The following is a 142774-nucleotide window of genomic DNA, read 5'->3' on the forward strand; positions in this document are numbered from 1 at the left end:
TGGGATCGAGGCTCACAAGTCAGATGTCACTGTCCCCAAACGAGAGACCCCTGTGTTAGAGGCCCATTGCGGACAGATTCTGCACAGCCTTGTGAGAAGAGGGCAGCAGAGATGTTCATATAAACCTACCTTTGTAGAAGTTCTGAGATTCTTGGAGATCCATTTAAAATATTCTAGAGCAAAAACATGTAAAGAGTGCAGAATCTGATTCAGAAATATTTACCATCCCCTGTATGGATTTCCTTTCTAATGACTCGAGTCATAGAGAGAACAAGGATGAAAAGCCAAGAGTCGCAGAGACTGGTGTTTGCTGAGGCAGATGGCCCTTGTCATACCCTACTGAAAATATTTTTTCAGTGTTTTTTCATTGCATTGGTTTATAACTTTTCTACATTCTTTTTTTTTTCTTACTGAACATTTATAAACTTCCAATACAGAAAGTGGAAAAATAATTTTAAAATTCCATTTTCACCATATATGTTAGACAAATAACATTCATTATCCTCTGAAAATTCCAGTTTGTTGTTCTATTTTTATGTGCCTTTCTTCCTCACCCTTTCTGTCTCCATTTCTATTCCTTATTTTTAGTGTCTCAATAACATTATTTCTGCATTTTAGTTATTAAATCAAAAAGGAAAAAAAATATTGAAAAGAAGAAATTGAAAGAAGCACAAATATTAGGAAAGGAAAGGAAAATACAGAATGCTATGCCCAATTAAAAAACGGAAAATTCTTGAAAGCAAATGAAAGAGCTGCAGGACCTGCTATACATTGCGGAGAAAATAACTGCAGGGTTGACAGACAACTGAGAACATAACATGACTTGTCACAGAGAACCCTATAGAAGAGCTCCCTAGAGAAAGAAAAACAGTAATATAAAACAAAATAAATTCATATTTTATAACAATTCCTTGCTTCTTGGCTCTAATAGTTCACAAATAATTATAACTTAATTAGAAATAGAAAAATCCAACTATGCTAAGTGTGAAAGGGAAATTGTGAGGACTTGCTTTTCTTGCTCCTGTCTAGAAATGCAAGTGATTTCTTTTGGGAGTCTCCCTGACCATGCTACAGCAACATTTTCATTAAACAAAACTTTCCGGTGATGTTTTCTATCAATTCCAGTAGCTTGTTTCCATCCTACACATGAGAAAATTGAGGATGTCAAAATAAATATGACACTGTGCCAGTTTGAATGTATTGTGTCCCCCAACTGCCATTATCTTTGTGGTCTTGTGGGACAGACGTTTTGGTGCTGGTTAGATTTGCTTGCAATGTGCCCCACCCAGCTGTGGGTGGTGACTCTGGTGGGATACTCCCATGGAGGCGTGACCCCACCCATTCAGGGTGGGCCTTGATCAGTGGAGCCATATAAAACATGCTGACTCAAAGAGACAGAACGGAGTGCAGCTGTGAGTGACGTTTTGAAGAAGAGCAAGCTTGCTAGAGAGGAATGTCCTGGGAGAAAGCCATTTTGAAACCAGAACTTTGGAGCAGACACCAGCCACGTGCCTTCCCAGCTACCAGAGGTTTTCCGGACGCCATTGGCCATCCTCCAGTGAAGGTACCCGACTACTGATGTGTTACTTTGGATACTTTATGGCCTTAAGACTGTAACTGTATAGCCAAATAAACCCCCTTTTTATAAAAGCCAGTCCATCTCTGGTGTTTTGCATTCTGCAGCATTAGCAAACTAGAACAGACACTGAATTAATACACCCTCATCCCTGTCTTTATAGAGCTGGGACTTGCTGAGGGAAATAGGCCTGCAGACAAGGAACTATAAAATATAGTCAGATGCATTGGGGCTACAAGCTAGGACCCACCAAGAGCTGCATGCATACAAAAGAGACAAGATTTAGTCTAAACAGTGCAGTTGCCTTGGAGAACAGTGTGACAGTGCTTCAAAAAAGTTAAATATAGTGTTATCGTATGACCCAGCAATCCCACTCCTGGGTATATACTCAAAAGAATTGAAAACATGTACACATAAAAACCTGTGTGTATACGAATGTCTATGGCAGCATTATTCATAACAGCCAAAAAGTGGAAACAACCCAAATGGCCACGAACTGATAAATAGGATAAACAAAATGTAGTCTGTCCATACAATGGACTGTTATTCAGTCATAAAAAGGAATGAAATTCTGATACATGCTACGACATGGATAAATCTTGAAAACATTATGCTATGTGAAAGAAGCCAGACATAAAAGCCACATATTATTACGTGAAATGTTCAGAATAGGTAAATCTATAGAAACTTAAAGTAGATTAGGGTTCTGGAGCTGAGAGGAGGAGAGAAGGGCAGTGACTGCTAATGAGTACAGGGTTTCTTTATAGGGCCATGAAAATGTTCGGGAATTAGATAGTGGTGATGGTTTCCCACTGTGTGATTACAGTAAAAACCACTCAATTGTACACTTTTGAAGGGTAAATTATGTGGAATGTGACTTAGATCTCAGACAAGCGGTCAAAAAAAAAAAAAAAAAAAGATTTAGTCTAACTTGAAGATCAAGTGAAACCAGAACCTAGCTTTCCTAACTAAACTGCTTAAATTGCACTTTAATCCAATATATTGAATGGTAAGTCGGGGTGAAATAAATTTCTTGGTTCTAATAAACTCAACAGCAACACTATTTCTCATAGTAAAAGGTGTTTCTTTTTCAGTGAGAGTACATTATCTACTCAATTCAGAATATATATTTTCTTTGAATGTTTTAATTTAATGTGTTAATATTCTTCACAGGCTCTTTCACATATGTACTCAGGGCTTTCCTAGATGGCCCCTTACATGGGGTTCCATTACCTGAAATATAGAATCTTTTAATTGCTTCCAAAAGAAACTAGGATCTTTAAAATATTTTCTAATACAAGAGTCCCCAAATTATCCTTGGTGCATCTACTGCATTTTTCCAAAATTCACACATTTTAAAAACATTGTGTTTAGAATCATAAAATTGTCTGTAGAGGGGCCCAGGGTCTCAATTAACATAGGATTTACAGTGAGAAACTTATACCATCTTTCATGCCAAATGACTTATATACATGTGAATTAGCAAATCCATATCACAAAATAATCACAGAGTAATGATTTCAGGGCAATCAATTCATAAGTAAATTCTTAAAAATATCCTTAAAGATTCTATATCTTCATCTATTTAAACTCATTAAATAGATAAAATATACACCTGTAGGAAGAAAAAAAAGGAGTTTGATATACTTCATTGATCTGAACACACTGAATCACTCAGAGCTGCTTCAATATGGGAATGAACAAAAACCAAAAGTCTTTCAAATCCTCCCTTCTCTGTTCTTCTCAGTCCTTATGAGAAGTCCTTATGCTGTTTTTTAGTGGGTTCTATATCAACAAAAATAATAAAAACTTTAAAGGGCTCAGTTTCAAAACAGATACAAGCTAGTGATCCTAATTGGCGTCCCTGAAAGTCCACATAAGTATAACTCAGCTGATATAAAATTTGGGTTGGGGCTTTCTATTTTAACCTTTATCTATTAAGACTCCAAAACTTATCCCAAGTGTGAAGAATCCCAAAATTTGTCCAAGTGTAAAGAAAGCTGCACATTCAGAATTAGGTTTTGAACCACCCAAGTTCTTCAAGTGTTTTGTAGGTACTGGAGTGACAAGGTCTGCCGTAAACGACTGTAAACCTGGACAGAGCACACGAAGGAACTGCTTTCGGGTGTTGGAAAAACTGCAGGTCTGCGACTCTTCCGAGAACCACACAGCAGGGGAGTCGGATTCCTCCCGGTTCCCTGCAAAGGTCCTTCTCCCCTCGTCCCCCATTGAACATACTGAACCCCCGAAAACAGCCCTTCAGGCAGCAGGAAGCCAGTGTTCACTAGCGCCCAGCTACAAACGCACACTCCTTCCATCCGGAACGCTGTGGCGCGCCATGTCCGTCTGGATCTGTAACGGCGGTGGCGTCTGGGGCAGTGTCTGTAGGCTCCGGGAGCGCGCGCCGAGGGTCATCATCTCCCCGAGCACTTCAGCGGCCAGCTGCAGGCAACACTCCCAGACGCCAGGGTGCTGAGGCCCACGGAAACGGAGCCAGGCCCTTCCGCGCCCTTCCCCGCGCCCCTGGGAGCCCCTCGCCCTTTCTGCAGGAGGTCGCGCTCCGGGAACCCCTCCCGGTCCGCAGCCACCCGGGACGCTCCGGGAACGAAGCCATCCCGGGGCCGAGCGGGAGCGGCGCGGAGCCAACGAAGGCCCAGGACAGGGCCTTTCCGCGCGTGCGCAGGCCCTGGGGCGGGACTTCCGGCGCCCGCCTCCGGGTCGTGTTGGCCGCTGAGGGGACTGTTCTTCCGGTCAGAGGCTCCTGGGCGCCGGGCCCGGGCCGTGGTGACGGCACTGAGGAGGCGCGAGCGGAGCCGCGGTGCGCACCGCAGGAGGCGGGCCTGAGGGGCGGCGGCGCCGTCCGGGGTGACCCCGCCTCGGGGTCGGGCTGGGGACGCCGGTGCCCGAGCGCCCGCTCCGCCCGCAGCTGCGATGGCGGCGCCCCCGGCCCAGGTGAGCGGCGTCCCCGGGCCCGCACCCGCCTCTCCCGGCCTCCGAGCCCGGGGCCCCGCGGAGGGCGCCTCTCCCGCAGCCCAGGCCGCAGGTCCGGACGGCGGCGCCGGGGTGGGGTCTGTTCCTCCCGGGCGCCGCGGGGAGCTGGGGGGTGTTAAGGCCCTGGAGGCGCGACAGACCCTGGAGCTTCCTGCAGGGAACGGGGAGTGAGAGGCAGAGTCGTGCCTGGAGTGGCTGTCTGAGGAGTTGTACCTTCACTCTCACGACTTGGCAGCTATGGAGGATTAGTGAGTGTGGAGGAACACAATCTGAGTCCCCAAGGACTGTTTAAATCAAGCATAGACTAGAGGATGATGAGGGCATTGAGGCGGAGGGAGGCTGAATGCGTTCGCAAGTACTGCGCAGCTGGTAAGGGGCAGACTGAGGATTGAGACGCGGGGGTTAGACGGTCAGCCTGAGCCCATGGGGCCCCGCCAGGGTCGCCTGCCTCTCAGGATCTCCCTCTTCCTACAGATTCCCATGACTGCAGAAGTACTTACGGAACCCACACAGGTAAGTGGAGGGTGTCCAAGTCTGGATTCCCACTCAGTTCTCAGTGATTGTGGTGTCCCGGGAACTCTTTACCTACCATTCTCCCAGCCCTTGGTTTCGAGACCCTGGAGAAACCCCACATCCAGGGCCCTGAGTCTGAGAGAAGTGCCACGTGCCCATGGTTTGGATGTGAGAAGGAGAGAGCAAGCCCTGGGTAAAAGGGAAGATCCTAGCCTAAGTCACTGAGGTGAATATGAGGGCCTTACCTAGAGAAGTTATAAATACGAAGTTCTCTAGTATCACATTGTGGTACAGACTTCTCTGAGCCTCACCAAGGAGACCCCAGTCCTCCCAGGAGAAGTACACAGCTACATCCTCAGAGGTTACACTGCCCTGCCAAGATGAAGAGAGACCACAAAGATCCTCTCTTCCAAAGATTCACAATCCATCCACACCTACACATCTACCCCAGACCCATGATCCTCCCAGCTCCCCACTCAGAGAATATACCAGGCCCTGATGCCATAATTGTTGCTCTCTCTCCTCCTGTTTCCACTGATCACTGGGTCCAGCTCTCAGCTACAACACACAGGGGAATGGACAGATGCCATCAGTGCTCTGGACTTGTCATGCAGGGCCCAACATCCTCCTGCCAAGCAATTTTCCTGGGATCTCCAGATGGTGCCTCTCATTCTACATCAGAGAATTCACACTGGAGCAAGGCCTAATGAGTGGAGGGAATGTGGGTAATTCTTCAGTGAAAGATATGGCCTCATTTGACACTGGAGAGTTCACACTGGAGAAAGGACTTTCCAGTGCAGTGAATGTGGTAAATCCTTTAATGACAGGTCCACTCTCATTTGGCACTGGGGAATTCATACTGGAGAAAAGCCTTAAAAATGTGACAAATACACTTCACTGTATACTTTAGCCAAAGTGCCAAATTCAGTCAGCTTCAGAGTGCATAATAGAGCAAGGGCTTATGAGTATACTGAATGTGGGAAGTCCTTCAACCAAAGCTCTGGCCTCCTTCGACACTGGAGAGATGACCCTGGAGAAGGGACTTACCAGTGCAAAGAATGTTGGAAATCCTTTAGCTGCAGATTCATCTCATTCAACACCAAGGAATTCACACTGGAGAAAGGCCTTATGAGTGTGGCAAATGTGGAAAAATCCTTTACCTGAAGCTCCAACTTCATTCAACACCAGCATGTTCACACAAGAGTGGGGGTTTATGAGTGTGGTGAATGTGAGAAATCTTTTAGTCACAGCTCCAGTCTCTACACCAGAGAATTCACACTGGAGCAAGGCCTAATGAGTGTGGTGAATGTGGGGAATTTTTTAGCAAAAGATCTGGACTCATTTGACACTGGAGACTTCACACTGGAGAAACGCTTTACCAGTTCAGAGAATGTGGTAAATCCTTTAATGACAGCTCCACTCTCATTCTGCGTTAGGGAACTCATAGTGGAGAAAAGCCTTAGGAATGTGACAAATGTGGAAAATCCTTTAGCCAGAACTCTAATTTCAGTCAACATCAGGGAGTTCACAACAGAACTGGGGCTTATGGGTGTGATAAGTATGGGAAATTCTGTAGCCAAAGTTCTGCACTCCTTCAACACCAGAGAATTCACACTGAAGAAAGGACTTAGGTTCAGAGAATGTGCAGTGTTTTTTTTTTTTTTTCCTTCCAGTTTTATTAGAGAAGTTGTGGATTTACAAAACAATCAAGCATAACATACAGGATTCCCATATACCACTCTACCACCAGCACCTTACATTGATGCAGGACATTTGTTACAAGTGATGATAGTACATTTTAGTAATTGTAGAAATTAAAGTCTGTGGTTTGACTTAGGGTTCACTGAGTAATGCAGTTCTATGTTTCTTTTTTTATTTTAATTTTTGTTCTGTACCATATATACAATCTAACATTTTCCCTTTTAATCATATTCAGATATATATTTTAGTGCTGTTAATTGTGTTCACAAAATATATTTTAAGCCTTAACTTCCCATTTCCTATACCCACCCTGTCCCCTGGTAACCTATACTCCAGATTCTGAGTCTATGAGTTTGCTTATTCTGATAGTTCCAAAAGAGCGAGATTATACAGTATTTGCCCACCTGTGTCTAATTTCACTTAACATGGTATCTTCAAGGCTTATCCATGTTGTTGTATGTATCAGGACTTTATTCCTTTTTACAGTTGAGTGATATTCCATTGCATGTATACACCACATTTTATTTATCCATTCATCAGTAGATGGATGCTTGGGTTGCGTCCATCTTTTGGCAGTTGTGAATAATGCTTCCATAAACATCGGTGTTCAAATATCTGTTCAAGTCCCTGCTTTCAATTCTTTTCAGTATATACATAGTGGGATTGCCAGGTCATATGGGAGTTCTATACTTAGCTTTCTGAGGAACCACCAAACTGCCTTCCACAGCGGCTGCACCATTATACATTGCCATCGGAAATGAATGAGTGTTCTATTTCTCCACATCCTCTCCAACACTTCTTTTCCATTTCTTAATGGCAGCCATTCTAATGGATGTGAAATGATATCTTCTGGTTTTGATTTGCATTTCCCTGATGGCTAGTGATGTTGAGCATATTTTCGTGTGCTTTCTGGCCATTTGTATGTTTTCTTTGGAGAGATGTCTGTTAAAGTCTTTTGCCCATTTTTAAATTAGGTTGTTTGTCTTTTTGTTGTAAAGTTGCAGGATTTCTATATATATACATACTGGATATTGGTCTTTTATTGGATATGTGGTTTCCAATATTTTTTTCCTATTGTGTAGTTTCTTTTTTTAGTTTCATGATAAAATTCTTCGAGGACCAAAGGTTTTTTATTTTAATGAGGTCCCATTTATCTTTTTTTCTTTCCTTGATTTTGCCTTGGGTGTAAAATCTAAGAATCCATTGCCTATCAGATCCTGAACACCCACAATAGGTCTACAGCCACAGGAATGGATTAGCTTTAAGAATATGATCCTTTCTGGGGTCCAGAAAACCTTCAAACCATACACTCCACCCTCTGCACCCATAAAGACGTGCTCTTTCCATATGCAAAATATATTGTGTCCATCACAATATCTCAAAAAGCTTAAATCATTTCAATAACATTAAGTACAAAGTCTCATCAAGATCAGTTACAGCTGTGGTCTGTCCTGGGGCACAGTTCCCTGCTGGCTGGGGACCTGTGAAACTTAGAACAAGTTATCTGCTTCCAATATACAAAGGAGGGACAGTCATAGAGTGGATGTTTCTGTTGCCATAGGGAGAAATTAAAGGGAAACAGGTCCCAAACAATTCCAAAACTTGTCGAGCATACTCCATTAGGTGTCAAGGTCTGAACGTTTCGTTATCTAGAGAAAGATGTTTTGCCCTCTGGGCTTGATAGAGCGACAGCCCCACCCTTTCCAAAGGCTGGTGCAGTGGCCATGATCTTCCAAACCCAAGCGGTGGGGTGATAGCCGTCCTGAAGCATTAGGGCTGCAGCTGTACTCCAGGCCCCACCCTCACTGGGGTGGCGGCCAGACTCTACACTCTGTGGAGAACAGGCTCAGCCCCCTCGGAACGGTGGCATGGCGGCCAGACTCAATCCCCAGAGAATGTGCTCCACCCTCTCTGAAGCCTGCGGTGGCAGCACTGCTCCTGAACAGTGGGGCGGAAGGCCTGCCCCCTGCAAGCTCTGGGGCAAACTCCTTTCCTCTCTCTCGACCTAAGAAGGTGTCTCTGCTCCAGACCTCAGCTTTCATGCTTCTGCCTTTGAAGTCATTTTTCCTTCAATCTGTCCCTTTTAGTCTGGGCTGGCAGTGGTTCCGTTCATCCAGATTTTGCAAAAAACTTAGTTTTGCATGAAGTACACAAGTCTCGATCATCAAGACAGTAGGACCTTCCACAGATCCTTCCTGGATAACTGTACTTCTAATAGTGACTTACTCTGAAATGGCTGACTGGATCCGTGGGGTACTATTCTCTGAGGACTCACTTTCTGGAAGCCCAGAATTTTCCAAAGCATCAATTTCTGGTTTCTTTGTACCCAAGAGTTAAGTTCTCAGCCTGTCCCTTTCCTCTCACATTTTGCTTTAAGCTAAAAGGAGAAGCCAGGCTGCACTTCCCACATTTAGTTTGGAAATCTCAGCTAAATATCCAAGCTTGTCACTTTAAAATTCTGCCTTCCATCTGACATCAGGACTCAATTTTGCCAAGACTCACTTTAAAATAAGGATCACATTTCTTCCATTTTGACTGACACATTCATCATTTCTCTACAAGGCCTCCTAGAAGTACCTTTAGTGTCCATATTTCTACCAACAGACTTCAAAGTAATCCAGGCCTTTTCTGTCAAGCATCTCACAATCCTTCCCAAATCTACCCCTTAGCCATTAATAAGCCATTCCAGAATTTTTGGTATTTGCAATCTCAACACCCACTCTTCTGATATTGAAATCTCTTAGTTTGCTAAAGCTGCCAAAACACAATATACTAGAAATGGGCTGGCTTTTAACAATGTGGATTTATTAACTTATAAGTGTACAATTCTGAGGCCTTGAAAGTGTCCAAGGCGTTGTTTCTCCCCGAGGACTGGCTACCAGTGTTCCTGGGCTCCTCTGTCAGATGGCGAGGCATATGGCACATCTGCTAGTCTCTTGCATCTCTTCTGGGCTTCATCGTTTTCAGCTTCTTCAGTGGCTTCCTCTCTGTTTCTGTGGCTTTCTATCTGAGCTTCTGTGTGTTTCTCTTTGTATTTCATCATCTTAGAAAGGACTCCAGTAAGACGATTGAGACCCACCTGGGGCTGCCTCAACTGAAATAACCTAATCAAAAGTTCCCACCTACAATAGGTCTACACTAATAGGAATAGATTAGCTTTACGAACATGATCTTTTCTGGGTTCCATTTCTATAAGGAGAAATTGGAAGGAAGACAGGGGTCATGGATCCAAAACAGTTCCAGAAACCTGCAGGGAATACTTCGTTAGATTTTGAGGTCTGAGAATCTTCTATAGAATGACGTTTTTTCATCAGGGCTTGATTGAGTGGCAGCCGCACCTTTCCAAGAGCTTGCGCAGCAGCCCTGCTCGCCAAACAGTGGGGTGAAGGCTCCAGCATGTTCAAGCATTGGGGAGATAGCTATGCTTTTGGCTTTCCCCTCTTCAAGCATTGGGATGGCAGTCGAACTCCAGGCCCCACCCTTCTCAGGCATTGGGGTGGCCACCAGACCCTCCCCAATTTCTGTGACACAGGCTCAACCCTGTCAGAACAGGGGTGGTGGCCAGACTCTCCCCAATCCCCAGGAAATGTGCTCCGCCCTCTCTGAAGCTGGGGGGAGGGGGCAGCACTGCTCCTGAACAATGGGGTGGAAGGCCTGCCTTCTGCGAGCTCTGGGGCAAACTCACCTTTTCCATGTATGGGTTGGGTCTGCTCTCCTGGCACAAGGTGTCTTTGCTTCAGACCTCAGCTTCCATGGTTCTGCCTTTGAAGTCATTTTTCCTTCAAGCTTTCGTTTTTCTGTCCCTTTTAGCCCAGCCTGGCAGTGGGTCCGTTCATGCAGCTCTCAAAATAAATGTGTCAGTTTCGCATGCATCACACAGGGGTCTCAACCATCAGACAATCGGACTTTCCACAGATCCTTTCTGAATAGCTACATTTCCAATCCTGACTCACACTGAAATGACTGGTTCCATGTTCAGTTAAATCCTCATGAGCTTCACTATTCTCTGGGGATTCGTTTTCTGGAAGCCCAGAATTTTCCAAAGCATCAGCTTCTGGTTTCCTTGTACCCAAGAGTTTGGTTCTCAGCTTATCCCCTTCCTCTCACATTTTATGTTAAGCTGCAAGGAAAAGCCAGACTGCACTTTCTATATTTAGTTTGGAAATCTCTTCAGCTAAATATCCAAGCTTGTCACTTTCACATTCTGCCTTCCATCCAACATCAGGACACAATTTTGCCAAATTCTCTGCCACTTTGAACAAGGTTTGCCTTTCTACCAGTTTGCAATGACACATTCATTATTTCTGCCTCTAACTACACCTATGCCATTTTTGGCAGAGGTGGATGAATCTGATCTAAAACCAAATGAAACACATAGATAACTTGAACTCAGAAAAACAAACATTGGGAAGGACTCTCATTGTTAAATCTTTAAAAAGATTATGTGAAGTGTCACTCTAAATGACTGGAATTTTTTGACAGCTGGACCAGGATGAATCTTCAGGTATACGTGGGTTTCTACCATGGACTTATTCTCATGGTGCTGTCATCAGTCAGTAATTGCAGAATTCTTTGGATTGTTTTCATGAATAGTCGTCAAGATATATGAGATGATCAGTGTTGCTTCAGGTTAAGATAAAAATATTGTACAGAAAGATACAAAAGTAATCATCTCAGTTTGTGTCCTCCTCAGAGTGTGACCATCATTTTGCGTTGCCATTGTGGGCACCTCTCAGTGAATCAATAGTAACCATATTTATAATACTTTTGAGGAAAGCATTCCCCGGTCCTCCTCACAGGGCCTTCTGTACTGTAGCTTTGGCTGTACCAGTTCTGAATCCCTGAGTCTATGAAATTCAGAGACACCCCTCTCCTGAAACACCTTGGTTCTCAGCGGAGAGTGTTTCTATACCTGGGAGCTCTTTGAAACAACATTGTCGAATCAGAGACCTGGGCCCACAGTTGGTCTAAAGCATGAGTGATATGCAGTCCAGAGAATGAAGGATTTTGGCCTATTCCGTCTTTGTTCAGTACTCTCCATTCAGCCTTTAGTTATGTGTTCTTTTAGATAGTCCTGCTGTAAACTTGCTGCTACCATGAGAAGAGTCTCATGAATTCCATTCATCATCTTTGTGGCCAAACACTGTGTCCTGAGCACACCATGGGGAGAGTAACACATGGGTGACTGAGGTATGGTCCCTGTCTTTGAGCAGGGAGGGAGCTCAGCGTAGGTATGCAGTGAAGGGCTGACTTTGCCCAGAGGGAGGTTTGGTCTTTGTTTCAGCTCCTAGGAGGTAGCCTCTGCCCTGCCTTATGAGAGTGAGTTTCTTTACCTGGGGACTTGCCAGGCACACCAGATAGTCTGTGAAAACAGTGTGATTTCTGGTGAGGGTACCAGATTGTCGAAGCCAACAGTGTGATTTATGGTGGGACCCTTGGGCCACATGAGAGTCTGGAGACGAAGGTTAGCCACACAGCAGTCAGCCATACGTGTATGACTGATCCCCAGTAAAACCTGGGCACCAAGGCTTGGGTGAGCTTCCTTGTTTGGCAGTGCTCAGTGCCTGTTGTCACACGTAGTTGCTGGAAGAAGCAAGCACTGTCTGCCTGACTCCCCTGGGAGAGGACAACTAGAAGGGAACGCGTGTGTATGACTCCTGGTCCCTGACTTATGTGCCACTTCCCTTGGCTGATTTTCATGTGTGTACTTTTGCTCTGATAAACTACAGCCATGATTATAATGACTTTTCTGAGATCTGTAAACCTCTCTAGCAAATTAATGAAACTTACAGTGTTCTTGGAGACCCCTAAACTGACAGTAGATATCAGAAATGAAGGTGGTCTTGAGGACTCCCAAACTCTGTACTTGGCATCAGAAGTTGGATTTACTAGAACAACCCTAACTCACTGAAACATGGTAAAAGATGTTTTAGGAAAAGGAAGTGAGGGCGGGAGTTGCCAAACTTTGGGTTCCAGGATAGCCAGTAGATCACCCATGGTATAAAACTGCAGCTGCATTGAGATCAGTTACTGGAGGTAAAAGTTACCAGTGAAATTCAGAAATGTATCCAGCTCCTAAGGAGTTGGCTCACTGGATGCATAATGGGATGAAAAAGAAAAAAATAAATACACAATCCCTGGTTATTGTTATCTGTAATAGCTGAAAGGAAAGTAGAGTCTTGAGGAAGGCCCTGATGCTGTCAAAGCTTGGATTCTGACTTGCACCAGGTATTGTCACTAGCCTTAGGGCTGCTGCAAAAGGGAAAATTATGCTGAAACAACAGATAAGTAAGAAAATTAAAGTTATTCACAAAAATATGAGGAAGATAGAAGAAAGGCAGGGACTCTTCCCAATAGGGTAGAAATCTTTAAACAATTGTTAAGAAATGGGATGAGTAAAGCAGACATTGATGGAGCTCAGTGAGCTGTTTTGTTTTTACTTTCTTCAGTCAGAGTGGTGGCCTTCCAAACAGGATGCTGTCTGTTCAGCTCGTAACTGCCATCAACAAACCAAGTATAATTATGAGACTATTTACAATGTATTTTCTAAAAGTATGTAGTGTAGTATTCCTGTAATAAAAGAAAATTGGCTATCTTATACATTTTTTTAGTATTTGGCAAACAAACATGCACTAATGTGTTGTAAACTCAGTTCAAAAGTCCTGTGGATTTAGATGAAATTCTTGTTAATTGCAAGAAACACAGGCACCAGATCCACAGAAATCGCAGAGGAAGCATAGAATATTCTTGAACGTGAATCAGAATCAACTGGAAGGCTTGTTAAAAGATAGGCCTGATCCCCCACCCCATGCCTGATACAGTACATCAGGGTGCAGGACTGAGAACGTGCATTTCTTAGGAGTCCCCAGTTGACTGTGATAGTGAAAGTTCTGAGAACCAGTGCTCTATGAAAGCTGAGGCTGTATCATTTCAGGTCACAGAACACTGGGCTGGAGATGTGCTTACTAGGGTGGTGGAGCCAAAATTTGTTACCCACATTCCCTAACTGTGTCTGCAGTAAGCAAAGCTGATGGAGGTCCGAGATCTCCACCCACTGAAGACATCTTGGCATCTGTTTCTTCTGCCTGAAACTAATTCCAGAAATACCCACCTGCACATTCCCCATCTTCTTCAAGAGTTTGCTCAGTGGCCCTGTTACTAAGGTCTTCCTTACTGCCCTGTGTAATATTACAGCCCATGCCCCCTCTCGGGACACTCACCTTCCCTCTTTCCACTGTGCCCACCACATCCTATATGCTGTATAATTTAGTAATTCATCTTTCATGTTTCCTATTTGGCTTCCTTGAATAGAATATAAGCCACTTGAGGGTAGGGGTCTTTCTCTCTCTCGTGCCTGAATGTATTTCACGCAACTACAGTAGTAACATAGTGACCGAAACTGAATATTTGTGGTGAATAACTGTTGCACTTCAGATTTCCTGTTCACTTTTACCATTCTGGTGACTCTAAATGTCTCCTCTAACACTTTCTCCAAGCTGTTATTGCTCATTGTTTTCAAGAATGAAAAACAACCACGTTTTGGAAAGACCTTTGCTGTGCCCATTACAGACATGTGCTCAGCTTAATTCTCTTCTCAGGCTTTACTGTCTCCTGACAAAAATTCTCTGAGGTCTTAACTTTTGTCAACTTTCATTGTTGTTTACCCAGAACTATTATTTCTGCCACTCCAAAGGATAAGTTGCACTCCCTTTGAGAGAAATATCAGATTCTAAGAGAAATTGAATATTTTCTAAAGACATTGTGTGAGAGATATGAATATGTCAGAGAAAGAATTGGACCAGACAGTGTTAAACAGGCAAGGATGACTTTATTCAAGGATCACAGCAGCAGGGAAGAGAGAACAAAACTCAACCTCGTCCAAAGGACAGCAAGTTTTTTAATGGCTATCGTCGGCTAGTGGAAAAGCACTGGAAGATGTTAAGGAGGGAGGGGCGTTAATCACTGGGATGGGTGAATGTTTTCATGAGTTTGCAATTAGGGCCCTTTGGTGCCGAGTATGTTCTTTGCTGTGATAAGGAACTACTTAGGAACCACACGGGTGCAGGAGTGAGAGGACAGTCAGGGGCCTGGAGTCAGAAGTCTGTCTAAAGGTTAGTTAAGCTAAGGGGAAGTTAAGACTGTCTTGGTCAGATGGGTAAAAATGTTGCTTATTAATTGGATACAATCATTGACCATCAGGCATCAGAGATGTTTTTTCTGTGGGAACCAAAGGCAGAAATCCACGCTTGTCGTGCTTATGGTTGCCCAACATCCCTCCTTTATCTTCGCCGTCTGGCTTTTTGTCTCCTGATCCTGATTAAACATACAGGGACTCACCAACTCTTTTGAATCGCAATAAGATCCCGTTCGTTAAGGGATGGGCTAAGAATGGGCGCATCGTGTGTCTGCACGACGTAATGGAATGATGTTTGCATTTGGATTTGCAGTCTTTTGTGGCATCTGAAACAATATTTTTAGCTTCTGGGAGCATGCCGAGTTTATTGGAGTCTGAAATATGTCTCCAAACACTTTGTTGATCAGTTGCAGACAACACTCCCCAGAAAACTCAGGCCCTTTTAAAAAGTGGAAAGCCCACCCCCGCCTTGGACGCTGGAGATGACGTTTTCTGGGGCCCCAGACAAGTGCCCTTTGGCCTTGGTTAGGAGAGCGGGGTGTGGAGGTGCCGACTCCCCTCCGGCGGCGGCGGGGCCGTGGGAACCGCGGTATCCAGCAAGCACGCCCAGGCGTCCGCGCTGAGCCAATGAGGGCCGGGGACACGGTATTTCCGTTCATGCGCGTTCCGTCGGAGCGGGACTTCCGGCGTCTTCCTCGTGGCGGTTATTTTGATTCGAATCTGTTTATCCGTTTGCCAAACCCCAAAACGCGGAGTCGGGAAGGAAGTGTCCGGAAGGAGGAGGCGCGAGCGGAGCCGTTGTCCGCACCGCAGGAGGCGGCCCGAGGGGCGGCGGCGCCGTCCGGGGTGACCCGCCTCCGTGTCGGGCTGCGGACGCCGGTGCCCGAGCCCCGGCCGCTCCGGCACAGGTAAGCGGCGTCCCCGGGCCCGCACCCGCCTCTCCCGTCCTCCGAGCCCGGGGCCCCGCGGAGGGCGCCTCTCCCGCAGCGGCCGCAGGTCCGGACGGCGGCGCCGGGTGGGGTCTTCGTTCCTCCCGGGCGCTGCGGTGAGCTGAGGGGGTGTCAGGCGGAGGGACCGCGGGCGGCGGGGCTGGAGAGGGTTAGGGTAGCAAAGGGAACGAAGTCACTAGTGATGCCGTTAGAAAACACGGTCCTAAGTAGGCCGCCTGATCCCGCAGCAGCAAAGAAACAAGTCTGTCTGCTTTGGTGAGAAAGTGAGTTTATTGGAGACACATCCACAAGGAACTGGAAGGAAAGAAGACTTTCCAGGACCAGTTCAGAGCAAGAAGAGTGGTTTGGGCTTTTGTAACCCCAAACAGACAAAGAAATGGCCAGAATCCAGAAGAAAGCAGAAGGGAAAAGAAAAGGCTCTTTGGTTAGCATCTCTTGTTATCTTGAAGTCCTCCCCTCATTTAGGATTGTTTTTCAAGAAAACCCTGGTTATTATATGGTGATATTCCTTGCATTTTCCTGCAGGCAGTGCTGAGAAACTTCCTGTAAGTTTTTTTGTTGTGAGGTTAGAGCAACAGCAAGTTATTTTAATAAAGGTTTTTTTATGCTTAGAATAACTCAAGGCTGCTTGAGTGAAGTCATCTTAGTAAACAATTTTTTTTTTCTTTTGGCTGTTGAAGACTATACTAAGCATTTTCCAGCTAAAGAATTATGTTGAGTATTTTCTACTTATCCAGCTATCACTAGTGTAATTAAAGCTCCAGGTTTTTTGAAAGAGACAGTGCTGGAACAGGGAGATCTCAAACCTGGGAAGTCCACCTTAACATTCAAGTGTTTCTTTACAAAGGAGGGTCTTGCAAAGCAGGAACAGACATACATTGGTTAATGTAGTACATTTGTCCATTTTTTAATAGGCTAGCGACACTGGATGGAGACTGGCCAATCAGTAAATGTTGCAAAAATTGCAACTTTGTTGGGACTGCTTTGCCCTTTTAACCAGTCCCTGCCATTTCTCAGAAAGGGGGCCACTTCTAGCAACTCCCGGTACAGGTGCTGGTTTAATTTACAAGGGAAACCAGACCAAGGCAGTGGATTCTTTGCCCAATGTGCTAAAATGACCAATTCCTGAGTCATTGGGTTTCAAAGAGAGAAAGAGTTTTATTGCTAGGCACAAAGCAGGAGAGTGGATAGCCTATTGGTCCAAAATCTGTCTCACCAAACTGCAGTAATTTTGATAGTTGTATAATAGCAAAGGTGGGCAGGTTTTAGGATAATGAGCACAGTGGCCCCAGATGATGTAATTAGCGGTGATTTAATTATTGAGCATGTGCAGATTGATTGCATACTTAGTCACAGAACATATGACTTAATATGATGATGGGCATGGTTTTTAGTAGGATAATGAGGTATAGGTGACTTGTAGGTTAAAGTCTAAGCTACTGCACATGTCAAGTGGGCCCATTTCTGTTAGATCCAGCTTTGGTTATTAAGATAACTTTGGGCTTGGGGTGGATTTGTTGTGGGCTGAACCAAGACTATTAATAAATATTAGGGGCTGTCTTTAGTGATCATAAGACTCTAAAGTTGAAAAACTGGATAAATGGGTACAAGTGAAGGTTAGTCACAAGGTTTTTACAATCACAAGGGCACAAGATAAAGGCTGTACAATCATTATCAAATCAAGGCAGCTGGATTGCAATTCAGATTTCAGGTATTTCCCTCTGTGATATACCAGAAAGTAAAAGGAATATTTATATAATGGTTTAGTAATCATAAGCAGCCCTTAAATTCTAACTTCTCGGTTACAACTCATCCCTCTCATTTCATAATTTTTTCTCAATCCTGAGGGATATCTGGGCAATGTCTCTTCTAACTTCTTCATGCTGAAAAAGGGGCATTGGTATTACAGGGCAGAGGGATGAAACTGCTTGTTGTTCTTGGAGGACCCAGTACTTCTAGGTTTCAGAACTTATCTGGCATAGCAACAATCCAGAGGCTTAAGTCTCTGAAAAGCAAATTTAATAAGTAAAACTTATATAGATTCCCAGGGTATCCTTTAGTGTTTTTAGGAACACTCTTGATTGGGGCTTGTCATATTGTGGCAGTTTGTTAAGAGTTGGCTGATAATTCCTTAAGACTAGCCTCCAGAATGACCTCTTGACTTGATCTGAAATCTCTTAGCCATTGAAACTCTGTTTACTTCTTTTCCCCCTTTTGGTCATCTGATTCCATGATGCCAGGGCCAGACTTATCCCTGAGAGTCTTGTCCCATGTTGCCAAGGAGACTTAAACACCCCTGGAAGTCATGTCCCACATGGCGGGGAGGTAGTGAGTTTATTTGCGGAGTTTGCCTTAGAGAGAGAGACCACATTTGAGTAACAAAAGAGATTTTCTGATGTGACTCTTAGGCATTAATTATAAGTAGGCTTAGCTTTGCCAGGGTTTAACAGTAACTTGTACAGAATGTTGAGATTTTTTTCCTTTTTCTAGGTATCATGTCAAAGCAGAATTAGGTTGTTTAAACTGACTAGACAGGTTAAATTAGATAGTGTGCTACAGAAAATTTAAATTTTGGACAAAATAAACTTCTCTTCTTTTGGTTTCACACAGAAGTCAAAGTTTTAAAACACAAACAATATTATCTTATACCCTGTACTCTGATTTACCTTAGTCTTAACCAGATCAGCTTCATTCACACTTTAATCAAAGTCTGATTTTTTTCAGCTTTTTAACAGTTGTTGTTTGGTGTAATGCTGACTTTTAGAGCTGGTGAGGGCCAGCTCTCAGGTGTTACAGATACCTAAAGTGCTAGGGAACTACCAGGTTATACTAAGAGCAGGTTATACTAAGATCCTCAGAATCTTGAAATAATCGTTAAAGCTCAAAAGTAAATGTGACTGCTGTAAGAGCTTATAGTCTAAGCCCTAATTTTCTTATAAGCATTTCTGAATGAAGCTATTTTCAGAAATTACATTTGACAGTTGTCTTACACTGACAAACCAAAGCAGAGGTTATGTTAATTAACAGGTAAAACATAATTAATATATCTATCTTGTTTCCCTTTTAAAATCCCTTTTTGTTGCAAATGAAGTTCTGACTCACAACTGATTACATACACTTTTAGAGAAGCATTAGGGCAAAGCACTGCAACTGACAAGTAAATTTGGCTGTTTTAATGATCTGTAGCCTTTTTCTAATAAATAACTGAAACTATAACTAACGATATCATACCGTTGTCTAGCATCATACAGAACGGTATCAAGATATGACATGGACAGTGAGGACATTGTCAAGTTTTTAGGAATGTTTTACAATCTCTAAATATATGAATAACATTTCACCCATACAAATTTAACTAACAGAAGGATTTAAAAAAACATTTTAATTATTGTAGTATTTCCCAAACACCTCTCTGTAATATGTTAAACTATTGTAGCCCCTCACTTTTACAAGGTGAAAAAACAAATCTTTTTTAACAGTTTTGCCTTAAAAGTGAGATTTGTCTTCCGAAATAAAGGATGATAAGGCCAACCTAAAGATTAACAAGGATTTTATTTTGATAAATCTTTGTCTTCTATACAGAGTACTCGGTTAAGAAAAACTTTTTAAAACTTTTCATTAAGAGTAGACTAACAATCCACGTTATTTCAACAGAGACAAAACTAAACTTTAGTTTTGTATAAATACATGGTTTGACACAAAAGCTCTCTTTTTTAAAAAAAGTATTATAAACAGGCTTATTAAATTTTTGGTCAGCATTGACTGACAGAATTCACTATAAACTTTCTACAATTTTCTAAATTCATTTATGGCTTATAGTCAGATACAAACAAAATTTACTTTAATTAGAAAATATGACCATTGTAGGATGGAAAATAATAAAAATATTATCCATCCCACCTATAGTCTATCCAGACTGCATGCACTTAGAAATAAGCTTGCCAACAAATTTACAAACTCTTTGAACTTGCATGCCTCCTTCCAATAACAGTATTTATGAAGGAGAGAAGAGACAGAAATACTACAACATAATGGAAGAGGAAAAAAAATTTATGCTTGGGTTTGGAACACAGCCAGGCATTTATATACTTTATACGCACAACACAACAAATGATTACTTGACAATATGCCTAAAACCTCTCAGTCCAACCCAGCCCTACCTTCAAAGGTCAGAAGAGCCCAAGTTTGAAATGTAATCAGTTCTTGAATAATTAAGGGATTTGTATCCAGAAAAAAAATTCAAAATTTTCAACATTATTCCCAAGTTCTAAGTGATACCAGGAATATGTTAGTTCACAGTATTAAGTTATGGCTTCTGAGAAAACTAGTTCAAAGCTCTATTCATTTAAATGCTACTTTGTTATTCAAAGGTCTTACAAGTGTCATCTCTTTTATGAGCTCTCCCTATGTATTTTTTATTTATCTGCTTTTTAAAATTCTTCTGGCATTTTTTTTTTCTTTATTAAGATAATTGGCAGGTACTTTAAATACTGCTTTCTTATACTGTGCCCTGGTACAAGTATATTCTAACTAGAATGTAAACTCTTTGAAACTAAGAATTATGTCTTTCTATTCATCTTAGCACTTACTAACCTGATTATGTAGTATACCCACAGAACATACTGCCCAACATTAACAAAGCCACTACAAATTCAAATTCTTGCACATACTGGAGTAATAAATGGTGAAGTAATTAAGCCAGATTCTTTGAAATCCAGGTAATCAAGGTTATAAAAATTTCAGTTGTATTTCTTACTATTCTTAACTGTTTTCCTAAGTGGGGTATATTTGAAGCATCAGCATATCTTTCTTTTTATTATGTTTTATGTAATTGTCATTATTGCAAGGTACATTGCTCAGTTTATACAACCTGCCTAGTTAGGCTATTTTTAAGAGGAATTTTGAGAATGTACTTATGGTACTAGCTTTAGTATATCAGTAAGCTTGTGTAAATTTAGGGAGAACATATTTGGGCAAAATAAAATTGCATTTATTCAATTCAGAAAGTCATCATAAAAACAGGAATCAAACTAGACTTTGCCACTGCAGTTTTGCAGGTATATTTGCTTTTTATTCCTTATATTGGAGATTTTAAAAATTTTTCTTTGTTTTCATAATATCTTAAAATGACAAGCAACCTTAAAAGTACATTGACTATCGAAATGCCATACTTGAATTTCAGAATTAAGATGACAGCCACGAGTCCCACAAACGATATCCTACAAAGAGAAGCCCGGCGGAGGAGGACTGTTTTGAACCAGAGTCAAAAGGCTATCCTCGAAGCATGCTTTCGGTGGAACCCTTACCCTGGTGTAGCTACCAGGGAACAGCTAGCCAAAGATACGGGTATCTCGGAGTCTAGGATTCAGGTCTGGTTTCAAAACCACCGAGCGAGACATTTAAAGGCCCAACGCCTGAAGTCCGGAAGCTCCTTAGGAGAAGAGCAAACCCAGGTTCGGGATCAGCCTTTGCTTAGGGCTCAAGAATATTTAGAAGCAGGACAGAGAAGAAACCGGATAAATATGACAGAATCTCAAATCAGTGTCCTCGTTCAAGCCTTTGAGAAGAACCAATTCCCTGGTATTGCTACTAGGGAAGAACTGGCTAAAGAAACAGGCATTCCAGAATCAAGAGTTCAGATATGGTTTCAGAACCGGAGAGCACGGCACCAAAAGCGGGGCAAAGGGGAACTGGTCAATTCCTTGTCAGATACCCCTGATATGAGGAAAGAGCTGACTGTTCAGCAGAACCAAAATGACCATTCTGTCCCAAGCGGGTCCCATGATTTTCCTCCCTCCAGTTCTTTCAGCATCAGTCAAAATTCTTATCTTCTGTTCTACACATCCTTTGTTCCTTGGGATCTCTTTGGGGGTAATGCAAGCCAGGCCCCAAGTGTTGTGATGGTCCAGCCCACCCAGACTGTGCAGGGGGAAGAGAGCCCTCACCCAGGTCCCGCACTAATGAATCACCTGCCAACAGCACTGCCTCCAGAAAGGGAGTCGGTAGAGACTCAGACTCCTCTCTGTCCCCAGTACCAGGAAAAATGCCAGGGTCACAAAGAACATGCCGGCCTGGAAGTACTACCATCAAAGAACTCTTTGCAGTGTAAACCTGATAATAAAGAACAGTGGAAGGATCTAAGTCAACAAGACATAACTCTCTTTATGCAGTGGTGGGATGAGTGCTGCCAAGCTCTGATTGCAGAATGGAAGCCTCCTGAAGAGACACTCTGATGTCCAAGACTCACTGAACTAGACCTGTGGTGGCATCTGGTATAGTCAGCTGACCAGCTGCACCAGCAATGTCTAGAAACATCAAGCCTTTAAATCAACATCTGCCAACCACAGATTGACAGTAAGAGGTACACCCTTTTCTGAATCCAGATCCCCAGGAGCAGGGCTCTCAGGTACCTGAACCAGCCCTGAGCAAGGGAGGTTTTCAGGCTCTGCTCCACATGCCATGAAGCTCACCAGGGCGTCACCTTCAAGAGGAGGAAGATGTTGTTCTCACCACCGTAAACCAGGCCTCTTTTTCTTTGATGCAGAATCAGTGGAATTTAAAGGATGATGAACAAGGAAGGCACCCTGTTCTGAAGCAAGACTAATGCACAAAGAAGGACAAAACCACTTGGAATCCCAAATGCAGAGTTTTACCCTGCCCCTGGGTGGTGGTTACCTTCTCTATTCACTTCACCAAGCAAATGCCTGTCCTGAAGCCACACACTACCTCTGGAGGCCCCACGGGCACAGGCAGTGGGCATGTCTGCTGAATCCATGTAAGCAAACGCATCATGACAAACTTGACCCCCCTCCCTGTAATCATCATTTCCTTGGCAGTCTGGGCAATGTGTGAACTGTAAATGAACTTCTGGTGGGAGAAAAGGTCTGCCTGCACTTCTTTCCCTTCTGGCCAGAGGAAAGGCAAACTTGAAACGGGCTTGAGGTGTGGAAAATGAGGGTGTGCTATTTTGCTGATGATGCACATTCATAAAAATAAGTTTTTCCCTAATGTGAGGCTTGGAATTGGGAAGTGGAAATCACCTCAGTATCCAGCAATAAGAGAAAGATTAAACATGTTATGATGAACTCTTGATGTACAATATTATTTTTTCCTTTGTCCATTTAAAACATACAGAAAATTGCAAGGAAAATTATAATAGCATCATACAATCAAAGAAGAAAGTCTATTGATGTTACCATTTCCTTTTTTTTTTTTTTTTTTAGGTTTTTCAGGTATATATAAAGTTCCCAATTTTATAATAAATTATACCTAAAAATGCTAGTTTGTCACCCTTGTAGTCAGTTTACTCCCTGGTTTTGAATTGTTAACTCCTAAAAATACAACATGGTGTAGCAAGCTGTTTGGCATTTATATTGGTGTAATAAAGAAATCTTTGAAAAATTAAAAAAATTAAAAAGTACATTGGCTATTAAGTTCTGGAAAATATACAGCAATTATTTAATTTGTCCCAAGCCAAAATCCAGGAAAACTTTTCCATAGCTCTCAAAGACCTTTCATTTCACTAACTGAAATTTTGGCAATTAGATCTTATTCATCTGCTCCTATCCTCAGGCTATTTATATTTTAATAATGGTCTGATTACTGTGGTTACCATTGCAGCGGTATTATTGGAAAAAAATAATTTTTAACAAGCATGCTTTCTGCAGCATTTCTTCTATGCCTACTATTTCTAATTTCCAGGTTCAGTTGAAAGAATTTTAAACCACACCTCCACCATCTTTCTACACTCAGCCCTTTCCTCATAGCTCCCTTAAGTGGTAGGTCCTGGGGGCAGAGATAGGTGAGACAAGGGAAAAATGAGGTCTCCTCTGTGGAACTTGAATTTAAAAGCTTTAGGTGAGGGTGGGGATTTGAGAGTTCCTACCCTTTCAGTTACTTCCAATTATTAGATCTAGTTCGCTTAAGGCTGTGACCCAGACAATTGGAAAAGTTCTTTGCCTTTTCCAGGGGCAGCCCTCTGGCAGCCTTCTGCTGCCTTAGGGAAATTTCAGAGCGATTACTTTCTAATGCCCAGGATTGTTTATAGTAATGAAAAAAACAAGGCTTTGAACCCAACTGCCTAGAGGGTTTTTCTTTTCAGGACTCCAGGAGGACTAATGATAGATAGATAGATAGATAGATAGATAGGGAGGTAGGGAGGTAGGTAGATAGGTAAAAATGCTTATTCATTTTTCAGCAGTTCAAATAGAGCTAAGAAATTTTTTTGTTAATTTGCTATTACCATCCAGAGGTATGAGAATATACATTGAAAACAGGCAGACAAGACACAAATAGAAAGTGATAAGAAACAAATACTTTTGAGAAGGACAAATAAAGGACTGAATGTACATTATCTTATCCCATTTTTGTCCCTTTGCATAACAATTATAGAGCCATTCTCAGGCCATTTGTCTCCTGATCTTAAATCATATTGAGGCCAGATTTTGTTACAGAAATAAATCTTTTTCTCATAGGCTCATATCTAAAATCTTTCCAATTTTTCAATACAGCCCAAAGGTTCCCTTTTTAAAGAATGTCCATAATCAGTAACCAATTGGAACACTTGACCAATACAAATGCAGAAGATACCAACTAACAAATTTAAAGACACTTAACACTTACTATATATTTAAGTAACACACCAATTAGACCAACCCATCAATTAACAAACAGGCCTCATTATATCTAAGTAAGACACCAATTAACAATTAAGCAAGCATTAAATACTTACTACACCTAGGTAACACACTGGTTAACAGTTAAACAGGCCTTTTTTTTTTTTCTTTCTTTTTTTTTTATTAAATTCAGTTTTATTGAAATACATTCACACACCATACAATCATCCATGATATACAATCCACTGTCCACAGTATGATAACATAGTTATGCATTCATCACCACAATCTATCTCTGAACATTTTCCTTACATCAGAAAGAACCAAAACAAGAATAAAAAATAAAAGTGAAAAAAGAACACCCAAATCATCCCCCCATCCCACCCCATTTGTCCTTTAGTTTTTATCCCCATTCCTCCACTCATCCATACACTAGATAAAGGGGGTGTGATCCACAGGTCTTCACAATCACACTGTCACCCCTTGTAATCTACATTATTATATAATTGTCTTCAGGAGTCCAGACTGCTGGGTTGGAGTTTGGTAGTTTCAGGTATTTACTTCTAGCTATTCCAATACATTAAAGCCTAAAAGGTGTTATCTATATAGTGCATAAGAATGTCCACCAGAGTGACCTATCGACTCCATTTGGAATCTCTCAGCCACTGAAACTACTTTGTCTCATTTTGCATCCCCCTTTTGGTCAAGAAGATACTCTCAGTCCCACGATGCCGAGTCCACATTCATCCCCGGGAGTCATACTCTGTGTTGCCAGGGAGATTTACACCCCTGGGAGTCAGGTCCCACGTAGGGGGGAGGGCAGCGAGTTCACCTGTCGAGATGGCCCAGGTAGAGAGAGGGCCACATCTGAGCAACAAAGAGGTACTCAGGGGGAGACTCTTAGGCACCATTACATACACCTTTAGACTCTCCTTTGTGGTAATGAGCTTCATAAGGGCAAGTCCCATGCTCGAGGGCTCAGCACATCAAACCGTAAACAGGCCTTCTTAATTTCATTGAACACCAATTAATTGTATTACTTATTTTCCAGGAGTATATTCAACAGATGAACTTAGGTCAGGGTCTCTGACCCCGTACAGAGTGGTACCCAGAAAACAGAAAGGTGTCGAGGTCAAAGTAAAGGGGATCATTCTGGAAGTGGGACCAGGCCTCAAAGACAGGTCCAGGGGGACTCAACTGCTCTATTAAATGCCCGATCTACTTTTACCTTGATGACCCACTCACCCAGTCAGGTGTCCGGACTGGAAACGACGCAGTTTCTCTCTTTGAAGCTTTTTAAGGCGCCAAGGGTCTGCAGTGCTGGGAGGACAGAGAAAAACCTGAATGCTTAGCCTCTAGACTTGTATTTGGTCTCGGCTAAAAGGCTTGGTTACCATGCTTACCTGTCCTGGGGCTCCAGAGCCTCAGACATTGTCCCATCTGGGTTGCCAAATTGTCACCAGACCAAAGATGGTGGATTCTTCGCTTGATTCGCTCAAAACGACCAATTCCTGAGACGTGGGTTTCGAAGAGAGAAAGAGTTTTATTGATAGGCATGAAGCCCGAGAGCAGATGGCCTGTTGGCCTCAAATCTATCTCCCCTGATAGTTTTATAATATTAAAAGATGGGCAGGTTTTAGAATAATGCACACAATGATGTAATTAGAGGTGATCTAATTATTAAGCATGCACAGACTGATTACATGCTTAGTCACAGAACATATGTAAGAAACTGGTGGCCTGAGTATGATGATGGTCGTGATCTTGACTATGATGATGAGGTATAGGTGACTTGTAGTTTAAAGTCTAAGCTACTGTGCATGTCAGGTGGGTCCAGCTTGGTTAGATCCAGCTTTGGTTATCAAGATAACTTCGGACTTGGGAGTGGGTTAGTTCTGGGCTGACCCAAGACCCTTCATTAATAAGCATTAGGGGCTGTCTTTAGTGATCATAAGACTTTAAGTTGAAAAACTGGATAAATGAATACAAGTGAAGGTTAGTCACAAGGTTTTTACAATCACAAGGGCACAAGATAAAGACTGGACGATCATTATCAGAGATCAAGGCAGCTGGATTACAGTTCAGATTTCAGGTATGTCCCTCTGTCTACTCTAATATACCAGAAAGTAAAAAGGAATAGCTGTATAATGATTCAGTAATCATAATCAGCCCTTGAATCCTAACTTCTCGGTTACAGGGACAGACTTGTTTGTGCAAGTAACAGAGAACAGTGGGCATGAGTCAGGCCTGAAAGTATCCTTTGAGAAGTTGGGTGTTTATTCTAGAGGTGACGGAGTACTGGGAGGTTTGGATCAGAGGGTAGGGGTGATGTGACCCAGGCCTCCTCAGGTTTCCTGTGGCTGCAGCATGGAGAACAGACTGGGTGGGAAGGAGGCTTCTGCCATCTTCCAGGTGAGTACTGATGGGGGCTGGACCAGTGGCCATCGAGGTGGCAGATGTGGTTGGATTCTGGCCTTGTTTTTAAGGTAGGGCTGCCTGGATTTTCTGATTTTGAGGGTGTGAGAGACAAATGCAGGAGTCAGGGGTGACCACGAGGTTTTTGGTTTTAGCAGCTAGAAGGATGGACTCTACTTCAACAGAGATGGAGAACTCTGTAGTAGGAGTCACTTCATCAGGAATATCAGAGTTGTGCTTTTGGCCACAGTAAGAGTACGAGATGCTTCAGAGAACAAATGAATGGTGGCATTAAGTGGGCAGCTGGATATAAGGGAACTCTGTGGAGAGGTTCAGAACAGAGATGTCTCCCGAGAGCAGTGGCCAGTGTGTGGGCCAGGGTGGAGCCACTGGTAACGTTTAGTAGGGGGATCCCGATCGTGATGGTAATGCCAATAGCAGGCCAGAAAGGTGCAGGGTGGGGTCTGAGGACTGAGTCTCTGGCTTGGGTCTTGACTGGAGGTGGTGAGCATCACAAACAGGTGAGGGAGGGAGATGGCCAAGGAAGGGAGTGGGAGAAAGGCTGATCTGGCAAGAGGCCAAGGTTCTGAAGTGTGTGTGGACATGAGACGGATGTGTTAGCATCAGAGTCTTTGAGGCAGGATGCCAGTGAGGATGGGGCTGGTGTTTATTCACCACTCTGGACTCACCAGGGTTTTGTTGGGGCCCTTCCTGCGACTGGAATGTTTCGGTCAGGCTGGTGGACCGGCTTGGTGGTACAAGTGGTCACTGGGGTAAGTCGTGGGCCTAGGCCTTCCCAGCAGGATGTGGGGTTGCTCCCGACAGTGGGGGCAACTGGATGTCTGGGGTACTGGATCCTGTCTGAATTTGCCACACGCTCTCTGGATGCCATGTGCCAGGTGACATGGAGAGGCCAGTGAGATGCCCTTGGAGTGGGACAGGGAGTTGGAGGTGACCGTGGGCATGCAGCTGTGCGAGTGGAGTGGCGCACATGGAGGAAGGTGAACTGATGACCCCAGGGTCCTGGTATTGGGGACTTAGAGTGAAGGGTAAGCCTAAATTTGGTTCTGTCTGGGAGATAAGATCTGGGGGATCTCCAGGTTATTGCCTACCAAGGAGGGCTTTGGCCCTGCCTATCAGGTCGAGAACTTAGATGTCGTCTCTGTCCACCTGCCTGTTATAGCTCTGGAAGGACACAGTGATCAGTGGCACCATGAGCAGAGAGTGGGCATCAGTGGCACCAGGACCTGGTATCTCCTCTGAAGTGGGGAAGAATGGAGGAGGGAGGGTGAGCAGGGGCATGAATTTAGGGTTCTTGGCTAGAAGCCAATAATGGAATAAACTGTCCCCACCGTGGCAGGGATGTATTCCCTTTGAGAGCATGGCTGTGTACTTCTCCCAGGAGGATTGGGGGCTCCTTGAGGATCAGAGGCTCCTGACATGATGCTGGAGAACTTTGCACTTATCGCCTCACTTGGTAAGTTCTTGCCAGCCACCCTGGGGTCCGGAGCTGGTCTCTGCCTTTTCTCTTTCACTAGAGGTAGCTGTGTTCCTTCCAAGGCCAGATTATGGGCCCTTCTCCCTTCCCCACTTCCCTGACCTGTGTGCGGTGGGTGCCAGGGCTTAGCTGTGAGCACGGCCCAGAGCGGTGCTCTCCTCGAACAGCCTCAACACCTGCTGCCTCAGAGCATTCGGGGAAGAGTCTAAGTGTCAGGAGTCTTGCAGCCAGCCCTGTGGATCTCAGCTTGCTGCCCTGTCCCTGGCAGGGTAGGTGTGTCTAGATCCACGGCACCTCCGTGCCCAGGCTCTGCTGCCTTCCTCTAGCTAACGTTTTCTCCTGCCTGCCTGTGCTGGAAATTATGGTCACTACTTGCATGGTTCATGGGCTGTACTTTCAAGTTCCTCCCTTGAGTTGTTTGGGAGTAATACTAATTATCTTTGCTGTAGTCTGTTTTGTGCTGAGTGGCCATGGGTCAGTGCTAGCCATTCGCCTGGGGTTGGGGAGAAAGTCCTGGTTGCTTCACAGGGTGGATGTGGCAAGATGGTGTCAGAGGAGGCCTGGCCCTGCTGATTTGCGACTTGGGGAGGGCGTGACATCAAGGCTGTGTTCACATTGTACAGGAACCTTCCTCTGACCACCAGTGTTTTGGTGCAGATGTCACTGGCTACACCTCATTTCTACCTTTCTTCCCCATCCTTGACACGTGGCTGGCTTGTTATTTCATTTGCGACTCCCAGTCCCTGGATGCCCCCACCTAGCTGGACTCCATGAATCAGATGTTCCTCGCCAAGGTTCTTTCTGCAGTTTTTCAACATGACACGCACACATAATGTGTCTTGAAGTGTACCCATGTCTTTAAATAGTCCTTTAACACCAGCAGCTCCATTTCAGTTGGATTTTCCTGGACTCCAATGCAAACAGCCTTCAGTACATCATGGACACGTCACTGGTAGAAAGGTCCTACTGAAGGCGCTCGCCTCTCCAGTGTTACATTCCATCCTTGTGTCCTTTGCCTGATGAGGATCCCATGTCTGCATTCTTCAGAGGCCTGTAACTGCAAAGCAGGCACTTCCTCAGTTTAACCCCAGCGCTCTTGTTCTCAGGTGTGTTCCATGTACTCATTCCCCGGTGTTGTCTGACTCACATTCGTGCTGAGGTTTCTCCCTTTTACTAAAGTCAATATGCCTTTCACCAGCATTTCTCTGCTTTCAGGTTTTGGCATGGGATGGAGGATGAGGAGATACCTTTTGAGCAGAGTGTTTCTGGAGAAGGAATATCACAGTTTGGGACTTCAAAGGCTGGTCCTTCCACCCAGAAGGCCTACCGTTGTGAGATGTGTGTCCCACTGAATATCTTAAAAGACATTAGACAGATCTCTGGCCTTTTTTAACACCAGAGAATTCACACTGGTGCAAGGTCTTATGAATGCAGTAATGTGGAAAGTTCTTTATGTACATGTGGAGTCTCATAAAACACTGGAGTATTCACACTGGAGAAAGGCCTTATGAGTGCGATGAGTGTCAGAAATCCTTTAAAGACAAATCCGAGCTCATTCACCACTGGAGAGTTCACACTGGAGAAAGACCTTAGCAGTGTAGCAAATACGGACAATCCTTTTACTGCAGCTCTGTCCACATTCAACACCAGGGAATTCGCACAGGAACAAAGCCTTATGAGCGCGGGGAATGTGGGGAATCCTTTAGCCAAAGTTCTGGCCTCTTCCAATGCCAGAGAGTTCGTGTGGAGAAAGGCTTTATGAGTACCGTGAATGTAAGAAGTACTACAGTAAAAAATCGGACCTCGCTCGACACTTGGGAAGTCACATTGGAGGACGGCCCGAGAGGTGCGGAGGGTGTGGTGTTTCCTTGTTCAGTAAACAACATTGGGGAAGAGACTTGTGATGGAGTGTTCTCCCTGAGCTGAACCTCATATATCTTTATATCCATGGTGGGATTCCTCTTTAAGTTCAATGTATATGAGAAGCTTTTCTTTTTTAATACATTTTTATTGTGAAATTTAACATATGCATAACAGTGATAATTTTCAAAATATGATTTAACAATAGTTATATAGGTAATTTCAAAGAATGTTAATGGGTTACAGTTACACAGTTTCAGTTCTTTCCTTATTGTGAAATATAAGTTATACACAGAAAGGTGATAACTTTCAAAGTACAATTTGATGAGTAGCTATAGAGCAAATTTCAAAGAATATTATGGGTTACAATTCCACCATTTCAGTTATTTCCTTCTAGCTATTCTAATACCCTAGCATCTAAAAAAAAATCAGTATAATGATTCAGTATTCATAATCCTTTGTTAAATCTTATCTTGTCTGTTGCTGCCTCTTCCTCTCATTTAATCACTTTGTCGATCTTCAGGGGTGTTCAGGCAGTGACCACCCTAAGATGTTCATATTGAAAAGGGGTGTCGGCATTATGGGGAAGAGGACTGTATCTGGTTGTTGTTCTTAAAGACGCTGTTGCCTTTGGGTTTTAGGACCTGTCAGGCATAGGAAATCTCTGGTTGATTTAAGTTTCTAAGAGATAAACTTAGTAAAACTTTTATGGGATCTCAGATAGAGACCTAGGTATTTTGGGACTAGTATTGGGTAAGGTAGGGCTTGGCATACTGTGGCTATTTGGGATATCTAGCTGGAGCTTGGATAAGAGAAACCTCCAGGATAGCCTCTCGACTCTAATTGAAATCTCTTAGCCACTGTTACCTTATTTTGTTACCTTTCTTTTCCCCCTTTTGGTCAAGAAGGCATTTTCAATCCCTCAATGCCAGGGCCAGGCTCATTCCTGGGAGTCCTGTCCCACGTCATCAGGGAGATTCATTCCCTGGGGAGTCATGTCCCACATGGGGTAGGGGATGGGGGACAGTTAATAAATTTATTTGCCGAGTTGGGCTGAGAGAAAGACAACATCTGAGCAAAAAAAGAGGTTCTCTGGAGGCTTCTGTCTGTCTCTAGGTCCCCTATGTTCTACATTATAAGACACTGATTTTGCATTGTTCAGGAGGTTCACATTAGTGGTAACATACACTATCTCTCCTTTTGTGTCTGGCTTATTTCACTGAGCATTATGTCTTAAAGGTTCATCCATGTTGTCTTTTGTTTCAGGACCTCATTCCTTCTTATTGCTGTGTAGTATTTCATCGTATATATGTACCACATTTTGTTAATCCACTCGTCTGTTGAAGGACACTTGCATTGTTTCCATCTCTTGGCAGTTGTGAACAGTGAGCTATGAGCATTGGTGTACAAATGTCTGTTTCTGTCACTGCTTTCAGTTGTGGGTATATACCGAGAAGTGAAATTGCCAGGTTGTAGGGTAACTTGACATCTAGTTTTCTGAGGAGCCACCAAACTATCTTCCACAGCGGCTGTACCACTGTACGTTCCCACCAGCAATGAGTGAGAGTGTATGGGAAGCTTTAAGGAGCTGCCTTGCACTTTGTAGCCTACCCAGGGCCCCTGCCAGATTTATGTCACCACCATATTCTGTAACAAGCCATTTCACCTCCTCTACCTGGCAGGACCACACCTTGTACATTTATCACCGCCCCTCCTGCCCGGGGAAGCGGACCTCTGTGCGCTTCCCATTCGCCGGAGGAAACTGTGAGGAGCCTGAGCCATGTGTCGGGTCCGTGCTGCCTAGTTACAGCATGGACTCGACACAGTCTGGGCCCAGCAGATCCAACATGATTGTGTCAGTAGCATGTAGAGAAAGAAGGATGACCTTTTCTAGGGATATGTTGGTCTCACGTGAAGCTTGTGATGAGTTTTTCCAAGGTGCCAGCCTAGGACCTGCCTGCTGCATATTCCTCTGGTTTGTACAATAATAAATGTCTCTTTTTTTAAATTTTGGGGCTTCTAATCACTCTGTAAGGTATTTCAGAGCAGAATTGGGCTCTGCCAGTATGGAAGGGTGAATAATTTTTGTAGGGTCTTGTGATGGTTAGGTTCATGAGTCAACTTGGCCAAGTGACGGTGCCCAGTTGTCTGGTCAAGCAAACACTGGCCTAACCATTACTGCAAGGACACTTGTGGCTGGTTAATAAATTAGGAGGCTGGTTTATTAAATCATCCGTTAATTGATTGCATCTGTGGTTGATTACATCAACAAAGGGCATGTCTTCTGCAATGAGAGAATTCAATCACCTGCATTTAATCCAATCAGTTGAAGACTTGAAGGGAGAAGAGAGAGAACCTTTACTTCTTCAGGCAGTCAGCCTCTCCTGGGGAGTTCGTTGAAGACGTTCATCGGAGTTGCCAGCTTGCTGCCTGCGCTATGGAATTTGGACTCATGCATCCCACCGTATGGAATTTGGACTCACGTGTCCCTACAGTTGCGTGAGACGCTTTTATAAAATCCCATATTTACAGATATCCCCTGTTGGTGCTGTTTCCCTAGAGAACTCTAATACAGTATAGGTCCCAAACTTTGTGTGCCTCAGGGGATATTAGGATGCCAGAAAATAGCTCTTTTTCCAGTTTTGTCCTAATTTGCATTGCTGACCAAAGATCCTAGGAGAGTCTGCAGGGTTTGAGCAGGCGCGGCCCTCCCTGAAGGGAGGCAGTTGTGACAACCTCCAGTGCTTCTGGGGACATGAATGTTTTTCTCTTGTTCACGGGGCTATCACATATTGCCCGGCACTGTTGAGGGGAACTTCTTCCTCTGGTTTGGCAAAGGAGCCATGTACCCTGATGTCCAGATTTCAGTAAGCTAGTGTCACTGGTTGGAAGATGGTGGGGCCAGTGGTTACCATTATGGCTATAGAAAAATATATAATATTCTGGATTGATATATAGTAAAGGAGAATGCAGCAAAAATTAAATGGCATGTGCCTCTTCTGAAAGTGCATCCAACATGTGTGGGATCCATGTGTACAGGAATTCTGAGGCCTCCCATACCTTTGTTTTTCCTTTTGCTGATATCTTTGTTAGAGGAGATAATCTAAAGGATTTGTGGATTCCCATGGCCTGTATGAGCTGTCACCTTAAGGACAGCAAAATAAGGACAGAAATAAATGTGATCGCATAATCCAGGGATGTGGCTTTTGTGAACCAGCCAACATTCCTGTTGTCCCAGGTGGAAATGGTCTTCATCGCTTACCAATATTTGCTTCCGTCCATTGAAGAAAGTTCCTCCCAGGGCTGAGTGTGGTTGTTGATTTACTATGGATTTTCCAAAAAGAGTGGGAGATCTAGATTTTCATTTTGAACCACTTTTAAAAAAAATTTAGGGTAAAATTGGATAAGTTTCAATATGCATATAAACCTTTGAAACCATCATCACAATCATGATATGGAGCTCTTCTGTCACCACATGTTCACCTTGTGCCCTTTTGTAATCTCTCTCCCCTGCTCTCCCCAGCCCTACTGGAAACCATTGATTTCACTTCCTTTATAATAGGTTAGTTTGCACTTTCTGGAATATTGTACGATTGGAATCATAAAGTGTTTGCTCTTTTTCTTAATGGTTTCCTTTGCCGCATAATTATTTTAAGATTCATCAGGAGGAACCTAAGATGGCGGCTAGGTGAGACAGAGAAAAAGACACCTCCGTGGAAAACACTAGATAAAAAACCAGAAAGTGACCCAGAACACCACTTCCAGAGTAGCACCAGCCGCACAAGTTCTGCTAAAGCCACAGGGAACGTGCGTTTGGTGAAACCAGCAGTCGGCATTCTGAAACTAGTGAGTGAGTCGGCTGAACCCCTCGGCCACGCTGCGGTGTGGGGAAACGGTGGGTTGGCGTTTTTTTGTTTTTTTTTTAAAAAAAAGCCCGGGAACAGCTGCAGATAAGACGGGAGCAGTCTAGACTAACGCCTCGGTGTCTGGGGTGGAGGATACCCCTTCCCACACCCACTGCTGATTGTCTCGGGTCCAGGGGAGCAAAGGGGAGACGCACGACTTTCAGCCGTCTCCCCAGCGGGCAGGGCTATTCCTGCCCAGGGCTGTACACACAGCACAGAGCCGAGCCAAGAAACCCAGCCTCACAGCCGTCTCCCCAGCGAGCGGAGCTACTCCTGCCCGGGGCCGAGCACACGGCATAGAGCCGAGCCGAGAAATCCAGCCTCACAGCTGTTACCCCAGCGGGCGGGGCTGCTCCTGCCCGGGGCCGAGCACACGGCATACAGCCGAGCCGAGAAATCCAGCCTCACAGCCGTCTCCCCAGCGAGCGGGGCTGCTCCTGCCCGGGGCCGAGCACACGGCATAGAGCCGAGCCGAGAAATCCAGCCTCCCAGCCGTCACCCCAGCAGGCGGGGCTGCTCCTGCCCGGGGCCGAGCACACGGCATAGAGCCGAGCCGAGAAATCCAGCCTCCCAGCCGTCACCCCAGCAGGCGGGGCTGCTCCTGCCCGGGGCCGAGCACACGGCATAGAGCCGAGCCGAGAAATCCAGCCTCACAGCCGTCTCCCCAGCGAGCGGGGCTGCTCCTGCCCGGGGCCGAACACACAGCACACAGCCGAGCCGAGAAACCCAGCCTCACAGCTGTTACCCCAGCGGGCGGGGCTGCTCTTGCCCGGGGCCAAGCACACGGCACACAGCACAGAGCCGAGCCGAGAAACCCAGCCTGACAGGGAGTCTTTCCCGCAGCGCCGCTCACACGACACAATATCGGCCGTGGACAGTGGCCTTGAATACACCCACGGCTGATTCTCCCGGAGTTGGGAGAGCAGAGCTGTGCGGAAAGGGGGAAGTTAACGCGTCCCATTCAACCATCTTTGAAGTGGGCTTGGAATGCCCCTACACAGCCCAGCGGCCCAGGGCTTCCCTGGAGGCCGGGCTCACTTGTGACGTGGCATGGCCTTCCCCTCCTCAGCAGAGGTCCTGGAAAAAACACTGCAGGGAGAGGGGAACTGCTCGGAAATCCCAGGGAACCTACGCCAATACCAAGGACTTTTCGGTCAGCAGCAGAGAACAGCCTTAAATCTCCGGGAACACCTGGGAGGTTTGATTATTAAACCTGCCCTTCCTCCCTAACTGCTCAGGCACACACCCCTCATTGAGGGCAGACAGCACCGACAACACACCCAAATTAAGTGCACCAATTGGACTCCAAAAGAATCAGATCCCCACACACCACAAAGTTGGGGAGACCTGACGTGAGGGGAATAAGTGACTCACAGACGCCATCTGCTGGTTAGTTAGGGAATATATATGTCACCAAGCTGCAATTCTAACAAATTAAAGATCAAGTAAAGCAAATGCCATGAGGCCAAAAACAACAGAAAATCTTAAAGCATATGATAAAACCAGACAACATGGAGAACCCGAACCCAAACGCTCAAATCAGAAGATCCTAAGACACACAGTTCCTGGCAGAATTAATCAAAGAACTACAGACAGGCAATGAGAGCATGGCACGAGATATTAAAGACTTGAAGAAGAGCATGGCACAGAATATAAAAGACATAAAGAAGACCCTAGAAGAGCATAAAGAAGATACTGCAAGAGTAAATAAAAAAATAGAAGATCTTATGGAAATTAAAGAAACTGTAGGCCAAATTAAAAAGACTCTGGATACTCATAATACAAGATTAGAGGAAGTTGAACAACAACTCAGCCTCCTCGAGGAGCACAGAACAGAAAATGAAAGAACAAAAGAAAGAATGGGGAAAAAATTGAAAAACTCGGAATGGATCTCAGGGATATGATAGATAAAATGTCCAAATTTAAGACTCATTGGTGTCCCAGAAGGGGAAGAGAAGGGTAAAGGTCTAGAACGAGTATTCAAAGAAATTGTTGGGGAAAACTTCCCAAACCTTCTACACAATATAAATACACAAAGCATAAATGCCCAGCAAACTCCAAATAGAATAAATCCAAATAAACCCACTCCAAGACATATTCTGATCAGATTGTCAAATACTGAAGAGAAGAAGCAAGTTCTGAAAGCAGCAAGAGAAAAGCAATTCACCACATACAAAGGAAACAACCTAAGACTAAGTAGTGACTACTCAGCAGCCCCATGGAGGTGAGAAGGCAGTGGCATGACATATTTAAAATTCTGAGAGAGAAAAATTTCCAACCAAGAATAGTTTATCCAGCAAAACTCTCCTTCAAGTTTGAGGGAGAGCTTAAATTGTTCACAGACAAATGCTGAGAGAGTTTGCTAATTAAAGGCCTGCCCTACTTCAGATACTAAAGTGAGCCCTACCAACAGAGAAACAAAGACATGAGAGAGAGATATAGAGACTTTTAACAGACACATATAGAATATTACATCCCAGGTCACTGGGACACACGTTCTTCACTAGTGATCACAGATCTTTCTCCAGAATGGACTGTATGCGGGGACATAAAAACAAGCCTCAATAAAATAAAAAATAAAAAAATGAATTTGTTCAAAGCACATTCTGTGACCACAATGGAATACAAATAGAAGTCAATAACCATCAGAGACTTGGAGAATTCACAAACACCTGAAGGATAAAAATGAGGGGGAGATGAAAACATTCCCGGATAATCAAAAGCTGAGGGACTTTATCACCAGTAGATCAGTCCTAAGCAGGCTGAAAGGAAGGGACACTAAACAGTTGACTGAAATCACATGAGGAAATAAAGATTTCCAGTAAAGATCACATGGTAAATATAAAAACCAATACTACTGTATTGTTGATTTATAACTCCACTATTTACTTCCTACAGGATCTAAAATACATAAACTGTAATGATAAATCGGTGGTTTTTGACTTAATGTAAAATATGTAATTTTTGACAAGAACTACATAAAGGTGGGGGAATGGAAGAGTATAGGAACACAGTTTATGTGTCCTATTGAAGTTAAGTTGGTATCAAAGAAAAACGAGATTGTTATAGATTTAAGATGTTAAATTTAAGCCCCATGGTAAACACAAAGAAAGTATCAAAGAATATGACCAAAGAGATGAAAAGGAGAGTAGGGGTTCCAAGAAGTGGGGGAAGGGGCAATGGGGAGTTAAGAAATGAGAGTAGGGAGAGGCGGGGCAAGATGGCGGCATAGAGAGGAGTGGAAGCTAAGTAGTCCCCCTGGAACAACTACAAAAAAACAGAAACAACTAGTAAATAATCCAGAATAACTGCGGGGGGACAAACGAGACCGTCCACTCATCATACACCAACCTGAATTGGGAGGAATGCCCGAGAACACAGCATAAAATCTGTAAGTAAAACCTGCGGATCCAAGTCGTGAGACCCCCTCCCCCATAGCCCGAGCTGCGGAGCCTCGTGGTGCCAGAGAGAAGCTCTCTCCCAGCAAGCGAATACAGCTCAGCTGAGCTCCAACTGGGGTTTTAAGCAGCGAATGTAAACTGCTCACTACAGGTACGCATCCCCAAAAAACAGACAGAGGCTTTGGGTGACGACTGACCTGGGAGAGCCGGAGGGTCGCCTTGGACTGGGTCTGAAGGGGACTATCTGTTTCTTTTTCGGCTCAGTGGAGAAAGCCCCAGTCATATTCAGTTTCCAGGGCTGTGACTCGGGGAAGGGTGGAGACACTACAAGCAGAGAGAGGGAGACCATTGAAATGCTAATGACCTCCACCTGAGGGGTCTGTCTTCTCTAGGAGGAAAGGGGTGGGCCCTGTCCATTCAGAACCAGACCCCAGAGCCTGGGGGAACACGGCCATACCTCCTCACACCAGTCAAGAATTACAGGCTAACAGGCATCACCTGCTGGGCAGAAAAGCACAGTGACCCGAGGCATCAAAGGGTGGAGCAATTTTCTAAGACGCACTCGCAGGGAAACCAAATACTGAATATTTCTTCCCTCTGGGACCTGAGCCTGTTCTGGTCTGGGAAAACCTGATTTGGATAACCAAGGAAACCATGCCTAGACAACAGAAAATTACAACCTACACTAAGAAAAACAAAGTTACGGCCCAGTCAAAGGAACAAACGTACACTTCAACTGAGATACAGGAATTTAAACAACTAATGCTAAATCAATTCAAAAAGTTTAGAGAAGATATTGCAAAAGAGATAGAAGGCTGTAAAGGAAACACTGGGCATATATACGGCAGAAATCAAAAGTTCAAAAAAACAACTAGTAGACTCTATGGAAATGAAAGGCACAACACGAGATGAAAGACACAGTGGAAACATACAACAGCAGATCTCAAGAGGCAGAAGAAAACACTCAGGAACTGGAGAACAAAACACCTGAAAGCCTACACGCAAAGGAGCAGATGGAGAAAAGAATGAAAAAATATGAGCAACATCTCCGGGAACTCAAGGATGAAACAAAGTACAAGAATCTACATATCATTGGTGTCCCAGAAGGAGAAGAGAAGGGAAAGGGGGCAGAAGCAATAATAGAGGAAATAATTAATGAAAATTTCCCATCTCTTATGAAAGACATAAAATTACAGATCCAAGAAGTGCAGCGTACTCCAAACAGAAGAGATATGAATAGGCCTACGCCAAGACACTTAATAATCAGATTATCAAATGTCAAAGACAGAATCCTGAAAGCAGCAAGAGAAAAGCGATCCATCACATACAAAGGAAGCTTAATAAGACTATGTGCGGATCTCTCAGCAGAAACCATGGAGGCAAGAAGGAAGTGGTGTGATATATTTAAGATACTGAAAGAGAAAAACCACCAACCAAGAATCCTGTATCCAGCAAAGCTGTCCTTCAAATATGAGGGAGAGCTCAAAATATTTTCTGACAAACAGACAATGAGAGACTTTGTGAACAAGACACCCGCCCTGCAGGAAATACTAAAGGGAGCACTACAGGGTGATAGAAGACAGGAGTGCGTGGTTTGGAACACAATTTTGGGAGATGGTAGCACAACAATGTAAGTACACTGGACAAAGGTAACTATGAATACGGTTGAGAGAGGAAGGTGGGGAGCATGTGAGACACCACAAGAAAGGAGGAAAGATAAAGACTGCGACTGTAAATTGGTGAAATCTAGAGTGTTCAACAATTGTGATAAAATGTACAAATATGTTCTTTTACGAGGGAGAACAAGCAAATGTCAACCTTGCAAGGTGTTAAAAATGGGGAGGCATTGGGGAAGGGATGCAATCAGCATAAACTAGAGACTGTAACTAATAGAATCATTGTATTATGCTTCCTTTAATGTAACAAAGGTGATATACCAAGGTGAATGCAGGTAAGAGAGGGGGATAGGGGAGGCATGTTAGACACTTGACATTGGTGGTATTGTCTGATTCTTTATTCTACTTTGATGTAAGGTTAGTTTTCCTTTTGCTGCTTCCTAGCTGTCTTTTTTTTTTAATTTTTTCCTCTTTCTTTTGCTTCTCTACCTTCTTTGACTCTCCCTCCTGCCTTGTGGAAGAAATGCAGATGCCCTTATATAGATAGTGGTGAAGGTGGTGAACACATAAGTGTATGACCATGCAGAGAACCGTGGATTATTTACTTGGGATGGAATGTATGGTGAGTGAACAAAACCATATTAAAAAAAAAAATGGGTTGATGACAAAACCTTGAGGGCAATATACTGAGTGAAATAAGCCAGACACATAAGGACAATTATTGCAGGGTCTCACTGATAGGAACTAATTATAATATGTAAACTCATAGACATGAAATATAAGGTACCAAGATATAGGACGAGGCTAAAGAATGGGGAGCGGTTGCTTAGTATGAGCAGAATGTTCAACTAGGATGAACTTAAATGTTTGGAAATGAACAGGGGTGTTGGTAGCAAGATGTGAGAATAACTAACAGCGCTGAAAGGTGTGTGAATGAGGTGGAAAGGGGAAGCTCAGAGTCATATATGTCACCAGAAGGAAAGTTGGAGGTCAAAAGATGGGAATGTATAAAACTGAGTCCTGTGGTGGGCAATGTCCATGATCAACTGTACAAATACTAGAAATCCCTTCCATGAACCAGAACAAATGTATGACAGTTCAATTAGAAGTTAATATTAGAGGGGCATATAAGGAAGAACTATATACCTACTACATACTATATAGTACAGTTAGTAGTATTTCAACATTTTTTCTTAAACAGTAACAAATGTACTATACCAATACTACGAGTCAACAACTGAGGGGGGTTGGTTAGGAATAGGGGAGGATTAGAGTTTCCTTTTCTTTTTTTCTTTTTTTCATCTTTCACTTTATTTCTTGTCTGGAGTAATGAAAAGTTTCTAAAAATTGAACAAAAATTAAGTGTGATGGATGCACAGCTGTATGAGGGTAGCCAGGAGCAAGTGATTGTACACTTTGGATCTTTGGATAATTGTATGGTATCTGAACAATCTCAATAAAAATGAAAAAAAAAAAATGACAGGGTTTTTGGGGTGAAGGGAAACTTCTAGAAACGGATGGTCGGAAGGTGATAGCATTGCAACATTCTAAATGTGATTCATCCCACTAATGGAATGCTAGTGAGGGGTGGAATAGGAAGATTTAGGCTATATATATCTTTTCACAATTGAAAAAAAAAAATTAAGACAGTCTAAATAGATGACAGTTAAATGCCAAGGATGATCCTGGATGGGATCTGAGGTCGGAGGAGAGGAGGCTCAAAGGGTCATAGATGGGACAGAAAAAAGAAAAAAAAAAGAAAAGAAAAGGAAATATAGAATGTAAGCTTTATATCAATGTTGAATTTCTTGAACTTCTTAGCTGCGTTTAATGAGATTGCATAAAATAATGTTCTTGTCCATGGGAAAGATATATGTGAATTATATTGTTTGTTCAAAGATATGTGCAGCTTGCTCTCATACGTTCAGAGGACAGAGCAATAGATGATGGGTGTTAGGGAGGGAGGGAGGGAAAGAGAGAGACAGTGGTGTGACAGGATCTTAAAGGTGGTGGATCGGAGGATGGGGGAGGGGGGTCGGGGTATGCTGGAGTTCTGTGTGTGGGGTTTGTACTGCTTTTGCAACTGTTCCTGTAAGATTGAACTTATTTCAAAATAAAATTTATTATATATATATAAAAAAAGATTCATCAGTGATGCTTGTATGAGTAGTTCATTTTTATTGCCGCATGGCATTCTGTTCTTTGGATATACTGCTATTTTTTTTGTCCAGTCATATGTCTGTAGACATTTGGGTTATTTCCAGCTTTTATTTGTTGCATATAAAGCTGTTAGGAACATTTGCCTACCATTTATATGGATATATGTTTCATTTCTCTTGTTTTAATAACTCAAAGTATCATTCTTGAGTCACAGGGTAGGTGAATATTTAACTTTCTAAAAATCTGCTAATATGTGATCAAACTTATTGTTCCCTTTCACAGTTAATAACAATTCCAGTTCTATGTCTTTGCCAATACTTGGTATGGTCAATCTTTTAAATTTTATCTTTTAAATAAGTGTATAATGGTATATCACTGTTTTAAATTGCATTTCCCTAAAGATTCATTATGGTGAACATTTTTTTCATGTGCCTATATCCTCTATGGTAAAAGACTTGTTTATATTTCTTGCCTATTTACATTTAAAAAAAAAAAACTTTTTATTTTGAAATACTTTCAAACTTAGAGAAATAATACAACCCTCGTACAAAGAACTCCAGTATATCCCTGTCCCCCCAGATATCTAGATCCACCAATTTCAACATTTTATCAGATTTTCCATATCTTTTATCTGTGCATCCATCTGTCTTTTTATCAGCCATTTTCTGAATTCTTGAGTATGGGTTGTATGTATCATGCTTCTTGAACCCTTAGTACTGCCATGTACATTTCCCAAGAACAGGGATGTTCACTTGCATAACCACCTTAAGTGAAAACTTCATGTCTGAGAAATTTAACATTTATATTCCAATTTTTTCATAGGTTCAGATAGGTCCATTTGAACCTTTTCTCCTCTCTTATTAGATCCTATCCAGCATTCATATTGCCTTTAAGTGTCATTGCTTTTTTTTTTAATTGTGGAAAACACAACATAAGCGTTCCCATTTTAACTACTCCCAAGCATACCATTCAATGGAATTAATCATGTTCACGATGTTATAATTCCTTCGTTCTCCATTACTGAAACTTCCTCATCTCAAAACAGAAAATCTACACCCATTATACATTAACTCCCCATTCCCCCTGCCTCCAACCCCTGGCAACCTGTACTCTGATTTCTGTCTCCATGAGTTTGCATATTTTCCAAAACGCGTATTTTCCTTGTAGTAACCGTGGGGCTTAAATGTAACATTCTAAACCTAAAACAGTCTCGTTTGCTTTGATACCATCTTACCTTCAATAGTGTACACAAACTATGTTCCTATGCTCCTTTATCCCCCACTTTTATGTACTTCTGGTCAAAAATTACATGTTTCTACATTATGAGTCCAAAACGAGTGATTTATCATTACATTTTATGCATTTGCCTTTTAGATCTTATAAGAGGTAAAAAGAGGATTTCAAACCAAAAATAAAACAGTACTGGCATTTGTATTTACCCATGTCATTACCCTTACCAGGGATCTTTATTTCTTCATGTGGCTTTGATCTGTCATCTATTGTCCCTTCCCTACCAACCTGCAGAACTTTCCTTAGCGTGTCTTTTAGGGCCAGTCTGTTGGTGACAAACTCCCTTAACTTGTATTTATCTGGGAATGTCTTAATCTTTCCCACATATTTGAAAGACTGTTTTGCCAGCTATAGAATTTTTGGTTGGCAAGTTTTGGCTTCCAGCACTTTAAATAATATCCAACTGGCATCTTGCCTCCGTGGTTTCCAATAAGAAATTGGCCCTTATTCTTACTGATGCCCCCTTGTATGTAGTACGTTGCTTTTCTCTTACAGCTTTCAGAATTCTCTTCTTTGGCTTTTGAGAGGGTGATTATAATGTGTTGTGGTGTGGGTCTATTTGGGTTTATCCTGTTTGGAGTTCATTGAGCATCTTGGATGTGTATACTCATGAATTTTGTTAACTTTGGTTAGTTTTCAACCATTATTTCTTTGAAAATTCTCTCTGCTCCTTTCTTCTCTTTGTGGGATTCCCACTGTGTGTATTGGTACTCTTGATAGTGTCCCACATGTTCTCTACACTCTTCACTTTTCTTCATTCTTTCTTCTTTTTGTTCCTCATCCACAGGATGATTTTACTTGCCTTTCAAGTTTGCCGATTCTTTTGCCAGCACCAATCTGCTGTTGAACCCTTCTAGGCAAATTTTTATCTGTTACTATGATCTTCAGCTCTGTTTGGTTCCTTTTCATAATTTCTGTCTCTCTTTGGTGTTCTGTTTTTTGTTCATCTGTCATTTTTCTGATTTCCTTTAGTTATTTGTTCATGTTTTTCTTTACCTCTTTGAGCATATTTAGGACCATTTTTTAAAAGTCTTTTTTTGGTATGTTCCAGGTCTAGTCCTCCTCATTGATAGTTTCCAATGTTTTAATATTGTCCTTTGCCTGGGCCATCTCTTCCTGCTTCTTGGTATATTTTGTAATCTTTTGTTGAAAGCTGGACATTTTGACATTTTAATGTGTTATCACTGGAATTCAGGCTCTTAGGCATCTGTTCCTTAAGCTTGAACCCAGCTAAAGTTATGACAGTTTTTCTTGAATGTCAGGAGCCAAAGGAAAAAAAAAGGAAAAACAAAAAATAAAACACCTTTCCCAATCTTTTGGGAATGCTTTCCTTAACAGTTTATCCATATAGTGAGTTTAGAGAATAGCTCAAGGCCAAAGTCTAGGGCCTCCGTGATCCTTTCTGCTCTTGTCCTGGGTGTGCACATGTGGCCCTGGGAGTCCCCTCTTCCCTAGGGAGGTTTCCTCCAAGTCCTGGGCACTATACTGTAAGTCTTACTGCCAGGAATTCCTTGCTCCAGGCAGCCACGATTGTCTGCTCTCTCCACAGCTCTGTGAGCTCCTTCTACATGCAGGGCAAGTTCTGGGGTGGTGAGTATGTGACGAGTGCCTGGTCCAGTCCCTCAGGCTTCCCCAGAGCTGCTGGGCCAGACAGCCGTCCTCCCCCAACATGCACGAGGGCTACTCTGTCCCCTCTGGAATCGGGACCAGGGATCTGCCTTGGAGTGTGAGGGGAAGGGCTGGCCTCAGCGCACCACAAGATCCTCCTGCTTTTAATTTGCCTTTTTCCTGATTCTGTGCTCGCTGTTACTGCAGAACTTTCATTGTTTTCTGGGGCTTTGAGAAAGAGGCTTCTGCCAGTTACTGCTGGTTGTTTAAAGCTTTTGTGGAGGACAGGGTGCTGACGCGTCTTATTCCACCATCTTGACTGGGGTGGGCCCTGTCTGCTTCCTTTTCTTAAATGAACTTTGATTATTTCCTTTTTCATTAAAAAATAACAACAGTGAAACAACAAAGACACATGTCATACTTGCACTCATTTTTCAATGATATGAGTGAATGCTGTATGGAATAATTGCTTTTGAATTATGGAAGACATCTATTTTTTCCTCATTTTTTTGTGCTATGCACAATGCAATGCTCACGTAAAAATATGCTTTTAAGTTTAATCTGCATTAACATGTTGGCCATCTCTTAAGTCTAGACATTGAATAATACAATAAATCAAGCCCTGCTTTGTAGTGTTTGCTTCTTCCCTGCTTTAGATACTCCCAGCCTGCTCAGTGTCAGACTGCTAACTGATGGCAGTGTACGTGGAGATGGGAAGAGGTGCCAGTGGCACAGCATTATATTTTATTTCCACCATACTAATACGTATCTACAATTAATCTTACAATTATAGATAATAAAGGAGTAAAATGATTAGAAAGTGACGAGATTTGAATATTTTTAAACAGCTTAATTGAGGTATAATTGATTTAAAATAGTCTATATATACTTAAAATATAATTTTGATGTTTTGATACATGCTTGCAGCTCTGAAACCAAAAATTTTCCTCCTGCCCCTTCTAATTCATCCTTCTCAACATATAAAATTGCCAATACAAGGACATATTCTGCCTTTGTAATGGGGAATGGGTATGTTCAAATATATCCAGAAATGGAAAAAAAAGAAAAAACTGTTATAAAACACCATGAACCCTTCCCAATCTTCTATTGTCATTTATCATTTCATCTTCATTGTTGTTTCATCTATCCCCACACATCTAGTGGATTTTATTTATAATCCCAGACATTGTGTCATTTAATGCATACACATGAACTTGTAAAATATATCTTTTATGACTAATAACTTTATTGCACAATATTTAAATATTTAAAAGTATATGTGTTACCAGCATTAAATTATATTAATTGTGTTTGTTCTTTAAGGAAGATTGATTGCAGTCAGGATCCAGGATGTATCCTTATGGCTTTTAGTAGGTGTGCCTTGTAAGTCTTAACCTTTAGCCTTAAAGGTTGTTTCCTATAACTTCTTTTTTATTCTTATTAATGTTACTAAGCCGTTTGTCCATTAGAATTTCCTACCTTCTAGATTTGGCTATTGAATCTTTCTGGAACTGTTGAACTGTCCCCATCCCCCCCTCCTCCTATTTCCTGTACCCTAGAGTTGGATGAGGTGGGTAAATTGAGGCCTGTCCTGGTTGAGACAGGTGTGTGATGCTGACACGTGAGAAGAGACAGGTGTTGGTAGTGACTGATTTGGAAACCTACACCATGACTTTTTTTAGCACCTCATGGGACAGCCTGGAAATAAGCATTACAGATACCATCTGGGTCAGGTGGACAGTGTGACCCTGCAGCACAGCCTAGAGACATGCAGACACGTACCTGTGTGACAGATGTGTGATGTACACCTCAGCACAAACCCAGGACCCCCCACATAACCCCTAGGGACACAGGTGACAGGAGTGGGATGCAGACGTCTCTCAACACAGCCTGGACACACGCATGCACACAACCCCAAGAGAGAAGATGTGACATGAAACACACAAAGTCCGCCAGAGATCTTTGAGACCAGAGATAGTGACATGCCACAGCAGGTGTGGTGACAGAAGTGCTGCAGGAGGCGTGTGGGACGGGCCTGAGTTAGGCACCGAAGCCTGGTGGTTCCCCCAGACCTGGCTGCATGAGGAGGCACAGCCTGGCTGGGAGAGACACCCCTCCCGCGTCCTGGCACCGTCGGGGATCGGAACAGGGAGGCGGTGCACACGGGGGACTGGTCTACGCTGGGCAGGAGCATGCATTTCACCCAGCTTTATGGCAGGGCCAGGCCACGTCCCGCGTTTCCAGAGGCGTTGGTATGGGGAGATGTGGGGGTGTCAGTCTCGGTCTGCATTCTCCCCGGACGGTGGGGAGGCGCGGTGCGAGCCCAGGTCTCTGCTAAAGCGGGGTGGGGGAGGCTGCGGGAGAGGGACGTGGACGGGTCACGGTGGCTCGTCGGCCGCGGGGGTGTGACGGGTGACAGCCGCGTGCGGGGCCGCGGGGCCGAGAGTGAGACCGCCCAGGGGACCCGGCTGCCTGTGGGGCCCGGCTCGGCGAGGGGCCGGGGTCCCGCCCGGGTCCCGCTGCGCCCCTGGCCCGGCCTCCCCGGACCCCGCGGCACCGGGCGCGGCCTCAGCCTCCCGACGCGGCCGCCGCTCGCACCTGCCGCAGGCCGGGGTCGGCGTTTCGTCGCGTCCGGGCCTCCCCGGGTCTGGTCTGGAGTCGGGCTAATGGCCCGGAGGACCCCGGCGGCAGAGGAGCTTCCAGGCCCCGCGCCCCGCGGAGACGGTGACGAACCCGCAGGACCTGGCAGGAGCGTCCCCGGGGCTCCAGAGGGCAGCGAGAGGATTGCGGCCACAGGGTGGGGAGTCGGGAAGGCACCTGGGAGGTGACAGGCTCGGGCACCCTGGCTGGTCCCCACGTGCCCTCTCTCACTTGTACATGTGTTACCAGAGCAAAATTTCAGGAAGAGGGAGGGAGGAAAATCTAAAGGACTCTACAACATACCGTGGACTAGTAGAGTTACAAAAATGTTCTTTTATCAGTTGCAACAAATGTACCACACTAATGCAAGGTGTTGGAGTGTGGTGTATGGGAACTCTATTTTATGTGTGATTTTTCCGTGAACCTACAACTTCCCTAATTGGTAAAAAAAAAAAAAAAAAAAAAAAAGAATGAAAAGAAAGTAAAACAGTAAGAAGATAGAATTTCAAGTGATTAGGGAAGATGAGGCAATTGAGTTGAGACCAGAATGATGAGGAAGCAGCCATGTGAATATAACATTAACAGTGTTGAAATTAACAGCTAACCGAGTATTTTTGAGGTGCTGGGCAATGTTCTAAGCCTTTTATATGCAGTAACTAATTAAAACTTCATAATATCTCTGTGAGAGAGGTGCTATAATTATCACCAGTTTTCAAAATGGAAAACAGCGTAGTGCAGTTTTTCTCCAAGTAATTTGTCCAAAGCCAGTATATGTGGAACTGGGAATTAAACCCAGATAACGTGACTCCAGAACCTACGCTCTTAACCACAGTGGAGTGGATAGAGTGGGAAAGTGTTATGGAAGGTGGTTAAAAAGAAACTTGATTTAAAGAAAGAATACACTTAAGTCATTTTGTAATAATTCTTTACTTAAAACACACAAACACGCACCTTTGAGCTCCTTAGAGGTATAGAGTGTGTCTTATTTATTGCCCACAGCAAATGCTCAAGAAATGGTTAAGTGATATGATTGATGGTGAAACATGATTCTCCCATCAGTAACGTAATAACATCACAATCTCAGTCCAATCTTTTATCAAAAGAAGGTAGAATGATCCTATTCCTTTCTGGAAATTTTCTCTATTATAATTATAAAACCTGACTTTCATTTCCTACTTCAGTGTCATTATGAAGGCACTTTAACTCAAGAATCGTAACACATAAGCCTATTTATGTTCATGCTCTTTAAATGCTAAAGCACAGGTATTTGGATGAATCCTCACATAAAAAGAGGGTCTAAAGCTATGTAAATTTAAGGCAAACAAGATCTGAGAATTATAGAACTGCTTCATCTTTGTGGCACCATTTGAATTGCTTGGGAAGGCGAAGGGAGGAGAGAGAATGAGATAAACCAAGTTACTGCCATTATTCCAGAACTGTCTGTACACACTTGGTCATGTGTATGATCCTTTTAATATGCTGTTGGACTCGGCTTGCTGGTATTTTGTTGAGGATTTTTGCATCTATTGTCATAGGGATATTGATTTATAGTTTTCTTTTCTTGTGCTGTCTTTATCTGACTTTGGTATCAGAACAAGTTAAGAAATACTGCCACCTCTTCAATTTTGGGGATGAGTTTGAGAAGGCTTATTGTTAATTTTTCTTCAAATGTTTGATAGAATTCACCAATGAAGCCATATGGTCCTGGACGATTCTTTGTTAGGAGGTTTTTGACCACTAATTCTGTTTCTTTACTTGTTGTAGGCCTGTTGAAATTTTCTATTTCTTCTCAAGTAAGTTTTGATAATTTGTGTATTTATAGAAGTTTTTCCATTTCATCTAGATTATCTAATTTGTTGGGGTACAGTTGTTCAAACTAGTCTATGATCCTTTTCATTTCTGTAAAGTCATCTTTTCTGATTTTAGTTATTTGCATCTTTTCTCTTTTTATCTTTGTCGGTCTAACTCATGGTTTGTCAACTTCATTGATCTTTTCAATAAATCAACTTACAGATTTATTGATTCTCTCAGTTGTTTTTCTATTGATTACATTTGTCTCCACTCTTATCTGAATTATTTCCTTCCTTCTGCTAATTTGAGTTTAGTTTGCTCTTCTTTTTCTAGTTTCTCACATGTGAAGTTAGATATTGATTAGAGATCTTTCTCCTTTTTTAATATAGTCATTACCAGCTGTAAATTTCCCACTGAGCATTGTCTTCTTTGCATTCCATAAGTTTTGGTATTTGTGTTGTCATTTTCATTCACCTCAAGGTATTTTCTAATGTGCCTTGTGATTTCTGCTTCAAACCATTGGTTGCTTAAGAGTTTTGTTTAATTTCCACATATTTGTGAATTTTGCAGTTTTCCTTCTGTTACTGATTTCTAGCTTCATTCCATTGTGGTCAGAGAAGATACTAGATGTGATTTTTAGTTTGTTGAGGCTTATTTTATAACCTAACATATGCTCTGCTGGACAATGATCCAGGTCACTTGAGAAGGATGTGTATTCTGCTATTGTTGGGTGGAGTATACTATACATGACTGCCAAAACTAGTTGGTTTATAGTGTTGTAGAAATCCCCTATTTCCTTATTTGTCTTCTGCTAGATGTTCTATCCAATATTAAAAGTGGTGTATTGGAGTCTCTACTAATATTGTAGAGCTGTCCGTTTCTCCCTTTAATTAATTGCTTCATGTATTTTAGGCCTCTGTTATTAGAAGCATATATGTTTATAATTGTTAAATATTCTTGATTAATTGGCACTTTTATCAATATATAATGCCCTTCCTTGTCTCATAGCATTTTTTTGACTTAAAGTCTATTTTGGCTGATATTCGTATAACCACCACAGTTTTCTTTTGGCTACTATTTGAATGAAATAATATTTTCCATCCTTTCACTTTCAGCCCATTTGTGTCTTTGGATCTAAGCTGAGTGTCCTGTGAACGGTACATAGTTGGGTAGTGCTTCTTTATCCATTCTGCCAATCTTTGCCTCTTGGAGAGTTTAATCCATTTACATTTAAAGTAATTACTAGCAAGGCAAGACTACTTCTGCCACTTTGCTAATGTTTTATGTATGTCTTATTCCCTTTTTTCCCTCCTTTCCTTCACTGCTATTGTTGATTAAAAATGGTATGCTCAAATAACCAATTCCTGAAAGACTGGGTCTTGAAAGAGAGAAAGAGTTTATTGCTAGATGTGAAGCAGAAGATCAGATGGCCTATCAGCCTAAAAATCTCGCTCTCCAATCTGCAGTAATTCTGTCAGTTTTATAACATCAAAAGATGGGCAGGTTTCAGGATAGTGAGCACAGTGGCTCGAGATGATGCGGTTAGAGATGATCTCGTTGTTGAGCAAGCACAGACTGATGACACGCTTGGTCACAGAGGGTGTGTGAGAAAATGGTGTCATGATGGGCATGACTTTGGTATTATAATGAGGGATAAATCACTTACAGGTTAAAGTTTAAGCTACTGTGCATATCAGGTGGGCCAATTTTGGTTAGATCCACCTCTATCTAGCAAGATAGTTTTGGAATTGGAGTGGGTTAGTCTTGGTCTGACTCAAGGCCTTTCATTAATAAACATTAGGGGCTGTCTTTAGTAATCATAAGACTCTAAAGTTGAAACACAGGATAAAGGGGTACATCCCCATGGTCATGGCAACCCAGTATGGGAAGTGGTGGTATCCTGGGAATCCATGTCCACCCTTCTCCCTGTCACTTAGCCTGGGGACCCAGGGGTCACCCCAGCCCTAGGATCATAAAGTCCTGGATTTAAGTGGAAGGGTTCTCATTTCTGGCAACTAATGGAATGATTTATGGAAGGGAGATGCAGGCATGAGAACTGACATATGCAAATACTTCTGGTGAGCCCGAGCTGAGGGTGTTCAGGGAATTTCAGGTCTCCATTATGCCTACTGGTATTGGAGAGCAGGGAGCAGGCTTCAGCCCTGGAATAGTAGCCCAGGGAGCTAGCCCTGTATTATGAAGGTTGTGGGAGCCATGGAGGGTTTGGAGCAGAGGAAGGAACGATCTCCTCAGATCTTAACAGTCTAGCTCTGGTTGCAGAATGGAGAATGGACTGTGGGGGTGAGGAAAGAGGCAAGGAGGCCCCTGCAACAGTCCAGATGAGTGTGGACAGTGGCTGGACCATAGTGATGGCTGCAGATATGGGAGATGTGGTTGGATTCCGAATCTATTTTTCAAGTAGGACTGATTGGATCTTCTGATATGGATGGTGAGAGAGAAGGGGAGGAGTCAGGACAACCTCATGGATTTGTCCTTAGCAGATACAAGGATGGAAGTCAACTAAGATGGGGAAGTTGGTGGTAAGAGTAGTTTTCACAGGTGATCCCAGGAGTTAGGTTTTGGCTGTGTTGAGTCAGAGACATTCCAAAGACCCCTAGGTCCAAAGACCTCTAGTGGAGTGAAGAGCTGGGCATGGAGATTTGGGGTTCAGGGGAGGGGTTTAGTTGGAGACACACAAGGTGGCAGACAGGGTGTGGACCCTGGAGGAGCTATGGGCCAGATATAGAGAAGGAATATTCATGTCCGGGTGGCAGTGTCATTAGGGAACAGGGAGAGGCCAGGACCAAGGACTGGGTCTCTAAATTGGGCAGCTGGTTGGGAGAGGTGGGCATGAAAAGGACAAAAGAGGAAAGTAGCATCCATGCGGGAAAGGGACAGGAAGGCCCACCAGGAGGCAAAGTGTTCCTTGGAAAGAGTGGACGTCAGATGGAGGCCCTTATCAGTGGTAGGGCTGGGATGATGTGCGGTCAGCTGGGGCTTATTCATCCATTTATGGGCTGAAGGTGACTCTTGGTGGGGCCTGGGTGTGTTTTGATCAGGGGAAATTTTCCCGTTTCTTAGGAGGACACAGTCATATTGAATTAAGGGCCCACCGTTCTCCACTATGACTTCATTTTAATGAATTTATCTGTTTCCAAATAAAGTCACATTCTGAGGTCCTGGGTGTTAGGACTTCAATGTAGCATTTTGGGGACATAATTCAGTGAATAATAGATCTCATCCTCTGGGATAGTGGGCACCTGTTCTGTGCTGGTTTCAATGTATTACGCCCCCCAGAAAAAGCCATATTCTTTGATGCAATCTTTTGGGGCAGACATATTAGTGGGAATTAAGTTGGAACATTTGGATTAGGTTGTTTGTATGGAAATGTGCCCCACCCAACTGTAGGTGATGACTCTGATGAGATATTTCCATGGAGGCATGGCCCCACCATTCGGGGTGGGCCTTGATCGGTGGAGCCATATAAATGAGCTGGCAAACAGAAGGAACTCAGTGCAGCTGTGAGTGACATTTTGAAGAGGAGCTACAGCCAAGAGGGACACTTTGAAGAATGCACTGGAACTGAGAGAGGAACTGCAGTTTACAGAGACATTGTGGAGACAGCCTTTGAAAGCAGACTTTTGCTCCAGAGAAGCTAAGAGAGGACAAACGCCCCAAGAGCAAACTGAGAGTGACATTTTGAAGAGGAGCTGTGGCCTAGAGAGGAACGTCCTGGGAGAAAGCCATTTTTTTTTTTTTTAACTTCATTTTATTGAGATATATTCACATACCACGCAGTCATACAAAACAAATCGTACTTTCGATTGTTTACAGTACCATTAAAGAGTGGTACATTCATCACCCAAATCAATCCCTGACACCTTCATTAGCACACACACAAAAATAACAAGAATAATAATTAGAGTGAAAAAGAGCAATTGAAGTAAAAAAGAACACTGGGTACCTTTGTCTGTTTGTTTCCTTCCCCTATTTTTCTACTCATCCATCCATAAACTAGACAAAGTGGAGTGTGGTCCTTATGGCTTTCCCAATCCCATTGTCACCCCTTATAAGCTACATTTTTATACAACTGTCTTCGAGATTCATGGGTTCTGGGTTGTAGTTTGATAGTTTCAGGTATCCACCACCAGCTACCCCAATTCTTTAGAACCTAAAAAGGGTTGTCTAAAGTGTGCATAAGAGTGCCCACCAGAGTGACCTCTCGGCTCCTTTTGGAATCTCTCTGCCACTGAAGCTTATTTCATTTCCTTTCACATCCCCCTTTTTGTCAAGAAGATGTTGGGAGAAAGCCATTTTGAAACCAGAACTTGGAGCAGATGCCAGCCACGTGCCTTCCCAGGTAACAGAGGTTTTCCGGACTCCATCCTTCATCCTCCAGTGAAGGTACCCAATTGTTAATGCATTACCTTGGACACTTTATGGCCTTAAGACTGTAACTTTGTAACCAAATAAATCCCCTTTATAAAAGCTGATCCACTTCTGGTGTTTTGCATTCTGGCAGCATTAGCAAACTGGAACATGTTCTAACCCAGCTCAGCCCCAAGACTGAAGAACACGCCAGGCATGGAGTTAGACATGAGTTTAATGGGACTTACAGACAGGAGAGAAGGTTCCATGGTGGTGGCTGTCCTGGAAAAATGGAAGTTAGCATTCTGCAAAGAGTAGGTGGGAGGGGTTGCCAGGGGGTGGTTTATAAGGGTTAGGACACACATTCCGTAGGGTATGAAAACAGAGTTTCAGCAGGGTCTTGTGACACCGGGGTGTGGAGATTTGTTATCGACAGTGATCAGGGGAGGGGAGTTTTAATGCTTTGTTTATGATACCATTTATTCATTCTTTCCCCTCCTGGGGATGTCTGATGACATTTAACATGTCCCTCAAGTAGACAGCTGCGTGAAATAACTCACTTTCACTATGGAGGGGACGGAGCTGGGCCTTGGGTCCCCACCAAAAGAGCATTTAAGTTTGCACTTCATTTGAGATAAAGGTCTGACCCCTACGAGAAATTGATTGTATCTCGGGCTATAGCATAAGAAATGTTTGTCATTGAGTTGGACACAATCACTGGCTATACAGGCAGGAGGGACATTTTCTTTGGGAATCAGAGCAGAGTTGCCTCCTTGTCTACCTGCTCATCCCCTCACGTCCCTGTCTGGAGACTTTTTACTAACCAAACAAACTGAAATTCACAAAATTGACGCTATTGCTTTGGGCTACACGTATTTGAAGGGTAAGAAGATGTTTTAGGTTTTAGCTAGTGGGAATATTTTGCCTCTGAATGACGCTATGGAATGAAATGTCCATTTGAATTTGTAGCTTTTGGGAGCATCTGAAATAATAGTCTCAGCCTCTCAGCATGCCGAGTTTCATGGAGTCTGAAATCATGTCTCAACATTTAAGTGATCAGTTGCAGACAACACTCCACAGTAATCTGCCGGCGGCTCCTTAAAGAAGGACCAAAGCCCCTCCCCTGCTCTTGGAGACGGGGGAGACCACTTCTTGGCCCTCCCCCGCAGCCCCCTTGGCCTTTGTTTCCCAAGGCTGGGTCCAGGAAGCCCTTCTCTTCCCGGGAAGTTGTGCGAACTACATTACCCAGAAACGCCTGCGCGTGGGGCAGCGGCAAACAGCCAATGACAGCCCAGGAGGGGGGCGTTTCCGCGCGTTGGGCCGGGACTTCCGGCATCCTCCTGGCAGTCCTCTTACTGCTTTCCGCCTTCGGGTGCTGGGTCAGGTCCCAGGCGGCGGGGCCGAGGAGCTGAGAGGGGAGTTGCCCACTCAGCACAGAGGCAGGTCTCGAGTGGCCGCGCTGGGGCTGGGGACGCCGGTGCCCGAGCGCCCGCTCCGCCCGCAGCTGCGATGGCGGCGCCCCCGGCCCAGGTGAGCGGCGTCCCCGGGCCCGCACCCGCCTCTCCCGGCCTCCGAGCCCGGGGCCCCGCGGAGGGCGCCTCTCCCGCAGCCCAGGCCGCAGGTCCGGACGGCGGCGCCGGGTGGGGTCTTCGTTCCTCCCGGGCGCCGCGGTGAGCTGGGGGGTGTCAGGCGGAGGGGCCGCTGAGCCCGGAGCTCCCGGGAAACCGGGGTCTGCCTGTCTGCTGGGGACCGGCTGTCGGGAGTCGCCCCTGGAGTGTTAGGCTGAGGATTTGTACCTTCATTCTCAGGGCCTTGGGAGCTATAGAAGGTTGTGAACGGAAGAGGGACACGTCGTGAGCTAGGCTTTCAGAAGTCTTGCAAAGTTCTCAGAGGACGGACAGACTGGAAGGGGCTGATGAAACGAGGCACAGAGAAGCCGAGTCCTGGTGTCAGGTCACACAGCCGTTCAGAGCCAGCATTGAGGACTGAAGCCCAGAGATGACCCAGTGATCCCGAAGTCACCCAGCTCCAAGGTTGGGCAGGGTTACAGGGAGCCCTCAGTTCACGGAGCCCTGTGATAGCCGCCTGCCTCTCATGACTTTCCTCTTCCCACAGGTTCCCATGATGGCAGAATCACTTATGGAGGCTACACAGGTGAGTGGAGGGTTTCCCAGAGCCTCATTGGTCCTAATGGTACCCATGTGGTCTCTGGGATTGTGGAATCCTGGCACTCTTCCCCTGCCACTCTTCCAGCCCTTAGGCCTGGGGACACCGACCAAACCCCAAGCCAGGGTCCTAAGTCAAGTTCAGGGTATATGGAAGGGTTGTATTCTGGCAGCCAAAGGATTGAGGTGTGGAAGACCATCCCTGGCAAGGGTACAGCATGTTCGAGTGCTTAGAGGTGAGGCTGAGCTGGGAGTGGGCAGGCAGGTCTCCTTCCTTTCTCCTGGGAACACAGAGGCCCTGAAAGGGCTCCCCGAGAAGTTGGACATCTATTCTGGAGGTGACGGGGCCCTGGGAGGTGTGGAGCAGAGGTGGGAGACCCTGCTCTCGTCACATCCCTGTGGCTGCAGCATAGAGAACAGTCTGCAGGTGTGAAGGAGGTGGTGGGAAAGGCAGATCGAGCCTCCTCAATAGCAGTGTGTGGTGATGGTGGCTGGGAGGTGATGGAAGTGGTTGGATTCTGGATCTGTTTTGTATGTGGTGAGGATGACCAGACTTGCTGATTCTGAGGGTGCAAAAGAGAAAGACAGAAGGTTGAATGACACCAAGGGTTTCTGTTTTTATCAGCTGGGAGGCTCCATCAATGAAGACGGAGAAGTCTGTAGAATTATTTTTGGTTGGGGATATCAAGAGTTTTGTTTTTAGCCATGTTAGGGGTCTGAGTTGTTAATAATGAAGTGGTATTTGGGAACCCTGTATATTATCCATGATTTTTCTGTAAACCCACAACTTCTCTAATTTAAAAAAAAAAAAAAAAAATCTGAGATGTTTCAGAGAACAATGAATGGAGGCATTGCATGGGCAGCTGAACACACAGGTCTGAAATTGTAGGGGGTGTGCAGAAGAGAGATGTCTCCCAAAGGTGGTGGCCCATGTGTGGACCAGGGTGGAGCAGTGGGTCATGTTTAGTAGGGGGATTCTTGGTCACGATAATAATGCTAATGGCAGCCCGAAGACTGAGAGTGGGGGCTGAGGACAGGGTCTCTTGCTTGGGTCCCTGGTTGGGAGTAGGGCTGCAACATGCTTTAAGCATGATCTAAGGGGTGCATGGCCATGAGATAGATGAGGAGGCATCGGAGTTTTTGGTCAGGGCTGATGCTTATTCACCGCTCTGTGTTTGCACCAGGATTTTGTGATAACTCTTGGTGTGGCCTGAAGTATTTCAGTCAGGCTGGTGGATTACGTTAGGGACATAAGTGGTCATGCTGGAGAGTCACTGGGCTTGGAGTAGAGGGTACTGGGGCTGGGTTTTGGAGGAGGACTAGGTGGGGAGAGGAAGGTTGTGATGGTGTGGGGGCAGCAAGTGCAGCACAAACGGAAGAGGGTCATGGGCACCTGAGATCCACAGCCAATTCTGGGTGGCTGAGGATGAAGCAAAGAACAGAATCAGCCTTCATACAGCAGGATTTAGGGTGCCCCTGGCAGTGGGGACCATTGGAGGACTGGGGTAGTACTGGATCCTGTTTGAATTTGCTGAGGACTCTTCTGATGCCATGTACTGAGTAAAATGTGGGGAGGCCCGGGGGAGGCCTGTGGAGCAGGGCAGAGAGGTGATGTGGCGATGGGCCTGTGGCTATGAGAAAGGAGTGGTCCAAAAAGTGATGTGCGTGTGGAGAGAGATGTAAACTGATGGCTTCCAGGCCCTGCACTGGAGATTTAAGGGTGAAGGACAACCCACATTTCTCTGGGAGGCTCAATCTGGGAGACCCCAGAGAAAGTGCCTGAGAAAACAGGCAGCCCTGCATGCCAGACCCAGTGTTTAGATGTCATCTGTGCCCACCTGCCTGTTGGGCTGACACCGTGATCAGTGGGACACTGAGGAGAGAGTGGGCATTGGTGGCACCAGGGCCTGGTATCTCTTCTGAGTTGGGAAGTGGGAAGAAGAGTGAGCAGAGGATGACAGTGTGGGGGGATGAACTTTTGGGGTCCCAGGAAAGAGGCTAATCATGGAATGAACTGTCCCCATCATGGCAGGGCTATGTGACCTTTGAGGACGTGGCCATTTACTTCTCCCAGGAGGAGTGGGGGCTCCTTGAAGAGGCTCAGAGGCTCCTGTACTGCACTGTGATGCTGGAGAACTTGGCCCTCATAGTCTCTCTGGGTAAGGCCCTCACGCCCACCCCACTTTCCACAGCTGGGCTCTGCCTTTCCTCTTTCTGTCAGAAGCAACTCTCCTCCCTCAGCGGGAACATGGGAACTGCTCCCTTCCCCACCTTCTTGGAGTACATGCGGTGGGTGCCAGGGCTGAGCTGTGTGTGCAGTGTCCTGAGCACTGCATTCCCTGAGCAGCCCCAAAACCTTCCCCAAAGCATGCAGGGAAGGGTCCAGGAGTCAGGAGATGTGCAGCCAGCCTTGTGGATCTGACTTTGCTTGCCCTCTCCCTGGCAAGGTAAAGGTGCCCAGGTCCGTGGCACCTCTAAGCCCCAGGTTCTTCCCTTCCTCTAGCTGGCATTTCCTCCTGGCTGTCAGTGCCAGTGATGGCAGGCATTGCTGTGGTCACTGCTAACACAGACCATGGGCTATTCTTGTGAGACCCTCCCTCAAGAATTTTTTTGTAAAACTTTTCTTTCCAGTGGTCTGTTGTGTGTTGAGTTGCTCTGGGCCAGTGCTGGCCACTTACCTGCTCTGTCTTTTCCTGAGGAATGCATCATCCAGGTCCCTGTAGTTGCTCAGTAGAAGCCCCAATTGCTTCACTGGCTGGACATAGCAAGGTCTCCAGGTGGCCTGGCCTTGACGATTGGCAGCTGAGGACAGGACATGATATCAGGGCTGTATTCACATGGTACCGGGAACCTGTCCTGGGTCCACTAGTGTTTTGGTGCAAATGCCACTGGCTGAACCTCATTTATTCTTTTGTTCCCCATATTTGGCACATGGGGACTGGTCTTTTCAACTGTGACTTCCAGCCCCTGGTGACCTTTCTGGCCTCCATGCATCACCTGTTCCTCTCCACTGTTCTCTCTGCAAGTGTTCTCTGACATTGGCCTACACATGCTGTGTCTTGAGGTGTGCACGTATCCTAAGATAGTCCTCGAACACCAGCGGCTTAAACCCAAGTGAATTTTCCCGAGCCTGGACACAGTGCATATGTGTGAGGTGGGGATCCTGCTGCTCCTCCCAATGCTGTCCCCTTTCCTTGTGATTTTCGTCTGGTGAGGCCTCCCCTATTCTTTGCTTTTTATTACAAATCAGTCCCTTCCTCAGTCTAACCCCAGCTCCCTTGGCCACAGAGCAATCCCACAAACTCATCCCCTGGCATGTCTGACACAACATTTGTGATGGGGCTTCCTCTCTCCCCAAAGGCAGAATACATTTTATCAGCATTTCTCTGCTTTCAGGGTGTCGGCACGGAACAGAGGAAGAGGAGGCACCTGCTGAGCAGAGTGTTTCTGTAGAAGGAGTGTCAAAGGTCAGGACTCCAAAGACTGCTCTCTGCCCTCAGAAGTCTCACCCCTGTAAGATGTGTGTCCCAGTCTCAAAAGACATTTTTCACCAGGCTGAACAACAACCAACATGCCCTGGACAAAAACCACACTTGGGTGGTGCATGTGTGAGAGGCCTCAGGATGAGCACAAACCTTCACCAGCACCGGAAGTGTTACAGCACAGGGAAGCCCTGCACGGGGAGTGTGGACACGGCCTGGATGGTGAAGAGCTGTGGATTCCACATGCCCCGGAAGTCTTCCGTGTGGGGAGAGGTTGGCAAGGACTTCTCAGCCGCCTTGGGCCTTCTGCAGCATCAGGCCTCTCTTCATGGGGAGAAGCCGCCCAGTGGCACTGAGTGTGAGGAGGCCTTTCACAGTGGAAAAAGTCCTTACAGCTGGAGTGAGTGTGGGAAGGCTTATAGCCGCAAACACACTCTTGTTCGCCACCAGAGAGTCTGTACTGGAGAAGGGCTTTTTGAGTGTAGCAAATGTGGGAAAGCCTTTAACTGTAAGTACAGACTTACTCAGCACCAGCAAATTCATTTTGGCGAAAGGCTGTATGACCTTGTCAAATGTGGGAAATTCTTCAGCCAAATCTCTGGCCTCATTCAACGCCAGAGAATTCACATCGGAGGAGAGCCCTATGAGTGTAGCAAATGTGGCAAATCCTTCAGCCGTAGATGCACCCTCGTACAACACCAGCGAGTGCACAGTGGGGAAAGGCCATATGAGTGCAGCAAAACTCACCCTGGGGAAAAGCCTTATGAGTGCAGCGAATGTGGGAAATTCTTTAGCAAACACTCCCACCTTATCGTGCATAGGAGAATCCACACTGGGGAAATGCCTTACGAATGCAGTGAATGTGGGAAAGCCTTTAACCAAAGCTACAGCCTCAGGAAACATTGGAGAGTTCACACTGGAGCAAGGCCTTATGCGTGCAGTGAATGTGGGAAATCCTTTAGCCAAAGCTCCACCCTTTTTCAACACCGAAGAGTTCATTCCGGGGAACGGCCTTATGAGTGCAGTGAATGTGGCAAATTCTTTAGCAAAAGCTCCCACCTTATTGTGCACAGAAGAATCCACACTGGGGAAATGCCTTATGAATGCAGTGAATGTGGGAAAGCCTTCAGCCAAAGCTACAGTCTCAGAAAACATTGGAGAGTTCATACTGGAGCAAGGCCTTACGAGTGCAGCGAATGTGGGAAAACCTTTAGCCAAAGCTCTGTTCTCACTCAACACCGGAGAGTTCACACTGGAGAAAGGCCTTATGAGTGCAGTGAATGTGAGAAATCCTTTAGCCGCAAATTTGATCTCATTCAACACCAGAGAGTTCACACTGGAGAAAGGCCTTATGAGTGTATCGATTGTAGGAAATCCTTTAGCCGCAACTCCAACCTCATTAAACACCGGAGAGTTCACACTAATGAAAAGCCTTATGTGTGCAGTGAATGTGGGAAATCGTTTAGCCAAAGGTGTAGCCTCATTAGACACCGTCGAGTTCACATGGGAGAAAGACCTTGATGTGCAGGGAATATCCTCATTCAGTATAACGCTAGGTGTGAGCCTGTGTGAGGGCGGGAGGCATCTATCTGAATAGAACCTCGTTTATTCCAACATGTGCAGGTAGGATGGGTCCTCGGTGCCAGGTGTGCAGGACGCTGTAAGAAGCTGCGTTGCACTTTCTGATCTCCAGTTTCTGTGACATAAGTCGTAACACCCCTGCCTTCTCCTGCCAGGTCCACGCTGTGCTACGGTCACCACCCTAACATGGTCAGGGGAGCAGCATAAGCCCTGAGGGGGCCCTCGATTCCTTCTCTCTACAGCTTTCGTTAAGGACCTGACTGGTTTTGGCCCAAAGGACCTGCGTATGATTTATGTTGGCATTGTGTACAGAAGGATGACCTTTTTTTAGGGGTGGTTGATGGTCATGATGCTTGTGATGGACCCCCAAAAATTGAAAACGGGGACTAAAGTGGATACTTCTACACCCATCTCTGTAGCTGCATTATTCATAGTAGCCAAAAAGTGGAGTCAGTTCAGATGTCCACCAACAGATGAACCGATAAAGAAAATGTACTTACACACAACGTGTGCTACACACTGCACCTCCCGCCTGGGGACTGACGTCACCCCTGCCCCCTCCTCAGGCATCCCTCCCCAGAATTCCCTAGAAGCATGCCAAGCTTTGTCTGCTGTAACCTTAAACATTGCCCGCCCCAGGCACTTCTGGTTTTGAAGAAAGCACATACCAGGATGTTTTCCCGGAACTTACATGCAGCCCTCTGGCTTTAGTCACCTTTGTCCCTCAACCATGTATTACCTGCAGAGCAGTAGCCATAGGTGTGGACCTACTGGAGTGAACTTCTTGCCAGTCTTGCTGTCCATCATGAGGTAGCTGCAGCTCTCTGTAAGTAAATCCCCTAATAAATGCTTTTGGACAGATCACCCTAGTGTTTAGTGCCTCATTCTTTGGAATGCAGCTGGCCCCGTTTTAGGGCCATTTGGGGCATTTCTGTCTGGGGCTCCTATTTCTTTTTGGGGCAAGTTCTGCTCCTGACTTATTGGGACTTAACAATTGGTATAGTTGTCAGGATTCTGGATTTGAAGAGGGCTGGGGAAAAGATCCAACTGGGGAAATTCCAGGCTGGCCATAAGAGTCTGTGTGGGGCCCCGTCACAGGTCAGTTAAATTTCTGGGCCACTCCGAGGGTATGGTGATGCTCCAAAAGCCCTGGAAGTTCTCGCCTTCCACCTGGAAGGGCTAAAGTTGCACTCAGATGGCAAAGAAGTGAAGCAACTGGTGGCTGGGGCAGAATGACCCTGCTGTGGGCAGAAGAGAGGCTACTGAAGTACAGTTAGCCCCAGAGGCCAGATACATAACGTCAGGGGAGAAGTTAAGACATGAGGTCAACTGCAACTTTGTAGATACTGAGAAAGCAGGGAAGGTGGAAGAAGGGGAGTCTGGGCTGCTGATATGCAGTAAGGTGTGGGAAAAATGAAGGTAAAGTGAAAGTGAGGGCTATAGTGTGAAAGTGAACATGAACCTGATGAGTTGGAGGTAATCAGCTCGGAAGATGATGGAGGGGAAGTGTCTGCACACTTGTCCCTTTATACAGAGTAAGGTAAACCAGACCAGACCAGCAGGATTTCAAGGACCCTCTCCAACAGCGAATCTAACATTCCATCAGGGAATATACTTTGGCTGAGCTGGTGATGCCACACGCCATTTCCACAGAATCCTAAGGAGACTCGGGTGGTGCGGCTAGTCAGACTGTGGGAAGCGTAGTGGATGGGATGGTCTTGTCAGGAGTGAGGCTGAAAAATGATGTCACTGCCCACCTGTTCATCAGACAGCACTGACACGCCCGGGTGGTGCAGGGCACTTACACTTTGATTGAGTGGATTGCTAATGCCCGTGGAGATGCATGACCATCAGAGGGAGAATTGCCAGGAGACAAACTAATGAAGGAGAGTAAGCCCTGCTGAGAGAACTAGTGGTGCACAAGGCTGATTGTGCCCCACTCTTCTGGGACCCTGACAATGCCACTTTGAGGACAGGCATGAGGAATCAGTTAGTAAAAGTGGCACCTCCCAGTTGGAAGGGAACCCTGCTGCCTATTCCAGCCCTCCTCCTGGTGTCCCTGTGTATTGTACAGGCTAAGCCCAGGCTGAGATGGGCTTCGTATATTTTCTCTCCCTTTAAACCAGCTTCTCATTTAAGTCATTTATTCCATGGTTTACCTGTGGCCTCATGTAGGCTATCCAGATAAATGAGAACTCAATACCAAAGTTGACAGGAACTTCTAACTCAGCTTCCCACAAAAATATGTTTTCTGGTCTTGATCTGATCGGCCCAACTTAGGTCAGAGATCCACCCATGGTCCCCTAGCTCAGTTTTCTGAAGTAGGAACACGGGTGAAATTGCTGAGGGTAAAGTTCACGTAAAAGCGCTTCTCTATTTTGGAGCCATGGGCAGGGCAGGTTCAGTTTCCGAGGCTAGAAGGCTTGCTCCCCTTTGGGTTGATATCTTCTGGCTGGCTGGCAATCTTTGTGGTTCCCTGGCTTTTCCGTTACATGACAACGCATATGGCAATGTCTTCCTCCTCCTCTAGATTCCATGCCAGTGTCTGGCTGCTTTCCATGGGGTCTCTCTCTCCATGGGAATTTCACTCTTCTTCTTCTTCTCCTTCTCAGTCTTCTTCCTTTTTCATTATCTCCTGGAGAGAAGCTGCTTTAGATGTCTGGAGGCTGGATGTTCAAAATCAAGGTTGTCATCAGGACCGTGCTCTTTCTGAAGATGCTTGGGAAGAACTCTTCCTTGCTTCCTCTTAGCTTCTGGTGGTTGCCAACAATCCTTGGCATTCCTTGGCTTGTAGCTGCATCACTATAATTCCTGCCTCTGATTCCATATGACTTTCTTTCCTCTGTGTGTTTCTGTATCTGTCGCTCTTTACTTTTAAACTATTGTCTGTCCCTGTACTCTTATTTGAGTGGGTGGTTACTTGATGTAGCCCAAACCAACTAAATTACAAGGTAATAAGGCTCAGGCTTTTTCTAACGGAGATCACAGGTTTGAGGTGTAAAGAGAGAAACACATGACACAGGCCACACAGGCTTGTCACCCTCCAAAACCTTCCACTGCTGAAGGCTTTCTCCTCAGACACAGCTGCACTGAGTCCAAAGCCAGCATCTGCTTCCCCTTGAGCCCAGCACAGAACTTGGCCCCCCACGAGGGCTGGGGAAGTTCCAGCCCTGGGTCTCTGTGTCTTTACCAGTGATGTAGCAACAGATTCTAATCCCACCCTCCGACCCGAAGGCCAAAGTGGCTACTTCTGTTTGACTTTCCAGGAGTTGGTACCTTCTACGATGTGGCTACGACCGTCACCCAGGAGGAGTGGGGACGGCCAGCCTGCCCCAGCATCCATACTTGGGAAGTGATGCTGGAGACCTCAGGCACCTGGTCTCACTGGGTAAGGCCTTACCTCTCACCTTTAGGGGGACTCACCTCCTCCTTCTTGGTCCTGGCTGGTCAAGAAGCCACAGCAGCCACCTTCCCTCCTTCCCACAGCCCCTGCAGTTTTCTGGTCCCATCTCTTCCTGCCTTGGTCCCTGTGTCTGCAGCAGGGATCACTGGGCAAGAAACCCTCGCCCCAGTGCCCAGCACACTCTGGCCTCAACCTGTGGTCCTTAATCCAGATTCCCCAAGAGGGAGGTGGTTGGCTCAGCTTGGTTGGGTCAGGTGGCCCCACACTCAGAAGGGCCAAGGTGGGGGTGAGTCAGATAGTCCTCCCAGGAGGCATTTGTCATCGGTGTCCCCCAGAGATCTTTTTAAACAATGGAACAGAGGTTAAAATGTCCCTGGTGCCTGCATTGACATCACCTGTTTCCTCCAGCCTGAGCCACAATCCTCCATTGGAACAGGAGATGATTTTAAAGGGTGCAGAGAATTGTCGTCAAGTGGCCTGAATGGGCACCCCATTCTCTTTCCAGTGTGCTGATTGTTCTGTGCTGTCCTAATAAATTCAGAAAATGCAAATATGGAGGAGGAATCTCATTGCTTAATCTTACAAAGGTTTGTGTCCAGTTTGTGTGGGAACCAGGAGCAGAGCTCCACCACATCCCCTTCTCTCCTCACCGACATGCCCCTATCTGGAGCCTTTTCCTTTTGTCCCTGACGTAAGATACTCACGACAGTCACTGTAAGAACTCAGGCTGTGTATTACTTGAAGAGCAGTAAGATAGCGCTTAGCAGCTTCCAGCTGCCACTGGAGCACTCGTGTCTGAATGGCTATGGAATAGGTCCATTTGGAACGGTAGCCTTTGGGAGTATATGAAATTTTTTTCACCTGTGGAGCATTCAGCTTCATACAGCCTGAAACACTCCGTGAAATCTGCCTGCTGAACCTTTAAGGAGTGGAGCCCCTGACCCCCTTGGGGGCTGGAGGTGATATTGTGCAGAGCCACTGGAGGGGCTGCTTGGACTTCATTCCTAGTGAGCCTTTGCCGTGGTCTGCGTAACTGTGGGGACTACAACACCCAGCATGCTGTGCGACGAGCGGCAGCGGCGCTGAGCAATGAAGACGGGAATTTTCTTGTGGGCGCATCCCGTTGGGGCGGGACTTCCGGCTTCCTCCCCGTGACGGTCGGTTTGGCTTGTTCCGGGATTGTTGTCCCCATCTTACTTCCCAGAGCGCTGGGTCCAGAGGAGGCGCGAGAGGAGCCACTGTCCCCAGCGCGCAGAGGCGGGCCTGAGACCCCGGTGCCCGAGCCCCCGCTCCGCCCCCCGCCGCGATGGCGGCGCCCCCGGCCGTGGTAAGCGCGGCGCCCTGCAGGCCCTCGCCCGCCTCTCCCCGCTCCGAACCCCGCAGCCCCGCGGGCCGCAGCGTCCGGGACCGGGGGCGCCCGCGGTGGGGGTCCCCGCCGCCGTCCTGACCGCCCGCGGGGCGAGGGCGGCGGGGTCCGGAGGCCGGGTCGGTGGCTGGAGCGACCGCAGTGCTGGGCGTCGCGCCGGGAGCGGCGGGCCGCGAGCGGGGCCGGCATCCTCGGGGCCCTTGGGGACGTGGGGAGTTAGGGTCTGTCACTTCCTCAGGGCTGTTCGGAGGGAGAACACATGTAGGGGTGACGGGGGCTTTCCCACGGCTTCACGTACTGCTGCACAGCCGGCAAGTGGCGCCACCGAGGAACAAGGCACAAAGTTAGCCCGAGGTCCCGGAATCCAGGACTTGGCAGCGGTGCGTGGGAGGCCTGAGAGTTGCCTCTTCCCGCGCCTTCCAGTGGCTGCAGAAGTGCTTTTGGAATCTACACAAGTGAAAATGGAGTCTGTATCAGGCCCTCACTAGTCCTGATATCTACCCACATGTGCTCCGGGACTTTGGTGTCCAGGGACTTTTCTCCTGCTGTTCTCCCAGCCCTTGTGTGTATGGGCTGGGGAAGGGGATGCTGGAGAAACGCCGAGCCCAGGGTTGTGGCTGCAGACCAGGGGTTAAATGAGGACTTTTAATTTCCTGCCATCATTGGGAAGATAAATGCAAAGTAATCCGAGTAACGGGTACTTTCGTTGGGAACCTCTTGGAGATGAGGCTGAGCAGGGTATTAAGGGAACTGCGTGTCTCTGTTCTTCCCAGTGGGAACAGAGAGCAAGGGGGGCAGTGTCCTGAAATTCTAGAGGTGTTGAGTGTGTATTAGGCAGTAACACAGTTTTGGATCAGAGGAGGGAGGTGACCTTATCTAGGTTGTAAACAGTCTCCATCTGGCTGTAGAGCGTGGAACAGTTGGTGGGTTTACAAGAGGAGGCAGGGAGACCAGCAAAGACGCTACTGCACGGGTCACGGTTGATGATGGATCAGAGGATTGGACATGGAGGTGCGAGAAGTGGTTGGATTCTGGATCTGTTTTTTTATACGTGCCAACCAAATTTTCTGATGTAGTTGGTGAGCTTGTCCTAGCAGCTGAGGGATAAAAGCTGCTCAGGTGAGATGGGGAAGTTGGTAGATGGAGTCATCTTCAGTGGGGATATCAGGAGTTTAGTTTTGTCCATGTTAGGAGTCTGAGATGTTTCAGAGAACATTGACTGGAGGCATTAAGTGGCCAACTGGACACGCTAGTCTGGAACTCTGGGGAGGGATTCGGGTTGGAGGCATCCAAAAGATGGTGCATCTGTGTGGATCAGGTGGTGCTCTGGGTCACATTTAGGGGCAGAAATCTCAGGTAATGGTCGTATTGCTATTAGCTGGCCAGGAAGAAGAGGGCGAGTGCCGAGGACTGAGTCTCTCACTTGGGCACCTGGTTGATGCTGGTCACACAGACACGGGTAAGAGGGAGAACTGGCCGTGAGGGGAGAAAGTGTCAGGGAGAGGGTGGTCTAACAGGTGTCCACGGCTCCCACACGATGGGTGGACGTGCGATGGACACAGAAACATAGGAATGATAGAGCAGTGTGACACTGAAGCTGGGGCTGGTCCTTATTCACAGCTCTCTGCCTCACAGGATTTTGTAGTGACGTTTGGTGGGCTTGGGGTGTTTCCTTCAGGCTGAGGCATAAGGAGGGGACTGATGTGATCATCCGGGAGAGTCACTGGGCTTGGGGTAAGTTGTGGGAGGACCTGGGCTTTGAAGGAGGATTAGGTGGAAAGAGGAAGCTTTTGACAGCTGAAGCAACAGCCAGTACAGCACAGAACAGAAGAGGCCCATGAGGAGCTGGGAGGCTGAGGATGGGGCAAGGAACAGAGTCAGGCAGGGAGGCCGTCATAGCAGAATTCAGGGCTGCCCCCGTCATTGGGGACCGTTGGAGATCTGGGTGTTACTGGATCTTGTTGGACTGTGACAAGCACTCTCCTGATGCCATGGGATGAATAACGTGGGGAGTCCAGGGAGTGCCTAAAATCTGGGCAGAGCATTGTTACTGGATTGGGGGAAGCAGCTCTGGGGACCAGAGATCCAAAAGAGGTGCTGTCTAAAGAATAATGGGCCCGTGAGGAGAGAGTGTGAACTGATGGCACCAGGTCCCTGATATTGGGGACTTAAGGGTGAAGAGTGGGCCCATGTTTGGTTGTGTCTGGTTGCCACACTGTGGAGGATCCTAGTGAAATTGGCTTCCAGGAGGTGGTGGGGCTCCACGTGCCAGTCCTGAGCTTAGATCACATGTGGCTGCCTCTTTTTGTTGAGGGCTGAGCACAGTGATCGATGAGACCATGAAGGGAGGGTGGCACCAAGGGGACCAGGCTCTGGTCTCTCCTCTGCATCAGGAAGCTTGGGAAGAGGATGAACATGGGACAGATGTGTTGGGAGAGAGTTTGTGGGTTCTTGGCAGAGAGGCCGATCATGGTTTCATCTGTTCCCCTCATGGCAGGGCAGCGTGGCCTTTGAGGACGTGGCCGTGTACTTCTCCTGGGAGGAGTGGGGGCTCCTTGATGAGGCTCAGAGACGCCTGTACCGCGATGTGATGCTGGAGAACTTGGCCCTTGTGTGCTCGCTGGGTAAGGCCCTCACGCCCACTCCACTGTCCCGTGCTAGTCTCTGCCTTTGCCCTTTTCTCTGGGGCAGTCTGTCCTCACATCACAACCATCGGCTTCCTCCTCCAGTTCCCTGGAATGGGTGCTCTCGTTGCCAGCACTGCTGCGTGCACTGTCCTCTTCTCTCTCCTGACAGTCAGCGTGATGGTCCCCCCTTGGTTCCCTGTCCCAGGGCAGGTGACTCTGTCCAGAGCCACAGCACCTCTGTGCCCAGGTTCTGCTCCCTCCTTCTAGTTGGCATTTAAGCCTTGCCTTTCTGTGTTAAAAGTTGCAGGCACTGACATGATTTCTACTTACATATCATGGAAGACACTCTGCTGAGGCTCTTTTTGTAATATGTAGAGATCTTTCCGGTGGTCTGTTGTGTGTTGAGTTGTTCTCAGCCAGTGCTTGGCTGCTCACCTGTCCTGTCTTTCCTTTAAAGGTCCCAAGTAGTTGCTCATCTGGTGTTACAGGTGAGAGCCCCGGGTGATTCACAGGATAGACGTGACTCCAGCCACGGCAAGATGGCCTGGCCCTTGGTGATTACCAAGTTTGGAAGGGTGCAACCTCAGAGCTGTGTTCAGACCATACCAGAAAGCTTTCCTGTTTGACCACTGTGTACGGTTGCCAGTGGCCACACCTCACTTCTGCATTTCCTTCCCCATTCTTGACACTTTGCCAACTTATCAATTCTACTACTTGTCATTTCTACTCTGATTTCCAGCCCTTGGAAAATCCCCACTCCTCTGAACAACGTGTCACCCATGTCTATCACTCCTCCTTCTGCATTTCTCTCCAACACTGATTCGCACATGTTGTGCCATTAGGGGTGTACGTATCTTTAAATTGTCCTTGAACAGCACTTGCTCTGTTGCAGTCATATTTTACTTGGCCTGGATACACACTTCTGCACTGCCTCAGCCGGTCCTGCTAATAGCTGACACAGAGGAGTGAGCTGTACGCCATACCTCTCCTTTGTGTGCTGCACCTGCTTTTGATGTTCTTTGCTGGGGAAGCCTCCACCATTCTGTGACTTTAGAAGCCATTATGCAGAGCAGCCACTTTCTCAACCTGATCCCAACTACTTTGTCCTGAAAACTGTCCCGCAGACTCATTCCTTGATGTGTGAGACACACATTTGCCAAATAAGTCAATGTGTACCTCACCATCACTTCTTTGCTTTCAGGTTGCTGGCATGGAGCAGGGGATGAGGAGGCATCTGCTGAACAGGAAGTTTTTGTAGGAGTGTCGCAGGCTTCTCCCAGGGCAGTCCCGTCTCCACAGCAGGCCCACCACCTGGAGACGTGTGGCCCCCATATGAAAGACATTTTGCACTTGGCTGAGCACCAGGGTAAACATCATGGGCAGAAACCGTACATGTGTAGGACATGTGGCAAACGATTCTATTTCAGTGCTAACCTTCACCTCCACCAGAAGCAGCACAATGCAGAGAGATTCTTCAAAAGTGGTATGGGCAGGGCCTTGTTTTTGAAGATCTGCAAATTGCATATGTCAGGGAAGCCATTTACCTATGGAGAAGTTGGGAAGGATTTGCTGGTCAGCTTGGGTCTTCTCCAGCAACAGGCCACTCACACTGGGGAGAAGCCAGTCAGTTACAGTGAGTGTCGTGCAGCTGTTCACAGTGGGAAAGGTTATGACTTGGAAGAGTGCAGAGAAGACTTCAGCCACAAACGCATGCCTGTTCACAACCAGAGAGTCCTGAACAGAGGAGGGCTTTATGAGTGCAGTGAATGTGGGAAGGCTTTCCGGTACAGAGGTTCACTTGCTCAGCACCAGAAGCTCCACACAGGAGAAAGGCCTCACGAGTGCAGCAGATGTGGAAAAGCCTGCACACGGAGGTCTAATCTCATTCAGCACCAGAAAGTCCACAATGGAGAAGGCTGTTATGAATGCAATGAATGTGGGAAATTCTTTACCCACAGCTCTATGTTCATCCAACACCAGAGAGTTCATACTGGAGAAAGACCTTATAAGTGTGGCAAATGTGGGAAATCCTTTAGCCAGAGCTCTGGCCTCATTCATCACCGGAGAGTTCACAATGGAATAAGGCCTCATGGGTGTAGTGAGTGTGGGAAATCCTTTAGACTCAAATCCAACCTCATTCAACACCTGAGAGTTCACACTGGAGAAAGGCCTTATGAGTGTACTGAATGTGGGAAATCCTTCAGCCAAAGCTCTGGCCTCATTCAACACCGGAGAGTTCACACAGGAGAAAGGCCTTTTGAGTGCAGTGAATGTGGGAAATCTTTTAGCTGCAAATCTGACCTCATTCAACACCAGAGAATTCACACTGGAGAAAGACCTTATGAGTGTGGCGAATGTGGGAAATCTTTCAGCCGAAGCTCTGGCCTTATTCAACACCGGAAACTTCACACTAATGAAATGCCTTATGTATGTACTCAGTGTGGAAATACCTTTAGCCAAATCTCCAGACTCATTAAACACCAGAGAGTTCACACTGGAGAAAGGCCTTTTGAGTGCAGTGAATGTGGTAAATCCTTTAGTGAAAGATCTGTACTTATTCAACACCAGAGAGTTCACACTGGAGAAAGGCCTTATGAGTGTGGTGTTTGTGGGAAATCCTTTAGCCAAAACTCTAGCCTCATTTATCACCGGATAATTCACACTGGAGAAAGGCCTTATGGATGCAGTGAATGTGGGAAATCCTTTAGACTCAAATCCAACCTCATCCAGCACCGGAGAGTTCACACCGGAGAAAGGCCTTATAACTGCGATGAATGTGGGAAATCCTTCAGCCAAAGCTCTGGCCTCATTCAGCACCGGAGAGTTCACACTGGAGAAAGGCCTTACGAGTGCAGTGTATGTGGGAAATCTTTTAGCCGCAAATTCGACCTCATTAAACACCGGCGAGTTCACCTGGAACAGGACCTTATGATGGAGGCAAATGTAGGAAATTCTTTAGCTAGAAGTACAGCCTTATAAATTGTTGGTGTGTTCACTCTAGAATAAGGCCTTGTTAACGTGACAGATGTGCAAATCCTTTAGCCAAAGCTCTGGCCTCATTTGACACCAGTGACATCATACTGGATAAAGGCTTGAAGTGTGCAGGGAATGTGCTAATTATTAGTTCTGTAGAAGAAAACTGAAGGGGAGCCCTTGAGAGGGAGGCTTCTGCTTGATTTGAGTCTCATCTACCCAAACATCCAAGGCGGTAAACGCCCTCTAGTTTTGGGTATGTGGGAAGCTTATAGAGTTGCTTTAAACTTTCTAACCTGCTTAGGACCTTTGCCTGATTTATGGCTGTTGCGTAGGTCTTTCTACCCCATCCCGTGGGCAGGTGTTCACAGTGTACGTCTCACCATTGTAACATGCTCTGTGAAGCGGCCTTTGCTCTCTGATCTGCTGGAGGGAGCCACGAGCCGTCTGGGCCTTACAGGGTTCTCCTTCCCTTCTCTGGTGAGGTGGGGCCTGGACTCTGAAATTTGCGAGTGACTTGCATGGAAGGTCAAGCTTTTTTAGGGACATTATTGGTCTCACGTGATGCCAGTGACATTTTTCCATCCTCTGCTCACCAACCCAGGAATTGCCTGCCTCAGGATACTCTGGTTTGTGCGGAAATGCAGTCCTTATTGTTTAAGCCACACCCTCGTGTGTGGGTTGGTTTGAGAACAGAATTGGGCTTCACCAGCCTGAAGGGGTAAACAACTTAGTGGAGACCCAAAACTTTTTGTGCCTCAGAGGTGACAGTGTGATGACAAAAATAATTCTCTCTCTCTGGTTTTGGCGTAAGATGCATTGCTTCCCACATCCGCCTATGAAAGATTACAGGGCTTCATGTTTGCAGTTTGTGGCCTTGGGTGCCAGGATTTTTTGCTTGCTCGGGTTACCCTGAAGTAACCTCCATTACTTCTGAGAAGAACAAGAGTTTTTTCCCTGTTCACAGGGGTGTCACACAGTGCCCAGCACTGTTGAGGAGAATCTCTTCCCCGGGTGCTGCAGAGGAGCCATGTGCCCTGATGTAGAGAACCAAGTAGGCTAGTGGCACTGGTCGTGAGACTGTAAGGGTAAAGGGGAGCCATGACTGGTGCAGAAAGCAGGCTTAATAGGTAGGGGAGGAGACACTAAATGCAGTCTGCTTCTAAAAGTGCCTCCACAAATGTTCCGGGGACCATGACTTTGTGGGATCCGTGTGTACCAAAATGTTCGGGGCCTCTAGACCTGCGTATCGTGTGTGGCTGGCCCAGCCAACGTTCCCGTCGACTCGGGTGGAAGCAGCCTTTGTTGCTCGCCAGTGTTTGCTGCCACTGAGGCGAGGCTGCCCTGCCCAGGGCGTGAGGAGAGAGATGGTGCATTTTCCAAAAACAGTAGGAGAACTTGATCTCGAATGATTTTTTACAGCTTTATTGAGGTATAATTCACATGCAATAAACTGCACCTATTTGAAGTGTACCCTTTTAAACTTTTGACATGTATAGAAACATAGTCATAACATGACCTGCAGATTTGCTTGTGCCCTTTTATACACTCTCTCCGTGCCCTCCTCACACTTCAGGCCAGCATTGATTTACTTTCCTTTACAGTGTGTTAGTTTATATTTTCTAGAAATTTATATAATTGGACTCAAAAAGGGTTTACTCTTTTTTTTCTGGTTTCCTTCATGGTGCATAATTGTTTTGAGGTTTTCAATGACACTTTTATGAGTACTTAATTCTTTTTATTGTGAGTAGATTCTATTGTGTGGATATAGCACTATTTGTCCTTTCATCTGTTTATGGACATTTGGCTTATTTCCAGTTTTTGGCTATTGCAAATAAAGTTGTTATGAATATTTGCCTGCAGTTCTTTGTATGGATGCACATTGCACTTCTCTTGTGTTAATAACTCAGTGCAATGCTTGAGTCACTGGGTAGGTGAATGTTTACCTTTTGAAAGAAGTGCCGTACTCTGATGTAAAATGGTTGTTGCTGTTGCATTTCACCAGCAGTGCAGGAGCGTTCCATTCCTCCACACCCTTGCCAGCACTCAGTCTTGTCAAGCTCTAGTTTCACCCTTTGTGTTAAGTGTGTTGATGTATCTCGTTGTGGCTTTAAATTGCTTTTTTCTAAGGATTCATGATGCTGAGCATTTTTCATGTATTTATTTGCCGCCTATATTTCTTGTTTGGTAAAATCTGTTTGTAACTGTGGCCTATTTTTTTTCTGTTTATTTGAGAAGTTGGGGGTTTACCGAACAGTCGTGCATTTTAAAATACAAGATTCTCGTATACAACCCCACCACCACCTTGCACTGGTGAGGGACATTTGTTACAATTGGTGATAGCACATTTTCATAATTGTACTATTAAAGTCCATGGGTAACATAGGGTTCTCTGTTTGTATAGTGTAGTTCCATGGATTTTTAAAGCATTTTTATTGTTACTATACATATAATCTAACATTTCTCCTTTTAATCACATTCATATATATATATTTCAGTGCTGCTAATTGCATTCACAATGTTGTGCTAACGTCACCACCATCTATTACCCAAACGCTCGCATCATTCCAAATGGGAACTTTGTGCATTAGAAGCCTTAACTTCCCGTTCCCTATCGCCTAGAGGTCCCCTGTGTTCTAGGTTCTGACTCGGTTGGTTTGCTTGTGCTGATGGTTTCAAATCAGTGAGATCTTACACTACTTCTCCTTTTGTGTCTGACTTACTTAAACATGATGTCTTCAGAGCTCGTCCACGCGGCGCACATCAGGTCTTCATTCCTTTTTACGGCTGAGTGAGGTGCCAGTGTATGTATAGACACCTTGTGCTCATCTGTCTGTCAGTTGATGGATACTTGGCTTGCTTCCATCTTTTGACAGTTGTGAATAATGCTGCTTTGAACATTGGTGTGCAAATAGCTGTTCAAGTCCCTGCTTTCAATTCTTTTGGGTATGTGACTGGTAGTGGGATTGCCTGGGCACATGGCAGTTCTATCTTCAGCTTTCTGAGGAACCGCCAAACTGTCTTCCACAGCGGCTGCACCGTTTCACATTGCCACCAGCAGTGAGCGAGCGCTCCTGTTTCTCCGCGTCCTCCCCAGCACTTCCTCTGTTTTTCTTATAGCAGCTGTTCTAGTGGGTGTGAAACGGTACCTCATTGTGGTTTTGATTTGCATTCCGTGATTGCTAATGATGTTGAGCATCTTTTCGTGTGCTTTCTGGCCATTTGTGTGTCTTCTTTGGGGAGATGTCTTCTTTGGAGAGAGTCTTGCTTTGGCCTATTTTTAAAAAATGAAATTTAGCTATAATCCTCTTTATATGTTGGAGATACATGTTGGAGTTTCCTGTGCTTGCTGTACGGAAAACATGCCCTGGTTTGTAGACTTTGCCATTTTCTGTGGCCTGTCTCAGATTGCCAACAATATGACACTGAACACGGACCTGGGGAGATTTTCCAGGGCACACTGTAATGTTCTGTTTCCACTATGCTGATGCAGCAGCCACAAATAACCTCAAGAATGGAAATAATAATACAACAGTAAAATTATGGAGTGACAAGATTTGAATAGTTGCTTTTTAAACAGTTTGATGGATAATTGACTTAAACTGCGCATACTTAAAGTGTATATTTCGATCTTTTGATACAGGATTACACCATCCTGAAACCAAAAGTTTCTCCCTGCACTTTTTAATTCATTCTTCTCAATACAAAATTATTTTTTGTGTTTTTTAATTTTGTTTAATTTTTAATGCATTTTTATTGTGAATTTTAACACATTTATGTAACAGTAATAACTATCAAAATATGATGTAACAAGTAGTTAGCAAATTTCAAAGAATGTTGTGGGTTCCATTTCCACCATTTCAGTTATTTCCTTCTGGCTATTCTAATACCCAGGCATCGAAAAATATTTATCAACACAAAACTATTGATAGAAGTACATACTCTACCTTTTGTAATAGCTACTTTCAAGTATATCCAAAAATGGAAAAGAAGATGTTATAAGGCCCCATGAACCCTTCCCTAGTCTTTCTTCATTATTTATCATTTCATGGCTGTCCAGATGTTTTCTATCCCCATGCAGATTGGTTGATGATTCTGCTTATAATCCCAGACATCTTGTCATTTAGTGCATACCCTGTTCAGAATGCATTTCTAAAATGTAAGGGCTCCTTCGTAACTTGAATAAGTATGTCATTTTTAAAATATTTTGAATTATGATGTTTTCAGTGCTCAATTTTATCCATTTTCTCAGAATTGTGTTCATTCTTTTAGGCAGATTGGATGCAATCAGAATCCCAAATGTAGCCTGGTGGCTGTTAGTAGGTGAGCCTTGTTAAGTCTGTTACCCATAGGTACTGCCTGCCTCTCTGCTCTTATTTACTTGTTGAAGCTGCTAAGTCGCTTGTCCAGTGGGACTTTGCCAACTATGGTATTCTCAGGGTCATCAAGACTCCTGAGGTAGCAAACTGGGCCTTGCTTGGCCTTGGAGATATCTTTGCCCTGCTGCTTGCCAACCGCTACCTGTGCATCGTGGACTTGCAGACAGCGCCTGACTAGCCACTGGCCTCTCCGGAGTACAGGAAATCAGAGAGGCTCAGGCCTCCTGGCTGAGCAGATGGACGGACGGACACCGTGATGTGGGCTTGGTCTTCACCACCAGCAGGACCTGACCACAGCCCTCCCTGGTGTGGGAGGAGCACGGCTGACGCAGGAGCCACCACGGCTGGCTGACGTTGGGTGCCGGGCTGTGGGTTTTGAGTGCAACCTCCATGGCAGCCGACTGCAGGAACCAAAGTTCTCGCCTAGCGGTGTCATCACGCAGTGCACGGCATTTATCCAAGTTTGCCAGGAAGCCAGGGCTGGGGGCAGGGAGGGCTGGTTTTATTGACGTACAGGGCAGCGTGCTAATTGGGTACACCATCGACTTCATTTGTACTTGGTTTTGTTGGTCAGCATAAGAGGATGCATTTTGGAGTCATCTTGCTTGACAGTAATCTTGGTTTTAAGTAAAGGAAGTTAAGTGATTCATTAGTCTGCTAATTAGTTACCTAGAAAATCTTATTCAGTTTGTTATTAAAGCTTTTTGCCGTAGCTTCTTTTTTCTTTTCTAGTTGAAGCAAAGTTGCTATGATGTTGTTGCAGCAACTCCTCTCACATGGGGCTTAAGTTTTTGTAAGAGCCAGTGTTACAGAGACCCCCCCACCGAGTTCTGTGACATTCATAAGTTCTCCACCAAATATATTCTAAAGAGAGCCTGTCTTCCAGTACAGATCCAATTCTATAAATTGGCTGTTCATAACTCATTCTAAACCCTCGTTCTTGGCAGAGTCAGTGCTGGGCGTGCCTGAGATGCAAGGGAGTTCTGTAGGTTTTTTTTCCATGTGAAGGAAGTTGTTCCTCAGTGCCCCGCAGCCTGGGGGACTGCACGGAAGTGACATGCTGCAGTAGAAAGAGCACTGACCTGGAGACTGGAGACTGGCCTGTCACTTAGCAGCCCTGTGACCGCAGGCAAATCCCTGCGCGGCCCCGTTTCCCTGTCTGTGAAGCCAGTGTTTGAGCCGAGTGATTTCTGAGAATCCTTCCAGTCCTAGGTCTGCTGGGCTGTGCAGTTCTGTTTGATCCTCGATTGACTGTTTCTTTGGGGTTGGAGATAATTAAATGAAATAACTGATACAAAGTTATCTATAAAGAAACCAAATATATGAAAAGGCTGGATAAAGGGGGCATAGAGAAAATTTAACAGATTCCACTTAGAAAATGTTAAGTAATTGGTGAGAGAAATGCGATTTAGTGATGGACAACTTGGTAAAGAGGCAGCTTGTAATAGTAGAAAGAAAGATACCTGAACTTGATTTATCTTCTTCCTTTACCTTTAGCTTGATGTGTGACCTCAGGCAGGTTAACTTTCCATCCCTATACCCTCGTTTTCTTCATCTTTAAAATGAAGGAATTGTCCTAGATAAAGGTCCACGGACTCAAATACCTGAGGGAGCCAGGCAGGAAACAAATGAGTGAAGCCCGCTGGGCAGGATTGAACTGAACTGTGGGAAGTTCATCAAACCAGGCCGTTTACTCATTTTGTTATTAGGCAGAAAAGAGCCCACTGTTGGCAGGTCTTCTGATTTTTCAGGAGGAATTAGCAATCCAGATTTTCATATGAAATCCCTGAATTTTTAACATGTTGACAACGAATAGAAGATAATTTAAAATATGGTGCACTAAACAAAACATGTCTACAGGCTGCCAGTTTGTGTCTCTATCCTCTTGCTCCTGAAAAGTCGGGTGATTCTGTGATTCAACAGTGAAAATGCTTTAACCCAAAAGGTAATTTGAAGATGAGCGTTAGAGCTATAACCTCTGTGAAAGCCTCTGCCTGGAATGTGAGTTACTCATTCTTCTCACCGAGTCTAATATAAAGCATATCCGTTTCATGGATGGGAAGAGGGTTGCTGGTAGAGCTGACAACCATACAGACTGGGTAGGGGGCCCCAGCTCTCACAGAGTCTACATTAGCACAGAGCCTGACCGTGGGCCTCTAAATGCTGTGAAATTAGTATTTTAGAGAATCAGTGGTTGGCTTCAAGGCCAGGTTTAGCTAATATCCATGTTGAGACTCCAGGAGAATTAGATACAGAAGAAAAACCGTATCTTCCGTCACCCCCAAAATCTGGGTTTGATGCAACTCACATTGAGTTCTGTGCATGAGCTCTGCTTAGTCCTCCAAGAAATGGAGCTGGAATTCCAGCTGGAATCTATTTTGCAGGAGCCTTAGGAGGCTTTGGGCAATGATGTGAGGGGAAATTACCTTTTCCCTTTCAACCTTGAACAAATGAGGTCGCTGATCCGACAACCATCCTTACCCTCTCTTCACTTTCATGTATATCCAGGCGCTTCACAGGACAGGTAATTATAGAGTCATTTGTGGGGAAACATTTTTTTAAATGATCAAATTGTGCCCGCATTCCGTGCTGCCCTTTTCAGTGGAGAACCCCCGGTTAGCCCCGGGAGCTGCTCGGTGCAGCCGGGGCTGGGGCTGCATCGGGCCGGGGCTGCCTTCTGCGCGTCACTAGCTCAGAGTCAGCGGAATTGCTTTTGCCTCTTCTGTTACTAATATTCTCATTTCTGATAATTCCAAGTTATGAGCAGAGAACCCCATCCCTTTTTAAGAACACTGGATTTCTGAGGTGACACTGGTGTGGTGGAAACGCAGGGCTCTCACTTCTCCCGCCCACACGGGCTCCATCACAAGCTCAGGATGAAAACGGGTCCAGGAGAGCTCCTGGGGTGAGGGTTTTAGCAGACTGTCCCGCTCCCCAGGAAGGTGGCCTCCTCCAGCCCCACTATTTGAAGAAATAAGGGTTGTCAAAGCGGGCCTGATCTTCTAGACCTGTCCGAGAAATAGGAAGGAAGATTCCTTAGAGGCTAGGGTTTGAAGGGGTTCCACAGAAAGACACACATGCCTGAATAACTTTCCTAAGTGGAAGGTGGGGGCGTTGCTATTAAAGCTTCAGGTTTGTACTTTGTATTCCATAGTTCAAAAATTATTCTGCTTGGGCCACTGAACATTCTTAGCAAAGGTTGAAGATTATATAATCACTCTAGTATTTGCTCACAGGAGAAAGATTACTGCTCTGCATTTCTAAAACGTCTTAGGGAGAACAGAAATGTTTCTGGAAGCAGCATTATTTTAAACAAGAAGAAATGGTTTCTGCTAGGTGCATTTTGGCCTAACATTAGCAGCTAAGGATGGCGGCACCTGGCTTCACACATTTCCTTAGCCAAACTCAGCAAGCTCCTTGAAGTTGTGATTTTTTGCCCCTTGGCTTCTGGGAGACCCCAAGGTGAATCCTCCCACCACCCCTCCTCCAGCTTCCAGTACCCGAAGCCAGGGGAACCAGCGCCTTGACTTGCTCTGTAGGAAGTGAGCGGAATCATCGGCGCTGCTCCAGGGTGCAGCCTGCGGCGTGGCGCACGGTCACCTCTGTCTTTAGGAATAGAGTTGTCGGGATGGGGAGAAGCCCTTTCGTCTGTCCCCTTGATACAGCTTTCCTATCGGGTTATGCCAGGACTTGCCAAGATGTTTTAAGAACTGAGACTTTCTTGAGAATTGTGCAGTCTCCAGATAGAGACCTGATGAAAAGAACTGGCTAACGTTCTTGACAGAAATGCCCACTGGCCATCTTCAGCGGTGTTTCTGATCAGAGGTTCCCTGTGTCTGCTGTAGGAAAGTGAACTTTGTCAGAATAAATCCTCGAGAGGATTCCTGGATAGGCTTTGCACCACTGCTGTCATCCTAATCAGTCTGAATGATCATGCTGAGTGCAAAAAGGTGTTTGCTCTCAAGTTACTTCCCATATATTTCCAGCCTTCCTCAGCCCTTCCAAGAATAGTTCAGTTGCTTAAAGTGACTATTACACCCTGGCGAGTGTAAACCCGCCTAATTGTTTCAGTTTAAAGAATCCAGCAACTTCTACTCTTAATGAATGTGCCAAAATAAAAACGTGTCTTTGCATATTTAAACCCGGCAAATTCCTAATTCAGATGACGTAAGCTCACAATTTCTTGGTGTCCTTATACTCACATTGTGAACAGACGTATTTCCCTAATTTAGACTTAGTGCCCTTGATGAGACTGAGGCGGGTTTCTAGCACCAATCCAACATCTATAGCAACACGGTAAAATTTCATCAACTCATGTTTCACTAATTTGAATGTATGTTGTGATCCAGGGGGAATGAGAAGTTTATACTTGAACTGCCTGTGGGGTGTGGGGAGAAGGGATCAGTTGAGCAAATAGTGGAGTGATTGTGGAACGAGATGGCTCTTTGTGATGAGAATTTATTTCCATGCATCATAGAAAGAAGCATTCTTTTACCCATGAGTGTTGTGCTAACTATACATCATTTACATCTGTACATTAAAGCAGTTTCCCTCAGTTAGGCAACATTTAGTTAGCCAAGCCCAAGTTATTGTTTGTACTTGAAAATAATAAAGATGCATTTCCTTAAAAATTAAAAAAAAAAAAGCCGCCTATTCAAGAGCTCAGAAGTTTTCCTTGGTGAACATCCTGCATTTTTTCAAAAATTTGTATATTTTGAGCATATTCATTGTGCTTTTTACTTTGCAGCAGTCAATGTGGGATCTTCAGCCTTCCCAGGTCCTGTACTCCACCTGGTGTTTATAGTAAGCCACTTACAGCTTTTTAAAGAAAAATGATATAAATAACGCATTTTCACAAAGCAATGTCAAAATTATTGCAGATGATAGATACTGTTCTAGTTTGCTAATGCTGCCAGAATGCAAAACACCAGAGATGGATTGGCTTTTCTAAAAGGGGCTTTATTTGGTTACAAAGTTACAGTCTTAAGGCCATAAAATGTCCATCAACAAAGGGTACCTTCACTGGAGGATGGCCAATGGTGTCTGGAAATCTCTGTTAGCTGGGAAGGCACGTGGCTGGCATCTGCTCCAAAGTTCTGGGTTCAAAATGGCTTTCTCCCAGGACGTTCCTCTCTAGGCTGCAGTTCCTCAAAAATGTCACCCTTAGTTGCACTTGGGATATTTGTCCTCTCTCAGCTTCTCCAGAGCAAGAGTCTGCTTTCAACGGCCGTCTTCAAAATGTCTCTCATCCGCAGCTCCTGTGCTTTCTTCAAAGTGTCCCTCTTGGCTGTAGCGCCTCTTCAAAATGTCACTCACAGCTGCACTGAGTTCCTTCTGTTATGTCAGCTCATTTATATGGCTCCACTGATCAAGGCCCACCCTGAATGGCTGGGGCCGTGCCTCCATGGAAATATCTCATCGGAGTTATCACTTACAGTTCAGTGGGGCGCATTTCCATGCAAATCTAATCAGCACCAAAACGTCTGCCCCACAAGACTGCATCAAAGAATATGGCTTTTTCTGGGAGACATAATACATTCAAACTGGCACAGATACAATCTTTGGTAACTGTTAAGGTTATCAAAAGCTCAATCAGCAGCTGCAAGGATTGCAGTCACTCATTCAGTGTAGTTCTGACTCTACCTCGGGTCAGGCCAGACTGAAGGCAAGGGCGAGCCCTACAAGAGTCCCCACAGCCGCCAATCACAAATTCAGGGTGGTGGGGGACCAGTGCACTCTGACCAACTGGCTACAAATTCAAGGGTTCCCACCACCCATACAGGTTTGATAATTTGCTAGAAGGACTCACAGAACTCACTGAAAGCACTGTATGTACGATTATAGCTTTATTATCGTAAGAGGACACAAAAATAAGCCAAAAGAAGAAACACAAAGGACAAGGTGTGGGAGGGTCTCAAACAGAAGCTCCCATGTCTTCTCCACACGGAGTCACAACCATCACTCTCCCAGCAAGGAGATGTGTCCTGTGCACCGTGGAGGCCCTTAGGGATTTATATGGGGTCTCATTACAGAGACCTGATGGGTAGATCAGTGTCCTCATGGTTGGACTCATCTGCAGGCCCCCTCCGCTGATTTGACAAGCTCCAGGCCTCGTTGACCTTTCTGGTGGGGCCACCCCGCACCTTAAGGCTGCAGGTGTGGCTGGCCCTCGTGTTACCCAGTCAGCCCTGGAACTCGCAGGAGCGGTCCTGCGTCCACCATGAGTAAGAAAAGACACTCCTACATGGAGAATTTCAGAGATTCAGAAGTTCACTCCCCAGACACTGGAGACAAAGACCTGCAAAGTTTTTACACTCACTTCATTATTTAATCAAAATATCCTTTTTGATTCCATGTCTGAAACTGATTAAACTCATGAAATAGATGGAAAATATTCTTGATCTGAACAAGGCAGTCAGAACTGCCTCAGTGTGGTGATTCCAATCCTCCCTTCCCTATCCTCCTCATTCTTGGCATGATTTTTCATTTATATTGTGTTTTAGTGAGTGCTATATCAGCAAAACATAATAAAAATTAAAAAGGGTCCATTTGAAGAGATATGTTAGCAGACACAATTGGTGTCACTCTGCAAATCCTACATGACTGTACATCAGTGGATGCAAAATTCGGGCATTTGACTTGGAGCTCTCTATTTTAGCCCATGTTTTTAGCTCCAGTTTGCCAAAGTTTAAAGAAAGCTCTGCACTGATAGGTTTGGGACTCTCAAAATCACTTTTGTTTTCTCCAAACATGTTGTAGGCTCTTGCTGTGACAGAGTGACGGGTCTGACGCTCCTGCCATGATCGTCTCCAGCCCTGGACAACCCGCAGGGAGCCCCTGCCGCGGGCACCGACGCAGACAGTGCAGGCCCGGGAGCGCGGCGAGATGGTGTCCCTCCCGTGTTCCCACTGGGGCATTTTCCAGGCTTGCACCGGGGATGGGGAGACAGCATTCCGACCAGCCAGAGGGGAGGGAACTTTCTGGGTGTTCAGTGGGGACCCCAGAGGGGCCGCATCTTAGGGGTCACACCGCCCTGGTCTACACTCTCCCTGTGTGCGGAGGCGGGTGTGGGCGCCGCTGAGCGCTCGATCCCCAGCCGGGAGCGCGGCCGGAGCCCTGTGGCTGCATCCTCGTGAACCAGGGAAATCCCACTCGCTCACCTCACCATGGTTTCTCGTTCTCTTGAAATCTCTCTTCAACCTTCTTTTCATCCTTCACGTTCCGTTCTTGTTGACTATTGGTGTCAAGAGGTGTTTCCCTCTGGACGGACTTTCCTACCGCTCTGGCTGCTGTTCCACACACCACCGTTCTGGAAGGCGAAGCCGGGTGCGCCAGAGGCCTCTGCCAGCCGCACTCCTTCCAGGGCTGTGCCCATCAGCAGGACGGAGCCCTTAGGCAGGGGCGATGGGGGTCCTCCGTGAGCCCCAGGCCGGGCGGAGACTCCAGGCAGGGCTCCTCGCTGCTCACCAAGTTACTGGAGGAGTCCCGGTTAGTTCTCTTCCCCTGCAGAGGGATGTCCTTCAAGTGAGCAGTGCCCGCGGCTGATGTGGGGTCGCAGCCTGGAGGGGGCTGTGAGGAAGGGGCACGGCCAGGGTGGGTGCGGGTGGGGGGCATAAGAGAAAATGCAGGAGACTGCCAGACCCGCGGTGCTCCGGACTGAAGGCCCTGGGTGGGGTGAGGGTCTGGTGGAGTGAGAGGCAGAAAAACTCCAAGAGGGTGAGGGGCAGAAGAATTCAAAGGGAAATCGGCCAGACTAGTTTACATACAAAAATAGAATTCTGACCCACTCTCTGCAGCAATCAGCTCAGGAGGCTACACCACAATTCCTGGAACGATGGACTCCAGATAGCCAGGATTTGATCAATAGCTGACAGTTTCCCTAATTTTTGCCTCCTTCCAATTTATGCCCAGAGGGAGAAGGCCAGACGTGCTCCCCCGACCAGTCCCGTGGGCTGCTCCCCTTCGGGTTAGCCTGCCCGCAGCCTGCCTATCCCCGCAGCCCCCCACCTACCGCAGTCTCCCCTTGTCCCGCTGCAAAGCGATCCCTCTCCCCGCCTGCCTTTGAGCCTCTGCCGGACGCAGGCGGCGGGGCTGGCTGCCTCGCGGTCACAGGCCCTGGGTCAGCAGCCTCTGCGGGGTCTCACTTGGGGGTCCCGGGCTGTATCCGCCGGGCGCGGCCCCTCTGCGGAGGCGCACTGGGTGCTTCCCCCGGCGCTCCCGCAGCGCAGCACCCGCGCGCCGGCTCCTCGCGTCCTGGTCTGGAGGCCGAGCCCGAGCGCGCCCCTCCGCGCGGGAGGCTGAGCCCGGACCTCGCCTCCGGGACTGACGCCGCCTTCCGACCCGGGAGGCCGAGACCACGCGGTCTCCTGAAGCCGCCCTGACCGCGGGGCCAGGGCGCCCCGACGCGCCCCCAGCCGGGTCACCCGACGGATCCGGAGACCTGGTGACCTCGGCTGGGGAGGTCGCAGGGCCCGCGGGGACCGCACGGGAAGAGCCCCGGGGCCTCCGGGGAGTCTTCCGGGGGCCTGGACCGAGGGGCGCGCCGTGGCCCCCAGCACGGCTCCCCGGTTAGCCATGGCGCGTGCGGACAACGGAATGTTCCCTGAAAGAGGTGGGTGCTGAAGTCGTTGAGATAAGGAGGGATCGGTAAAATGAGGGAAGCGCTTTAGGTTGTCCAAGATCTATTTCACGAGTATTACAAACTGCAAATCTGTTTGCAAAGTCTCACTTTAGTTTTACTAAAAACAATTAGCTTGTATAAGAACACACAGTCACAAAAAGTGACTCGTAAGGCGTCGGGCTGCCTGTGTTTGAAGAACAATAAGAGAATTTTGTGCCTGAGCAACTACAAATGATGCGTCCATAATGCTCTGCAGCTTTGGGGAGCATCTGGAGTGATTTTCTCCCCAAGAGCTTCGAGGAGCCCGCCTGCGGCCCCTTTAGGGGGAGCAGGGCCCCTTCTCGTCGGGGCTGGAGAAGACCCTCCCAGCGCCCCTCCAGGCGCCGCCGGAACTTCGTTCCTGGAGTCTGGGTTGCTGCGAAGCCTTCGCTGTAGCCCGAGGACGCGTGGGAACTACAACTCCCAGAATGCCCCTCATCGAGCGCGGCGGCGCCGACCGGAGAGCAGCATCGCCCGACCAGCCCGCGCGGCGGGGCGGGACTTCCGGTGCGCTCTGCTCGCCCCTCGCTGTGGCGCCGTCGGGGCTCGTCGCTGCGTCGCAGCCTGAGAGCGCCGGGTCCGGGCCGAGGTACCGGGGCCCCGGAGGCGCGAGCGGAGCCGCGGTGCGCACCGCAGGAGGCGGGCCTGAGGGGCGGCGGCGCCGTCCGGGGTGACCCCGCCTCGGGGTCGGGCTGGGGACGCCGGTGCCCGAGCGCCCGCTCCGCCCGCAGCTGCGATGGCGGCGCCCCCGGCCCAGGTGAGCGGCGTCCCCGGGCCCGCACCCGCCTCTCCCGGCCTCCGAGCCCGGGGCCCCGCGGAGGGCGCCTCTCCCGCAGCTCAGGCCGCAGGTCCGGACGGCGGCGCCGGGTGGGGTCTGTTCCTCCCGGGCGCCGCGGGGAGCTGGGGGGTGTCAGGCGGAGGGGCCGCTGAGCCCGGAGCGCCCGGGAAACCGGGTCCGCCTGTGTCTGCGGGGACAGGGCTGTGTTAGGAGTCGCCCTGGAGCGGCGAGCTGAGGACCTGTACCTCATTCTCAGAGCCTGGGGACAAGGGAGGGACACGAGCTGAGTTCGAGTTTTAAAAGTTCCCCAGAGTCTTCTCAGAGGAGGAGCAGACTGTAGCGGCGAGGAGGACGTTAAGGCACAGGGAGGCTGAGCACTTTCCGGGGCCACTCGGCTCATGTTAAGAGGTGCCACCAGGAGCGAGGCACAGAGGTGACTCGAGGTCCCCTGGATCCACGGCCCGGATGGAATAAAGGGGAGTTTTAGCCCCTGGATCCCCTCCATGACCACCTCTTCCTACATCTTCCCAGGGCTACAGAAGTGCTTTTGAATCTATACAGGTGAAAATGGAAGATGTCCCAGGACCTCAGTGGTCCCTGTTTCTACTCACATGTGATTGTGAAGACGTGTTCTTCACCTGACATCCTTCCAGCGCTGTGTGTGTGAGGCGGGCAGGGAGGTAGAGGGCAGAAAGAGGTTTGAGAGGTTCTCCAGGAACAAGTACCAACTTGCAGAATTACTTGGCGGTGAGGCTGAGCTGGGAATGTTCGGGAACCACACGTCTCTCCTTTCTTTCTAGTGCAAACATGACCGAGGAGCAGGCCTCAATCCTGAAATGGCTGCTGGGGAAGTTGCATGTCCCTTAGCGGGTAACGGGAGGGTTGGATCAGAGGAGAGAGGTGAACTTGCCCAGGTTTTGATAGTCTCCATCTGCTGCGGGGTGCAGAACAAATGGTGGTTCAAGGGAGGAGGCAGGAAGACCAGAAAAGAGGCTCCTGCACAGGTCAGGGTTAAGGTTGATGGGTCAGAGGGCTGGACATAGAAATGGGGGAAGTGGTTGGATTCTGGATCTGTTTTTTCAGACGTGCCAACTGGATTTTCTGATGTTGGTGAGGGAGAGACTGGGAGGAAGCAGAAATGAAACCAAGGTGGTTGGTCCTAGCAGCTGAGGGATAAAAGCTGCTCAGGTGAGATGGGGAAGTTGGTAGATGGAGTCATTTTCAGTGGGGATATCAGGAGTTTAGTTTTGTCCATGTTAGGAGTCTGAGATGTTTCAGAGAACATTGACTGGAGGCATTAAGTGGCCAACTGGACACGCTAGTCTGGAACTCTGGGGAGGGATTCGGGTTGGAGGCATCCAAAAGATGGTGCATCTGTGTGGATCAGGTGGTGCTCTGGGTCACATTTAGGGGCAGAAATCTCAGGTAATGGTCATATTGCTATTAGCTGGCCAGGAAGAAGAGGGCGTGTGCTGAGGACTGAGTCTCTCACTTGGGCACCTGGTTGATGCTGGTCACACAGACACGGGTAAGAGGGAGAACTGGCCGTGAGGGGAGAAAGTGTCAGGGAGAGGGTGGTCTAACAGGTGACCACGGCTCCCACACGATGGGTAGACGTGCGATGGACACAGAAACATAGGCACGATAGAGCAGTGTGACACTGAAGCTGGGGCTGGTCCTTATTCACAGCTCTCTGCCTCACAGGATTTTGTAGTGACGTTTGGTGGGCTTGGGGTGTTTCCTTCAGGCTGAGGCATAAGGAGGGGACTGATGTGATCATCCGGGAGAGTCACTGGGCCTGGGGTAAGTTGTGGGAGGACCTGGGCTTTGAAGGAGGATTAGGTGGAAAGAGGAAGCTTTTGACAGCTGAAGCGACAGCCAGTACAGCACAGAACAGAAGAGGCCCATGAGGAGCTGGGAGGCTGAGGATGAGGCAAGGAATAGAGTCAGGCAGGGAGGCCGTCATAGCAGAATTCAGGGCTGCCCCCGTCATTGGGGACCGTTGGAGATCTGGGTGTTACTGGATCTTGTTGGACTGTGACAAGCACTCTCCTGATGCCATGGGATGAATAACGTGGGGAGTCCAGGGAGTGCCTAAAATCTGGGCAGAGCATTGTTACTGGATTGGGGGAAGCAGCTCTGGGGACCAGAGATCCAAAAGAGGTGCTTTCTAAAGAATAATGGGCCCGTGAGGAGAGAGTGTGAACTGATGGCACCAGGTCCCTGATATTGGGGACTTAAGGGTGAAGAGTGGGCCCATGTTTGGTTGTGTCTGGTTGCCACAGTGTGGAGGACCCTAGCGAGATTGGCTTCCAGGAGGTGGTGGGGCTCCACGTGCCAGTCCTGAGCTTAGAGCACATGTGGCTGCCTCTGTTTGTTGAGGGCTGAGCACAGTGATTGATGAGACCATGAAGGGAGGGTGGCACCAAGGGGACCAGGCTCTGGTCTCTCCTCTGCATCAGGAAGCTTGGGAAGAGGATGAACATGGGACAGATGTGTTGGGAGAGAGTTTGTGGGTTCTTGGCAGAGAGGCCGATCATGGTTTCATCTGTTCCCCTCATGGCAGGGCAGCGTGGCCTTTGAGGACGTGGCCGTGTACTTCTCCTGTGAGGAGTGGGGGCTCCTTGATGAGGCTCAGAGACGCCTGTACTGCAGTGTGATGCTGGAGAACTTGGCCCTTGTGTGCTCGCTGGGTAAGGCCCTCATTCCCACCCCACTGTCCCGTGCTAGTCTCTGCCTTTGCCCTTTTCTCCGGGGCAGTCTGTCCTCACATCACAACCATCGGCTTCCTCCTCCAGTTCCCTGGAATGGGTGCTCTCGTTGCCAGCACGGCTGCATGCACTGTCGTCTTCTCTCTTCTCACAGTCAGTCTAATGGTTCCCCCTTGGTTCCCTGTCCCAGGCCAGGTGACTCTGTCCAGAGCCACAGCACCTCTGTGCCCAGGTTCTGCTCCCTCCTTCTACTCGACGTTTAGTCGTGGCTTCCTTTGGTAGAAGTTGCAGTCACTGACATGATTCCTATTTACATGAACCATGGGCTGTTCATGGAAGACACTCCACTGAGGCTCTTTTTGTAATATTTAGTTATCTTCTAGTGGTGTCCGTTGTGTGCTGAGTTGTTCTCGGCCAGTGCTGCCTCTCACTTGTCCTGTTAGGTTCCGTGTAGTTGCTCACCTGGGTCGTGGGAGAGAGCCCTGGGTGGTTCACTGGATGGACATGACTCCAGCCCTGGCCCTGGTGATTACCAGCTGCGGAAGGGTGTGACTTCAGGGCTCTGTTCAGACCATATCAGGAACCTGTCCTGTTTTCAACATTGGCTGAAATTGTCCTTGAACACCAAGTACTCTTTTATACTCAGGTTTTTCTTGTCCTGGAAACAAGCTTCTGAACCAGCTTCATGTATCACCAGCAGACAGGTCTACTGAAAGTTGTTGGCAGAGTGAGTTGTAGATCATGTCTCTCCGTATGCTACACCCTCTCCATGTGATCATTGCCTGGTGAGGCCTCTACTGTTCTGTGACCCCAATTCCCTTCTCCTGATAATAGTCCCATGGGCTCATCACTGTTGTTTGAGACACACCTTTGTCAGAAAGGTCAACATGTACTTCACCATCACCTCTTTGCTTTCAGGTTGTTGGCATGGAGCGGAGGATAAGGAGACGCTGTCTGCAGAGAATGTTTCTGTAGAAGGTTTGTCACTCTTCAGGACTCACAAGGCAGTTCCATCTCTGCAGAAGGCCTACCCCTGTGAGATGTGTGATCCGGTCTTGAGAGGCATTTTGCGTTTGGCTCAGCAGCAGGGAAAACATTGCCAGCAGGAACAGGACACATGTGGGGAATGTGGCAGATACTTCTGTTTCAGTGCTAACCTTCACCACCACCAGAAGCAGCACAATGGAGAGAACACCTTCATAAGTGATCTAGACAGAGCCTCATTTGTGAAGAGCTACAAATTCCATGTGTCAGGGAAGCCATTTACCTGTGGAGAGGTTGGGAAGGACTTTCTGGTCAGCATGGGTCTTCTCCAGCAGCAGGCCGCTCACACTGGGGAGAAGCTAGTCAACTGCACTGACTGTGCAACAGACTGTCAAAGTGGGAAAAGTTACCATAACTGGAGAGGATGCAAAAATACCTTCAGCCACAAACACACACTTGTTTACCACCAGAGAGTCTTCACTAGAGAAGGACTTTATCAGTGCACAGAATGTGGAAAAGCTGTCACCTGTGAACCCTCACTTGTTCAGCACAAGAGAGTTCATGTGGGAGAAAGGCCTTATGAGTGCAGCAAATGTGGGAAAGCCTATACACGAAGGTCTAACTTCATTCAGCACCAGCAAGTCCACACCGAAGAAAGGTATTTCGAATGCAAAGAGTGTGGAAAATTCTTTTCCCACAACTCCAGATTCATTCAACACCAGAGAGTTCACACTGGAGAAAGGCCTTATGAGTGTACTGAATGTGGAAAATCCTTCAGCCAAAGCTCTGGCCTCATTCTACACGGGAGAGTTCACACAGGAGAAAGTCCTTATGAGTGCAGTGAGTGTGGGAAATCCTTTAGCCGCAAAGCCAACCTCATTCAACACTGGAGAGTTCACTCTGGAGAAAGGCCTTATGAGTGTGTCGAATGTGGGAAAACCTTTAGCCAGAGCTCTGGCCTCAATCAACACCGGAAAATTCACACTGGAGAGAGGCCTTATGAGTGCAATGAATGTGGGAAAACCTTTAGTCGCAAATCTGACCTTATTCAGCACCAAAGAGTTCACAGTGGAGAAAGGCCTTATGATTGTGGTGAATGTGGGGAATCCTTTCGCCAAATGTATAGCCTCATAAATCATCAGAGAGTTCACACTGGAGTAAAGCCTTATGAGTGTGGTGAATGTGGGAAATCCTTTAGCCAAAGCTCTGGCCTCATTCAACACAGGAGAGTTCACACAGGAGAAAGTCCTTATGAGTGCAGTGAATGTGGGAAATCCTTTAGCCGCAAAGCCAACGTTATTCGACACCAGAGAGTTCACACTGGAGAAATGACTTAGATGTTCAGGGAACATGCTATTTCCTTGTTCAGTACAATGATGTTGGAGGAAAGCCTTTGTGAGTAACTTTCTCCCTAATATGAACCTTGTCTACCTTAATATCCAGGTAAGTGGGAAGCTTTAAGGCGCTGTATTGGATTAACTTGCCCAGGGCCCTTGCCAGATTTATATCACTGTCAGTTTCTGTGGTAGAAGCCGTTTTACCTCTGCCATCTAGTAGGTCCACACAGTAGACCCCAAACTGCTCTAGAAGGCAGACCTTGTGCTCTCCTATTCACTGGTGGAAATCATGAGTAATCTGAGCCTTATCAGGTCCTCATTCCCTTCTCTCTGACTCATTAGGGCATGGACCTGACCCAGTTTTATCCTAGAGGATCCAATGTGAGTTTTGCTCTCAGCTTGCAGAGAAAGGTGATCTTTTTCAAGGACATTGTTGATTCTACATGATGCTTGTGATGGAATTTTCCAACCTCCATGTCTCTACCCCAGGAACTGCCTACCTCACATTGCTCTGGTTTGTGCAATAATAAAGGCCTTGTGGTTTAAGCCAGCTTTAATCTTGGGGATTCTGTTCTCTGGGTGGGGTGGTTTGAAAACAGAATTGGCTCTTACAGCATGAAGGGGTATAGAACTTTTTCAGGAATCCCAAACTTCATGTGCTACAGAGTAGATAGTTTAATATCAGAAAAATGCCTCTCTTTCCAAATTTGGCTTAATTTCCATTGCTGCCCAAGGATTCGTAAGAAAACCCATGGGGCTTTGTGGTCCTAATTTGTAGGCTTGATACCAGGATTTTTGAGGGGCTCAGAGGAGGGGACAGCTGTTGTGAAACATCCAGTGCATGTTGGGGCCACATGAATTTTATTTCCTGGTTTATAAAGGATATAAAATACCCAGCACTGTTGAGGGAAACCTTTTCCCCGTGTCCTGCAAAGGAGCCACGTGGTCTGAAGTACAGAATTCAGTAGGCTAATGGCACTGGTTATAAGGTTACAGGGGCCAAGGGTGACCATAATTGGTACAGAAACAGATGATAGTAGGGAGTGGAGGAGACTGCAGCAGACTGGATGGAATCTGTCTCTTCTAAAAGTGTGTTCACAAATGCTCCAGGACTGTGTCAGTGCAGGATTAGTGTGTACCCTGCTCCCCCAGATCAGAGGGTCTTAAAAGATTATCTAAAGATTTTATAGATGGTTGTCGTTTCTTTGGGCTTTTCACCTCTAGTCTGTTGTTGCCCAGGCAGGAAAAGAAGGATAGAGAGGAGGGGGACCCTGCATTCCAGAGATGTGGCTTTGGGGACCCAGCCAGCAGTGGGAGCAGTCTCCAGTGCTCACCAAAATTTGCTGTCACTGGGGTAAGGCTGCTCCTCAGGGCATGAAGAGAGATGGTGGTGTCAGTATAGGGTTGCTAAACCTGATTTTCCAAAAAAAGTAGATCTAAATTTTAATTTTGAACCCTCTTAAAGCTTTATTTAGGTATAATTGGCATGCTGTAAATTGTTCTATTTAAAGTATACAATTTGATACATTTTGTCATACATATAAACCTGTGAAACCATCATCATAGTCCTGGAAAAAACATACTGTTCACTTAATTTACCTTGTGCCTTTTTATAATTTCTGTCTTTGCTGGTTTGAATGTATTATGTCCCCCAGAAAAAGCCATATTCTTTGATGCAATCTTGTGGGGCAGACATATTAGTGGGGATTAAGTTGGAACATTTGGATTAGGTTGTTTGCATGGAAATGTGCCCCACCCAACTGTAGGTGATAACTCTGATGAGATATTTCCATGGAGGCACAGCCCCACCCATTCAGGGTGGGCCTTGATCTGTGGAGCCATATAAATGAGCTGATGGGCAAAGGGAACTCAGTGCAGCTGTTAGTGACATTTTGAAGAGGAGCTACAGCCAAGAGGGACACTTGAAGAAAGCACAGGAGCTGCAGATGAGAGACAGTTTGAAGATGGCTGTTGAAAGCAGACTCTTGCTCCAGAGAAGCTGAGAGAGGACAAATATCCCAAGTGCAACTAAGAGTGACATTTTTGAGGAACTGCAGCCTAGAGAGGAACGTTCTGGGAGAAAGCCATTTTGAAACCAGAACTTTGGAGCAGACGCCAGCCATGTGCCTTCCCAGCTAACAGAGGTTTTCCAGACACCATTGGCCATCCTCCAGCGAAGGTACCCGATTGCTGATGTGTTACCTTGGACACTTTATGACCTTAAGACTGTAACTATATAACCAAATAAACCCCCTTTATAAAAGCCAGTCCATTTCTGGTATTCTGCATTCTGGCAGCGTTAGCAAAGTGGAACAGATTTTGGTACGGAGACTGGGGTGCTTTTGCTGCTGAGTTTGTAAATACCAGACATGTTGGAACAGCTTTTTAAATGGATAAGGGGAAGATTCTGGAAGAATTGTGAGGAGATTGATAGAAAAGGCCTAAACTGCTTTAAAGAGACTGTGTATGGAAATATGGACTCTAAAGATGCTTCTGACGAGGCCTTGAACAGAAGTGGTGAATGTGTTGTTGCAAACTGGAAGGAAGGCGATCCTTGTTTTAAAGTGGCAGAGAATTTGGCAAAATTGAGTCCTGGTGTCAGATGGAAGGAAGAATTTGAAAGCGACAACCTGGAATACTTAGCTGACGAGATCTCCAGACTACGTGTGGAGGATGTACCCTGGCTTCTCCTTGCAGCTCATAGTAAAATGCGAGCGGAGAGAGATAAACTTAGAACTGAACTCTTGGGTTCAAAGAAACCAGAAGCTGATGGCTTGGAAAATTACAGGTTTCCAGGGGGTGAAACCCCAGAAGCTACAGCGCAACATGGGGATGCAACCAAATATGAAACCCAGCCACCATTTCAGAACAAGCCAAGATTGGAGAAGGAGTTAAGCAGAAAGGATTTGTGGAAAGTCCTATTGTCTGATGGCTTTGACCCCTGTGTGCTTTATGCGAAGCCAAAAGAATTTTTGCGAAATCTTTATAGACAGAGCCGCTGCTGGTCTGGACTGGAGGGGACAGACAAGGAACAAATTGAAGGAAAAATTTCTTCAAAGACAGAGCCATGGAGGTTGAGGTCTGGAGTCAAGAGGCCTTGTGCTGGGAAAGCGGAGCAGCCCACATGCATGGAAAGGGTGAGTTTGCCTGGGAGGTCGAGGGCGGGCTTTCCGCCTCGATGCTCCAGAAGAGTTTTGCCACCCCAAGCCCCAAAGAGGGTGGAGCACATTCCCAGGGAATTGGGGAGAGCCTGGCCGCCACCCCACTGTTCTGAAGGGGTTGAGCGTGTGCCCTGGAGATGGAAGGGAATCCGGGAGCTGCCCCGATGTTTGAGGAGGGTGGGGCCGAGCAGGTGGTCTCCCCAGTGTGTGGATATGTTGGAGCACTCACCTAAGTATTTGGAGAGGAAAGGGCTGCCACAAAGGCCCTCAGGAAGGGTTAGACTCCGGCTCTCTCAAGGCTGAAGGATGCAATGTCGTTCTTTGAATGACTCAGACTTTGAAATCTAATGGAGTTTGTCTTGCGGGTTTTAGGAACTGTTTTGGTCCTGTTAAGACTGTTTTCCTTACTGTTTCTCCTTATGGCAGTGGAAATGTTTATCCTATGAATGTCCCTCCTTTGTATATTGGAACCACATAACTTGTTCTGAGTTCACAGATCCACAGCTATAGGGGAATTCTGCCTTAGGACTGACCACGCCTATAATTGATTTTGATGGGATCTTATAGTTAACTATTGTTAATGAAATGATTTAAGTTTTTGTGATATTGTGATGGGATGAATGTATTTTGTATTTGGAAAGAATATGTTTTTTCTGGTGTCCAGGGGGTGGAATGTGCTGGTTTGAATGTATTATGTCCCCCAGAAAAAGCCATATTCTTTGATGCAATTTTGTGGGGCAGACATATTAGTGGGGATTAAGTTGGAACATTTGGATTAGATTGTTTGCATGGAAATGTGCCCCACCCAACTGTAGGTGATAACTCTGATGAGATATTTCCATGGAGGCACAGCCCCACCCATTCAGGGTGGGCCTTGATCTGTGGAGCCATATAAATGAGCTGATGGGCAGAGGGAACTCAGTGCAGCTGTTAGTGACATTTTGAAGAGGAGCTACAGCCAAGAGGGATACTGAAGAAAGCACAGGAGCTGCAGATGAGAGTTTGAAGATGGCTGTTGAAAGCAGACTCTTGCTCCAGAGAAGCTGAGAGAGGACAAATATCCCAAGTGCAACTAAGAGTGACATTTTTGAGGAACTGAAGCCTAGGGAGGAACATCCTGGGAGAAAGCCATTTTGAAACTAGAACTCTGGAGCAGACACCAGCCACGTGCCTTCCCAGCTAACAGAGGTTTTCCGGATGCCATTGGCCATCCTCCAGTGAGGGTACCCGATTGCTGATGTGTTACCTTGCACACTTTATGGCCTTAAGACTGTAACTGTGTAACCAAGTAAACCCCCTTTATAAAAGCCAGTCCGTCTCTGTTTTGCATTCTGGCAGCGTTAGCAAACTAGAACACTGTCCCAGTCTTCCTTAGCCTTCCAGGCAACCTTTGATTTACCTTCATTTGTAATAGATTAGTGTGCCTTTTCTAGAATTTTATATTATTGAAATAAAAAAGTGTTAACCTTTTTTTTTTTCCTGGTTTCCTTCATGCTGCATAATTATTTGGGGGATTCATCGGTTATGCTTTCCTCAGTAGTTCATTCTTTTTATTGCCGAGTAGTATTCTGTTTTATGGATTTACCACTATCTATTCATCTGTTTTTGACATTTGGGTTATTTATAGATTTTGGGTTTGGCAAACAAAGCAGCTGTGAACATTTGTGTACAATTCTTACCTGGACATATGTCTCATTTCTCTTGTTGGTAACTCAGAGTACAGTGCCTGAGTCGCAGGGTAGATGATTATTTAACATTTTAAGAACCTGCCAAACTGTGATCCAAATTGATTGTTTCCTTTTGCATTCCCGTCAGCAGTATAAGTGTGTAGTGATATCTCACTATAGTTTTCATTGCATTCTCTACGGATTCATGATGTTGGATATTTTTTTCATGTTTTTATTTGCCACCTGTATATCTTCGGTAAAATAATCTTATCTTTCCCTATTTTTTTCTTTATAAATTTTGGCTATTTTCCTTTTCATTGACAATTAAACATCATTTTTAGGGCTATGCACAGTGCAATGGCCATATATACACTGCACTCTGTTTAAACCGCAGTAACATATTCTCCACCACTTTCCTAAGTCTGGACATAAAATAATAAATAAATCAAGTCATATTTTAGTGTTTGCCAATTTCTGTGTTGCAGATTTTCTCACCATGGCCAATTTCAAATTGCCAACATGTTGTCATTGAGTATGGAGCTACCATTATACTGATACAGTAGTGGCAAATAACCCCAAGCACAGAGATAATAGTAAAATATAGTAGAATGATTAGGAAGTGACAGGTTTTGAAATTTTCTTTTTTAAACAGTTTAATGGAGGTTAACTGACTAAAACTGCATGTTTTAAAAATGAACATTTTTGATGTTTTAATACATACTTATGCCCCTGTTCCAGTTTGCTAATACTGCCATTATGCAAAATACCAGAAATGGATTGGCTTTTATAAAGAGGGTTTATTTGGTTATGAAGTTAGTGTTAAGGCCATCAACAATAGGGAACCTTCACTGGAGAAAGGCTGTTAGCATCTGGTTAGCTGGGAAGGCACATGGCTGGCGTCTGCTTACTCTTAGGTTGTGTTTCAAAATGGCATTTTCCAAAATGTTGCTCTTGGGGCATTCTGTCCTCTCTTAGCTTCTCTGGAGCAAACTCTAGGCTAGCATAAGTCTGTTTTCAATGGCCGTCTCCAAAATGTCACTCTCAGCTGCTTTCCAAAATGTCACTCTCAGCTGCTCTGCACCTGGGCCTGTGTGGCTCTTCTTAAAGTACTCCAGTGATCCAATAAAGACCCACCCTGAATGGGTGGGGCAACACCTCCATGGAAGTCATCCAATGAAAGGTCTCGCCCACAGCTGATTGAGTCACATCTCCATGGAAACACTGAACCAATAGGTTTCAACCTAATCAATACTAATAAGCCTGCCCCCATGAGACTGCATCAAAGATAATGGTGTTTTGGGGGACGTAGTACATCCAAACTGGCACAGTCCCTGAACCCAAAAGTTTTTTCCTGTCCTTTTAAAATTCATCTTCAACATACAAAATAACTGATATATGGACATAACTTTGCCTGTTGTAATGGCTATTTTCAAATACATCCAAAAATGGAAAAGAAAGTTCATGAAGCCACATGAACCCTTCTCCAATATTACATCATTATCTTGTATCTTCTATTCCTGTGCACACTGCAGGGTTATTTACTTACAATCTCAGATGTCATTTCATATCATTGCATAATCTCTTCAGAACGCATTCCTAAATGTAAGAACTCTTTCATAAGTCAAATAACCTTATCACAAAATATTTTAATGTATCTATTGGTATTCAGTTTTATCAGTTGTCTCAAAAAAAAATGTGTTCTTTTTCAAAGGCAGTTTGATTGCAAGCAGGATAAATATGTATCCTTGTGACTTCTAGTAGATGTGTATTGTAAATCTATTAACCTGTATGTAATGTTCACCTCTTTTTTTATTCTTATTATTTGTTGAAATTGCTCAATCATTTGTCCATTATAATTTGCCACATTCTAGATTTGGCTCAGTGTATCTCTGATGCTGTTTAACTGCTTCTCCTTTCACCATATTTCCTGTATACCACATATCAGCAAGATACACGATTGAGGTCTGGTGCCGGTGGAGAGGTGTGATGGTGACGCATCTGGAAGCAGTGTGACAGGGTGTTTTGCTAGCGTGCTCTGACACATCCTGGAAACAAACCTTCATGTATTGTATGTGACAGGTGTGGGATGATGACTGCATCACCGCCTAGAGACGTGCACACAGATATATCTGGGGGCCATGTGTGACTGGTGTGTGACACTGACCAACCTCAGCACAATGTAGAGACCCGACACACAGACAACCTGGAGACACAATGTGACGTGTGTGGGATGCTGACAACCCAGAGCCACACAGGCATAAACCACATCCAATACAAAAGGTGTGTGATGGGTGTGAGACACATGCAGCTCACATGTGGAGAACACAGAACCAGACAGAACTGAGAAAGTAGCAAGCGATGTGCACATATTTGGGGCCGTTAACTGTGTACCTCGGGGAACTGCAGAGGACAGTCTGTCCAGTTTTAGCTGCATTGTCTTTGCTCCTAGGTCTCTTGGGAAGGACTGAAGGGCTTTGTGGGCTGGGCCTACTCTTGGGGTCTGCATACCAAGATTGTTTGAGGACCCAGAAGTCATGGTGAGGAGAGAACAGTAGTGACAATGTCCAGTGCATCTGGGGGCAGCGTGTTTCTAGCATTTGTCCCGTTTTCCCCAGTTGAAGAGGCTTTTTCCAGGACTTGCCAAGGCTCCATGGGCCGTGAAGACTAGACTCCAGTAGGTAGGTGTCTCTGGCTGTAAATTGGCACAGAAACATGGAGTGAGATTAGAATGGAATGGGGGAAAGTGCAGCCAATTATGGAAGATAAGCCCTTTCTAAAGTTGTATGCACGAATATTCCCAAGAATACGGTTGTGCATACTGGAAGGTGTACAGAAGTTCTCCAGAGTTCCAAAGCTCTGCCTGATGGCCAGGGTATCTGAGGGAGCAAATAACGATGTGAGGGATGCCCCCAGCCTCACCTGAAGGCTGTTGCTTCCTGGGCAAGAAGATCAGTGTTGGAAGAAGAGAGACCCTGTAGTCCAGGGACGAGCCTTTCTTGGCCCAGCCCTGGTTCCTGGTGACTTGGGGAAATGGTCTTTTGCTCCCCATGGCTTCCTGCCACCGAGACAGAGCTGCCCCTCCCAACTCACGATGAGTGGGAGATGGTGGAGTCAATATAGAACTTTAATTTGCATTTATTTTATGATGAATTCGTTCCCGAGCCATAAGTTTTTGTTTCTTCAGTTTCTTCTGGGAAATCTTTTTCTTCCATGCAACCCCCTCTTTTGATTTAGGAACAGTTTGTTCTTTCTCAGGATCAGCTCAGTGCGGCTGGGGGAGCTCACGTCTGGGTGAATCTGACCCTGAGCTCCGTACGTGCTGCGGCGCATCTTGGGGGCTTTGTTCACCTTATGAGCCCAATGATCAGAGAATCTACATCTAAACCCTAACATTCAGCATTACTTGCTGCATTTTTAAGCGTGTGCAACAGAAACTCAGCACTCTTTTTGGGCCACTTACCCTGCATCCATCCCACTGTTTGGCCTGGACACACCTACCGACACCACCATTGTAACTATGGGATGGCACACACTTCTGTAGAGTGACATCTTTCAGATGCTTGGTGGCTTTTCAAATACGCATATCCTTGATGGCCTGAGCGGTTTCTTGGATGTTCTTAAAGTGAATATAAAGATTTGAACCTCATGATTTGCAGGATTTTGTGGAGTTTTCTGGGTCAAAGGAATAGCAAACCGTTTTCAGAGATCACCTCGGGCCACTTACAGGGAGAGTCTGTTTTGTTTTGTTTTGTTTTGTTAAATACAGTTTTATTGAGGTATAGTCACATCCCTACAGGCAGCCACAGTGTACAATTATTCACAGGATCATCATGTCTATTCTTTTCAACTCACCCCTTTTTCTTTCCCTCCAAGTTTTTTTCCTCATAGTTCTCATGAATGAAAAGGAATCACAATTTATAGAAACAAGACTTTTCATGGTAGCCAAGATTCCAGCATAGTCATGAGCTCAACTTAATTCCCTCACATCTTAGAACTCAGTGTCTTCTACTTAACCTCCTGTGCTGCTTTGGATGCATTATGTCCCCCAAAATGCCATTATCTTTGATGCAGTATTGTGTGGGCAGGAAACATATTGGTGTTGATTGGGTTGGAGACTTTTGATTGGATGTTTCCATGGAGATGTGATCACTCAACTCTGGGCGAGATCTTTATTGGATAAGTTCCATAGAGGTGTGGCCCCATTCAGTGTGGGCCTTGATTAGTTTACTGGAGCACTATATAAGCTCAGACAGAAGGAGCGAGCTTGCTGCAGCCAAGAGGGACACTTGGAAGAATGCACAGGAGCTGAGAGAGTAGCTGTAGGTGAGAGACAGTTTGGAGACAGCCGTTGAAAGCAGACTTTTGCTCCGGAGAAGCTAACAGAGGACATACACCCCACGAACAACCAAGAGTGACATTGTGAAGAGGAGCTGTGGCCTAGAGAGGAATGTCCTGGGAGAAAGCCATTTTGAAACCAGAACTCCGGAGCAGACGCCAGCCACGTGCCTTCCCAGCTAACAGGTTTTCCGGACTCCATTGGCCATCCTCCAGTGAAGGTACCCGATTGCTGATGTGTTACCTTCGACACTTTATGGCCTTAAGACTGTAACTGTGTAGCCAAATCAACCCCTTTTATAGAAGCCAATCCATCTCTGGTGTTTTCCATTCCGGCATTAGCATTAGCAAACCAGAACTCCTCCCATGGAGATTTATCTTTTCTCAGGCTCCACGGTTTTCTTATTTAGTTATGTCATTCTCAATGGATAACTTCATTAATCAACATTAATGACTTTCTGTAATTTGCTCACTTCAGGTGTATCCAGAGATAACCTCAAGTCCCCATGCAGACACTGTCACTGGAATATAGAATATATAATGTAAAATAGCCAGCCAACCCCGGGGCTGAGTAGAGCACCCAAGGAAAAGCCCCCGCTTCCCCACTTGAGATCCAGACCTCCCCAGAGAGGAGACAGCCACGGCTCCCTAAATGGCAGAGAACTTGCTGTGTGCTTTGATGGCAAAACATGCTAGAAATCTCTGGAACTGGCCAGAAATTTCACTGTAGGTTGACAGGGAAAGCTGCTCACAGGTTGGCACTTGATGCGGGGCGCTGAGGGAAAGCTGCTGGGTGCTGGGTGCTGCTGACCGGGGTGCACCCCGTGAAGTCAGTGTTGTAGAAGCTTCTCTGTGCTGCAGGAGGGGAGAAGCCGTATGCGCTGCAGGACCTGGGCCCTGGGGAGATGCCTGCTGTCCGACAGCCAGGAACCGGAGAAGACCCCACACTGCCGGCCTGTGCTGGGGAAACCACGGGCACGACAGGGACACTTTGGGATGTCCACGACAGCCAACCACACAGATTTTTTTTTTCTCTATCCTCAAATTTGGTAACTTTCTTTCATTATGTTATCTCAAAAAACCCTGAACATCCATTGAACAACACAACAAATTTAAGGTAGATAATCTTTATGTAATTACTAATGAAACATTTATTTTATGCCTGCAAAATAAGATCAATTAGGGCAGTGAAAAAGTTTCTCTTAAACCATGAAGTGCATGGATATACATGTTAATAGGTGTCCCAGAAGAAGAGAAGGAAACGGGCAGAAAGAATCATGGACGAAGTAATCACTGACAATTTTCCATCCCTTACGAAATACATAAAATTACAGTTCCAAGAAGTGCAGAGTACCTCAAACAGAACTGATTGAAACAGACCTACCCCAAGACACCTACTAAACAGATTTTCAAATGTCAAAGAGAGTTCTGGAAGCAGCAAGAGAAAAGCAATCCATCACATACAAGAGAAGCTCATAAGACTAAGTGCGAATCTCAGCAGAAACCATGGAGGCGAGAAAGCAGTGGTGCTATATATTCAAGATACTGAAAGAGAAAAACTGTCAACCAAGAATCCTATATATGAAAAAACTGTCCTTCAAAAATGAGGGAGTTTAAAATATTTTCAGATAAACAGATACTGAAAGAGTTCGTGAACAGGAGACCCCTACAAAAAATGCTAAGGGAAGTGCTACAGACAAGGAAAAAGACAGGAGAGAGAGGTTTGGAGAAGAGTGTAGAAATGAAGATATCAGGAGCTAGAGAGAGGGTAGAGATTGGGCATTTGGTGCTGAAGGGGTAGACCCTTTAATATCAGCAGACATCAGGAGGCTGCTGCAGCGACCCCACGGTGGTTGTCTGGCCTTTGGCCATCTTCACGTAGCCCACTATGTCCCATCTGCCCCAGCCGTTCCTGTCCAGCCAGGATTCGCTGCCATCTGCAGCTGCTGCCTCAAAGCCACGGCCAGGTCTGCTGCTGCGCTCTGCTCACGTGAGTGCGTGACGTGTCCACTGGGAAGGTGGCTTGGCTGCCATGAGTACAGCAGAGATGGGACCTGGCAGCCACTGCCTTCCTTAGTGCCTTCTCCCATGAAGGGATGTCCGCGAAGCCAGTCCATTGGCCACGCAATCCTCAGGCTTGTCCTTTCCTGTATATAGACAGGAGTCCTCCGAATCAGACTCGTTGTCTTGCACGTTCTGGAGGGCACCGTCCACTGGGCCACTGTGGCTGCTTCGTCACCTTCTGCCCAGGGGCAGTCCACCCAGTTGTGCTCAGTGAGTGAGTCAAATTTGCCAGTTTTGCAGAACATTTGTCCTTCAAGGGCACCAGTTGCACTGGGAGCCCTACGAGAACCACACTGACCCTGCTTCATAGGAGTCACAGAACTTTTCTTGCACCAATCTGCAGATTTGGGGACGCCAAGAAAGAGGTTCATGGAACGTCTCCCTCTTCTTGTGTTGTTGGTTTAGAAAGCCATTCATCACCTTCCTGAATTCTTCATCGGCCATGTCGCCAAAGGCGTTCATTCCCGTTGGGAAGCTGTTCTCCTCGGCTGTATTCCCAGCTGTGCCGCGCCATCGTCTCCTCTCCCCCGGCTTTCTTCCTGCAGCCCATGTGGTCAGTGGGGCATTGCCTTCCTGGAAACTTGGATCCAATTTTGGAGCAGCTGATGCTGTTCCCAAGCAGAGGGTGGTCCGCAAGGGGGGCGGGTTCACGTTTCAAAACCGCCCCCTCTAGGCCCCGCCCTCCGGCCCCCGGCCCCAGCCTGGGGCGCTCACCTGGGGCGCTCACCTGGGGCGCTCACCTGGGGCGGCCGCGCAGGCGCACTCGGCACACGCAGGTCCCTGGGGCGCGGAGGTCCGTGGCTGCGGCTTCGTTCTAGTCTTACTCTGTTTCTCCCATCGCTGCGATGGTTCGTTATCAAACCGAACAATAGTAATAACAACAACAATAAAATGGAATTTAAAGTTCTCACCAGGCAGCCTGAGGAGGTCCGTCCCGCGCCGCCCCTCTTGGATCTAGTTCTAGGCCGTGTCTTCACTCCACCATTGGCCCGTCAGATTTCTCTTTCCTTTCTTAGTGGTCTTTCAGAAATGATAAATCTTCTGTGAAAATCTGGACCATGTCCGCGTGAGCCGGGCCGACCCCGCACCGCGGAGTGGCCGGGGCTGCAGGGGAGACCGGGGCTGCAGGGGCGCCCGGGCCCGGGGAGGCCCTTCCCGCCGCCTCCGGCCTCCGCGCACAGCAGGGGGCGGGCGCCCCGGGACCCCCGCCCGCCCCAGCCCCGGGCGAGCAGCGCAGCGCTCGGTGTGTGCAACGCAGCGAGAACAGCTGCCACAGCGGCGCAAAAGGGAAAAAGGTGTTTAGTTCAGCGAGTGCTGAGAGGCCGAGCCTGTGACGCGCACACAGTTAGCAGCGGGCGACTGCGCAGGTTGTTGGGGTGTCACGCGGGCGTTCTTGCACGATGAGACCAGCATTGTCTGCAGACATGTTTGGTTTCTGCTTATTCCCGTGCAGTAAACGCTGCTCACATCCGTGTCCGAGGCGGGAACGCGGGCGGCGGCTCTTCGCGCAGGCCCCGGAGGGGTGCGGGGCGCACCGGGGGCTGCGGGAGGCGCTGGCTGCGGGCTCGGCTCCCGCCTTTATCCCGACCCGCAGGGAGCGGGAGGGTTTCCCGCGGACACCGGGGCGCGGCAGCGTCACCCCACAGGCGGGGAAAGCAGACGCGGCGAGGGCCCGGGCCAGTCACGCGCCCGGAGCGCAGGGGCCGCGCCGCGCACCCCGAGCCCCAAAGGGGGCGTCCCCGCCGAGCCCGGCAGGCTGCGGGGCGCCAAGCACAGCGTCCTCTATGCCGCTACACAAGTGTAGGGAATTGGATAACTCTATGCATTCTGCACCCCGAATGTTTTACAAACATCTTGAAATTTCCTGGGCACTGTAAAAAACTCCATATTGAAACTTTATCTACATGACTTTTTGTATGTATAGTCAAGATACAACTGCTCTTACAATTAAATTTCAGCAACTGTTATACTATGATCTGTTACACTGAATCCTAGAAATTAATAATTGATTTGATTAGTATTGTCTGATCGTTTACTGGACATTTTTGGTTTGTGATTATTGCCTTGTAGTAAATGCTGCTCAGATTCATTTCCAACCTTATTTGCGCTTTCAGAAAACATTAGCAACACTGCTGAGGTTGTCACTGACCAAGATGGAGGAATGTCCCTTCAGCCCAACTGGCCTTGCACTGGCTTCTCCCTGCCTCCAGGCCACGGTCCTCTCTCAACCCGGGTCCCAACCAACTCTCCAGGCCCGCAGAGGCGCCGAACAGTTAGTTCCTTATCTCCCTCTTCCTTTCTCCCTCTTTTTTCTCTCCCCTTAGGAGCTCCAGGTGGCCTAATTGCAGCAAAAGAAAACAGTCCAACAAAATGGTCCTAATTGCACCCTCAGGAAAGCCTCCTCCAGCTTAGCGATCCGCCATCCAGGGCTTTTCCACCGACCCACCCAGTGCTTAGAGAGCTTGCTGTCCTTTGTTTCAACAGAATTGAGTTCAGACTCGGTTTCTGCTCTCTCCCCACTGCTGCAGCAGCCCTTGAATAAAGTCGTCCTTGCTTAACGTCCAGTGCAATTTTTTTTGACATTATGTTTAGCATAAGCCCATCCGGCCACCTCATGAGCAGCACACATTTCCAGCACGCAGCTAACCAAGGTGCTGCCATGGCCAGGCCAAGCGAGCCCACACTTACGTCCGCCCAACAACTGGGTGGCCAGTCCTAGGGGAAGCCTGTGGCGTTCCACACCCCAGGGTGCTGCACGTGTGCGATTTCCCAGTGTGCCACTCGTGGGCACCAGGCATTGTACGCTGGGCCTCATATACTGCAGTGGTGTCGCTGCCAAGTAACATTACGGTTCAGGCTCGAGTCCCATCCTCAGAGTCAACGCACACTATGTGGTTACAGCAGCCGTTAGGAACCTCTGCCAGTGTGTTCATGTTTTCCATATGGAGGGAGAAGCTCTCCAAGGTTGGGGCATGCCCTACAAGGAGCCCTTGAGCTTCAAAAGATGTTTCCACGTCCGGAGCTGTTGCCTGTACTCGTCTGTGGAGTGATTTCTGTGCAGACTGGGCCACACATCCCGTAGGCTGGTGCGGTCCCCCCCGCTCATAGGTTGGCTGGAACAATGAGGCAAGACTGCCCACCACTCTGATTCAAACGCTGACAGAGCCAGCAGTTGGTCTGGCTGGTAGCTCTAGCAAGAGCCTGTATCATCAGGGTCCATGGGCTCCAGGCTCTCCATCACTGTCCGACAGCGTGGGGAGAGAAAGAGACAACATTTCAGCTCGACCCCATACCTCCCGGGGGCAAAGATGCTCTTGCCCAACTCCAGGTGAGGATTGCCCAGCTGTGGCCACCCAGGCTGTCTGTTCAAGCCCCGAGGCCACGACTTCTGTGGGACCCATTGCCACTCTTGTTTAACCCAGACTTTTCAGCCCCAGTCATCCAGTCAAGGGAGGGGAGTCACGTCCTGAACAAATGTGACAGCCTAAGATGTCACCTGCCTGGTGCTGAAGGGTGGGAATCCCAGACGTTACCAGAGGAGCCCTAGTGCTCGCTGTTCTGTCACCCCTTTCTCCATTCCGTGGCGTCCCATGAGAGGGACGCGTCACCTCCAGTTGGACCCGGGGGCCCTTGTGGTAATTCTACTGCAGTTCAGACACCAACCACCCATGGAGGGGGCGTCAGTGGGAAAAAGGAAAAGCGCGTTGGGTGCACTGAGCTCGGGATTCCTCGGCTGCAGCCTAATCAGGCAGCTGCTGCTTGCTCATCCCCCCAAGCTCAGTGTTTCCCGACATGCGCTGCAGGCCATGGCCTTTCTGCTGGAGAGCAGTGTCTACTGTCCAACAGCGTTAGCCAGATGCGGTGCCACCCGGTAAACTCTCCGGCCTTATAATCTCTGTGTGGGTTGTCAGAATTCTCTTCCAACCTTCTATTGCCCTGTGTGCCTAGGGTGACAGGAAGCATGGATGGTCCCTCTTCTTCCGTGGGGGTCCAGTCGGCTACCTGTGTGTTTTCAAGGCTGCAGCGGTGGTCCTGGGAGCCAGGTGACTCGGGATTCTGTTTCGTGTCTGGAGTATGTAGTGAGACGCCCCTGGAAACTGACCAGGGTTCGTGTGGGGCCTGCGCCCCAGCTGATGTGGCCCAGCTCACCACGATGCACAGCCTGGGCTCGTTGGAAGGAGTCACATGACGGGCTTCTGCTTCCTTTGGGGTGTGGCCTCGTGATTCGGCCGCTCTTGCCTCTGAGGGGGGCTTCTGGGTCCCATTTGGTGGTGGATCCAGTGGGCAATTGTGGTGACATGTTGGGCACACATCTGGTCAGCAGGAGAATTCCATTCATGTTCTGCCTCAAATGGCCCTTTGCCTTGGGCCTCAACATGAATAGATCTTCCCAGCTTGCACACTGTTGCCACAGACCTGTCCCCATGCAGGAGCCTCTCATAGTCCCAGCATTGATTTGCCAGTCACCAGACCATATGGCTGCTCCGTTTGCAACAACCCGTGAGTCCACAGATATGTAGCAGGAAGTTATGGCTGGAGGGGCTGCCCAGCCGTCACACCGCACGCTCAGCCCGTTAGGCAGGAGGCCCTCATCCAGGCCCAGTCGGTGGCCATCCTCGGGATGGATGGCCGCAGCAGCCCCTGGACGATATCAGCCTTGAGTTTTGCAGATCCAGCTGTGAGCCACGTCATATCGCCAGTTGGAATATCTTTGAACCACATGTAGCCAAGGGAGGGGCAGGAGCAGCCCCTGTGGCCTGTCCGGCCCCGTGCAGCACAGCAGCTATTGCTTATGGAGTAGGTTGACCCCTGAGGCCCTGGTCAGACTCGGTCTTGGATATACCATTTCCATTTACTGCTGGAGCTTCACCGAGGCTGTCCCACTTTATTAGTAGGATTAGTGGTACCCACGTGGGGATGGTGGATCTGGTCTTAGAGTCACATCAGGGCTCAAATGCTTGGTCTCCACTAAGACGCAATAATAGGCTAAAAACTGCTGTTTGAAGGGGGTGCACTAGTGGCTGCCTCGGGTGTGTACTGGTGCACCCCCACGGCAGTTTCCGGGTACAGGCTCCTGTCCACATGGGTGGGAGTCACCGAGATTTGTAGCTCCACAGAGTGCAGGGCTCCCCTGGCCTAGCGGCAGAGCTGGCATTGCTGCACATTGCCTCTAGAGCTTGCTGTTGTTGGGGGCCCCATTCAACGGTGGCGACCTTGTGGGTGACCTTTACTAGGCGCCAAGAGTGCCCAGAGGTGCACACGAGGTCCCCAGCGCCGAGCAGGCCGAGCAGCTGCTGGGCCGCTCTTGGTAGTGGGAGCTGCTAGTGACGATAACTTGTGCTTGACTCTGTCTGGTGTGCTCCTCTGGCTCCTGGCCCAAGTGTCCCTTAGCAAGTGTCCCTCTTGGGCTCCCAGACCTTGTCAGCATTGATTGCCCGACTCAGTTGTGATAACATCTGTGACTTTTGGTCAGGCCTGCTCAGCCAGTCCCCTGGTGGAGCCACTCCAGTGCCACCCACTCCGGTACAGGTGTGGGGTCCCCAACAGAAGCACAACGCACACAGCTTTGCACTAACGGTGCTTTAGTCACACAGACGAGAGAGAGAGACAAGGACAGCGTCACTAACGGGTGTCGGTTCCCATCGGCAGCGGGTCTCAATCCGTGGCCACACAGGGAGACGTTCTTCGTGCAGCCCCCTCTCTGGCGTGTGTGGGCTGCAGTGGAGGAACCCTGTTCCCTCCCCACTGGGGTGAAGCTGGACGTCCCAAAACATGCCCACCAGAATCAGACCACATCCAGCAAGGGTTTCCACATGCTCAGGACAAAAAGGAAAGGAATGTCCTGGCAGCCCCTCGTCTACTAGAGGATCGTCTTGTACCCCACGAGGCCCACACACCAGCCTCAGCGCAGGATGCGTTCGTGGGTCCCCGGGAAGGGCAGTGACCTGTGCCGGGACCGTCTTCTGCTACAGACTCACAGGTTTACACACACGTCAAAGCTTATCAGATGTTACACTTGATAGGTGTGCAGTTTATTGAATGTCAACTGTACCTTAATAAAACTTCAAAAATGATTCAAAACAAACACAGAGTTCTCCCACTCTTCAGAAATTCAGGTTTGGCAACGCTAGTCACTCCATCATCTCTCCTCATGCCCTGCAAGGGGGAACCTCTCCGCAGGGGCAGCAAACACTGGCCAACAATGAAGGCTGTTTCCACCTGAGTCGACAGGAAGTCAAGCTTGTCACAAAAGCCACGTCTATCCTTCTCCCTATCCTTGTTTTCCTGCGTTTGCAGCAATGGCCTTGAGGAGAACAACTCAGAGAAGTGCCAGGAACCCACAACAATTTTATTTCCTCTGACAATGGCCTAAATTACACAAGACACACAGGTCCAGAGGTCCTGAGACTTTCTGTACTCGCTGGTCCCACACAGCCGTGGTCACTGGTGCTTTCCCTGCTCTCCCGGGAATCCACCGCCCGCACCTCTGCCCTTGCTCATCGTGTCGTTTCATCCCCGTTGAGGGGAGACGGCCGACGTCCCACTTGTACCCCTGTGGCCAGGGGGAGGTCAGCGCCTCAGTGAGCGCAGTGAGCTCGTTCCTGGCTGGAACATTCCGTCTACTTTGCTGCAGTCTCCTCCACTCCCTATTATTCTAGTGCTTCTGTAGCTATCTGGGTTCCCCTGGGCCCTGGGCGATCACAGGCATCCATGTGAGACCAACAATGTCCCTAAACAGGTCACAATAAGGTGCAAGTTTCCACCAGGGCTCAGTTTGGGTCCTCTGGACTGAACCTGGATCAGGCCCCTGCCCTCAGGATTCGGAGAGAAGGGAATGAGGACCCACTAAGGGTGCAGGCTATTCACGGTGTCCTCCAGTGGGTACCAGAGCACAGCTGGTTCCTGAGCACGGTGGGTGGCGGTGCAAGCCCGCTGCGTGGCTCTGCCGGGTGGCAGAGGTGAAATGGCTAATGCCGTAGACACCGGCAGTGACATGACTCTGACGAGGGCACTGGGCAGATTAGAAGATGCACTGCAGCTCCCTAAAGCTTCCCACACATCCGGAAGTCACGTGGAACCTGCTGCTATGTGCGTAAGGTTTCAAGGTTCCCTTCAGGTAGGCGGCTGTCTCAGAACCTCCCAGGAGCGTCATCACACTGACGAAAACAATAGCACACTCCCTGCATGTCTAAGATGTGCACCCTCTCCAGTTTGAACTCTCTGATGCATTATGAGTTTCAAACTTTGGATAAAGATCTCCCACATTTGTTGCACTCATAAGATTTTGTTCCACTGTGAACTCTCCAGTGTCAAATAACGTCAGCTTTACAGCTAAAGGATTTCCTACACGCATTGCAGTCCTAAGGCCTTTAACAAATCTGAACTCGGGTGCTGAATGAGCCCCGAGCACTGGCTAAAGGACTCCCCACGTTTGTCACACCCTTAAGACCATGTCCCAGTGTAGACTCTACAGGGCTGGCTGAAGTCAGGGTTATAATGAAATGTTTTCTCACATTCAAAGAACTCATAAGGTTTACCCAGTGTGAACTCTCCAGTGCCGAATGACTGGATTTGCTTTGCCGCTAAAGGATTCCCTTAGTCGGTGCACTCAGAAGGCTTTTCCTCAGTGTGAACTCTCTGGTGTTGAATGAGTTTGGAGCTATAGGTAAAGGATTTCCCACATTTGCCGCATCTGTAAGGCTTTGTACCAGTGTGAATTCCCGGATGTTTAATAAGACCAGAGATTGGCTAAAGCATTTCCCACATTCACAACACTCACGCTGTCTTTCTCTAGTGTGAGTTTTCTAGTGCTGAGTAAGTCTATATTTGCAGCCAAAGGCTCTTCTATATTTGTTACACTCAAAGATTCCTTCTCCAGAGCAGACTCTCTGGTGGTGAACACGTGCATGTTTGTGGCTGAATTCTTTCCTGCATTTGCCACACTTGTAATGACTCTTTCCACTGTCCACGGCCTCCCCGCACGCGAGTACACGGCCTCCCCAACCTCTGTACGGGGGAAGGTCTTTCCTGACACATGGACTCTGCAGCTCTTCACAAATGGGGCCCCGTTCATGCCCCTTTTGAAGGGTTTCTCCCCACTGCAACGCTTCTTTCGCTGGCGAAGGTTTGTCCTGAGTCAGAAGACTCACATATGCCAAGTATGGTTTCTGCCCAGGGTTTGCTGCTTGGATTTCAGCTTGGTGTAAAATGTCTTCCAGCACTGAGACTCACAGTCCATGGGGTTGAGACTTCTGGGCCGATGGGTCTGGCTTTGAAGTCCTGCCCTATAGTGGTCCTTCTACAGAATCACGCTGTGCAGAAATTACCTCCTTCTCTGTTCCATGCCAACAACCTGAAACCAAAGAAATGCAGACAAAATGCACATTGACATTGGTGGGAGGGGCAGCCCCATCACAGATGCGTCCAGACACACCAAGGAATGCGTCTATGGGATTGTTTTCAGGATGAGGGGCTGAAGGTAGGTTGAAGACGGTCTGCTTTGCAGTCCTGGGCCTCTAAATCTCACAGAATGGGGGAGCCCAAAGAAGATGACGGATGCAGAGATGGGTTGCAGCGGAGGGTAGAGAGGAAGGGTCTCTAATCGTTTCTTTGCCAAAGCCTTTGGGAGGAGATTGGCTGCTGGCGACAAGCGCACGTGATGCTGAAGACTGTGTACAGGTTCAGGAAACATTTGCAGATGAGCAACTGTGTTCAGTGACCATCAACAGGGCATGAGCACACCTCGCGTCACGTTGCGTGGCCAACATTGGGGAACACTGAAGAGGGAGCAGAGGCACAAAACCTGGGTGATGTGTGGAAGCCAGAAAGGTGGGTGCAGCCAGGGGATGGAAGTAACAGTAGAAACGATGGTTCAGAAGAGTTCCAAGAATAAAAAGACAGAAATGAGGTGTGCCAGTGGCATTTGCACCAAAACACCAGTGGACACAGGACAGGTTCCCGGTATGATATGAAAAGAGCCCTGATGCTGCCAGTCTGAGGCCATCTTGCCACCTCCACCCTGCAAAGCACCCAGAGGTCTTTTCTCACCACAGCTGAGAAACTACATAGGACCTGCTGGTGCAAGTCCCAAAGGAAAGAAAGGACAAGTGGTGGGCATCACTGGCCCACAGCAAGTCACCAAACAGATCACAGGAATGAAACTTGAGTTGTGGCCATGTCAATGCCTGCAATTGCTTGCACAAGCAGGATGAGGGGATGTGAGCTCGAGACGGGGGGCAGCACCTGGGCACAAAGGTGCGGTGGTTCTGGGCACAGCCCCCCTACAGGGAGAGGTGGGATGCACTAAGCTGCCTGCAAAACTCCTGACTCCCAGGTCCTTCCCTTCAAGGAGCAGAAGAGCAGGTGCTGGGGCAGCCTGGGGAGAGCACTGCTCGGCCGGTGGTCACAGCTCAGCCCGACACCCACAGCCCCTGGGGCAGGAGACTGGGGAAGGGAGCAGTGCCCATCATCGGGGCTTGGAAAGAACTAGGGAAAAGGGGAAAGTCAGAAGCCATTCCAAAACATTGTGGTGACTTTCCATAGCACACTACATAATTTAACTTGTATGCTCAGTTTATTCAAACACCATAATTACATGGAACTTAGAATAGGAAGTGAGATCTGGTTGGTTTGTACAGGTTAGTGTGAAACCCTGATACCTCCCAAAGTAATCTGGGCAGAGAATAAAAATGTATTTGCAGGGCCCCCCTGAGGAACTGGAAGGAAATGCAGAAATATTAAACTTCCCCACCTGGGGAATTACTGATACTCTTGCAAGCATTGGGGTCTACCAATTTAGTAGGCTGAGCCCTAGATCTTGGGGCTTGCCCTTATGAAGCTCGTTACTGCAAAGGAGAGGCTAAGCCTACTCATAGTGGTGCCTAAGAGTCTCCCCCAGAGAACCTCTTTTGTTGCTCAGATGTGGCCTCTCTCCCTAAGCCCACTCAGCAGATAAACCCACTGCTCTCCCGCCTATGTGCGTCCTGACTCCCATAGTGTGACTCTCCCTGGCCATGCAGCACATGACTGCTGGGGATGAGCCTGGACCCGACACTGTGGAACTGACCAAAAGGGGGAAGCAAAATGAAACAAAATAATGTTTCAGTGGCTGAGAGATTTCAAAAGGAGTCAAGAGGTCATTCTGGAGGTTATTCTTATGCATTATATAGATATCCCTTTGTAGTTTTTAGTGTACTGGAATAGCTAGAAGGAAATACCTGAAACTGTCCAAAGGCAACCCAGTAGCCTTGACTCCTGAAGACGACTGTATAACAACGTAGCTTACGTGTTGTGACTGTGTGATTATGAAAACCTTGTGGCTTGCACTCCCGTTACCCAGTGTACGGACAGATGAGTAGAAAAATGGGGTCAAAACTTAATTGAAAAACAGGGTGGGATGGGGTGGTGGCGAGATGTTTTAGGTGATCTTTTTTACTTTTATTTTTATTTTTGGAGTAATGAAAATGTACAAAAATTGATTGTGGTGATAAAGCACAACTATATAACGGTACTGTAAACAATCGATTGTACACTGTGGATGATGGTGTGTTATGTCAATATATCTCAATAAAACTGAATTAAAAAAACAATAAACAAAACCAAAAAATGTTGTGGGGGATGGGAAGGCCTTATCCAGAGAGGCTGAAAGGGCCGAATTCTCCAGCATCACGTCGCAGCGCGGGAGCCTCTGGGCCTCAACAAGGAGCCGCCGCTCCTCGATGCCACACAGCCCTGCCGTGCTGGGGACAGTTCATTCCATGATTAGATTTTCTCCCAGGACCCCACATTGTCCTCTCCCTACAGATTAATCCTCTGCTCACCTTCCTCCCTGTTCCCCACCTCGGAGGAGACACCGAGCCCTGGGGCCACTGCTGCCCCTGCCCTCGTGTCGCGCTGACGACCGAGCCGGCCCACAGCTACACCAGGCAGACGCGTGCCAGGCCCCTCCCCCGTGTCAGGCAAGCTCCTTGGGGTCCTCCAGGTCACGTCTCCCTGACACAACCAAAATGGTCGCACCCCTTCCCCTAGGCGGGAGCCACCAGGTCACACTCGCTGTCCGTGTGCACCTCGGTCTTTGAACCACACACCCTGATTCGCCCACTTGTGCTGCACTTGCTGCCCCTCGCCAGGCACAACCTTCCTCTCCCCACCGAACCCTCATTCAAGGCCAGCCCCGGGCCCTCCGCCCTCCCAGATGGCCCGTGCGCCCCTGAACTGAGCCAGCAGCCTGACTGAGACACCCCAGGCCACACCAAGGGCCACAAAGTCGTGGGGAGTCCCCAGGATGTGAACTAGCAGCAGCCACACCCTCACTTCATCTTGCCCCAATTACTTCTAGCTCCACGTCTGTCACACGCCCCTCAGAACCTGTCAGATCACGCGTCCCACACCCTTCCCACAGCCACCTCACGCCCTCACCTTGGTTGTGAGCCCAGCACCCTCCACCAGGGACCCACGGAGGAGCCCCTGTCCTCACCTCATCGTCCCTTCCCGGGCTGCTGTTAGCATCACCATCACGACCAGGATCTCCTACTGGGACCTCCTGCTCTACCTGGTCCACACACTCGCCACCACCCCTGGGGAGGTCTCCACCTCGAACCAACTCCAGAATTCCAGACCTGTGTGTCAGCCTCTCACGTAAATCCTCCCTCAGTTCTCGGAAATAGCTCATATTCTTAACATGGCCCAAAACAAATCTCCGGACGTCCCCAAGGAAAAGTGCTCCTACTACAGACTTCCCCACCTCTGGTGGAGCCTCCGTCCCTTCTGCTGCCGGGCCCAGGCGTCTGGAGGCATCCCTGACCCCTCCCTGTCTAACGCGCCACGTCCGCAAACCTGGGCAGCCAGACTCGGAGAGCGGATCAGGATCCAGCCTCTTCCCCACCACCTGCTCGGTAAACTGGTCCAATCTCCACCGACACTCACGTGGGCTGAGCGGGGCCTCCTCCCAGACTTCCCCCCACCGCTTCCCACCCACATTCTGTTCTCCATCCAGCAGCCTCAGGAAGCCTGATGAGACCCGGTCAGATCACCTCCCTCCTCTGCTCCGAACCTCCCAGTGCTCTGTGATATCCAGAAAACACGCAGACTTCCCAGGGAGCTCCCCCAGGCCCGGCTTCCACGCTTCTCTCTGTGTTCCCAAGAGAAAGAAAGGAGTCCTGGGTTCCGTAAATGCTCCAGCTCAGCCTCACCAACGAGCGTCTGCACACACCAGTACCCGAGTTTGGGACAACCTTCCACACCTCCCTGCGCTGGCTGCCGGGAGTAGAAACCGCATCACATCAGCCAGGGCCTGACTCGGGACCCGGGGCTCGGGGTCAGTTCAGGGTCCCCAGTCCCAAGTCAAGCAAAGAGCCCCAGGACTCTACAGTTACAGAGGCCAGACGGGGGTGGGGGATTGGGGCTGGTCTGGCACCGGACACCCTCCTTTCATCTAAGTGGGCTCTGCAGTGTTTCTGCACGCACGGGAACCCGTGGGAAGGGAGGTCAGGGGAGCCTGAGATGACACCCCGAGCCCCAGCCCCACCCTGGAGCAGGATGACCTCAGGATGATTGTCATTTCTTGGCCTCGGTCCTCAGCACTGTCACTTTTTTTCGTTTTTAATTCAATTTTATTGAGATATATTCACATACCATACAATCATCCAAAGTATACAATCAGCTGTTCACAGTACCATTATATAGTTGTGCGTTCATCACCCCAATCCATTTTTGAATATTTTCCTTACACTAGAATCAGAATCAGAATAAAAAATAAAAATAAAAAAAGAACACCCAAATCACACCCCCCATCCCACCCTATTTTTCATTTAGGTTTTGTCCCCATTTTTCTACTCATCCATCCATACAGTGGACAAAGGGAGTGCGATCCACAGGGTTTTCACAATCACACTGTCGCCCCTTGTAAGCTACATTTTTATACAATCATCTGTAAGAGTCAAGGCTACTGGGTTGGAGTTTGGTAGTTTCAGGTATTTACTTCTAGCTACTCCAATATATTAAAAGCTAAAAAGTGTTATCTATATAGTGCATAGGAATGTCCACCAGAGTGACCTCTCGACTCCGTTTGAAATCTCTCAGCCATTGAAGCTCCTTTTCATTTCCTTTTGCATCCCCCTTTTGGTAAAGATGTTCTCAGTCCCACGATGCCGGGTCTACATTCCTCCCCGGGAGTCGGATCCTGCGTTGCCAGGGAGATTTACACCCCTGGGAGTCGGGTCCCACATGCTGTGGGGGGCGGCAGTGAGAGCACCCGCCAAGGTGACTTAGAGAGAGGCCACATCTGAGCAACAAAGTTCTTGCAGCTCCCACCCATCGACCCACGAACAAAAGCGCCGCGGCTCGCAAGGGGCAAAACCCCGTTCAGCTTCCGGCCTCCTCGGGGGGCGACACCCTGGCCCCCTCCCCACCGAGGGGACACGGCATTGCCGGCCCCGAGGAGTCGCTCGGCCTTGATTCCAGCGGCGTCGGTGCAACCTCGAGTTTCCCCTTTTAGCCGCATCAAACCCCCCACCCAGCGCTGACCCCGCCACCGCCCCCCACCAACACCGCCCCGTCGCCCCGGTGGGAAAACAGAACACACCGAGGAGCACAGCCCTGTGCGCGCCGAGCCCAGTGCAAACCACGGCTGCGCTCAGTGCATCGCACGGACGGGCTCTCGTGAGGGTGACACGGGACCCCCGAGGCGCGGTGGGCGCATCAGGGGCAGCGGGGACCCTGCATTCCGCGCGCACTGCTCTGTGAACTGCAGCGTCTCTGATGCAAACAAACAGCAGCCAGGGGCTCCCGCGGCTGCAGACCCGGAGGGCCGCCCCGGGGCCCCGCAGACCCGGCCTGGGAGCGAATCGGCCTCCGCCCTCGCTCTGCGCGGCGGGGCCTGGAGCCTTCGGGCAGTCGGGGGACCTCAGAGCGCTCGGCCGCGGCCTGGTGCCGCCTGGGTCCCGGGGGGTCCGCGCGCACGAGGCGCAGACGACCCCGTCCCGGGTCCCCTCCCCACCGCGGGCCCGAGAGGCGGCCGGGGACGCGGGACTCGGGGTCGGAGGGGCGGGGGTCTCGGCCCGGAAGAGCCTCCCGGGGCCTCCTCGGAGGGTGTCACCCCTCGCCTGTGACTCCGGTCCCCGCGCCCTCCGGGGGTCCCCGTCCTCGCTGTCCCCTCGCTGCGACCCCCCAGCCATCGCTGCTGACTCACAACTCCCCCGCGGCAGGGACCCCAACTAGGCAGACCCCTCCGGGAAGGGGCGCCCTGCCCCTGCGCTTCCATACTCCAGGTTAGCCTTCACTCCAAAAGCCACGTGTGTTTCATCAAGGATGTGTCAGGATCACTTCTGTTTTTTTGTGGTTTTTTTTTACATTTTTATTGTGAAATATAACATATATACAGATAAGATACATACAGAAAAGTGTAACTTACAAAGTGTGATTTAACAAGTAGTTACAGACCAAATTTCAAAGAACGTTATGGGTTACAGTTCCCCAACTTCAGCTATTTCCTTATTGTGAGATATATATATAGACCCCCACAAACAAAAATGTGATAACTTTCAAAGTATAATTTAACAAGTAGCTATAGAGCAAATTTTGAAGCATGTTATATATTCCAGTCCCACTATGTCAGTTATTTCCTTCTAGCTATTCTAGTATCCTAGAGACTAAAATTTATTTATGTACAGATTCAGTATTCCTAATCCTTTGTTTAATCCCGCCTTGTCAGTTGCTGTCCCTCTCTCCTTTGATCACTGTCTGTCTTCGGAGACATCTCTGCAGTGAGCACCCTGACTTGTTCATATTGAAACGGGGTGTTGACACTACAGGGAAGGGGCTGCATCTGGTTGATGTGCTTGGAGAGGCTGTTGCTTCAGAGTTTTAGGATTTATGTGGCATAGAAACACTCTGTGGGATTTAACTTTTTGAAAAGTAAACTTAGTGAGTGAAAGTTTTATAGAGTCGCAGAGACCTAGGTATTCTTTAGTATTTTGGGACCACTGTTGATTAGGGCTTGTCATACTGTGGCCATTTGGGATGTCTAGCCTGAGCTTGCATAAGAGAAACCTCCAGGGTAGCCTCTTGACTCTATTTGAAATCTCTTAGTCACTGAAACTTATTTTGCCCCCTTTTGATCAAAAAGGAATTCTCAATCCCTCAATGCCAGGGCCAGGCTCATTCTTGGGAGTCATGTCTCATGTCGTCACCAGGGAGACTCACTGACCTGGGGGGTTCTGCTCCACATAGGGGGGAGGGTAATGAATTTATTTGCAGAGTTGAGCTTAGAGAGAGAAAGATTAGTGCAGATTTTAAAGTCATTATTTTATTGTGAAAACAATTTTAAAATTCTACAAGTTAAATGAGCCTGAATAGTCAGGGTTCTCTAGGGAAACAGAAAATATTATAAGATTTTTTTATAGGCATTGTCTCACCTGACTGTAGGATCGGGGAGGTCCAGATTCCACAGGGCAGGCTGCAAGCTGGGAACTCCGATGAAAGTTTTCAATGCATTCCCCAGGAGAAGCTGGCTGAAGCAGAGATGGAAATTCTCCCTTCTGACTACTGAAATAACTTCTCCTTTAAAGGCCTTCAGCGGACTCAATGAGACATCTCATTGTTGAAAGCAATCTCTTCAGTTGATTGTAGATGATATAAGCCATAGATGCAATGAATTTACTGATGATTTAAATTCATGAAATATCTTCCAGTAACCCTCACTGGAAGGTGCGCAACTGCACCCCGTAACCTGGCCAACTTGACACAAGCACTTCACCACCACAGTGCACCCCTTGTCAGCTTGGCACCCATAAACGTCTCCTTAATCTCTAAGTAAAAACAGTAACAGCCATATTTTTGCCTAGTAATATCAACTGTCCTGGGTACAGCTGGAAATGCATTAACTTCCCCCAGAATATGGTGCAATTAAACTTGGTATACTATAACTTTAAAACTGTGATGTGAAGTTAACACAATCTATGTCTTATGTTAAGGGGATAAGATGGGGAAGAAAACAAAACTATTTGCTTTATGTATATATACAAACATACTCATAACCAAACAAGGCAGAGATTTTCATAACTGGTCACATGATCATAGCTCACATTTATAACTACCTTCTTCCACTACCCGTGCCCTTTACCCTCATCTAGACAAGCCAAGGAGCACTTCTTACCAACTTTGAGCCTATGGAGAATATTAAAACATCAAATTAAAATCTTTAAATAAAACATGAAGATTCTCAATTTACTACAGGATGATACACTGATGTTGAAAAGAAACAGCTCTGATTATGAGAATAATGTGCATTTATTAAAGGCAAGAAATATAAATTATGTCAGCATGATTTATGATTCATAACACCCAGTTACCTAAATATACTGGATTGAAATGCTACTGAGACAATTCAGTTACATGTTTTATATTTACATGACTTAAACTGCATTTTACATTGTTAAGATTCAAAAATTAAAACAAATTTCAAATCCCATTTCAATTAAAACAGACACTGCAGAATTGTACATTTGGCCACAGATAAGATTCTTTTAAATGAACACATATTATGTTTATAAATTAGTCATAATAAAAGGCAAATGACTTTAAAATGTTGGCAATAAAGAAAAACGAAAATTCTGTTCCTTAAAAGTTGCCATTAAGTGCCAATGACTGTCAAGTTTTTCTAAAATTTACTATTGTTTAATTAAAAATATTTCCAAAAGGTGACCTCAAAATATTGGAAATGCATTATCTTTAGTATTTGAAACTAAAGTGAAATGGTGGTAAAATGTGTTTTTTAAATAAAATAAAGCTTATTTTAATTGCATTATTTATTCTTTGAGTCATAAGCAATGCTGATTATTTCACCCACTTTATTCAACACTGAGTAATCCACCATCTCTGCTATTGAAAGTTCTTACCTTTGACATCTCTGTGAAGACCTGTTAGGACATATAACCTACATACCCATCTTCCTGGGCCCTGGCGCCCCAGACAGTAGAATGCCCTTCAGTTTTGAAGTCTTCATAAGCTTGTCAAGCCAGAACGTTCCTAGATCTTTTTCTCTCCATGTCAGAGGAACTTTACCCAGTATGCCTGGAAAATGCAAATAATTAAAGGCTAAATTAGTAGTGAGTTTTTACATCAGAACTCCAAGACACCGAATATCCCCTAATGTCATTATTGTGAAATTTTTTCAAGCTTCTCTAGCGAATAACACATTTCAGAAAGTCATCTTTGAGTTATTGTTTACCCCACATTCATTTTTTGGCAATCCCATAAGCAGGGTGAGGCCAAGGACAGTGTTATTCAACACCGACCTCAAAATCCTTGCAGATTAATGAATGAAGCCTATGAGCCTACAAATATTTTTTTAAGTAATTAAATAAATACAGGGATGTCGTGGAGGGAACTTCCAGCCCGAGGCCACACCCGGGAGATCTGCTTTCCTTGACCAGCAGGCAAAGCAGAGCCGTGGCCAGGACGCCCTTGGCAAGGACACAAAGGGGCCGAGTGTGGGGAGGTCTGAGGACACCCAGGCCTGGGCACCTGCCAAGGGCTCGGATTCGGAGGCTGCGCGATCCACAGTGACAGAGGAGAGAGGGTGAGGAGACAAACGTGCCCACAGGGTGCGGCTCCAGCTTCCAGGAAGGTCTGGGGAAGGGCTGTGGCTGTGAGGAGTGGAATTTCCTTCATGTGTCTTTTCAGGACAAGAAACGTGGCGCCATCAGCCCAGACCGCGAGACCCAAACCCATCCCGGCAGGGAGGGAGCGCGGGGCTGCCGGGGGGACAGCGGCTGCGTCTGCACCTTCTGAGTTTCCGCGCGTCCTGGGGCCGGTTCCCCGCGGCCGCCAAGGGACCCCACAGGAGCGCGGCTGCAGCGGCGGCCACGGCGGGAGCCGACGCTTCCCGGGAATCGGATCCCAGCTCCCTCCCCAGGATCCCTGGGAAACGCTCCCCGGCCGCGAGGAGGCAGAAGGACGCCCTCCCCACTGCGGGGAGCCGAGGACCAGCCGCCGCCCAGCTCCACCGGGAAACGGGTGCCGAGCGCCCCACGGCCCCGAGGGTGGGCGCCGCGCCGGGGATCGCAGAAACCCGGGCGTGCGGGCGCCTCGAGACGGCCTGGGGAAGGCTCCTCCGCCCCGAGCCCCACACGCCCGGTGTCCGCGGCCTGCCGCTCGCGAGGCGGAGCCCCGACTTTGCTTCAGGCTCTAAATCCCGCACTTGACCCGGGAGGCCGAGTCCCCCTTTCCCGCCGCGGCCGCCCGCGAGGCCCGGGGTTCACCCTCCGCCCGCGCCGGAGCTACGGGGACCCCCGACCGCGGCGAGCGCGCCGTGTCCCCGCCGGGGTCCCTCCCGGGCCGGGGGCGACCCGAAGCTCCAGGCAGTCCCTCCCCGACCGCTCGGGCTCCAGGGACCACCAGGTCTTCCCTAGTGAACCCGACCCCGGGGGGCCCCGCGGTGGGGAGGGGACCCGGGGACGGGGGTCGTCTGCGCCTCGTGCGCGCGGAAGCCCCCGGGACCCAGGCGGGCACCAGGTCGCGGCCCGAGCGCTCTGAGGTCCCCCGACTGCCCGAAGGGCTCCAGGCCCCGCCGCGCAGAGCGAGGGCGGAGGCCGATTCGCTCCCAGGCCGGGTCTGCGGGGCCCCGGGGCGGCCCTCCGGGTCTGCAGCCGCGGGAGCCCCTGGCTGCTGTTTGTTTGCATCAGAGAAGAAGCTGCAGTTCACAGAGCAGTGCGCGCGGAATGCAGGGTCCCCGCTGCCCCTGATGCGCACCACCGCGCCTCGGGGGTCCCGTTGTCACCCTCACCGAGAGCCCGTCCGTGCGATTGCACTGAGCGCAGCCGTGGTTTGCACTGGGCTCGGCGCGCACAGGGCTGTGCTCCCTCGGTGTGTTCTGTTTTCCCAACGGGGCGACGGGGCGGTGTTGGTGGGGGGCGGTGGCGGGGTCAGCGCTGGGTGGGGGGTTTTGATTGCGGCTAAAAGGGGAAACTCGAGATTGCACCGACGCCGCTGGAATCAAGGCCGAGCGACTCCTCGGGGCCTGCAATGCCGTGTCCCCTCGGTGGGGAGGGGGCCAGGGTGTCGCCCCCCGAGGCGGCCGGAAGCCCCTTCCCCGCCACTTGCCAGCTGCGGCGCTTTTGTTCGCTGGACGAAGGGGGCTGCCTACGTTTTCTGATTTTGAAGGCGAGAAAGAAAAGCAGCAGTCAGGGATGCCCGCGGTGTTTTGGTTTTAGCAGCTAGAAGGTGGAAGCTCTATCAACCTAGCCGGGGAAATCGGTAGGAGGACTTTTCACTGGGGCTCTCAGGAGTATTGCTTTTGACCATGTTAACAATATGAGATGTTTCAGAGAACAAACGAGCGGCGGCATTTAGTGGCCGCTGGACACACCGTCTGGAATTCTGCCCAGAGATTCACCATAGTGACAGCTCCAAAAGGCGGAGGCCAGTGTGTGGAGCGCGGTGGAGCTGTGGTCACATTCAGGAAGGTTATGATAATGCAGGTCAGGAAGTGGAGGGGGGTGAGGACTGGCCCCCTGCTTGGACCCCTTATAGGGGACAGTGGACTCACAAATAGGTGAAGTAAAAAGTATCCACGAGAAGGTTTTGGAAAAGACAGCGACCTGGCAGGTGTCAGGGGTTCTGAGGGATCAGTGCACGTGAGATGGATGTAGAGGCCTAGGAGAAACTGAGGCAAGACGAGACTGAGGCCAGGGGAGGTGCACAGTCATCACTGCACGGGCTCATAAGAATTTTGTTGTGACCCTTTTTGGGGCCTGGGCAGTTTCAGTCAGGCTGGTGGCATAACTTAGGGGCATAAGGTGTCATCTGTGAGAGTCACTGGGCCTGGGGTAGAGCGCCAACAGAGAGAAGATCTGAATGAAGATTAAGTGGAAAAAGAAATGCTGTGATTGCCAAGGGGACAGAAGGTGACACACAGGTGGAGGAAGCCCATGGGTACCTGAGACCCCTGGCAGTTCTGAGGGGGAAGGAACACAGCAGACGGGGACCTTCAGAGCGGCATCTGGGGCACCCCCTGGGAGTAGGGACCACTGGGGCTGTGGGGTGGCCCAGGATCCTGCTGGAGCTGGCCAAGCACTGTGCCAGTGTGCTGGGCTACATGTGGGGAGAATGGCATCGACACCACGGCCTGCTGTCTACTCTGCGTTGGGGAGATGAGGTGGAGGGTGAGGAGGAGATGGACGTGCGTGTGTGGGGTTAACTTGGGAATATAGGAAAGTAGCTGATCATGGAATGGACCATCCCCATCACAGCAGGGCTGTGTGGCCTTCGAGGACGTGGCCTTTTACTTTTCCCAGGAGGAGCGGGGGCCCCTTGATGAAGCTCAGAGGCTCCTGTACCGGGATGTGACGCTGGAGAACTCGGCACTTACAGCCTCACTGGGTAAGGCCCTCACGCCCATCCCAGTGTCCTGAGCCACTCTCCGCCATTTGTCTTTATTAAAAGGCATCTCTCCTTCCCAAAGCCAGACCATAGCTCTGCTACCTTCCTCACTTTCCTGACGTGCTGGAGGTGCCAGGGCTCAACGGTGTGCAGTCTCCCGACAATCCCAACACCAGTTCTTGTGCTCCTGAAGGGGAGGGTGCAGGAGCCAGGAGCTTCGCAGTCAAATTACTGCACCCCACCGTGCCTGCCCTCTCCCTGGAGGGGTGACTGTGCCCAGATCACGGCACCTCTGCACCCAGGTTCTGCCCCTTTGCTCCAGCTGACATTGCGTCTTCCCTGCCAGCACTTACGGAGACCATGGACTGTTGCTGCAAGACCCTCCTTTGAGGCGTATTTGTAATATTCTTTCCTCTGGTCTGTTGTTTGATGAGTTGCTGTGGCCAGAGCTGCCTCTCACTGTCCTGTCCTTCTCTTAGGACTTACATCTGCAGCTTCCATGTATTTGCTCAATGAAGAGAGCGTGAGCTCCTTCACATCGTGGAGAAGGCACAATGGTCTCAGAGGAGGCCTGGCCCTGCCGACTGGCACCAGGGCTGTGTTCATACCATACCGGGAACCTGTCCTGCACCCACTGGTGTTCTGGTGCAGATGCCACTGGCACACCTCATTTCTGTCTTTTTTCTATTCTTGGAACTTTTCTGACTCGTCATTTCTACTGTTACTTCCATCCCCTGGCTGCCCTCACCTTTCTGGCTTCCACACATCACGCATTTCGTTCCTCTGCTCCCTCTTCAGTGTTCCCCAACACTGGCCTACAGGGAATGTTACCGGAGATGTGCTCATGCCCTATTTGTAGTCATCGAACACAGCTACTCATTTGCAGTTGCTTTTTTTCTGGGTCTGTACACAGCCTTCGGCATCGCAAGCATGTGTTACCAGCAGCCAATCTCCTCCCAAAGGCTTCTGATAGTGAAGTGAATTAGAGACTGTGCTGGTTTGAATGTATTATGTCCCCCAGAAAAAGCCATATTCTTTGGTGCAATCTTGTGGGGCAGACATTTTAGTGCTGATTAGATTGTAATTCTTTGAGTGTTTCCATGGAGATGTGCCCCACCCAACTGTAGGTGATACTCAGATGAGATAATTTCCATGGAGGTGTGGCCCCACCCATTCAGCATGGGCCTTAATGAGTTTACTGGAGCACTATATAAGCTCAGACAGAAGGAGCCAGCTTGCTATACCCAAGAGGGACACTTTGAAGAATTGCACAGGAGCTGAGAGAGGAGCTTCAGCTTACAGAGACATTTTGGAGATGACCTTTGAAAGCAGACTTTTGCTCCAGAGAAGCTAAGAGAGGACAAATGCCCCAAGAGCAACTAAGAGTGACATTTTTAAGGAGCTGAGGCCTAGAGAGGAGCGTCCTGGGAGAAAGCCATTTTGAAACCAGAACTCCAGAGAAGACACCGGCCATGTGCCCTCCCAGTTAACAGAGGTTTTCTGGATGCCATCAGCCATCCTTCAGTGAAGGTACTTTATTGTTGATGCCTTACCTTGGACACTTTATGGCTTAAGACTGTAACTTTGTAACCAAATAAACTCCCTTCAGAAAAGCCAATCCATTTCTGGTATTTTGCAAAACAGCAGCATTAGCAAACCGGAACACCAGTATTTTAGTTTTCTAGACTTCTCAAGCAAATACCATAAAATGGGTTGGGTTAAATAATGGAAATTTATTTGCTAAGTTTGAGGCTGGGAAAAAGTCCAAATCAAGGCATCACCAAGACGATGCTTTCTCCCTCAAGACTGTGGCATTCTGGAGCTGGCTGCTGATAATTCTGGGTCCTTGGTTCGTCTGCACACGGCAACGCACATGGAGACTTTCCCTGGCCTCTCTGTTCTCTTTTGGGTTCTGCTGAATTTCAGTCTGTTTATAAAGGACTCCACTAATAGGATTAGGACCCATTCTGACTGAGGTGGGCAACACCTTAACTGAAGTAACCTTATCAAAAAGTCCTACTTACAATGGGTTCACACCCTCAGAAACGGATTAAATTTAAGAATGTTTTTCTGAGGTAAACACATCTTCAAATTACCATAACGAGTAATTGCTAACACTAGACAAATGAGGGTTCCCTATCCCTTGGTTTCAATGACACTAGATAAGGTTCACTATCCCTTGGTTTTAGTGAAAATGATCACTTCCTCTTTGTTTCCAAATACTTTTCTGTATTTTGGAGCTATTGCTCTGAGTTGGCTCTGGCTGCTCCAAGCAGACAGAGCTAGGGCAGTTTCAGTGTTGTTAAAGAATCCACCTTAAGATAGCACATTCAGTTCACTGCCATTTTCATGCCAGCTGATGGCTGGGCTATTAGCCAGTGTAGAAGGCAGCTTCTAAATGCCTCCCAGCTGAGAGCTTGGAGGAGGTAATTCCAAGGCCTTAAGACCCAGGAATGGGTATTGATACATATTATTTTGATCCCATTTCTCACTATATAATTTCATGGCCAAGTCAGAAGGGAAGATGGGAATGTAGATGGGCAGATAGAGAATAAATCATCTTCATGGAAAACTTGCAATCTCCACTACACACACATTTTAGTAGTTTTATCTTGAACATCAGTATGCCAGTCTGAATGTATTATGTCCCCCCAAATTAGCATTCCCAGCTAACAGAGGTTTCCTGGACACCATTGGCCATTATCTTTGATGTAATCTTGTGTGGGCAGAGGTAAAGTGTGTTGATTAGATTGTAATTCTTTGAGTGTTTCTGTGGAGATGCACCCCACCCAACTGTAGGTAATAACGCTGATTAGACAATTTCCAAGGAGGCATGGCCCCACCCATTCAGGGTGGGCCTTGATCAGTGGAGCCATATAAATGAGCTGACAAACAGAAGAAACTCAGTGCAGCTGTGAGTGACATTTTGACGAGGAGCTACAGCCAAGAGGGACACTTAAAGAAAGCACAGGAGCTCCAGATGAGAGACAGTTTGAAGACGGGCGTTAAAAGCAGACTCTTGCTCTGGAAAAGCTGAGAGAGGACAAATATCCCAAGTGCAACTAAGAGTGACATTTTTGAGGAACTGCAGACTAGAGAGGAACATCCTGGGAGAAAGCCATTTTGAACCCAGAACTTTGGAGCAGATGCCAGCCACGTGCCTTCCCAGCTAACAGAGGTTTCCTGGACACCATTGGCCATCCTCCGGTGAAGGTTCCCAATTGCTGATGTGTTACCTTGGACACTTTATGGCCTTAAGACTGTAACTGTGTAACCAAATAAATCCCCCTTTATGAAAGCCAATCCATCTCTGGTGTTTTGCATTCCGGCAGCATTAGCAAACTAGAACAATGAGTAACTTTTTTTTTTTAATACACAACAAATAATTGTCTAAACTTTCCTTTTTACCCGTTTGATTCTCAATGTGGAAGTTTAATTCATTTTTGATACTAAACAGAGATATGGAAAACTTGGTAAAGTATCAAAAGTATTCCAGGTATTTATTGCATAAAATTAGAAAAAAATTTTTTCTATGTAGATGATCATATAATCTGAGAGAAATTCTATTTCTATTAATCAGTTCCAATTATTTTAATTTGTTTCTGTCTATTTCATGGCAACAGCTAAAATATATGGTGTTTTTGGTTTGCTAAAGCTGCTGAAATGCACTATACCAGAAACAGATGGGCTTTTACAAAGGGGATTTATTAGGTTACAAATTTACAGTTCTAAGGCCATAGAATTGTCCAAACTAAGGCATCAGCTAGATACCTTCATAATGTGGTTTATAAAAGTGAATGGGTTTGTATTTTATAATTCTTATGCATTTATTAAGATGATCATATGATTGTCTTATAATCCGAACATGATGGAAGATATATTTCAAAATAATAATCCATTCTTGAATTTGAGATGAAGTCAGAACACATCTCAAATTTAATGAAAGACATGAATAGGAACATTCACGAATCCCAATGAACCCCAAAGAGGAAAAACTCAAAGAGAACCATGCCCAGACTCACAATAATCAACTTGTCCAAGGCCAAGACAAGGACAGAGTTCTGAAAGCTGCAAGGGAGAAGCAACGGGTTATGTACAAGGGAGTTGCAATGAGATTAGGTGCCTATTTTGCATCAGAAACCATGGAGTCAAGAAGACAGTGTATAAAATATTTAAAGTGCCTGAAAGAAAACAACTGTCAAGCAATGATTTTATATTTGGCAAGACTTTCTTTCAAAAATGAGAAAGAAATTAAAACATTCCCAAATAAACAAAAATTTATGGATTTCATTAACACTAGACCTGCCCTAAGTGCAATGGTAAAGGGTGTTCCTCAGGTTGAAAAGGATACTAGACAGTGGTCAAGAGCAGTTATAAACGCCAGTACTATTGTATTTTTTGGTATGTAACTCCCCTTCTTACTTCTTGCAGGTGCTAAAATGCAAATACATAAAAAGTGATGCCTCAAAGGATTTTATCATTAAAGTAAAAAGGCAACCTACAGAATGGGAAAAAATATTTGGAAAGCACATCTCTGATAAGGGTTTAATATCCAGAATATATAAAGATATCCTACAACTCAACAGCAAAAAGACAAACAACCCAATTAAAAATGGGTATAAGATTTGAATAGACATTTCTCCTAAGATATACAGATAGCCAGGAAGCACAGGAAAAGATGCTTAGCATTAGCTATTAGCTATTAGAGAAATACAAAACTACAATGAGATACCATTTTCACCTAAGAATGGTTACTATTAAAAAATGGAAAATAAGTGTTGGAAAGGATGTGGAGAAATGGGAACACTCATTCATTGTTGTTGGCAATGTAAAATCGTGCAGCTGCTGCAGAAAAACGGCTTGGTGGTTCCTCAGAAAATTAAGTATAGAATTATCATATGACCTGAAAATACTACTTCAAGGTTATAACCAAAAGAATTGAAAGCAAGGACTTGAACAGATATTTGCACCCTGACGTTCACAGCAGCATTATTCAAGATTGCCAAATCATGGAAGCAACCCAAGCATCCATCAACCAATTAATGGATAAAGAAAATGTGGTGTATACATACAATGGAATATTATTCGTCTATGAAAAGGAATGAAGTTCTGACACAGTCAACAACATGGGTGCACCTTAAAGACATCATGTTGCATGAACTAAGGCAGGCACAAAGGACAAATATTGTTTGAGCTCAATGATATGAAATAATTAGAATAAGCAAATTCATAGACTCAGAAACTAGAATAGGTTACCAGGGATGGGATGGTAGTAAGGAATGGGACTTAATGCTTAAATTGTATAGTTTCTATTAGAATGCATGGGTAAGTTTTGGTAATAGACAGTGATGAGGTAGCAAAAGATTGTGAATAGAATTAACAGCACTGAATTATACATTCTAGTGTGGTTAAAAGGGAACCTTGAAGTTGTATATACATTACCAGAAAAAATTTTTTAAAAATAGGAGTGTACAATACAGTGAACCCTAATGTAAACCATGGACCACAGTTAATAGTAAAGTATAAAAAGTTCTTTCGTTGACTGTAACAAATGTACCACACTAATGCAAGGTGACAAAAAGGTGATAAATGGGAACTATAGTTTTTGTATGATTTTTCTGTAAACCTACAAATTCTCTAAGAAAAAAACAAACCATACTTCAGTGAGATACTGCTAATTAAAACATTAAAAAGACCGACCATAGTATGGAACGGCAAGGATGTGGTAAAAATGGAGCTTTCATACGTAGTTGATGGGAATGAAAAGGGGAAGAGCAATTTTAGATATCTCTTTGGCAGTTTCTTTAAAATTAAACAATTCACCTGCTTTATGACTCAGGCATTGTTCTCCTGAGTTAGTGAAAGAGGAATGAAACATATTCACGTAGAGAATTATATGCAAATGTTCAGAGTAGTTTTATTTGCAATAGCCAAAAACTATAAAAAACCCAAACGTCCACAGATCAATGGATATATAGTGCTATATCTAAAGAACAGAATACTACTCAACAATTAAAACAGTAGATACTCATATAAGCATGACTGATGAATCCCAGAAGATTTATGTACCATGAGGCCAGAAGGAAAAAAAGTAAACACTTCATGATTGATTTTAATTATAGGAAATTACAGAAAATGTAAAATCATCTACTATAGAGAAAAGGAGATTATAAAAGGGCCTGAGTCATATCTGGGTGACAGGTATGTTCATTATCTTTATTATGTTAATTGTTTCCTGGTTTATATGTATATAAGCTTATCAAATTGTACACCTTAAATGAGTATTTTATTGCCATGTGTTCCAGTTTGCTAGAGCTGCCATTATGTAAACTACCAGAAATGGATTGGCTTTTATAAAGGGGATTTATTAGGTTACAAATTTACAGTTCAAAGCCATAGAAGTGGCCAAAATAAGGCATCAAGAAGAGGATACTTTCACTGAGGAAGGGCTGATGGCGCCTGGAACACTTCTGTTAACTGGGAAGACGTGGCTGGCATCTGCTAGTCCTTTGCTCCCAGGTTGCATTGCTTTCAGCTTCTGATCCCAATGGCCTTCTTTTTAAGTCTCTGTGGGTTCTCACTTAGCTTCTACAGGGCAAATTCTGGGCTTCATCTCTTAGCTTAGCATCTCCAAAAGTCTGGTTTCAATGGCTGTCTCAAAAATGTCTCTGGGCATTTTCTTTCTAAGCATCTCTCTGAACTTTCTTCAAAATGTCGCTGCCTTTTATCTTTTCACAGAGGGTGCCAGTAAACTAATTAAGATTCACCTTGAATGGGTGGGGTCACATCTCCACGAAAACAACCTAATTAAAAGTCCCACCCACAATAGGTCTTTGTCCACAAGACTGCATTAAAGAACATGGCTTTTAATGGCATACATAACAAATTCAAACAAGCACATGTCAATCACATTTTAATAAAGCTTTAAAAATATTTCAAAACAAAATCCTAGATCTTGGACTCTTCTTGGGAAATCAGATTTGGCAGCCCTTTGTTGGGCTCTCCTCATACTTTGGGACGGGCAGCATATATTTGTGAGTAATGAATGGCATTTCCACCTGAGTCACCAGAAATGATGGCTGGGTCACAAAAGCAATATCCCTGGGTATGGAATTTCACTTTTCTCTATTTTTCTTTTCCCATCTGTGAAGAAATGGCCTGTTGGTAAAAAGCCAAATAGGCTACAGAAATCCACAAAACCTTAAGACTACTTTCTTTCTCCAACAATGACCTTAGTTACAAAAGATACATAAATCTGGAGTCCTGTGAATCTCTTTATCAATTAAAGTTACCCCTGGCCCATTGCAGTCTTAAAACCAGTTAAGACTAGCGTACCAAACTCATCAAGTCACATGGTCCTTGCAGGATCTGGGGAAGAGGTTTCCCTCAACAATGCTGGGCATTATAAGATATACCCTGTGAACAAGGGAAAAAAATCATGTTGTTTCCAAATGCATGGGAGATTTCAACAAACAACTGCCCCCTCCTCAGGGTGAACATTGAGCCCACAAAAAATCCTGGTCACAAATCAAGACAAGAAAGCCTTGCAGCCTTTCCTAGGAAGACTTAGACAGGAACGCAAAATAGGTAAAGTCTGGGAAAAAGCTGTTTTCTGCCATTAAACTGTCCCATCTGAGGCACACAAAGTTTTGAAGGCCCCAAAATGCTGTTAACTCCTTCAATGCTGGCAAAACTCAATTCTCTTTTCAATTACCCTATGCAGAGAATAGAACCCTCAAGTTTAGAAGGGCTTAAACAAAAAGAACTTTATAGTTAAACAAGGCAGAAACAGTGCTGACAGGCAGTTCCCTGGCTGCTGACTTGGAAGCAGGGAAATTCATCACAAGAATCACATGTGAATAACAATGTCCCTGAAAAAACTCATCCTCTGCCTGCTGCTGGCAGGACATAGGTCAGGTCCTCAAGGGCAAACCTGGGTCAGGTTTTGCCCTAAATAGTAAGAACCAAGGGAATGAGAATCTCCACAAGGGTCCAGGCTACATATGATGCTCTCCAGTGAAAGGTGAGCTGAAAGGTCTGAAACAAGAGAGCCCACTGGAGTGAGTGATGCACACTGTGTGGACCCTCTCGGTGCACAGGTAAATAAGTAAAATGGCTTGTGTTGCATAAACTAGCAGTGACATAAATCTGGCAAGGGCCTGGACAGGTAAGAAAGTGCAATGCAGCTGTCCAAAGCTCTGTGCATATCTGGAATGTTGAGGGAATTTACCATTGCTGATGTAAAGATGTATGGGATTCAATTCAGGTACATGGCACCCTCACACAGGTTCTGCTCCATTGTCATTATGCTGAACAAGGAAACAACCTATTCTCTGCACACCCAAGTCCTTTCTCCAGTATGAATTATCTGGCACTGAAGGAGCCTAGACTACACTCCTTTCTCCAGTGTGAACTCTCCAGTGTCAAGTGAGGGCAGATCTTTGGCGAAAGGCTTTCCCACATTTGCTGCATTTATACGGCTTTGTTCCAGTGTGAATTCTTCCATGTTGCATAAGGTCGGATTTGCGACTAAAGGATTTCCCACAATCACTGCAGTTATAAGGCCTTTCATGAGTGTGAATTCTCCGGTGTCGAGTGCGGGCAGAGCTTTGACTAAAGGATCTCCCACATTCACTGCATTCATAAGGCCTTGTTCCAGTGTGAATTCTGCAGTGTCGCATGAGATTGCATTTGCGGTTAAAGGATTTCCCACAATCACTGCAGTTATAAGGCCTTTCATGAGTGTGAATTCTCCGGTGTCGAGTAAGACCAGATCCTTGGCGAAAGGATTTCCCACATTCGCTGCATTCGTAAGGTCTTGCCCCAGTGTGAATTCTGCAGTGTTGCATGAGATTGGATTTGTGGTTAAAGGATTTTCCACAATCACTGCAGTTATAAGGCCTTTCATGAGTGTGAATTCTCCGGTGTCGAGTGCGGGCAGAGCTTTGACTAAAGGATCTCCCACATTCACTGCATTCATAAGGCCTTGTTCCAGTGTGAATTCTGCAGTGTTGCATGAGACTGCATTTGCGGTTAAAGGATTTCCCACAATCACTGCAGTTATAAGGCCTTTCATGAGTGTGAATTCTCCGGTGTCGAGTAAGACCAGATCCTTGGCGAAAGGATTTCCCACATTCGCTGCATTCGTAAGGTCTTGCCCCAGTGTGAATTCTGCAGTGTTGCATGAGATTGGATTTGTGGTTAAAGGATTTTCCACAATCACTGCAGTTATAAGGCCTTTCATGAGTGTGAATTCTCCGGTGTCGAGTGCGGGCGGAGCTTTGACTAAAGGATCTCCCACATTCACTGCATTCATAAGGCCTTGTTCCAGTGTGAATTCTGCAGTGTTGCATGAGATTGCATTTGCGGTTAAAGGATTTCCCACAATCACTGCAGTTATAAGGCCTTTCATGAGTGTGAATTCTCCGGTGTCGAGTAAGACCAGATCCTTGGCGAAAGGATTTCCCACATTCGCTGCATTCGTAAGGTCTTGCCCCAGTGTGAATTCTGCAGTGTTGCATGAGATTGGATTTGTGGTTAAAGGATTTTCCACAATCACTGCAGTTATAAGGGCTTTCATGAGTGTGAACTTTCCGGTGCTGCATGAGGACAGAACTTTGACTAAAGGATTTCCCACATTCACTGTACTCATAAATCCTTTCTTCAGTGTGAATCCTGTGGTGTTGAAAGAGGCCAGATCTATGCTTAAAGGACTTCTCACATTTGTTGCACTCATAAGGCCTTTCTCCAGCGTGAACACTCCAATGTTGAACAGGGGTGGAATTGTGAGTAAAGAATTTTCCACATTCACTGCATCCATAGGACCTTCCACCTGTAAGAATTCTCCAGTGTTTAATAAGGCTAGAGATTTCACTACAGAATGTCCCATATTTACTATACTTATACAGACTTTCTCCAGTGTAAATTTGCTGATGCTGAATAAACCTGTATTTGCAGGTGAAGGCTTTCCCACATTTGCTACACTCATAAAGCTCTTCTTTAATACAGACTGTCTGGTGCTGAACAAGGCTGTGTTGGGGCTAGAACATTTTCCACATTCATCCCACTTGTCAAACCTCTCGCCTGTAGAAAAGGCTTCCCCACACTCCATGCTGTTATGCAGCTTCTCACTGTTGGGAGTGGACTGCTGCTGGAGTAGAGTCAAGATGGCTAAGAAGTCCTTCCCAATCTCCCCAGAGGTAAAGGGCTTCCCTGACACAAGGAACCTGCAGTTCTTCACAACAAGGTCCTGTCTAAATACCTTTTTAAGGATTTCTCTCTACTGCAAAGCTGGTGAACATCTGTAATTAACCAGAAGCCCATCACACACGCCTCATCTAAGTGAGGGTCCTGCCCAGGGCATGCTGGTTGGTGCTCAGCCAGGGGCAAAACGTCTTTTAAAACTGGGATACACATCTCACAGGGATAAGTCTTATGGGTTGATGGACTAGATAACACTTCTACAGAAATGCTCTGCCCAGAATTTGCCTCCTTATCCTCTGTTCCATGCCAACACACTGAAAAGAGAGAAATGTTGATAAATGCATGAAAATTTTGGTGGGAGGGGCAGCTCTATCACAAATGTGTGCTTGACACACCAAGGAATGAGTCCATGGAACTGCTCTTAGGATAACAGAGTTTGGGGCAGATTGAAGAAGGGGTTGTTGTGCAGTAATGGAACTTTAGAGGTCACAGGATTTGGGAGGCCTCACAAGATGAAGGACAGAAGGATGGGGTACAGCAAGGAAAGAAGAGGCAGCTGAGTCTCTAACTTGCTCCTCAGCAATGGCCTTCAGCAGGGCCTTGGCTGCTGGTGACACATGATCAGCATGCACAAGTTGGGCCCAGTCCAGGAAAACCTAATTGCCACTGATTAGATAGTGTTGAACGATTTTTAAAGGATATGTGCACATTTCAGTACACATTACGTGAGAATTAATGTTGGATAATATAACAAAGGGAACAGTGGAAAGAAACGGATGATACACAGAGACCAGAACAGTGGGGCAGCTAGGAATGGAAATTCCAGTTGAAATGACAAGTCAGCAAAGTATCAAGTATGAGGAAGAAAAAGTAGAAATGAGGTGTCCAGTGGAATTTCCACCAAAAACTGGTAGACACAAAGAAGGTTCCTCGTACGATTAGAACGCAGCTTCCCCACAGTGTCACTTATCAGGACCAGGCCTTACCTGAGCCAACTTGCTGAGACTGGAGTTATGCTGACCTTGTGAAACACCCAGGGCTCACTACTGAACCCCAGCTGTGTAACTACATGGGATCTGCCTGGTGCAAGTTTTAAGGGAAAGGTAGGAGAGATGAGTGACAAGCACTGGCCCAGAGCAACTCAGCACACAACAGACCACAGGAAAGGAAATTAAGAGTAGCCCATAGTCCACATAAGTAGTGACCCATAAGTAGTGACTGTGACAATGCTTACTGTCACAAGCAGCCATGAGGAAATGTCAGAGTAAGGGGATAAAACCCGGGGCACAGAAATGCCATGGATTTGGACACAGTTACTCTGCTAGGCAGAGGGCAAAAAAAGTTGGGATCCATTGGGCTGACTTCAAGACTCCTGACTCCCAGACCCTTCTCTGCATGCTTTGGGACAGCTCAGTTCTGGCACCCACAGCACAAATTCCGACAAAGTGGGGAATGGAACAGGGTATACTGTCCAGTTGTGGGGAAAGACAGAGCTGCCCTGAGGCAAAGAAGAAAGGCAAAGACCAGCTTAAGACACTGAGGTGGGTGTGAGGGCCTTACCCAGTGAAGCTGAAAGTGCAAAGTTCTCCAGCATCACTTCATAGTACAGGAGCCTCTGAGCCTCATCAAGGAGCTCCCACTCTTCCTGGGAGAAGTAAATGGCCACGTCCTCAAAGGTCACAGAGCCCTGCCACGATGGGGACAGTTCATTCCACGATCAGCTTCTCTCCTAGAACCCCAAGTTAATGCCACATGCACATCCATCTCCCGCTCACCCTCCTCCACAGTCCCCACACAGAGGATATACACAAGATGAAGGACAGAAGGATGGGATACGGCAAGGAAAGAAGAGGTCTGTTCTTACCTCATGTCCCATCAGTCACTGTCAGCCCATATTTAAAAAAAGGCATGTGGGCAGAAAGATGCCATGAAAGTTCTGGGCTGGGAATTTAGGGTCATACCCCTTCTAATCAGAAAACATCCTGGGGTTCCCCAGATTGTGCCAACAGACAAATGTGGGCTTACCCCTCACCTTAAAGTCCCTCAATATCAGGACCCTGAGGCCGTAAGTCCACACTACTCTCTCCAGGCACACATCGTTCTTTGTACCGCACCTCTCTCCCACCTACGCTCCCCTGCCCCTCTCCCTGCCCCACTCCACTGGCCTCCCACGGGCCTCCCCACATGTTACTAAGCACATGACATTACCAGAATACCTGGTCGATTCAGACAGGATCCAGTACCACACTAGACCTCCAATGGTCCTCACTGCCAAGGGTAGTTCCAAATTCTGCTATGAAAGCTTCCCTACCAGACTCTGTTTCTTGTTTCAACCTCAGCCACCCACAAGCATCTGTGGATCTCAGATGGCCATGGCCCTCTGATATTTCTGTGTTGCATGTCACAACAATCTTCTCTCCACTGAAACCTCATTCAGTGCCCTGCCCCAGGGGCCATCTATCAAAGGCCCAATGACACTCCTAAATGACCACTTTTGCCACTAAGCTGATCCATCAGCCTCACTGAATCACTCCTGGCCCCATCAAAGGTCACAGCAAAGTCCTGGTGAGTTCATAGAGCTGTGACTAAGCACCGGCCCCAGTGTCACTGGCATCTTGCCTCAATTTCTTCTAGCCCTCCACATCTGTCTCATGTCTATTCATCCCGCAGAATCCCCGACCACCTGCCAGATCACCCCGTCTCCCATACCCTTCCCATGGCTACTTTTCTACTTCATCTGTTCTTGTGATACCCACTACCCCCAAACAAAGGCCCAAGCAAGAGACACAATCTTCAGCCTCTACTTACTGGCTTGCTAATACCATTACCACCATGCCCAGGATTCCCCCTAATATACATGACCCATAGCTCCAACCTGGTTTGTCTAGCACTTTTGGAGATATCCCCCTCCTGAGACCATCTTCAAAATTCTAGAGTAGTGTCCAGCTGCCCACTTAATGTTGCCAAAAACAAAACCCCATGTCCCCAATGAAAATTAAACCTTTCATCAACTTCCCCATCTCAGTTGATGGAGTTTTCCATTTCTCTAGCTGCTAACACCCTAAACCTTGGTTAGAATCATCCCTGCCTCCTACCTTTTCCTCTCATATCCACAAACCAGATCCAGAATCCAGAAACCTTCCCCACCTCCAAGGGCCCCTCTCTGGTTCAGACCGTCTATACCCACCTGAACTACTGTAGTACTCTCCTCCCTGGTTTTCCGACCACCTCCTTCCCACCCAGTCTGTTCTCCATGCTGCAGCCACAGGGAGCCTGATGAGATCTGGGTCAGATCGCCTCCTTCCTCTGCTCCAAATCTCTCATTACTCCATCACCTTCAGAACAGACATCCAGCTCCTCAGGGAGCCACTCCCAGCCTCATTCCTGTCCCCTGCTCTCTGTTCCCATGAGAAAAAAGGAGGCCTGCAGTTCCTGAACTCTCCCAGCTCAGCTGCACCTCCATGCATGTGCATGTAAGAGTACCTATGCTGGGACAACCATCCACAACTCGTCTCACTCTATTAGATGCCAGCAGTAAGAACCACTCACTACCACTATAACCCCTGTTCTGGATCTGCACCCTGGGCTTGGAGCTTGTTTATGGTCCCCAGGCTCAAGAGCTAGAAGCATGGCAGGCAAAGAGTTCCAGGACACCACATTCCCAAAGACCATCTGGGTGGGACCAGTAAGGTTCTGGGACACCTTCCGTTCACCTGTATAGGCTCCTTAAGTGCTTCTGCAGCCATGGAAATCTGCGGGAAGAGAAGTCGTGAGAGGCAGCTGGTCATGGCAAGTCTACCTGCACCCCTGCCCAGCCGTACACAGGTGACCATGGGATAACTAATTTATGTGCGTCAGTCCTTGGTGTTGCCTCTTACAGCTGTGTAATCTCAGATAAGGACTTCACCTCCTTGTGGCTCACTATCACCCCCGTTCCAGTCTACTCTTCCTCGGAGAAGCTTTGAAAAAGCTTTTAAAAGCCCAGCTCGTACCGTGCTCCATGACCCCCAGCACACTGAAAGTGAAGGCACAACCTCTCATTCTGCTATTCCAGCACGACTCCGCCTCACCCTCTCTGTTCCCTGCAGACTCCGTTTCCCGAAAGCTGACGGCCCTGTCGCACCTCCGGGCCCTGACCCTCCCGGTCCCGCTGCCTGTGACCCTCTTCCACACCTACTCACACTGGCTGTCAGAAACAGGGGCCCCGACCACGGGCGCCTCACTGCCGTGACGGGAGCTGTCGACCCTCTTTCGGGCTTTAGGATTCGGAGAGGATTTACGGGTGGGAGGGCAAGGAGGACGCAGGGTTTACCTGAGCCGCGTGCCTCAGCGCGGCCGCCGCCATCGGAGCCTGTGGGCGCAGTGGGCCAGGGCGACAGGGACGGGTGCTCCGTGGTCCCGCCGCCGACCCTCACGCCGTGTCTCCGTGCAGTGTGGCTGACGCTGCCTCGCGCGCCTTCCAGCTCTCCTCACATCCAACCCGACCCCGCGCGCCCAGAGCTCCAAGAGCGCCGACAAACCCAACAGCAGCCGAAACGACCGCCGCGAGCACGCCGCCGGAAGTCCCTCCCCGACGTGGCTACGCATGCCTGGGCCTCGGCTGGCGCGGCGCCGCGCCTAGCATGTTGGGTAACGTAGTTCCCACCGCTCTAATGACCGCGGCTTCCCTGCCGGAACTATTGCCCAGCGGACCTTCGAGAGGCCCCTAAGGGGCCGCAGGCAGATCATTGTGCCGAGTTGTCTGCAGTTTATCACCAGGGTGGTGTAGAGACGTTATTTCAGACTCCATGTATGTTTCCAGAAGCTAAAATACTGTTTCAGATGCTCCCAAAGCCTCTAGATCCAAATGGACATATGGTTCTACAGAGTCATGCAGACCCACATGCGTCCACTGGTGACCCAAAGCTAATCAGCAGTATCCGGCGCTCTAGAAACGCACGTGGCCTGAAGGGCTGCGGTCAGTTTTGTGACTCACAGTAACTTCGGTGCAGGACGAGGAAGAAAGCAGCCCAGTGGGTTAGGCCGCGGGGCCCGCAGCGCCCCCGGGTTGTCTCGGTGGGTGTGCGGGCGGGTCGACCCCTACCCTGGGACGCCCTGCGGGCCGGGAGGCCACCCGGGCGCAAACCAGTCTTGGGGCCTGCGCTGGGGATGCAACCCGGAGGGGCGCCTCAAAGGCCTCTGCTGTCCAACGCCGGAAAGCAGTGGCTCTGTGTAATTTGTCCTATGGCAGGCGTGTGAGTCAGACCCTGGTACTCCATCACGGCAAGAACCTACAACACCCTCGAGAAATATAATGGGGATTCTGAGAATCTCAAAACGAATTCTCAGTATGGATCTTTTTTTACAACCTGGCAAACGGAGCGAAATTTGGATTCTAATAGAAATAGGGCAAATTATAAATCTCCAAACCGAATTTGCTGAATTTTATGTAGGATGATTTACAATTAGGAGGAATTTCAAGAGTAACACCACTTGGGTCTGTAGCTTTAGCCCTTTTGAAGGTGAATGTTTTTCATTTTTAGTTTATTGCTGACATAAAATCAACTAAAAGAGGAAACTTGTGCAAGGACTGAGAAGGATAGAAAAGTTTGCAATTCCCCATGTAGAACAGTCGCTGCAATCACAGAAGTGATTATCTCCTTCTCAGCAAGGAGATGAGATCATGGGGGTTGGATGTCCTCTTTGCACACATGCTCAGTGACCACTGCGGTAGAGGCCTGTTGCCAAAATAGCATTTGATAAACATTTAATAAGTTATTCTCGGTTTAAGATAGACTCCTAAAAGGAACTGAATATATCTCAGGATATCAAATAAGAAATATTTAATGCATAAAACATGGTTGCTCGTTAATTGGGCACAATCACTGACTAGGCAGGAGAGAGGTTTTCTGTAGGAACAACAGTCAGAGATCCACCCTTGTCCTGCTTCAGGGCAGCCCAACATCCCTCCTTTATCCTCGCAGAGATGGCACCGTCCTGGATTCATTGTTCTCTTGTGCCTGATCGAAAAGACAGAAACTCGCAATACTGACTCTAACTCTTCGAGAATATGGATTTGAATTGCAATAAGAGAACACTACTTAGATTCCAGCAGAGTGGTCCTATTTTGTGTCTGAAATGGAATGTCCGTTTGAATTTATACTCTCTGGGGACATCCGAAATATCTTTTTCCATCTGGGAGCATGCTGAGCTTCACGGAGTATGAAATACGTCTCCACTTTGGCCATCAGGGGCAAACAACACTCCTGAGGAATCTGGGAACGGTCCCTTTAAGAGGGCAAAGCCCCACCCCCGCCCTTGGAGGCTGGAGAAGCTAACGCTGCTTCCTTCCGGGTGCCTCCAGGCCTTCTTCCGGGAGGTGGGTTGGGGACGCACGTCCGGGCCGGTGGAGCCAATGAAAGCTCAGGAGAGGAGCATTTCCGTGTATGCGCACCAGTGCGGGGCGGGACTGCCGGCATCCTCTTCTTGGCGGCCACTTTTTCCTTCAGCTACTTTGGAGTTTGTTCAGCCCTTGAGTGCAGTCCCCCGAGCCCAGGGTCCGGACGGGCTCGAGGAGGCTCGAGGGGGGCGTTGTCCCCACTCCGCAGAGGCGGGTCTGAGCCTCGGCGGCGCCCGGAGAGACCACACCTGGGCCGGGAGAGCGACCTCATCGCTCCCGCTCCAACCCCAGCGGCCGCCCGCCGGCCCCGGCCCGCTCCGCTCACAGCCTGTGATGGCGGCGGCCGCGCCCCCGGCCCAGGCCCAGGTACGCGCTGCGTCCTCCAGGCCCTCGCCCGCCCTCTCCCCGTCCTCCGGGCCCTGAAGTCCCGCCGGAGGGGCGCCTGCTCCCGGCACGGCAGTCAAGGCCCCCTTTTCGGGACGGTGAAAGGTCTCCCGTTTCTGAGAGCCAGCGTGACGAGGTGTGGGAGAGGGTTACAGGCAGAGGGGCCGGCGTGTGTAAAGGCCTTGAAGTACCGAGAAACCTGGGGTCCAAGACGTTTTAGAAGCAGAGTCGCGCCTGGAATGGCAAACTGAGGAGTTGTAACCTTCCCTGGGAACCATGGAGAGTTGGAAGCAAAGGAGGGACACGATCTGACATAAGCTTTTGAAAGTTCCTCAGAGGCTTTTCAAAGAACAACAGACTGAAAAAGGGATGATGATTATGGGGCCGAGGGAGGATTAGTCCTTGTATAGGGTAACATATCTGGTAAGAGTCTGCACTTGGGCTGAGGCCCAGAGGTAACAGTCATCCTGAGGATACCTGGTTCTGGGCATGGGCAGGGGTACAGAGCTGCCTGAGTCCTTGCTGTCTGAACAAGTTTGCCTGCCTCCCAAGATCAACCTCTTCCCACTGATTCTGATGGCTGCAGAATTGTTTTCAGACACCATACAAATGAGAGGAGGGTGTCCCAGAGCCTCACTCACCCTGACACCACCCATATGAAATGGTGGTGTCTTGGGACTCTTCATTTGACACTCTTCCAGCCCTTGGGTGCGGGGACCTTGAACAACCCCTATGCCAGGTCCTAAGTCCAGGCCAGGTGATACATGGGGTGGTTCCAGTGCTGGCAACCAGTGGAATAAGGTGTGAGGGCTGTCCCACTTTGTGTCCAAATGCTCAGAAGTGAGCATTAAGGTTCTGCAGGTCTCCTTTTTCCCTCATGGGAACAGAGAGTAGGGGCTCTTAGAGTCAGGCGGAGAAGTTGGCTGTCTATTCTGGAGAAGATAGAGCATTGGGAGGTTTGGAAACAGAGGTGGGAGGTGACATGACCCAGGTCTCATCAGGCTCCCTGTGGATGCATCGTGGAGAACAGAATATAGGTGGGAAGGAGGTAGAAAAACCAAGAAAGAGGCTTCTGCAGTAGTCCAGGTGAGTGTTGATGGTGGGTGGACCAATGTGGGGGCAGTGAAGGGGTGAGTATGGGGGGAATGGTTGGGTCAAGATGTGTTTTTAAAGTAGAGCTGCCTGGATTTTCTGATTTTTGAAGGTCAGAGAGATACCAGGAGGAATCAAGAACTCTTAAGGTTTTTGGTTTTAGCAGCTGAAAGGAATGAAACTCCATTAATGGAGATGGAGTCCATAGGATTCATTTTAATTGGGGATTTCAAGGAGTTTTGGTTTTGGCCATTAGAAGAGTATGAGATGTTTTCAAGAACACATGAGTGGATAGCTGAAACAGTTCTGGAACTCTAGGAGGATTTCAGGATGGAGGCATCTCCATAAGGATGGCAGACAGAGTTTGACTTGGGTGGAGCTGTGAGTCACATTTACTAGGAGATTTCTGGTCATAATGGTAATGTTTACAGCAGGCCAAGAAAGGGAGGGTGGGGGTCAAGGACCGGGTCTCTTATCTGAGCCCTTGGGTAGGGGCGGTAGACATCACAAATACAGGTTAGAGAGAGAAGTAGCCATGGGAAGAGAATGGGAGAGAGAATGATCTTGCAGGTAGCCAAGACTTCTGAGGAATGAGTGGGAGTGAGATGAATGTGGAGGCATCAGAACAATTGAGACAAGATGAAACTGAAGTTGGGGCTGGTGCTTATTTCCTGCTCCATGTCCTCACTACGATTTTGTTGTGATTCTTGGTGTGGCCTGGTATGTTTCACACTGGTCAATTAGCTTGGGGGCACAAGGGAGAGTCCATGGGCCTGGGGTAAGGGCCACTGAGGCTGGGCTTTGAATAAGGGCTAGGTAGAGAGAAGAAGGCTGTGACTGGAGAGGGAGCAGCAAGTGCAGCACAAGTGGAAGAGGGCCATGTATTGATGAGATCTGCAGGTGGTTTTGGGTGGCTGAGGTTGAGACTAGGGAGTCAGGGAGGAAAATCTTCAAAACAGAATTTGGAGCCTCCTCTGGCAGTGGGGACTTCTGTAGGCCTTGGGTAGTACTGGATCCTGTTTGAATGTGCCACACTCTGGATGCCTTGTGCTGAGTAACAGATGGGGGGATGCATGGAGATGCCTATAGGAACATGGACAAAGGGGCTGTGGGTTGCGACCATAAGAAAGGTATGGTACAGTGATGTGCACATGGGGAGGGAATGTGATCAAATGGCCACAGGGACCTCGTATTAGACACTTAAGGGTGAAAGGTAAACACAAACTTATTTATGTCTGGGGGGCATAGTTCAGGGTCTCCTAGGGATAATGCCTGACTAGAGGGGGGCGCAACCCTCTAGGCCAGGCCAAGAGCTTAGATATTGTTTACCCACTGACTTGCCTGTTGCAGCTATGGGCTGTCACAGTGATCGATGGGACTATGAGGAGAGAGGGCATCAGTGGCACCAGGACCTGGTATGTTCCTGAGACAGGAAGCTGGAGAGTAGGGTGAGCAGGGGTTGGATGTGTGATGGGGATGAACTTGAGTTCTAGGAGAGAAGCTAACCGTGGAATGAACTGTCCCTATCATGGCAGGGATGTGTGAATTTTGAGGACGTGGCCATTTACTTCTCCCAGGAGGAATGGGGGCTCCTTGATGAGACTCAGAGGCTCCTGTACCATGATGTGATGCTGGAGAACTTTGCAATTATAACATCACTGGGTAAGGCCCTCACACCCACCTGTGTCCTGAGCTGGTCTCTGCCTTTCTACTTTTCCCCAGAGGCAGCTCTGTCCTTTTCACAGTGAGATCATGGGCTCTGCTAACTTTCCACCACATTCTTGGCATACACGCTGTGGGTGCCAGGGCTGAGCTCTGTGCACTGCCCTGAGCAGCCCTAATGCCTGCTGCTCCAGCATGTGCAGGGAAGAGTCCAGGAGTCTTACAGTCAGCCTAAGGGATCTCATCTAGTTTGCCCTGTCCCTGGTAGGATGACTGCCAATAGACCCATGGCATCCCTGAGTCCCAGATGCTGCTTCCTCTAACTGACCTTTCCTTATGGCTGTTTGTCCCAGGAATTCCACTCCTGCTGTGGTCACAACTTATATGGACTATGGCATATGTTGCAAGATCTTCCTTTGTAGTATTAGTTTTCTTTCTTGGGGTCTGTTTTTTTTTTTTTTTAGTTTTTTTTAGTTTTTTTTAGTTTTTGTTTTAGTTTTTTTTGTAGTATTAGTTTTCTTTCTTGGGGTCTGTTTGTGGAGTTGTTTGGCTCAGTGTTGGCAGTCACCTGTCCTGTCTTTCCCTTAGGACTTGCATTTTGCAGGTCCAGTGTAGTTACCCAGCTGGGGCCTGAGGGAGAGTCCCAGTTACTTCACAGGGTGGACATGCAAGATAGTCTCAGAGAAGGCCTGACCCTGGTGCTAGGGGAGGGCATGACATCGGGGCTGTGTTCACTTTATACCGAGAATCTGTCCTGTGTCCTCCAATATTCTGGTGCAAATGCCACTGGGCATACCTCATTTCTACCTTTCCTTCCCCATTCTTGACGTTTTGCAGACTTGACACTACATCTGTGACTTCTGGCCCCTGACTGCCCTTACCTTTCTGATCTCCATGCATCACCTGTTCTTCCCCTTTGCTCCCTTGTAATTTTCTCCAACACTGGCCAATGCATAGTGTGTGTCAAGATGTTAATATATCCTTAAATATTATTTGAACACCAGCTACTCAATTCCAGTTGAATTTTCCGAGGCCTGAACAGAACTAACCTGCACAGCACAGATGTCAAGGTCCCGCTGAAGGCTCTTGGCTGAGGAATGAATTGGAGACCCTGCCTCTCTTTCACATGTTGTGCCCCCCTCTTCCTTGTGTCCTTTGTCTGGTGAGGCTTTCCCCAGTCTGTAACCTTGTCACCCAGTATTCAAAGCAACCCCTTTCTCAACCTGCCCCTAGCTCCCTTGTTCTCAGAATAATCCCATGGACTCATTTCTTGGTGTGTCTGTTGCACATTTGTAATGGGTCTTCCCCCTCCCACCAAAGTCAACATGTATTTCATCAGAATTTCCGTTTCCAGGTTGTTGGCATGGAACAGAAGATAAGGAGATGCCTTCTGAGCAGACTGTTTCTATAGGAGTGTCACAGGTCAGGACTTCAAAACCAGTCCCATCAACCCAGAAGACCCACCACTGTGAGTTCTGTGTCTCATTCCTGAAAGATATAAGCCAAATCTCTGGCCTTATTAAACACCAGAGAATTCACACAGGTGCAAGGTCTTATACCTGCAGTAAATGTGGAAAAATCTTTACTCACAACTCAAGCCTTAAAAGACACTGGAGAGTGCACTCTGGAGAAAGGGCCAATGAGTGCAGTGAATGTGGAAAACCCTTTAGTTACAAATCCGAACTCATTCACTACCAGAGAGATCACACATATTGCTTACAAGGGAAATCCATTACCTGCAAATCCACTCTCACTCAGTGCTGGAGAGTTCATATTGGAGAAAAGCCTTATGAGTGCAACAAATGTGGGAAATCCTTTAGGCACAGGTATGTCCTTGTTCAACACCAGAGAGTTCACACTGAAGAAAGGCCTTATGAGTGCAGCGATTGTGGGAAATCCTATAAACGTAAATCTGACCTCACTGAACATCACAGAATTCACACCGGCACAAGGCTATATGACTGTGGTGAA

The 142774-nt window shown here is 47.3% G+C and overlaps 5 protein-coding genes across 10 annotated transcripts in view; 4 read left to right on the forward strand and 1 right to left on the reverse strand.

Moving 5' to 3' along the window:
• The first annotated feature begins 4291 nt into the window (after positions 1-4291).
• On the forward strand, positions 4292-61398 carry LOC119521002 (zinc finger protein interacting with ribonucleoprotein K-like). The gene is made up of 5 exons (XM_037818930.1): positions 4292-4528; positions 5042-5080; positions 55148-55186; positions 57230-57356; positions 58594-61398. Exons 1-5 carry the CDS (start codon positions 4508-4510, stop codon positions 60198-60200), a joined length of 1833 nt encoding a protein of 610 aa, XP_037674858.1. The 5' UTR covers positions 4292-4507; the 3' UTR covers positions 60201-61398.
• A 3416-nt stretch (positions 61399-64814) lies between these two features.
• On the forward strand, positions 64815-91201 carry LOC119521816. The gene is given in 14 exon segments (XM_037820485.1): positions 64815-64990; positions 67527-67653; positions 68858-70567; positions 70570-70638; positions 75020-75174; positions 75290-75469; positions 81822-81896; positions 82372-82496; positions 83008-83355; positions 83402-83585; positions 83952-84306; positions 84399-84424; positions 87012-87138; positions 88075-91201. Coding segments are annotated over 14 exon segments (4905 nt in total). The 5' UTR covers positions 64815-64969; the 3' UTR covers positions 89478-91201.
• A 26171-nt stretch (positions 91202-117372) lies between these two features.
• On the reverse strand, positions 117373-135813 carry LOC119521005 (zinc finger protein 586-like). 6 transcript variants are annotated; one of them, XM_037818939.1, is made up of 4 exons: positions 135599-135813; positions 135000-135038; positions 132847-132973; positions 117373-117774 (listed from the first exon to the last, which is right to left on the reverse strand). In XM_037818939.1, the coding sequence occupies exons 1-4, from the start codon at positions 135629-135631 to the stop codon at positions 117638-117640; spliced, it is 336 nt and encodes a 111-aa protein (XP_037674867.1). In that variant the 5' UTR covers positions 135632-135813; the 3' UTR covers positions 117373-117637. The 6 variants fall into 6 exon arrangements, with proteins under 6 accessions (XP_037674867.1, XP_037674863.1, XP_037674866.1 ...); XM_037818935.1 differs by lacking the exon at positions 117373-117774 and adding an exon at positions 127126-130915; XM_037818938.1 differs by lacking the exon at positions 117373-117774 and adding an exon at positions 127126-130915 and having other exon boundaries at positions 132847-133015.
• Positions 135814-137680: 1867 nt separating this feature from the next.
• On the forward strand, positions 137681-141151 carry LOC119521817 (zinc finger protein 701-like). Its single transcript, XM_037820486.1, has 2 exons — positions 137681-138031; positions 140677-141151. Exons 1-2 carry the CDS (start codon positions 137681-137683, stop codon positions 140887-140889), a joined length of 564 nt encoding a protein of 187 aa, XP_037676414.1. The 3' UTR covers positions 140890-141151.
• A 158-nt stretch (positions 141152-141309) lies between these two features.
• Positions 141310-142774, forward strand: part of LOC119521013 (zinc finger protein 501-like) — a 5233-nt gene continuing 3768 nt past the window's right edge. Inside the window, exon 1 of the mRNA XM_037818968.1 lies at positions 141310-142774. This exon is cut by the window's right edge and continues 3768 nt beyond it. Within this exon, the coding sequence (XP_037674896.1) occupies positions 142187-142774 (588 nt within the window). The 5' untranslated portion in view covers positions 141310-142186.

Source organism: Choloepus didactylus, chromosome 27 (genome assembly GCF_015220235.1).
Source record: "Choloepus didactylus isolate mChoDid1 chromosome 27, mChoDid1.pri, whole genome shotgun sequence".
In the NCBI taxonomy this organism is placed as follows: domain Eukaryota; kingdom Metazoa; phylum Chordata; class Mammalia; order Pilosa; family Megalonychidae; genus Choloepus; species Choloepus didactylus.

What these genes read in the sequence shown, in the direction of transcription:
- LOC119521817 (XM_037820486.1), top strand. Translation starts at nt 137,681, where the DNA reads ATGAAAGCTCAGGAGAGGAGCATTTCCGTGTATGCGCACCAGTGCGGG. An exon ending in CGCCCCCGGCCCAGGCCCAG is followed by an intron (nt 138,032 to 140,676) that starts GTACGCGCTGCG and finishes CTATCATGGCAG; the next exon opens with GGATGTGTGAATTTTGAGGA.
- LOC119521005 (XM_037818933.1), bottom strand. Translation starts at nt 131,194, where the DNA reads ATGGAGTGTGGGGAAGCCTTTTCTACAGGCGAGAGGTTTGACAAGTGG.
- LOC119521002 (XM_037818930.1), top strand. Translation starts at nt 4,508, where the DNA reads ATGGCGGCGCCCCCGGCCCAG. An exon ending in TACTTACGGAACCCACACAG is followed by an intron (nt 5,081 to 55,147) that starts GTAAGTGGAGGG and finishes CTCTTCCCACAG; the next exon opens with GTTCCCATGATGGCAGAATC. An exon ending in CACTTATGGAGGCTACACAG is followed by an intron (nt 55,187 to 57,229) that starts GTGAGTGGAGGG and finishes CCATCATGGCAG; the next exon opens with GGCTATGTGACCTTTGAGGA.